Raw genomic sequence first — 144,179 nt, 5'->3', positions numbered from 1 at the left:
TGTCTATGAGACAGGATATTTCACACATCTCTGATCGGGTGTCGAACTTGGAAGATCACCAAACTTCCTCTGATACTTTTTTTTCTAAAATCATTGACGACCGTCATCGAAACCCAATCATCGGAGATCTGCTCCCTCCAGCTGCGGTTAACAGATTTGGACAACAGAGGGAGGAGAAACAATATCAGTGTGCGAGGTCTACCTGAAGAAGTCCCTCCAACAGGCCTGATCGATGCCCTTACGAAGATCTTCAACGAGGTCCTGGGTAACGATCCCAACGATACCATCACCTTCGATAGGACTCATCGCGCCTGAAACCAAGAGGTCTCCCCGCGGATAGACCACGTGATGTCATATGCAGGTTGCATTATTTCTCCCAAAAAGAGGATATCATGCGCAAAGTTCGCCAACTTGATGGAGTGGACTTCAATGGTTCCGCGATACAAATTTACCAAGATTTGTCCTGGAACACATTACAACAATGAAAAGCCCTCAAGCCCCTGACGGAAGAATTCCGCAAACGTCAATTGAAATACCAGTGGGGCTTCCCCTTCAGCCTCCAGCTCTCCTCATCCGGAAAAACCCACACCCTCAACTCCTATTCGGATCTCCCAGAGTTCTGCACGGGACTTGGCATACCAAAACCTGACATACGCGATTGGGACTTACCTATTCCAGAGCTACCATCTTTCCAACCCCTGAACACAGGATCACCTTGGCAGGTGGTGCGAAAGGCTGGAGGGAAAGGCACTAATGGACCCTCCCCCAACAAGGATTCACATGTTACCTGACCGATTATCTAGGATCTTTTGTTTGTCCTAGTTCTACTTCGGATATTTCTACAGGTTACAACGCGACACTATTCTCAGATTACAGTGTGATTTCACTTCACACTATTGAAGAACCTCCATGTGAACTTCCGCTGTTACTGAGGCTCCGGCCTCGCCTCCCCGACACGTTTTGGGCCGTTGATTATTACTATTTCTTGTTCTATTATTACGAGATTTCTTATTTTACTATTCGAAGATTTCCTTATGTTGATGAGGTTTAAGGTTTACAGCTTATTGCTTACAATCAGTTCAGTTTATACATGTATACTGTTTACTACAATATCTTCTCTCATCATTATGCCTTTGGCGGTGGCTCCCTTACCCGCCCCTGGCTGTTTGGCCTCTTGGGTACCCAATCCTTAGATGGTTCGGTTACTCCAATGCGGGTTTTCTCTGACGTCCTAGTGGATGCTGGGAACTCCGTAAGGACCATGGGGAATAGCGGCTCCGCAGGAGACTGGGCACAAAAGTAAAGCTTTAGGACTACCTGGTGTGCACTGGCTCCTCCCCCTATGACCCTCCTCCAAGCCTCAGTTAGATTTTTGTGCCCGGCCGAGAAGGGTGCACACTAGGGGCTCTCCTGAGCTTCTTAGTGAAAAGTTTAGTTTTAGGTTTTTTATTTTCAGTGCGACCTGCTGGCAACAGGCTCACTGCATCGAGGGACTAAGGGGAGAAGAAGCGAACCTGCCTGCTTGCAGCCAGCTTGGGCTTCTTAGGCTACTGGACACCATTAGCTCCAGAGGGACCGAACACAGGCCCAGCCTCGGAGCTCGGTCCCAGAGCCGCGCCGCCGGCCCCCTTACAGAGCCAGAAGCAAGAAAAGGTCCGGAAAAATCGGCGGCAGAAGACATCAGTCTTCAACAAGGTAGCGCACAGCACTGCAGCTGTGCGCCATTGTTACTCAGGCACACTTCGGTCACTGAGGGTGCAGGGCGCTAGGGGGGGGGGCGCCCTGAGCAGCAATGTAAACACCTTGGCTGGCATAAATATACCACATATAACCCCCAGGGCTATATGGATGTATTTTAACCCCTGCCAGAACTCACCAAAAAACGGGAGATAGGCTCCGCCCCCTTCTCGGCGGCCTTATCTCCTCAGCACACGGGCGCCATTTTCCATCACAGCTCCGCTGGAAGGACGTCTCCCTGACTCTCCCCTGCAGTCCTGCACTACAGAAAAGGGTAAAAAAGAGAGGGGGGCACTAATTTGGCGCAATTTTAATACTAACAGCAGCTATAAAGGGAAAAGCACATTTTATAGTGGTATTCCTGTCTATATATAGCGCTCTGGTGTGTGCTGGCATACTCTCCCTCTGTCTCACCAAAGGGCTAGTGGGGTCCTGTCCTCTATCAGAGCATTCCCTGTGTGTGTGTGCGGTGTGTCGGTACGATTGTGTCGACATGTTTGAGGAGGAAAATGAGATGGAGGCGGAGCAATTGCCTATTAGAGTTGTCACCCCCTAAGGAGTCGACACCTGCGTGGATGAGCTTATGGAAGGAATTGCGTGACAGTGTCAGCTCTTTACGACAGACAGTTGACGACATGAGACAGCCGGCTACTCAGCTTGTGCCTGTCCAGGGGTCTCAAACGCCATCAGGGGCTTTAAAACGCCCGTTACCTCAAATGGCAGACACAGACACGGATACTGACTCCAGTGTCGATGATGAGGAGACAAACGTGACTTCCACTAGGGCCACACGTTACATGATTGAAGCAATGAAAAATGTATTGCATATCTCTGATAATACAAGTACCACTAAAAAGGGTATTATGTTTGGTGAGAAAAAACTGCCTGTAGTTTTTCCTGTATCCGAGGAGAAGTGTGTGATGAGGCGTGGGTTTCCCCCGATAAAAAACTGATAATTCCTAAAAGGTTATTGGCATCGTACCCTTTCCCTCCAGAGGATAGGGCACGTTGGGAAACACCCCCTAGGGTGGATAAAGCGCTCGCACGCTTGTCTAAACAGGTAGCACTACCCTCTCCTGATACGGCCGCCCTAAAGGAACCTGCCGATAGAAAGCTGGAGAATCCTAAAATGTATATACACTCACACGGGTGTTATACTACGACCAGCAATCGCCTCAGCCTGGATGTGCAGTGCGGGCCTGGCGTGGTCGGATTCCCTGACTGAAAATATTGATACCCTAGATAGGGACAGTATATTACTGACTATAGAGCATTTGAAGGATGCATTTCTATATATGCGTGATGCACAGAGGGATATTTGCCGACTGGCATCAAGAGTTAGCGCGCTGTCCATTTCTGCAAGAAGAGGTTTATGGACGCAGCAGTGGTCAGGTGATGCGGATTCTAAAAGGCACATGGAAGTATTGCCTTATAAGGGGGAGGAGTTATTTGGGGTAGGTCTATCAGACCTGGTAGCCACGGCAACTGCTGGAAAATCCACATTTTTACCCCAGGTAGCTTCTCAACCTAAGAAGACGCCGTATTATCAGGTGCAGTCCTTTCGGCCCCATAAGGGCAAGCGGGCAAAAGGCGCCTCATTTCTGCCCCGTGGCAGAGGGAGAGGAAAAAGGCTGCAACAAACAGCCAGTTCCCAGGAACAAAAGCCCTCTCCCGCCTCCGCAAAGTCCTCAGCATGACGCTGGGGCTTTACAAGCGGACTCTGGCACGGTGGGGGCCCGTCTCAAGAAGTTCAGTGGGCCCACTCGCAAGTGGACCTCGATCCTTCAGGTGGTATCTCGGGTACAAATTGGAATTCGAGACGTCTCCCCCTCGCCGTTTTCTAAAGTCTGCTTTACCGACGTCTCCCTCAGACAGGGAGGCAGTATTGGAAGCCATTCACAAGCTGTATTCCCAGCAGGTGATAATCAAGGTACCCCTCCTACAACAGGGAAAGGGGTACTATTCCAATTTTAAACCTAAAATCCTTGAACACTTACATACAAAGGTTCAAATTCAAGATGGAGTCACTCAGAGCAGTGATTGCAAACCTGGAAGAAGGGGACTATATGGTGTCTCTGGACATCAAAGATGCTTACCTACATGTCCCAATTTACCCTTCTCACCAAGGGTACCTCAGGTTTGTGGTACAGAACTGTCACTATCCGTTTCAGACGCTGCCGTTAGGATTGTCCACGGCACCCCGAGTCTTTACCAAGGTAATGGCCGAAATGATGATACTCCTTCGAAGGAAGGGAGTTTTAGTTATCCCTTACTTGGACGATCTCCTGATAAGGGCAAGATCCAGGGAACAGTTGGAAGTCGGGGTAGCACTATCTCAGATAGTGCTGCGCCAGCACGGTTGGATTCTCAATATTCCAAAATCGCAGCTGATCCCGACGACACGACTTCTATTCCTAGGGATGATCCTGGACACAGTCCAGAAAAAGGTGTTTCTCCCGGAGGAGAAAGCCAGGGAGTTATCCGACCTAGTCAGAAATCTCCTAAAACCAGGCCAAGTCTCAGTGCATCAATGCACAAGGGTCCTGGGAAAGATGGTGGCTTCTTACGAAGCAATCCCATTCGGCAGATTCCACGCAAGAACCTTCCAGTGGGATCTGCTAGACAAATGGTCCGGGTCGCATCTTCAGATGCATCAGCGGATGCTCTTGTCACCAAGGACAAGGGTGTCTCTCCTGTGGTGGTTGCAGAGTGCTCATCTTCTAAAGGGCCGCAGATTCGGCATTCAGGACTGGGTCCTGGTGACCACGGATGCCAGCCTGAGAGGCTGGGGAGCAGTCACACAGGGAAGAAATTTCCAGGGCTTGTGGTCAAGCCTGGAGACATCACTTCACATAAATATCCTGGAGCTAAGGGCCATCTGCAATGCTCTAAGCCTAGCAAGACCTCTGCTTCAAGGTCAGCCGGTGCTGATCCAGTCAGACAACATCACGGCAGTCGCCCACGTAAACAGACAGGGCGGCACAAGAAGCAGGAGGGCAATGGCAGAAGTTGCAAGGATTCTTCGCTGGGCGGAAAATCATGTGATAGCACTGTCAGCAGTGTTCATTCCGGGAGTGGACAACTGGGAAGCAGACTTCCTCAGCAGACACGACCTCCACCCGGGAGAGTGGGGACTTCACCCAGAAGTCTTCCACATGATTGTGAACCGTTGGGAAAAACCAAAGGTGGACATGATGGCGTCCCGCCTCAACAAAAAACTAGACAGGTATTGCGCCAGGTCAAGGGACCCTCAGGCAATAGCTGTGGACGCTCTGGTAACACTGTGGGTGTACCAGTCAGTGTATGTGTTCCCTCCTCTGCCTCTCATACCCAAGGTACTGAGAATCATAAGAAGGAGAGGAGTAAGGACTATACTCGTGGCTCCGGATTGGCCAAGAAGGACTTGGTACCCGGAACTTCAAGAGATGCTCACAGAGGACCCGTGGCCTCTACCTCTAAGAAGGGACCTGCTCCAGCAGGGACCCTGTCTGTTCCAAGACTTACCGCGGCTGCGTTTGACGGCATGGCGGTTGAACGCCGGATCCTGAAGGAAAAAGGCATTCCGGATGAAGTCATCCCTACCCTGATCAAAGCCAGGAAGGATGTAACCGTACAGCATTATCACCGTATTTGGCGTAAATATGTTGCGTGGTGCGAGGCCAGGAAGGGCCCCTACAGAGGAATTTCAACTGGGTCGTTTCCTGCATTTCCTGCAAACAGGGCTGTCTATGGGCCTAAAATTAGGGTCCATTAAGGTTCAAATTTCGGCCCTGTCGATTTTCTTCCAGAAAGAACTGGCTTCAGTTCCTGAAGTTCAGACGTTTGTCAAGGGGGTACTGCATATACAGCCTCCTTTTGTGCCTCCAGTGGCACCTTGGGATCTCAATGTAGTTTTGGGGTTCCTAAAATCACATTGGTTTGAACCACTCACCACTGTGGACTTAAAATATCTCACATGGTAAGTGGTAATGCTGTTGGCCCTGGCTTCGGCCAGGCGTGTGTCAGAATTGGCGGCTTTATCCTATAAAAGCCCTTACCTGATTTTTCATACGGACAGGGCAGAATTGAGGACTCGTCCTCAATTTCTCCCTAAGGTGGTTTCAGCGTTTCACCTGAACCAGCCTATTGTGGTACCTGCGGCTACTAGGGACTTGGAGGACTCCAAGTTGCTGGACGTAGTCAGGGCCCTGAAAATATGTTTCCAGGACGGCTGGAGTCAGAAAATCTGACTCGCTGTTTATCCTGTATGCACCCAACAAGCTGGGTGCTCCTGCTTCTAAGCAGACTATTGCTCGTTGGATTTGTAGTACAATTCAGCTTGCACATTCTGTGGCAGGCCTGCCACAGCCAAAATCTGTAAAAGCCCATTCCACAAGGAAGGTGGGCTCATCTTGGGCGGCTGCCCGAGGGGTCTCGGCTTTACAACTTTGCCGAGCAGCTACTGGGTCAGGGGCAAACACGTTTGCTAAATTCTACAAATTTGATACCCTGGCTGAGGAGGACCTGGAGTTCTCTCTGTCACGATCCAGGTAATTCCTTATCAGTATTTACCTTCCAAATGCCTCCTGAGACTGTCCCAGCGTTCCAAGCCTGGATTCCATCTGCACTGTCTGTGTGCAGCACGCTGTATCTCATTGTTTCTAATCTCTTTACTGTGATTCTGGCAGCATCAGGGTTAAGTTTCACATGCAAGTTACAAACAATCTTTCCCTCCAAAAGCTAACATGGGCTCAGCCATGTTTTCCTAATCACATGATACCTTTCAGCCTATCAGCTGCACTCTGCTCTCAGCCTGATTAACCAGAGACCAGAGTGCAGCTGCTGGGTAATCAGCCAGCCAATCCCTGTTTCCCAGCTGGTATAAATATCTTGTTCCTGGGGTGGAAAGATGTCAGTGCTTCAATTGTCTACAGTGATTCCAGTGTGCAGTTCTTCCATGGACTTTCTCTGCAGTACAGCCTGACTCTGCAGTGTCTACATTGCTCCCTGTGACTGGCAGTTACCTGAGACCGGCTTCTAGCTTCCAGCGGTGCTCTGCCCTGCCAGTAACCATTGGTGTTCCGCCATCGATCCCCAGTAACCATCGGTGTTCCGCCATCGATCCCCAGTAACCATCGGTGTTCCGCCATCGATCCCCAGTAACCATCGGTGTTCCGCCATCGATCCCCAGTAACCATCGGTGTTCCGCCATCGATCCCAAGTCTCCATCGGTGTTCCGCCATCGATCCCAAGTCTCCATCGGTGTTCCGCCATCGATCCCAAGTCTCCATCGGTGTTCCGCCATCGATCCCAAGTCTCCATCGGTGTTCCGCCATCGATCCCAAGTCTCCATCGGTGTTCCGCCATCGATCCCAAGTCTCCATCGGTGTTCCGCCATCGATCCCAAGTCTCCATCGGTGTTCCGCCATCGATCCCAAGTCACCATCGGTGTTCCGTCATCGATCCCAAGTATTTATCTGAACTGTGATTCCTGTTACCTGTACCAAGTCATCAGTATTCCTCTGAACTGTGTTTAATAAACCTTTGAACTTTCCTTCGTTGTCTTGGTCATGCCTTCGGGCATTTGTTCTAAAGGTTCCCTGCATGTCTAAGAACCCTGTACTGCCTCCCAGGTACACATATACCTCAGCCCTTACAACTGAGGCTTCCCCCTGGTCAGCACCAGCCCTCAGTTGTGACACTCTCATTCGGTGCTGCAGAGTCATCCGCACTCTCCCGCCCGTTTGGGAGCTTTGGTATAATCCCCATGGTCCTTACGGAGTTCCCAGCATCCACTAGGACGTCAGAGAAAATAAGAATTTACTTACCGATAATTCTATTTCTGTCCGTAGTGGATGCTGGGCGCCCATCCCAAGTGCGGATTGTCTGCAATACTTGTACATAGTTATTGTTACAAAAATCGGGTTATTATTGTTGTGAGCCATCTTTTCAGAGGCTCCTCTGTTATCATGCTGTTAACTGGGTTCAGATCACAGGTTGTACGGTGTGATTGGTGTGGCTGGTATGAGTCTTACCCGGGATTCAAAATCCTTCCTTATTGTGTACGCTCGTCCGGGCACAGTATCCTAACTGAGGCTTGGAGGAGGGTCATAGGGGGAGGAGCCAGTGCACACCAGGTAGTCCTAAAGCTTTACTTTTGTGCCCAGTCTCCTGCGGAGCCGCTATTCCCCATGGTCCTTACGGAGTTCCCAGCATCCACTACGGACTACGAGAAATAGAATTATCAGTAAGTAAATTCTTATTTTTTTGAATGTTATAGTTTTTTTCTCCATGCTCTGTCCCTCTCTTTTTCCTCCCTACTTCTCTTTCTTTCCTTTCACTGACCATCCTGGACTCAACTCACTCCATCATAACACATATCTCCTATGACGTCTACTGGCAAAATTAAAGTAGCTTCGATTAACGCGAAAAGTCTCAATGTACCGGAGAAAAGATCATCCCTTTTGAGGTCCCTTTGGGCTGATAGAGTGGATGTTGCAATGGTCCAGGAGACGCATTTTAAAATTTCAGCTAAAAACCCTCCCCTGACTAACTACCGGTACCCCCAGGCCTTTTATAATAATAACCCAGACTCTAAATCTAAGGGTGTAGCGATAGTGTTCTCCAGGACCCTCCAGCTGTCAGACATATCAGTCCATAAATTGGTCCCGGGTCGTCTCCTGATGGTGCGTTGTAAAATATGCACCTATCCATACACATTTATCGCACTTTACGCCCCAAACAAGGACCAGGTCCCATTTTTCCGCACTGCACTCTCCCAAATAGAACCACTCCTTTCAGGAGTGATTGTTCTTGGAGGTGATCTGAGCTGGATAATGGATCCATCCTTAGATTCATCTACTAACGCTCCCCGGACCTCCCAATGTCAGTACCGACAGGTTAGAAAACTGTTTCAGGACCTCCAACTGGCTGACTCCTGGCGGGTTCTTCACCCCTCAAATAGAGATTACTCCTTCTATTCCCCCACACAATGCCTATTCCCGCCTCGATTATTTATTTCTGAGTCATAGGCATCTCCCCTTATTAATAGACTCCTCCATCGGCCCGATAACCTGGTCTGACCATGCTCCAGTACATATGACGCTTTCGACCCCCCAGACCACCAGAGGTCAATGGACCTGGCGTCTCAACGAGTCACTGCTGCAAGATCAATATTGCAGGGGGTGAAATAGAAAAAGCTCTGGCTGAATTCTTCTCCATAAACGACACTGAAGACGTTTCAAAGATTACCCTATGGGAAGCACATAAATGCACCATACGAGGTAAACTCATACAGTTGGGGACATTTATGAAGAAGCAGAAGTCGGCACTAATCACTAAATTATTAGACCAACTCCACCATCTTGAGTTCCTGCATAAATCGACCCTGTTGGAGACTGACTACCTAGATCTACTAGATACACGGGCCCAACTGAAGAAAACCCTTACTGATAGTATCCAACTTTCAGTCTGAAAATGTAACTCTAAATACTACCAGTGGGGTAATAAACCTGGACGCCTCCTGGCCCAGGCTCTCAAAGCCCAACGCTCCTCTTTGTATATTAACAATGTAAAATATCTCGGGAATACTCTCCGATTCAAAACCCCAGAAATTGCTGCAAGCTTCAAACAGTACTACTCCCTTTATATAATTTAGAGAATCGACCGGATGGCACCGTCCCTCCTTACGACTTTTTACAGGCGAAAGCGTACCTAGAATAAGTGTCCTACCCCGTCCTATCACCTTTAGACAGGGAAGCATTGGAACTACCCTTTACCCAACAAGAACTGGAGATTGCCCTGACCATGACACCGTCTGGTAAGAGCCCAGGACCAGATGGCTTCACCCTCACCTACTATAAACAATTCAAAGACCTCACATCCCCTTATCTTCTCCAAGCCTTTAATTCAATATCCGCAGATACCCATTTCTCTAGCCAATCCTTAGAGGCGCACATATCCGTTCTGCCCAAGCCCGGTAAGGATCCCTCGGTGTGCTCCAGCTATAGACCCATATCTCCTAAACGTCGATGTCAAGCTTTTCGCAAAATTAATGGCAAACAGACTGAACGCATTCCTGCCTTCCCTAATCCACAACGACCAGGTGGGTTTTGTCCCAATCCTCGAGGCTAAGGACAATACCACTAAGGTACTGAGCCTGATTCATAATGCATCCCAGGGTGGCCCACCCACAGTGCTGCTATCCACTGATGCTGAAAAGGCTTTTGACAGGGTCGGTTGGGGCTTTATGAGGTCCGTGCTGGAGCATATTGGATTGGGTCCTCGGATGCTTGATAGGATAATGGGACTTTATAGATCTCCCACAGCACGGGTTCGAGTGAACGGATCTTTATCGGACTCCTTCCCCATAAGTAATGGGACACGACAGGGCTGCCCACTATCTCCTCTACTCTTTGTCCTTTGTATCGAAGCTTTTGCTAGAGCTATTAGGGCCAATGAAAGCATCACGGGCTTGAAGATTGGTGATACGGAGCACAAACTATCCCTGTTTGCGGACGATCTACTAGCCACATTAACACACCCGATTTCCTCCCTCCCCCACTTTATTCGAGAGCTATCCCACTTCGGATCACTCTCCAACTTTAAGATCAATATGTCCAAATCATGCGCCTTGAACATCTCCTCCCCCCCCCCCCCCCCCCCCCCCCCTCCCGACACAGTAGCTAAACTTAACAGATCCTTCCCCTTTACTTGGAATGCCTCCCATTTGTCCTACTTGGGAATACAGCTGCCAAACGACCTGTCTCATTTATACACTTTAAACTTTACCCCCCTCCTCCGAACACTCAGGGCTGACTATAGCAGATGGTACCTTAAACCACTCTCTTGGCTGGGGAGGGTGAACGTTGTAAAGATGAATACTCTCCCCAAACTACTCTACAAACTACAGACCCTCCCCATACAGATTCCAGACTCCTGGTTCAGGTCCATCCAACTTTTAATACAACAATTTATCTGGTCTCGGAGACGGCCAAGAATCAGCCGATCCATTATGATTCGCTCCACCCGAAGTGGTGGTTTCCAATTGCCTGATATCAGAGGCTACTATTGGGCAATATTGCTCAATAGGGTCCTGGACTGGACGAGGAGTCGAGACACAAAGCAATGGGTGGCTATAGAGGGGCTATATATGCAACAATTCCCAGAGATCTTTCCCTGGCTCCCCTCTCTACCCAAGCCCCCCTCCCCCCACCCAACTATTACAGCGACCCTCTCCTTTTGGAAAAAAGCGCGCCGCTGGCCCTTCCTCTCTTCTGATTTTGGCCCACTGACCTCTTTTCTAGCTAACCCCGACTTCCAGCCCGGCTTAGTACCCTCCCACTTTCGTGACTGGGCCCTCGATGGCCTCTTTAGAGTAGGTCAGATGGTAGTTTCCTCAGGAGTTAAACAATTTTCAGAAATACGTTCAAAATGGGTAATCCCGCAACGTGACTTTTGGAAATACCTGCAGCTTAGACACTTTTTGCACTCTGAGCGTAGATATATCCGGGCCTCACGAGAGTTAACACAGTTTGAGAGGATGTGCGTCGCCACATGCCCCCCCCAGCACACCATCTCCTCACTTTATAGACTACTGCAGACCCCAAACGCTCAGAAGCCCACACCCTTCCAGCTGGCCTGGGGAAGAGACCTCGGGATTCCCCTAACAGACAAAGACTGGCAGATGATATTCCTCTAATACCATAAAAGCTCAGTCTGCATACAAGTCAGAGAAACTCAATATAAGCTCTTAATGAGATGGTACAGGCACCCCTCTCTCCTCCACTTCATGTATCCTGGAGTGACGGACAGATGTTGGAGATGTCTCAACGCCACAGGCTCCCTAATGCATATCTGGTGGAACTGTCCCCTACTAAAACCATTCTGGACTGATGTTATATCCATCTCTCAAGACATACTTCACACTCCCGTCCCCACAGACCCAGCCTTCTGGTTGCTTTCCCACTCCCCAATCTCACTGGCTCAGCATAAAACATCGCTACTCCGCCACCTGTCTAATGCAGCGAGGGCAGTCATCCCCACACTATGGAGATCTCAACTCCCACCCACAAGGAAACTATGGTTTAACAGAATTAGTTACTATATGAACATGGAAAACATCCTCCTAGTCTCCAGAGACAAACTCTCGGAGTTCATGACCATATGGATGCCCTGGATAGAGTATATGTCCTCCAAAGACTACAAGGACTATGTCTGTGTTGTCAAATGACTTAACCGCGCAATTGATCGAATAGATAGACTGTACCACACCTCCCCCCCCCCAATTCGATAGCTTCCCCCAGTTTGGTCACACTATGTTCTCTCCCTTCTATTCCTCTCATTTCATTCCTCTCTCTTTTCTACAACTTTTCCACAATGCTATTTAAGATATTACGATTGCATTATAGTATGGATAGATGGCGAAAGGATATCAAATGGATGATACAGAATCACCTACTAACGCCAGTGCTTATACTAACCCCCAGCGATGGGGACGATACGCTGCCCTACTCTTTAAGGCTATGATGTATTAGACCTTCATTTGTGTCCTGACGATTTCCTTCTTCTTTTGTCAAAATGTGATGCAATCCTTATATTGTCCTAAATAAAAACAGATTATACAAAAAAAACATTATAAAAGCGCTGAATGTCAGTGGGCATTTTGTGCTCACAGACATTGTGTTACTGGCGCTGGGTTGTGAACTGGCAAATCCCATCTGTGTCCCTCTGACAGATTTTACTGTGGGTCTGTCCCCTATAAATCAGAGTGTCCGTGGGGAGGTTCTGTACGTTTGACATGTCTGTGGCAGGGATCTCTGGAGACATGTTAGGGACACAGAGGTGTAATATGACACCAAGACTCTGACTGGGTGAAAGGTTACATGATAGTGTGAATCCTATCAGTAAGAGGTTGGACTGAATCTCATACAGAAAATGAAAATAATCTGTTGATGTGATTTTTAATAGTTCTGCCTTTCATCCACAGGGACCTTTCTGGGTCACATACAAATTTGTACAAGTAGTACAAACTGATACTGAAACGGACTCTGATTCCTGTGTCGACACTAGTGATTCCAGGGGAATAGGTCCTAAGTTAGCAAAAAAGCATTCAAAACATGTTTTAGCTATAAAGGAGGTGTTTAGAAGTTACGAAGCCCCCTCTTTTACCACAAGGAGAGGGTTAACTTTAGTACAGAAGTAATGTAATTTCTCTAACGTCCTAGTGGATGCTGGGGACTCCGTATGGACCATGGGGAATAGACGGGCTCCGCAGGAGACATGGGCACTTTAAGAAAGAATTTAGATTCTGGTGTGCTCTGGCTCCTCCCTCTATGTCCCTCCTCCAGACCTCAGTTTGAGACTGTGCCCGGACGAGCTGGGTGCTGTTCAGTGAGCTCTCCTGAGCTTGCTGTGAGAAAGTATTTTGTTAGGTTTTTTTATTTTCAGGGAGCTCTGCTGGCAACAGACTCCCTGCATCGTGGGACTGAGGGGGAGAGAAGCAGCCCTACTCTCTGAAGCTAGGTCCTGCTTCTTAGGCTACTGGACACCAGTAGCTCCAGAGGGATCGTACGCAGGATCTCGCCGTCCGTTCCCGGAGCCGCGCCGCCGTCCCCCTCGCAGAACCGGAAGACAGAAGCCGGGTGAGTATGAGAAGCAAGAAGACTTCCAAATCGGCGGCAGAAGACTCCTTGCTTCACTGAGGTAACGCACAGCACTGCATCTGTGCGCCATTGCTCCCACACACCTCACATACTCCGGTCACTGTAAGGGCGCAGGGGGGGGAACACCCTGGGCAGCATATGGACCTCTTTTGGCAAAAGTACACATATATACAGTTGGGCACTGTATATATGTATGAGCCCCCGCCAAGAAAATGCATATTTCAGCGGGACAGAAGCCCGCCGTCGAGGGGGCGGGGCTTCTCCCTCAGCACTCACCAGCGCCATTTTTTCTCCACAGCTCCGCTGAGAAGAAGCTCCCCAGGCTCTACCCTGCAGATTCACTGTAGAAGAGGGTAAAAAGCGAGGGGGGGCACATAAATTAGGCGCAAAAACACAATATACAGCAGCTACTGGGTTAACATTAAGTTACTGTTATTCCTGGGTTATAGCGCTGGGGTGTGTGCTGGCATACTCTCTCTCTGTCTCTCCAAAGGGCCTTGTGGGGGAACTGTCTTCGAAAAGGGCATTCCCTGTGTGTGGTGTGTCGGTACGCTTGTGTCGACATGTCTGATGAGGAAGGCTATGTGGAAGCAGAGCGGGAGCAAATGAATGTGGTGTCTCTGCCGACGGCACTGACACCTGATTGGATGGATATGTGGAAGGTTTTAAATGATAGTGTGAATTCCTTACATAAAAGGTTAGAAAAAGCTGAAGCCTTAGGACAGTCGGGGTCCCTGCCCATGCCTGATCCTATGTCGCAGAGGCCGTCAGGGTCTCAGAAGCGCCCACTATCCAAAATGGTTGACACGGATACCGACATGGATTCTGACTCCAGTGTCGATTACGAGGATGCGAAGTTACAGCCAAAATTGGCTAGATCCATCCGTTATATGATAGCAATTAAGGATGTGTTGCACATCACAGACGAAACCCCAGTCCCTGACAGGAGGGTTCATATGTATGGGGAAAAGAAGCCACAGGTAACCTTTCCCCCCTCACATGAGCTAAATGAGTTATGTGAAAAGGCTTGGGAATCTCCAGATAAAAAACTGCAGATTTCCAAAAGGATTCTTATGGCGTATCCTTTCCCGCCAACGGACAGGTTACGCTGGGAATCCTCCCCTAGAGTGGACAAGGCTTTAACACGCTTGTCCAAGAAGGTAGCCCTGCCGTCACAGGATACGGCTACCCTCAAAGATGCTGCGGATAGAAAACAGGAGGGTACCCTGAAGTCCATTTATACACATTCAGGTACCTTACTGAGGCCGGCCATCGCGTCGGCCTGGGTGTGTAGTGCTGTAGCAGCATGGACGGATATCTTATCTGAGGAACTTGATACCTTAGACAAGGATACTATATTAATGACCCTGGGGCATATTAAGGACGCTGTCCTATATATGAGAGATGCTCAGAGACATTAGTCTGCTGGGTTCTAGAATCAATGCTATATCGATTTCTGCCAGAAGGGTCCTGTGGACTCTGCAATGGACAGGTGATGCCGACTCAAAAAGGCATATGGAGGTTTTACCTTACAAGGGTGAGGAATTGTTTGGGGAGGGTCTCTCGGACCTGGTCTCCACAGCTACTGCTGTAAAGTCAAATTTTTTGCCATATATTTCTCTAACGTCCTAGTGGATGCTGGGGACTCCGAAAGGACCATGGGGAATAGCGGCTCCGCAGGAGACTGGGCACAAAAGTAAAAAGCTTTAGGACTACCTGGTGTGCACTGGCTCCTCCCCCTATGATCCTCCTCCAAGCCTCAGTTAGATTTTTGTGCCTGAACGAGACGGGTGCAGGCTAAGGGGCTCTCCTGAGCTGCTTAGTGTAAAAGTTTAAAGTAGGTTTTTTATTTTCAGTGAGACCTGCTGGCAACAGGCTCACTGCACCGAGGGACTAAGGGGAGAAGAAGCAAACTCACCTGCGTGCAGAGTGGATTGGGCTTCTTAGGCTACTGGACATTAGCTCCAGAGGGACGATCACAGGCCCAGCCATGGATGGGTCCCAGAGCCGCGCCGCCGTCCCCCTTACAGAGCCAGAAGACGGAAGAGGTCCGGAAAATCGTCGGCAGAAGACGTCCTGTCTTCAATAAGGTAGCGCACAGCACTGCAGCTGTGCGCCATTGCTCTCAGCACACTTCACACTCCGGTCACTGAGGGTGCAGGGCGCTGGGGGGGGGCGCCCTGAGACGCAATAAAAACACATTTTTTGGCAAAAAATACATCACATATAGCTCCTGGGCTATATGGATGTATTTAACCCCTGCCAATTTTTACATAAAAAAGCGGGAGAAAGGCCGCCGAAAAAGGGGCGGAGCCTATCTCCTCAGCACACTGGTGCCATTTTTTCCTCACAGCTCCGTTGGAGGAAGGCTCCCTGACTCTCCCCTGCAGTCCTGCACTACAGAAACAGGGTAAAACAAGAGAGGGGGGGCACTAAATTGGCATATAAATATATACAGCAGCTATATTAGGGAAAAACACTTATATAAGGTTATCCCTGTATATATATAGCGCTCTGGTGTGTGCTGGCAAACTCTCCCTCTGTCTCCCCAAAGGGTTAGTGGGGTCCTGTCCTCTATCAGAGCATTCCCTGTGTGTGTGCTGTGTGTCGGTACGTTGTGTCGACATGTATGAGGAGGAAAATGGTGTGGAGGCGGAGCAATTGCCTGTGTTAGTGATGTCACCCCCTAGGGAGTCGACACCTGACTGGATGGTCTTATGGAAAGAATTACGTGATAGTGTCAGCACTTTACAAAAGACTGTTGACGACATGAGACAGCCGGCGAATCAGTTAATACATGTACAGGCGTCTCAAACACAGTCAGGGGCTCTAAAGCGCCCGTTACCTCAGGTCGATACAGACACAGACACGGACACTGACTCCAGTGTCGACGGTGAGGAAACAAACGTATTTTCCAGTAGGGCCACACGTTACATGATCACGGCAATGAAGGAGGTTTTGAACATTTCTGATACTACAAGTACCACAAAAAAGGGTATTATGTGGGGTGTGAAAAAACTACCCGTAGTTTTTCCCGAATCAGATGAATTAAATGAGGTGTGTGATGAAGCGTGGGTTTCCCCCGATAAAAAACTGCTAATTTCTAAAAAGTTATTGGCATTATACCCTTTCCCGCCAGAGGTTAGGGCGCGTTGGGAAACACCCCCTAGCGTAGATAAGGCGCTCACACGCTTATCAAAACAAGTGGCGTTACCGTCCCCTGATACGGCCGCCCTCAAGGAACCAGCTGATAGGAAGCTGGAAAATATCCTTAAAAGTATATACACACATACTGGTATTATACTGCGACCAGCAATCGCCTCAGCCTGGATGTGCAGTGCTGGGGTGGCTTGGTCGGATTCCCTGACTGAAAATATTGATACCCTGGACAGGGACAATATATTATTGACTATAGAGCATTTAAAGGATGCATTTCTATATATGCGAGATGCACAGAGGGATATTTGCACTCTGGCATCAAGAGTAAGTGCGATGTCCATTTCTGCCAGAAGAGGATTATGGACGCGACAGTGGTCAGGGATGCGGATTCCAAACGGCATATGGAAGTATTGCCGTATAAAGGGGAGGAGTTATTTGGGGTCGGTCTATCGGACCTGGTGGCCACGGCAACGGCTGGAAAATCCACCTTTTTACCCCAAGTCACCTCGCAGCAGAAAAAGATACCGTCTTTTCAGGCTCAGTCCTTTCGTCCCCATAAGGGCAAGCGGACAAAAGGCCACTCATATCTGCCCCGGGGCAGAGGAAGGGGAAAAAGACTGCAGCAGACAGCCTCTTCCCACGAACAAAAGCCCTCCCCCGCTTCTGCCAAGTCCTCAGCATGACGCTGGGGCCTTACAAGCGGACTCAGGCACGGTGGGGGCCCGTCTCAAGAATTTCAGCGCGCAGTGGGCTCACTCGCAAGTGGACCCCTGGATCCTGCAGGTAGTATCTCAGGGGTACAAATTGGAATTCGAGACGTCTCCCCCTCGCCGGTTCCTGAAGTCTGCTTTACCAACGTCTCCCCCCGACAGGGAGGCGGTATTGGAAGCCATTCACAAGCTGTATTCCCAGCAGGTGATAATCAAGGTACCCCTCCTACAACAGGGAAAGGGGTATTATTCCACGCTGTTTGTGCTACCGAAGCCGGACCGCTCGGTGAGACCCATTTTAAATCTGAAATCCTTGAACACTTACATAAAAAGGTTCAAGTTCAAGATGGAGTCACTCAGAGCAGTGATAGCGAACCTGGAAGAAGGGGACTATATGGTGTCTCTGGACATCAAGGATGCTTACCTCCATGTCCCAATTTGCCCTTCTCACCAAGGGTACCTCAGGTTTGTGGTACAGAACTGTCACTATCCGTTTCAGACGCTGCCGTTTGGATTGTCCACGGCACCCCGGGTCTTTACAAAGGTAATGGCCGAAATGATGATTCTTCTTCGAAGAAAAGGCGTCTTAATTATCCCTTACTTGGACGATCTCCTGATAAGGGCAAGGTCCAGAGAACAGTTAGAGGTCGGAGTAGCACTATCTCAAGTAGTACTACGACAGCACGGATGGATTCTAAATATTCCAAAATCGCAGCTGATTCCGACGACACGTCTGCTGTTCCTAGGGATGATTCTGGACACAGTACAGAAAAAGGTGTTTCTCCCGGAGGAGAAAGCCAAGGAGTTATCCGACCTAGTCAGGAACCTCCTAAGACCAGGCCAAGTGTCAGTACATCAATGCACAAGGGTCCTGGGAAAGATGGTGGCTTCTTACGAAGCGATTCCATTCGGCAGATTCCACGCAAGAACTTTTCAGTGGGATCTGCTGGACAAATGGTCCGGATCGCATCTTCAAATGCATCAGCGGATAACCCTGTCTCCAAGGACAAGGGTGTCTCTCCTGTGGTGGTTACAGAGTGCTCATCTCCTAGAGGGCCGCAGATTCGGCATTCAGGATTGGGTCCTGGTGACCACGGATGCCAGCCTGAGAGGCTGGGGAGCAGTCACACAGGGAAGAAATTTCCAGGGCTTGTGGTCAAGCATGGAAACGTCACTTCACATAAATATCCTGGAACTAAGGGCCATTTACAATGCCCTAAGTCAGGCAAGACCTCTGCTTCAGGGTCAGCCGGTGTTGATCCAGTCGGACAACATCACGGCAGTCACCCACGTAAATAGACAGGGCGGCACAAGAAGCAGGAGGGCAATGATGGAAGTGGCAAGGATTCTTTGCTGGGCGGAGAATCATGTGATAGCACTGTCAGCAGTGTTCATTCCGGGAGTGGACAACTGGGAAGCAGACTTCCTCAGCAGACACGATCTTCACCCGGGGGAGTGGGGACTTCACCCAGAAGTCTTCCACATGATTGTGAACCGTTGGGAAAAACCAAAGGTGGACATGATGGCGTCCCGCCTCAACAAAAAACTGGACAGATATTGCGCCAGGTCAAGGGGCCCTCAGGCAATAGCTGTGGACACTCTGGTAACACCGTGGGTGTACCAGTCAGTGTATGTGTTCCCTCCTCTTCCTCTCATACCAAAAGTACTGAGAATCATAAGAAGGAGAGGAGTAAAGACTATACTCGTGGCTCCGGATTGGCCAAGAAGGACTTGGTACCCGGAAATTCAAGAGATGCTCACGGAAGACCCGTGGCCTCTACCTCTAAGAAAGGACCTGCTCCAGCAGGGACCATGTCTGTTCCAAGACTTACCGCGGCTGCGTTTGACGGCATGGCGGTTGAACGCCGGATCCTGAAGGAAAAAGGCATTCCGGATGAAGTCATCCCTACCCTGATCAAAGCCAGGAAGGATGTAACCGTACAACATTATCACCGTATTTGGCGTAAATATGTTGCGTGGTGCGAGGCCAGGAAGGCCCCTACAGAGGAATTTCAACTGGGTCGTTTCCTGCATTTCCTGCAAACAGGACTGTCTATGGGCCTCAAATTAGGGTCCATTAAGGTTCAAATTTCGGCCCTGTCAATATTCTTCCAAAAAGAACTGGCTTCTGTTCCTGAAGTTCAGACGTTTGTCAAGGGAGTACTGCATATACAGCCTCCTTTTGTGCCTCCAGTGGCACCTTGGGATCTCAATGTAGTTTTGGGATTCCTAAAATCACATTGGTTTGAACCACTCACCACTGTGGACTTAAAATATCTCACATGGAAAGTGGTAATGCTGTTAGCCCTGGCTTCAGCCAGGCGTGTCTCAGAATTGGCGGCTTTATCCTATAAAAGCCCTTACCTAATTTTTCATACGGACAGGGCAGAATTGAGGACTCGTCCTCAATTTCTCCCTAAGGTGGTTTCAGCTTTTCACTTAAACCAGCCTATTGTGGTGCCTGCGGCTACTAGGGACTTGGAGGATTCCAAGTTGCTGGACGTAGTCAGGGCCCTGAAAATATATGTTTCCAGGACGGCTGGAGTCAGAAAATCTGATTCGCTGTTTATCCTGTATGCACCCAACAAGCTGGGTGCTCCTGCTTCTAAGCAGACGATTGCTCGTTGGATTTGTAGTACAATTCAGTTTGCACATTCTGTGGCAGGCCTGCCACAGCCAAAATCTGTAAAATCCCATTCCACACGGAAAGTGGGCTCATCTTGGGCGGCTGCCCGAGGGGTCTCGGCTTTACAACTTTGCCGAGCAGCTACTTGGTCAGGGGCAAACACGTTTGCTAAATTCTACAAATTTGATACCCTGGCTGAGGAGGACCTGGAGTTCTCTCATTCGGTGCTGCAGAGTCATCCGCACTCTCCCGCCCGTTTGGGAGCTTTGGTATAATCCCCATGGTCCTTTCGGAGTCCCCAGCATCCACTAGGACGTTAGAGAAAATACGAATTTACTTACCGATAATTCTATTTCTCATAGTCCGTAGTGGATGCTGGGCGCCCATCCCAAGTGCGGATTGTCTGCATTACTTGTACATAGTTATTGTTACAAAAATCGGGTTATTGTTGTTGTGAGCCATCTTTTCAGAGGCTCCTTCTGTTATCATGCTGTTAACTGGGTTCAGATCACAAGTTGTACGGTGTGATTGGTGTGGCTGGTATGAGTCTTACCCGGGATTCAAAATCCTTCCTTATTGTGTACGCTCGTCCGGGCACAGTATCCTAACTGAGGCTTGGAGGAGGGTCATAGGGGGAGGAGCCAGTGCACACCAGGTAGTCCTAAAGCTTTTTACTTTTGTGCCCAGTCTCCTGCGGAGCCGCTATTCCCCATGGTCCTTTCGGAGTCCCCAGCATCCACTATGGACTATGAGAAATAGAATTATCGGTAAGTAAATTCTTATTTTCCTCACAACCTAAGAAAGCACCGTATTATCAAATGCAGTCCTTTCGATCTCAGAAAAACAAGAAAGTTTGAGGTGCGTCCTTTCTTGCCAGAGGCAGGGGCAGAGGAAAGAAGCTGCACAACACAGCTAGTTCCCAAGAACAAAAGTCCTCGCCGGCCTCTACAAAATCCACCGCATGACGCTGGGGCTCCACAGGTGGAGCTAGGCCCGGTGAGGGCGCGTCTTCGAAATTTCAGCCACAAGTGGGTTCACTCCCAGTTGGATCCCTGGGCAATAGAGATTGTGTATCAGGGATACAAGCTGGAATTCGAAGAGATGCCCCCTCACCGATACCTCAAATCGGCCCTGCCAGCTTCCCCCCACGAGAGGGAATTAGTGTTAACTGCAATTCAAACATTGTATCTTCAACAGGTGGTGGTCAAGGTTCCCCTCCTTCAACAAGGAAGGGGTTATTATTCGACCATGTTCGTAGTCCCGAAACCGGACGGTTCGGTCAGACCCATATTGAATTTAAAATCCCTGAACATGTACCTGAAAAGGTTCCGGTTCAAGATGGAATCTCTTGAGAGCGGTTATCGCAAGCCTGGAAGGGGGGTATTTTATGGTGTCTCTGGACATAAAGGATGCATACCTTCATGTCCCCATTTATCCGCCTCATCAGGCGTACCTCAGATTTGTGGTACAGGATTGTCATTACCAATTTCAGACGTTGCCGTTTGGTCTCTCCATGGCACTGAGAATATTTACCAAGGTAATGGCGGAAATGATGGTACTTCTGCGAAATCAAGGGGTCACAATTATCCCATACTTGGACGATCTCATAAAAGCGAGATCAAGAGAGCAGTTGCTGATCAGCGTAGCACTTTCTCTGGAAGTGTTACGGCAACACGGCTGGATCCTAAATATTCCAAAGTCGCAGTTGGTCCCTACGACTCGTCTGCCTTTCCTGGGCATGATCCTAGACACGGACCAGAAAAGGGTTTATCTCCCGATAGAGAAGGCTCAGGAACTCATGACACTGGTCAGGAACCTATTAAAACCAAAACAGGTGTCTGTGCATCACTGCACTCGAGTCCTGGGAAAGATGGTGGCATCATACGAGGCCATTCCCTTCGGCAGGTTCCATGCGAGGACCTTTCAATGGGACTTACTGGACAAGTGGTCCGGATCACATCTTCAGATGCATCGGTTAATCACCCTATCCCCCAGGGCCAGGGTGTCGTTCCTGTGGTGGCTGCAGAGTGCTGACCTTCTCGAGGGCCGCAGATTCGTCATTCAGGACTGGGTTCTGGTGACCACGGATGCAAGCCTCCGAGGGTGGGGAGCAGTCACACAGGGAAGAAATTTCCAAGGTCTGTGGTCAAATCGGGAGACTTGCCTTCACATCAACATCCTGGAACTAATGGCCATATACAACGCCCTACGTCAAGCGGAGACCCTGCTTCGAGACCAACCGGTTCTGATTCAGTCAGACAACATCACCGCAGTGCCTCATGTAAACCGACAAGGCGGCACAAGGAGCAGGGTGGCGATGGCGGAAGCCACCAGAATTCTTCGCTGGGAGGAAAATCACGTAAGCGCACTGTCAGCAGTGTTCATCCCGGGAGTGGACAACTGGGAAGCAGACTTCCTCAGCAGACACGACCTCCACCCGGGAGAGTCGGGACTTCATTAGGAAGTCTTCGCACAGATTGCAAGTCGGTGGGAACTGCCACAGGTGGACATGATGCCATCCCGCCTCAACAAAAAACTACAGAGGTATTGCGCCAGGTCAAGAGACCCTCAGGCGATAGCTGTAGACGCCCTGGTGACACCGTGGGTGTTCCAGTCGGTCTATGTATTTCCTCCTCTTCCTCTCATACCCAAGGTGCTGAGAATAATAAGAAAAAGAGGAGTGAGAACGATACTCATTGTTCCGGATTGGCCACGAAGGACTTGGTATCCAGATCTGCAAGAAATGCTCACAGAGGACCCGTGGCCTCTTCCTCTAAGACAGGACTTGTTGCAACAGGGGCCCTGTCTGTTCCAAGACTTACCGCAGCTGCGTTTGACGGCATGGCGGTTGAACGCCGGATCCTAGCGGAGAAAGGCATTCCGGATGAGGTCATTCCTACGCTGATAAAGGCTAGGAAGGACGTGACAGCTCAACATTATCACTGTATATGGCGAAAATATGTTGCTTGGTGTGAGGCCAGGAATTCCAGCTGGGCCGTTTCCTTCACTTCCTACAGTCAGGAGTGAATTTGGGCCTAAAATTGGGTTCCATTAAGGTCCAGAGTTCGTCCCTATCCATTTTCTTTCAAAAGGAGTTGACTTCTCTACCTGAAGTTCAGACGTTTGTAAAGGGAGTGCTGCATATTCAGCCCCCTTTTGTGCCTCCAGTGGCACCTTGGGATCTTAACGTGGTGTTGAGTTTCCTGAAATCCCACTGGTTTGAACCACTCAAAACGGTGGAGTTGAAATATCTCACGTGGAAGGTGGTCGTGCTATTAGCCTTGGCTTCGGCTAGGCTGGTGTCAGAGTTGGCGGCTTTGTCACATAAAAGCCCCTATCTGGTTTTCCATGCGGATAGAGCAGAATTCGCTCCCGTCCACAATTTCTTCCGAAAGTGGTTTCATCCTTTCATATAAACCAACCTATTGTGGTGCCTGTGGCTACTACTGACTTGGAGGATTCCGAGTTGCTTGATGTGGGCTTTGAAGGTTTATGTTGCCAGAACGGCTAGGGTCAGGAAAACAGAGTCTTTGTTTTTCCTGTATGCTTCCAACAAGCTTGGTGCTCCTGCTTCAAAGCAGACTATTGCTCGCTGGATCTGTAACACGATTCAGCAGGCTCATTATGCGGCTGGATTGCCGCTGCCAAAATCAGTTAAGGCCCATTCCACTAGGAAGGTGGGCTCTTCTTCGGCGGCTGCATTACAGCTTTGCCGAGCGGCTACTTGGTCAGGTTCAAACACTTTTGCAAAGTTCTACAAGTTTGATACCCTGGCCGAGGAGGACCTTGTGTTTGCTCAATCGGTGCTGCAGAGTCATCCGCACTCTCCCGCCCGTTTGGGAGCTTTGGTATAATCCCCATGGTCTTTATGGAGTCCTCAGCATCCACTAGGACGTAAGAGAAAATAAGATTTTACTTACCGGTAAATCTATTTCTCGTAGTCCGTAGTGGATGCTGGGCGCCCGTCCCAAGTGCGGACTTCTTCTGCAATGCTTGTATATAGTTATTTCTTAAATAAGGGTTATGTTATGGTTGCATGAGGGTTGACCTGTTGCTCTGTTATTGTTCATAGTGTTGACTGGGTATGTTTATCTCAAGTTATACGGTGTGGCTGGTATGAATCTTGCCCTGGTGTTAGGGTCTCCTGTTCTGTGCTGCCACGTCGTCATGGCAACCGGGAGACAAGTGCTAGCGGAGTAACCTGAGCGTAGCTGATACTCCGGTTCGGGTCTTTTGCTGTGCAGTGGTTACAGGCTCTGTGCACGGCAGGGGATCCGTTGCTGGTTTTTGTGCTCACAGTCTGTGAGGTCTGAGTGGGGCGTGGACAGCACCTGCTATATAAACCTTCTTCTCAGGTTAGGCAGATGCTGCTGAATCTTTGTTGGTTAGTCAGTTCCTGAAAGCTAGCTAGTACTGTGTAAACTTTGTATTTGTTTGTTGCTTACTGCAAATAGGCCTTGGGATTTGGTATTACACTCTTCCAATCCAGACCTAGCAGTAAGACTGGAGTCAGTCGTTTAACCTACTGGGGTTCTTTTGCTACTCTATGAACCTAGCAGGTTTGCGGCTGTATTCTCAGACTTGCCTGCCAAAATCCTTTCTCACTGTGCAAGGTGTTCAGGTGTCAGTTTAGTGGCAGTAAGCTGAACCAGTGCACTGCAAGTGAGGACTAGGATTGTGGAGACTCTCCTTGTGTCTATTATTCCATCTCTGACCAAGGAGTTTACTGCCACACCCGTTGGTAACCCTTTAGGATTTTGCTGTTGCCCTTAGCAACAGCATTTCGGGTTCTCTACGTATTAAATCACTACATCTTGCTTCTTTCCATCTGAGCATTCCTAATACTAGGGAGACACCCAGTTTCTTAGCCTTTGGGCTTCTCTGTTCACTTTGTGTTTATTTTGTTACCCTATCACCTTCTGTGTATGTAATGTCATATTCCCCAGTCTGTCTGTGAGTTCGTTTGTTTCGCATCCCTCACCGTTCAGACACCAGTACATTCCTGCTGGCACTGGTGTGCATAACATATTCAGCAGCCCAATACTCCTGTTGAAATTTTGTGGGAATATGGAGCATACCCCTCAAAATACTTTGCAACAGGTGGTTGATCAGGTGCAGGTCCTGACTCGACAATTTAATGATTTGTCCATTAAAATGCACACCTCGCAGGCCGCTGGCGGAGCTCCCGCAGTAGCAGTACCTTCAGGGGTTAGGGAGCCGAAAGTAAATCTCCCGGATCGTTTTTCTGGAGATCGCTCGCAGTTCTTTTGTTTCAAGGAGAGCTGCAAGCTATATTTCCAGCTTAGGCCTCAGTCTTCTGGGTCGGAGATTCAGCGGGTGGGCATAGTGATTTCCTTGCTACAAGGAGACCCACAGGTCTGGGCATATGGGTTGCAGCCTGACTGTCCGTCGCTTAAAAGTGTTGATGCTTTTTTTACGGCACTGGGCATGTTGTATGATGACCCTGACAAGACGGCCTCAGCCGAGGCTCAGATTTCGATCCTTAAGCAAGGGCGAAGGCCAGTTGAGGTTTATTGTACGGAGTTTCGGAGGTTGGCCCATGATACCCAGTGGAATGACCCAGCCCTGAGACACCAGTACCGAAGAGGTCTTTCTAACCAGATAAAGGACCAACTGGTACAATATCCCTTGCCTGATAGCTTGGATCAGCTCATGCAGTTATCCATTCGTGTGGATAGACGGCTGAGAGAGCGCAGGCTTGAAAGGGAGACCGAGGTTTCCTTCTTTCCCAAGGGAACCTCAGACTCTGAGGAATTTTCCGAGGAGCCTATGCAGATTGGGGCTACCCGCCTCTCCTCGCGTGAGAAGACGCGGAGGAGACAGCAGGGGTTATGTTTGTACTGTGGGAATAAAGGTCATGTGGTAGTATCATGCCCAGAAAAGCCGGAAAACTTCAGGGCCTGAGGGTGATGGGAAATATCCTGTCAGGCCAGAAGTCAGAATTTCCCAAGAAGACTTTTATCATTCCGGTGACCTTGAAGATCCTTGGTCAAACTGTCAAGACTGAGGCCTTTGTGGACAGTGGGGCCGACGGGGTTTTTATGGACCGCCAATTCGCCCTGAAACACTCTGTTCCCTTAGTACCCTTGGCATCGGAAATTGAGATTTGTGGGTTAAACGGGGAACCATTATCCCAGGGTAAAATTACCTCTTGCACTAGCCAGATTTCTTTGTTTATTGGAGCCACACACTCTGAAAAATTGTCCTTTTATGTGACTGTCTGTACTTTTGCCCCATTGGTGTTGGGGTTACCCTGGTTAAGGACCCACAATCCTCAATTTGACTGGGTCTCTGGGGAGATTCTTAGTTGGGGTACTGATTGTTTCAGGAGTTGCTTGAGACTTCCAGTCAGGCTTTCGCAGCTAAGTTTGCCAGGATTGCCAGGATGTTATGCAGATTTTGCGGACGTGTTCTCCAAAAGAGTTGCAGAGGTACTACCTCCCCATCGCCCCTATGACTGTGCCATTGATTTGTTGCCGAATGCTAAGCTTCCCAAGAGCAGGTTGTACTACCTGTCACGTCCTGAGACTCGGGCTATGGCAGAGTACATTCAGGAGAACTTGGCTAAGGGATTTATCAGACCTTCACAGTCTCCAGTTGGGTCGGGGTTCTTCTTCGTGGGTAAAAAGGACGGTTCGGGGGCGTGGCCTGGCCAGCAGCGGAGGAAGTTGCACTTTACATGGGCTCCAGCCTGCAAGATAGCTGAAAGCCCTATAAATCCTTCTTCTGTGCCTCAACTCTCCCTGTTTATACCCCTTGGCCTCTTACACCGTGAACCTGCTCTGGGGGAGCGCGCTGCGGAGTCGGGAAACGGCTCCGGCTGTTTCTGCGGATTGCGGCCCTCCCCCACATTTGAAACCGGGACCTCGATTTTGAAACGTCTCCGGGACCGAAGACGGAGCTGCTCGCGGGTGCCGGGAATCTCTATTCCCCCCCCCCCCACCGGATCGCTTGCGGGGACCTGCTGCCTCGGCTCTCCGTGCTGGCTGATAGCCTACCTGACGGCTGGAAGCGGAGGACGCCGCACCATCTCCGGCAGTGAGCACCCTCCGGCGGCGGCCATCTTCCCTCCCTGCACAGCCACTCATATAATACAACAGGAGGCGGGGGACTCAGTGCGTCTCCGAGGGGGTCCTCATCTCTGACCCCTCTGACATTAATAAACCTCCTTGCGGTGTGGTCATACCATCTCTGTGCTCTGGGGCCCATCTGCTTATAAACCCCTACCATACGCCTTCTAACACAGGCATCGGGCTCTCCCACTCCACCTGGGACCCCCTGGGTGTCGACCCGCGGTTTGAGCTCCGGGACGCGGGTGCCCCGCGGTCGCGCCGGAAGACAACGGGGGACCCCTCCTGACCTCCCCACATAACTTGTCTGCTTCACGGAAGCCTGCTGCCCCCTGCAGTGGTTGGGGGTACCCCCCACACAGCTCCACTGGAAGATAATAGAGGGGAGAGAGGCAGCTTTGTGTGTGCCGCGGCGGCCATCTTAGCTGCTGCCCCAGGATAGCAGTGGTGCCCCCTTGTCATAGTGGCCGCCTGGATTGTAGCTAAGCTGACGACTAGGAGGACTGCATTATCCCAGAGCTCCTGCCTGCACGCATATCACTAGCCCTGTTGTCAGCCCCACTTCAACCTTCCTTTTCCCTGCATCCATACCCTGATCTCATACCCTGCTCCCCTGAGTTAGTGGGGGGGGGGGTGACGCAGAATCAGGGAGAGGATTACGACGAGTCTGCACTGCCCCAGGGCAGTCGCCTTTCTAGTGGTCCCTGGCGCCGCCGCGGCCTGCTTGCTGGAGCTATATGACGACCAGCTGGAGGACATAATCAACCTTCCTCTGCACGATGTCATGCAGCGGACCCCAATGCCTATCGAGGCCAGCCTGACGAGTATTCTGCTATAATGTGACCGGGCCACGCAGAGGGGATAACGGGGTGCAACACTTGCCGGGATATGTCCTGATATTTCCTTTCACGAGGCACTGTTCTGGATTCTGCTCTCTCTACTCAGACAAATGACAAGGCGACGGCGCTCTGGCAACTCATCAAAAGCTAAATCCGCGACTTCACAAGCTGCAGCTTTCCGTACGTTATTTGGTACTCCCGTAGCTGACCCCATTGCCTCTACGCTCCTCCCTGAATCCCTGCCATCAAATAGAATGGAGGATACTGGGGCCCCAACCTCTTCTCCCAAAAAACGCCAATCTGGATCTACCAGCAGGGAGTCCGCCGACATGGCGGCGGTCCTCGCGCAGCTACGCTCCCTTCCGACTCGTCAAGACATTCAGCAGGATTTATCCAACATGGAGAAGCGGATACATGATTCTCCAGGCTAGTCTCTCTTCCATCCAATCCGACCTCACGCAAGTAGCGAATAGAGTGGTTGATCTGGAAGATCACAGGGATGAGACGGACTCTAAGCTTGCTGATTTACATGACCTTGTATCCCGATACTCACGTACCACCGCTGACATGAGACGTAGATTGGATGATATCGATAACAGGGGTAGGCGGAACAACCTGAGGGTCAAAGGTCTACCGGAAGATGTCCCCCCTCAGGGCCTAGCTGCGACGTTGTCTACAGTATTCAACAGTCTTCTTGGTACAGACCCCAGCTCCCAAATAATATTTGACAGAGTGCATCGGGCTCTCCGACCAAAGGGAGCACCCACAGAAAGGCCTAGAGACGTCATTTGCCGTCTGCACTATTTTCAGGTGAAAGAGACTATCCTACAGAAGTCCAGACAGGTCCTGTCTATAGACTTCAACGGCCATCAAATACAGATCTTTCAGGACCTTTCATGGACAACTCTACAGCAGAGGCGTCTTCTCCACCCCCTCACGGAAGCTCTTCGGAAGAAGGATATCAGGTTCCGTTGGGGATTCCCTTTAAGTATCCAAGTGACCCGGGATGGGACACGTTATGTTCTAGAGGACTATGAAGACGTCCCGTCGTTCTGCTCTGCACTGGGACTACCGTTCGTGTCGCTACCTAATTGGACGGACCCCTTGCAACTTCCCACTACATCACTCCCCCGAAGGGAGCCTTGGAGAAAGGTGGGCAACTCCAGACGACGCAATCGAGCTGGCAAGACTGATGCTGTTTCAGAAGCCTCGTGAATGTATGCATCGCTCTGATATGTGATATCTTTTTTCTTCTCCTCTCCCTCTCACATTCTCTTACTGAAAGCTCACATTGATTCTCTCACTGTTTGTTTAAAGTGTGGGCTTAAACCTGTTTTGGGAATGCTTACCGATGTTTTAACGGTTGAGGTTGAACTCGAACTTTGCTTCGGAAGTTCTGTGTGGGTTACATAGACTGAGTGACGGGGAGGGAGGTGGCGATTGTTCTCTTTTTACCCGCCCGCCTCCTTCCTGGCCATGACGTATCCCCCTAAATTACCCATTTAATTAATTACCATAAGATAGTTGCGCCCGTTGTCACCCTTTGAACCCCCTTCTCTGCTGTACATTTTTTAGACCATGGGATGTCTAGTTCTTACCCATGGCTTTCAATGCAGAGATTGCTATATTATGTTGTTTTATATGTTTTTTGCTTTTGTTTTCCTACCCCTTCTATACGTTGAGTTATTCGTGTCCCCCTTTCTTTCCTCCTGTGTTTCCCCATTCACCCCTTCCCTCACATACAACCGCCAGCTTCAGGTCGATCTTGGTGCTAAATTGTCTTGGAGCTGTAGTTATGGTATATCGTCCAGTGAGTCAGTTTCCACGTTCCTCCCATTATGGCTAGTTTAAAAATCGTCTCTTATAATGTGAAAGGATTAAACATCCCCGAAAAGAGGTCAGGCCTACTACATACCTTACATACTGACGAAGCGGAGGTTGTTTTCTTGCAAGAAACACATTTTAAGAGGGGGGCCTCTCCGGGTCTCCGCTCTCGCCACTTTCTACAGGGTTTCTTTAATGATTACTCCGGAGCGAAGGCTAGAGGTGTCGCCATTCTCTTTGCCAAGCATCTGAGATTGACGGATGTTTCCGAAATGCAGATAGGTGATGGGAGAGGGATTCTGGTTAGAGCTACCATGGCCCATCAGACATACACTTTTGTTAATCTATACCTTCCTAACCAGGGCCAACCCGATTTCTCAGGGACTCCCTGGAGTTAGTTGAACAACACCTGGTGGGTACTTTGGTGGTGGGAGGGGATTTTAACTGGGTCCTTGAACCCCGCTTGGATTCCTCTTCTGGGTCTCCGAGGACTACTCTTAGAGAATCCAGACGGTTTAGAGCTGTCTTACATGACTTTCAACTGGTTGACGCCTGGCGTCTCCTACACCCATCAGATAGGGATTTCACCTTTTACTCATCCCCGCACAACTCCTACTCCCGAATAGATTACCTCTGCGTGAGCCATGCACATCTAGACCTACTGACTGATGCAACCATCGGCCAAATAGCACTATCCGACCATGCCCCAGTCACGCTCACACTTTCCCTCCGGCATCCACCTCCTAAACACTGGCGCTGGCGGTTCAATGAACAACTCCTTCGGGACCCCGCATCCCGAGCCCAGCTTGAGAAGGCAATTGAGGACTACATTTCCTCAAACGCAACTGGTGATGTCTCTCCGGTGATATTGTGGGAAGCGCATAAATGTGTGATAAGGGGTAAGTGCATACAACTGGGCACATACCTGAAAAAACAAAAAGCTGAGTGTAGAAACGCCCTGCTAGAGAAAATAAAAAAATTAGAATTGGCACATAAATCCACATTAGCGTCCGACACTTTAGCTGATCTCCAAACGGCGAGACAAGCTCTTAATACTTTGCTCAGCGATGGTACCCGCAGGGCGTTTCGTAAATGTCGCCATAAATACCATAGATGGGGAAATAGACCCGGTAAACTTCTGGCACGTGCTCTTAGAGCCCAGAGATCCTTGACATATATCCCTAAACTCACAGACGCTGACGGGCGGTCCCATGCTTCTGATACGGAAATAGCTGGGATTTTTCATACTTACTACTCGGCTCTATATAATCTTACCTCTACACGTACATCATCTGCACGCGTAGCTCATAAACGCGATATACAGGTATTTCTAGACGAAATTACTTTTCCAACTATCCCGATAAGCGTTGCACAGACCCTAGATGACCCTTTCACCGAGGAAGAACTGCTGGCCGCCCTGAAGTCTTCCCCCAATGGTAAAAGCCCAGGACCGGATGGTTTCCCAATCACATATTATAAGGCCTTTCAGGATAAGCTCCGCCCCCTTCTCCTGCAGGCCTGCAATGCCATATCATCAGCGACCCCTCTATCGGGCCAGTCCCTGAGTGCCCATATTACTGTCATTCCGAAGGAATCCAAAGATCCGACACTCCCTTCTAGCTATAGACCGATATCGCTGCTGAATGTAGATATCAAATTATTTGCAAAACTTATGGCCAATCGTCTTAAGCCACTACTACCAGATATAGTACACCCCGACCAGGTAGGTTTTGTTATGGGCAGAGAGGCAAAGGATAATACTATCAGAGTCATTGATCTGATAGCGCACGCACAGGCAAATGATGTCCCTCTTATGCTCCTCTCCACAGATGCAGAAAAGGCCTTTGATCGGGTAGACTGGGACTTTATGGAGGCGGTGCTCAGACGCCTGGGTTTGGGAGATGTTTTCTTGCAGAGGATTCTCTCATTGTATAGAGCTCCATCTGCTCGGGTTAGGGTGAATGGCGTTCTCTCCGAACCAATACCGATATCCAATGGCACACGCCAGGGCTGTCCGCTCTCACCTTTAATCTTTGTCCTATGTATGGAGGCCTTGGCCCGTGCGATCAGATGTAACCCTAACATCATGGGCCTGCAGGTAGGCAAGATTGGCCACCGCTTGGCCCTCTTCGCAGACGACTTATTGGCGGTCATAACGAACCCCTTGATCTCTCTGCCCAGCCTAATGAAAGAATTTACGCGGTTCGGAAGCCTATCAAATTTTAAAATCAATTATTCTAAGTCCACGGCAATGAATATTACGCTCCCACCTGCTACAGCTTGCCTTTTAGCGCAATCATTTAAATTTACTTGGCAGAAATCCCATATTACATACCTAGGGATCCAGATCCCCTCGACACTCGATACCATAGTTGCTATTAACCACACCCCTCTTCTCCGCAGGCTGCGCCAAGAGATGGCGGGCTGGCTCACGCAGAGGTTCTCATGGCTAGGCCGCATAAATATAGTAAAGATGAATATTCTTCCAAGGCTGTTATATCTCTTTCAAACCATCCCTCTGAAACTCCCCCCTAAATTTCTAGCTGAAGCGCACAAGGCGATCAGCCACTTCATATGGGGTGGGCGGAAACCTAGGTTCAAGCATAGCCATTTATTTAGACTGAAGTCTCAGGGCGGACAACAACTGCCTATGATTTCAACATACTATCATGCCACAATACTGCATAGGATTGTCGATTGGTCTCGCCCCGGTTCATATAGGAAACAGTGGGTTGATCTGGAGGCTTCTTCCACTAATCTTAATTTGCAGGCAGTGCCCTGGTCTCCAAAAATTAGCCGCTCATTCCACCCTACTGTGGGGCCCACCTTGGCTCTATGGCGGACACTCCGTTACAAGATGGGAATATCGTCTAGACGGACATCCCTAATGCCTATCTTTGATAACCCACTGTTCCCCCCGGGACAGTCCAATACAATTGCCTCTAGATGGGAGAGAGCGGGTGTGACAAGGGTAGTACACCTGCTTGCACGTGGCAAACTCAAAACGTTCTCCGAGATACAGGCAATGGGCGATATACCCGCTAAGGACTATTGGTTTTACCTCCAGGTCCGCCATTTTATTACCTCACAGAAAGGGGCAATAGACCTTTATAAGGCTCTTGCTCCCTATGAATCCATGTGCAATCAGGTGTCGGCCCCATCACATGTAGTGTCGGGTATTTACAAAATCTTACTGCAGGGATGCTTCCCTACTGTCCCTTCTTTCTGTGATGCCTGGGATAAAGATTTACTACATCGGGGAATTAAGATCCATTGGGATTCACATTGCAAGGTTATGGCACAATGCTCCACTAGCCTGGAGGTTGTGGAAACACAATACAAATTATTGACGAGATGGTACAGGTGCCCCTCTCTTCTTCATAAATTTTACCCGTCAGTCTCTCCCCTGTGCTGGCGCTGTGGTAGGGATACTGGCACGTTGATCCACATTTGGTGGGATTGTCCGTCGATTGCCCCCTTCTGGAACACAATTATTAAACTATCCACTGAGATTCTGGGAGGCCCAGTACCAACAGGCCCGGACTTTTGGCTTCTCTCACACTCGAATGTCCCCCTGTCTCATTACAAGAAGTCTCTTCTTAAACACTTGAGTAACGCGGCGAGAGCGGTGCTCCCAGTACACTGGCGGTCCGTTAGCCCACCAACAATGTGGGAATGGTTCCAACGCATTGATTTTTATATGCATATGGAGGATGTTTACTCTGCCGCCTTAGATAAATACTCCGATTACTTAGCCACTTGGCTTTGCTGGATAGAGTTCAAGACCACTAAGACCTATGCTGATTACGCACCACTGAATACACACTGAGGGCAGAACCGGTTGAAGCCTCCTCTCTGGTTTCTGTATGACTTATGTATGTGACCCTCTTCATTTCCCCCCCTCCCCCTTTTTCCCTTTCTTCCCCTTGTCCACCCCCCCCCCCCTTTTTTTTTTTAAAGTGTTAACTGTTTCCGGCTGTTTACTACCTCGAAAGTCATATGGCTACCATGTTAAGGAGTGATACTGTTACGAGGAGCTCTTTATTCCAGATATTATGTCTTCGGTTGTATGATATATAGGAGTAGGATGACATATATATGTCTGTTAACCTCTTCTTTTTTTTTTTTTTTCTTTTCTTTGTCATCATCCTGATAACTACAATCACCATGCTATGAGACTAATGTCTACGTTTTATTTTTGGACATATGTACTGTACTATATGGAAACTGTTTCAATTTGCAAAATGAAAAATAAAGAATAAAAAAAAAAAAAAAGGACGGTTCGTTGCGACCTTGCATCGACTTCAGGGAATTGAACCGTATCACGATTAAAAACTCATACCCACTGCCTCTCATTTCGGTCTTGTTTGACCAGCTTCGTACTGCCACCATTTTTTCTAAGCTTGACCTACGCAGTGCGTACAATCTAATCCGAATAAGAGAGGGGGATGAATGGAAGACTGCCTTTAATACCCACTCAGGGCATTATGAATATTTGGTGATGCCTTTTGGGCTCTGTAATGCCCCGGCAGTCTTCCAGGACTTCATGAACGATATGCTCAGGGAATATTTGGATAGATTCTTAGTTGTATACTTAGATGACATCCTAATCTTCTCCCATTCCCTGGAGGAACATCGGAAGCTTGTACGCTTAGTCCTCCAGAAACTCAGAGACCACCGGCTTGGGGCGAAGCTGGAGAAGTGCGAATCTGAAGTTCAGCAAATCGCATTTCTAGGATATATTATCTCCCCAGAGGGTTTCCAAATGGAGGGTTCCAAGGTACAGGCAGTCCTGGATTGGGTGCAGCCCACTAGTTTGAAGGCGCTTCAGCGTTTTCTGGGCTTTGCAAATTTTTATAGACTATTTATCGCTGGATTTTCGTCTATAGTGGCGCCCTTGGTGGCACTTACTAAGAAAGGGGCGGATGTTGCTCACTGGTCTTGTGAGGCCAAAGCGGCTTTTGCCCGTCTCAAAAGGGCATTTGTCTCGGCCAAGGTGCTGCGACACCCAGATCCAGAGCGTCCTTTTGTGGTGGAGGTGGATGCCTCTGAGATGGGTATTGGGGCAGTGCTCTCTCAGATGGGGGTGTCTGATAATCGCCTTCATCCCTGTGCTTACTTTTCCCGTAAATTTTCGTCTGCCGAGATGAATTATGATGTGGGTAACCGGGAATTGTTGGCTATTAAGGATGCACTCGAGGAGTGGAGACACTGGCTTGAGGGGGCTAAGTTTGTGGTCTCAATTCTCACCGACCATAAGAATTTGGCATATTTAGAGTCAGCGAAGCGCCTCAATGCCAGGCAGGCACGATGGGCTTTGTTTTTTTGCTCGCTTTAATTTTTTGATAACATATCGCCCTGGGTCAAAAAACATCAAGGCTGATGCGCTCTCGCGGAGTTTTGCTCCAATCCAGGAGACCACCGAGGAGCCATTGCCCATTGTGTCCCCATCATGTATTAAAGTGGGCATTACCCAGGACCTCTTGTCATTAGTCCTTAGAGCACAGGAGCAGGCTCCTCCAGACCTTCCGGTAGGTCTTTTGTTTGTGCCTCCTAGGTTAAGACAGCGAGTGTTCCTGGAATTCCATGCCAAGAAGTCGGCAGGTCACCCGGGTATTGCCAGAACTCGGGAGTTGCTATCTAGGGCGGTGTGGTGGCCCTCGGTGGCTAGGGATGTGGATAAGTGGGTTCGGGCATGTGACATCTGTGCCCGAAATAAGACTCCTAGAGGGGTTCCTGTTGGCCCATTACATCCACTCTCTATTCCATCTAAGCCATGGACCCACATTTCAATGGATTTTGTGGTGGACTTGCCCAAATCCTCGGGGATGACAGCCATCTGGGTTGTCGTTGACAGGTTTTCGAAGATGGCGCACTTCGTTCCCTTGGTTGGGCTGCCATCGGCCAGACGCCTGTCTGAATTATTTATGCTGCATGTTGTGCGTCTCCACGGGTTGCCACTTGATGTGGTCTCTGACCGCGGATCCAAGTTTGTGGCCAAATTCTGGAGGGCATTTTGTTCCGATCTCCAGATTTCTGTCAGCTTGTCGTCAGGCTACCATCCGCAGTCTAATGGGCAGACTGAAAGGGTGAACCAGTCCTTGGAGCAGTTCCTCAGGTGTTATGTCTCCAAGTGTCAGACTGACTGGGTTGCTCATCTGTCCATGGCGGAGTTTGCCTATAACAACGCGGCTCACTCTGCTACAGGGATCTCTCCCTTCCTTTGTGTGTATGGGCATCATCCTAAGGCCAATTCTTTTGACCCCCTGGACTCCACGCCTGGTGGTTCCTCTGTGGTTTCGGTCCTTAGAGGTATTTGGAGGAAAGTGAAGAAAGCCCTTGTGTCTGTGTCATTAGTGACCAAAAGGGTTTTTGATAAGCGGAAAAGACCCTGCAGCTTCAAATTAGGAGACTTCGTCTGGTTGTCTACCAAGAATTTGAAGTTGAGACAGCCATCTCATAAGTTAGGCCCCCGGTTCATCGGTCCTTATAAGATCACTAGGGTTATCAATCCGGTGGCATTTCAGTTAGATCTACCCCGTTCTTTGGGTATCAATAAAACATTTAATTGTTCCCTTTTAAAACGGGCGATTTAGTAATCCTTCTTCCAGTGGAAGACCTTCCCCTCTTCTGATACGTGGCCAGAGGGAGTTTGTTGTTGAAAGGATTCTTGACTCCTAGATGGTTCGGGGTCGGCTGTCATTTTTGGTGCACTGGAAGGGGTATGGCCCGGAGGAGCGGTCGTGGGTGCGCAGTTGTGATCTTCATGCCCCCAGACTGTTACGCTCTTTCTTCTCGCAGTTCCCCGATAAACCCGGTGGTAGGGGTTCTTTGACCCCTCGTCAGAGGGGGGGTACTGTTAGGGTCTCCTGCTCTGTGCTGCCACGTCGTCATGGCAACCGGGAGACAAGTGCTAGCGGAGTAACCTGAGCGTAGCTGATACTCCGGTTCGGGTCTTTTGCTGTGCAGTGGTTACAGGCTCTGTGCACGGCAGGGGATCCGGTGCTGGTTTTTGTGCTCACAGTCTGTGAGGTCTGAGTGGGGCGTGGACAGCACCTGCTATATAAACCCTCTTCTCAGGTTAGGCAGATGCTGCTGAATCTTTGTTGGTTAGTCAGTTCCTGAAAGCTAGCTAGTACTGTGTAAACTTTGTATTTGTTTGTTGCTTACTGCAAATAGGCCTTGGGATTTGGTATTACACTCTGCCAATCCAGACCTAGCAGTAAGACTGGAGTCAGTCGTTTAACCTGCTGGGGTTCTTTTGCTACTCTGTGAACCTAGCAGGTTTGCGGCTGTATTCTCAGACTTGCCTGCCGAAATCCTTTCTCACTGTGCAAGGTGTTCAGGTGTCAGTTTAGTGGCAGTAAGTTGAACCAGTGCACTGCAAGTGAGGACTAGGATTGTGGAGACTCTCCTTGTGTCTATTATTCCATCTCTGACCAAGGAGTTTACTGCCACACCCGTTGGTAACCCTTTAGGGTTTTGCTGTTGCCCTTAGCAACAGCATTTCGGGTTCTCTACGTATTAAATCACTACATCTTGCTTCTTTCCATCTGAGCATTCCTAATACTAGGGAGACACCCAGTTTCTTAGCCTTTGGGCTTCTCTGTTCACTTTGTGTTTATTTTGTTACCCTATCACCTTCTGTGTATGTAATGTCATATTCCCCAGTCTGTCTGTGAGTTCGTTTGTTACGCATCCCTCACCGTTCAGACACCAGTACATTCCTGCTGGCACTGGTGTGCATAACACCTGGATTACCAAAATCCTTTCCTTGTACTGTGGTGCTCTACCGGGCACAGTTTCTCTAACTGAGGTCTGGAGGAGGGACAGAGAGGGAGAGCCAGAGCACACCAGAATCTAAATTCTTTCTTAAAGTGCCCATGTCTCCTGCGGAGCCTGTCTATTCCCCATGGTCCTTACGGAGTCTCCAGCATCCACTACGGACTACGAGAAATAGATTTACCGGTAAGTAAAATCTTATTTTTCCCTCCACCTCAGGTCTGATTTAACCTGAAAATAAATTTCAGATTCCCAAGAGGAATTCAGGCAGCTTATCTTTTTCCAAAAAAGGTGGGAGTTACCCCGCATTTTAGACAGGTCCCTGTCATAAAAGAGAAAAGGTGTTTCTCCCTGCGCCTGGAATGGCTTCACTTAAGGAGCCGACAGACCGCAAGTGAGTGAGGTGATTTATTGATGTGGCCAATGGGACACTACTCAGGCCTACCATTGTCTGTGAGTGGGTGAGTAGTGCTATTGATAACTTGTCATTAGACATTGACACAATAGATGGAGACGAGATACTCCTATTGTTAGATCTAATCAAAGCCATTGCTCCCACACATAAACACACACACACAGCGGGCACTGTAAGGGTGCGGGGGGGGGGGGGGCGATGCGCAGCAATATTAACCTCAAGGGACACTGGCGTAGAGATTAGATACGGCAGAGGTGGTATTTTGAAAACCACCCGCTAGTGTAAATAATTTGAGCGGGATCGAAGCCCGCCGCTGAGGGGACGGAGCTTGATCCTCCAGCACTACCCAGCGCCATTTTTCCACAGCACATGCAAAGAAGCTGGCTCCCCGGACTCTCCCCTGCTGAACACGGTTACAGAGAGGGGGGGAAAGAGGGGGGGGGGCACATTCAATTGGCGCATTGAGTGTAATTATATATATTTTTATAAAAGCGCTGTATTACTGGGATTTTATTCCGGTGTCCGGTGGCGCTGGGTGTGTGCTGGCATACTCTGTCTCTCCAAAGGGCCTTATTGGGGGGACTGTCTCCATATAGATATATCCCTGAGTGTGTGGTGGTGTCGGTACGTGTGTGTCGGCATGTCTGAAGCGGAAGGCTCATCTAAGGAGGAGGTGGAGCAGATGATGGTGTTTCCGTCGGCAACGCCGACACCTGATTGGTTGGATATGTGGAATGTTTTAAATGCAAATGTGTCTTTATTACATAAGAGATTGGACAAAGCAGAGTCCAGGGATAGAACAGGAAGTCAATCCATGGCTTTGACTGTGTCACAGGGCCCTTCAGGATCTCAGAAACGTCCACTGTCCCAAGTAGCAGACACTGATACCGAGACGGATTCTGTCGACTACGATGAGGCGAGGTTACACCCAAGGGTGGCCAAAAGTATTCATTATATGATTATTGCAATAAAAGATGTTTTGCATATCACAGATGACCCCTCTGTCCCTGACACAAGGGTATGCATGTTTAAGGAAAAGAAACCTGAGGTAACCTTTCCCCCATCTCATGTGCTGAATGAGTTATTTGAAAAAGCTTGGGAAACTCCAGACAAGAAACTGCAGATTCCCAAGAGAATTCTTATGGCGTATCCTTTCCCGGCACAGGACAGGTTACGGTGGGAATCCTTGCCCAGGGTGGAGAAGTCTTTAACGCGCTTGTCCAAAAAGGTGGCGCTACCGTCTCCAGACACGGCGGCCCTCAAGGATCCTGCTGATCGCAGACAGGAGACTACCTTAAAATCAATTTATACACATACGGGTGCCTTGCTCAGACCGGCTATAGCGTCGGCTTGGGTTTGTAGCGCTGTAGCAGCGTGGACCGATACCTTGTCAGCTGACATTGATACCCTAGATAGGGATAGCATTTTATTGACCTTAGGTAACATTAAAGACGCAGTCCTATGTATGAGAGACGCTCAGAGAGACGTTGGGCTGCTAGGTTCGAGAGCCAACGCCATGGCGATTTCTGCCAGGCGAGCCCTGTGGACCCGCCAATGGACGGGTGATGCCGACTCAAAGAGACATATGGAAGTTTTGCCTTACAAGGGTGAGGTTTTATTTGGGGAAGGTCTCTCGGACCTGGTTTCCACAGCCACCGTGGGTAAATCTACTTTTTTACCTTATGTTCCCCCACAGCAAAAGAAAACACCACAATATCAGATGCAGTTCTTTCGGTCGCATAAGTCCAGAAGAGGTCGGGGCTCTTCCTTCCTCGCCAGAGGTAAGGGTAGAGCGAAAAGAATTCCTGCTATGGCTAGTTCCCAGGAGCAGAAGTCCTCCCCGGCTTCTACAAAATCCACCGCATGACGCTGGGGCTCCACTGAGGGATTCCGCCCCGGTGGGGGCACGTCTTCGACTCTTCAGCCACGTCTGGGTTCAATCAGACGTGGATCCTTGGGCGATGGAAATTGTATCCCAAGGATACAAGCTGGAATTCGAAGAGGTGCCTCCGCGCGATTTTTCAAATCGGCTTTACCAGCTTCTCCCCCAGAGAGGGAGATAGTTTTAGCTGCAATTCAAAAGCTGTATCAACAGCAAGTGATTGTCAAGGTTCCCCTAGTTCAACAGGGGAAGGGGTACTATTCAACCCTGTTTGTGGTTCTGAAACCGGATGGCTCGGTCAGGCCCATTCTAAATCTGAAATCCCTAAACCTGTACTTGAAAAAGTTCAAATTCAAGATGGAATCGCTCCGGGCGGTTATCTCCAGCCTGGGAGGGGGGGATTTTATGGTGTCACTAGACATAAAGATGCATACCTTCATGTCCCCATATATCCCCCTCATCAGGCGTACCTGAGATTCGCTGTACAGGACTGTCATTACCAGTTTCAGACGTTGCCGTTTGGGCTTTCCACGGCCCGAGGATTTTCACCAAGGTAATGGCGGAAATGATGGTGCTCCTGCGCAGGCAGGGAGTCACAATTATCCCGTACTTAGACGATCTCCTGATAAAAGCGAGATCGAGAGATCAGTTGCTGAAAAGCATGTCGCTCTCCCTGAGAGTGCTGCAGCAACATGGCTGGATTCTGAATCTACCAAAGTCACAGTTGGTTGCAACGACTCGGCTATCTTTCTTAGGCATGATTCTGGACACGGAACACAAAAGAGGGTTTTTCTCCCGATGGAAAAAGCCCAGGAACTCCAGAACATGGTCGGAGACCTTTTAAAACCGAATAGAGTGCCAGTCCATCAATGCACTCGAGTACTGGGAAAGATGGTGGCGACTTACGAGGCCATCCCCTTCGGCAGGTTTCATGTGAGGACATTGCAGTGGGACCTTCTGGACAAGTGGTCCGGGTCCCATCTTCAAATTCATCAGAAAATAAGCCTGTCCCCCAGGGCCAGGGTGTCTCTCCTGTGGTGGCTGCAGAGTTCTCACCTTCTAGAGGGTCGCAGGTTCGGCATTCAAGACTGGGTTCTGGTGACCACAGACGCGAGCCTCCCAAGGATGGGAAGCAGTCACACAAGGAAGAAATTTTCAGGAAACATGGTCAAGCTAGGAGGCTTGTCTACACATCAACATACTGGAATTAAGGGCCATATACAACGGCCTACGACAAGCGGAGAATCTTCTTCGCGACCTACCGGTTCTGATTCAATCAGACAACGTCACTGCCGTGGCTCATGTAAACCGCTAAGGCGGGACAAGGAGCAGAGTGGCAATGGCGGAAGCCACAAGGATTCTGCACTGGGCGGAAAATCACGTAAGCGCTCTGTCAGCAGTCTTCATTCCGGGAGTGGACAACTGGGAAGCAGACATCCTCAGCAGACATGATCTCCATCCAGGAGAGTGGGGACTTCATCAAGAAGTTTTTGCAGAGATAACAAGTCTTTGGGGACTTCCTGAAATAGACATGATGGCGTCACGCCTCAACAAGAAGCTTCGGAGGTATTGTGCCAGGTCAAGGGACCCTCAGGCAGTAGCGGTAGACGCCCTGGTGACACCATGGGTGTTTCAGTCGGTCTATGTATTCCCTCCTCTTCCTCTCATCTCCAAAATATTGCGATTCATAAGAAGAAAAAGAGTGCAGATAATACTCATTGTTCCAGATTGGCCTTGAAGGGCCTGGTATTCAGATCTTCAGGAGATGCTCACAGAATATCCATGGCCTCTTCCTCTCAGGGAGGACCTGTTGCAGCAGGGGCCCTGCGTGTTCCAAGACTTACCGCGGTTACGTTTGATGGCATGGCGGTTGAACACCGAATCCTAGCTGGGAAAGGTATTCCGGAGGAAGTCATCCCTACTCTGATAAGAGCTAGGAAGGAGGTGACGGCGAAACATTACCGTATCTGGAGGAAGTATGTTTCTTGGTGTGAATCCAAGAATGCTCCTACGGAAGATTTCTACCTGGGCCGTTTTCTCCATTTTCTACAGACAGGAGTGGATATGGGCCTGAAGTTATGCTCCATTAAGGTACAGATTTCGGCCCTATCTATATTCTTTCAGCGGGAATTGGCTTCTCTCACAGAAGTCCAGACTTTTGTAAAGGGAGTGCTGCACATCCAGCCTCCTTTTGTGCCCCCAGTGGCACCATGGGACCTTAACGTGGTGTTACAGTTCCTTACGTCACACTGGTTTGAACCTCTTCAAACAGTTGAGTTGAAATTTCTCACTTGGAAAGTGGTCATGTTGTTAGCCTTGGCATCTGCGAGGCGGGTGTCCGAATTGGCGGCTTTGTCTCACAAAAGCCCCTATCTGATTTTCCATGTGGATAGAGCAGAGTTGAGGACTCGTCCTCAATTTCTGCCTAAGGTGGTTTCATCGTTTCATATGAACCAACCTATTGTGGTGCCTGTGGCTACGGGGGACTGGGAGGATTCCAAGTCTATTGATTGTCACAACTGAGGGCCTGAGCTGACGGGAGGCAGCCTCAGTTGTAGGGGCTGAGATGTAACGGAACCTGGGAGGTTGTATCAGACCCCTAGACATGTAAGTAACATGTAGAATAACTGCCCGAAGGCGTGACCACGACAACCAGGATAAAAGTCAATGATGTTTATTATGACAAACTCCGTAACACAGTAGCAGTAAAGGAAACATAAAAGTCAACAGAGGATAAATACAATTCCTGGGTACTACAGGGTGGCAAGGGCCACAGGCACTGGTAGAGTGAGACAGTTCTAATAATCTTCTAGTTGGAAAGTCCTTACCAGGCCTGACTGTAGCAATGGAGAGAACCCAGGATCGTACCAGCTGGTGTTCCAGGAAAGGCTGGGTTGCTGAAGATAAAACGGCTGCTGTGGATACTGGCTAGAACCAGACTGTTGTTGGTACGGAGTGGATACTGGCTGGAACCAGTTAAATAATAAACGAACTTGAGAGCGATGAAATAATAATGAAGTTTGGAGTTTGAGAGCGGTGAAATAATAATACCGGTGGAGAGTGGTAAACTGCAGAAAGGACACCGGCCCTTTAAGAGAAGCTGTACACTGCTGGAAGCTGGGCTGGAAGCAGGTGATTGATGAAGTTTGGAGTTTGAGAGCGGTGAAATAATAATACCGGTGGAGAGTGGTAAACTGCAGAAAGGACACCGGCCCTTTAAGAGAAGCTGTACACTGCTGGAAGCTGGGCTGGAAGCAGGTGATTGTTGTAACTGGAAACAGGTGAGTCCAGAATGGATCGGAGAGTCAGGCTACACCGCAGATGGAATGCTGGTGCGGGTCTCTATAGCAGAAGTCTGGAGACAGGAGCTGGAACCTGGAAGACAACCACAGGAGAGAGACAAACTGGAACTAGGTTAGACAACCAAAGCACTGACGCCTTCCTTGCTCAGGCACAGCTTACTTATACCTGCAGCAAGGAAGGGGCTGGCTAGGCAATTATGCAAATCAACAATACAGACAGCAGATTGGTGGAAATGCTCAGATGACAAAATCCAAGATGGCTGCGCCCATGCAGACACTTGGAGGGAAGTTTGGTTTGTAATCCATGTGAGAATTGAAACAGTAATGGCGACGCCGGCCACAGGAGACAGGAGACGCCAGACTGACAAGCGCACATTTAACCACGCGGGCACAGCGGAGGCCGCGGCTGATGAAATCACCACTCTGACATTCTGCATGTGGAAACTCAGGAACAGCGGGATCCGGTCCTGGAACGCTGAGCCAGCCTTAGGAGGCATCTGAAGGGTAAGTAATGGCGTCCAGATACCCGGATCGTGACAGCACCCCCCCCCTTTAGGAGTGGCCCCAGGACACTTCTTAGGCTTTAAAGGAAACTTTGCGTGGAAATTTCGGACCAAGGCAGGAGCATGGACGTCTGAGGCATTGGTCCAAGAGCGTTCTTCAGGACCATAGCCCTTCCAGTCAATGAGGTATTGTAACTGACCGTAACGGAAACGTGAGTCCAAAATCTTGGCCACCTCGTACTCGACTCCCCATTGAGTCTGAACTTTGGGAGCTGGAGGAAGTGCGGAATGAAACCGATTCAGGATCAGCGGTTTCAACAAAGAAACATGAAATGTCCTGGGTATTTTCAAGAAGGATGGTAACTGTAACCTGTAGGCAACAGGATTGATGACTTGTTCAATCTTGAAGGGTCCGATGTAGCGAGGTGCAAATTTCATGCTGGGAACTCTCAACCTCAAATTCTTCGTGGACAGCCACACACGACCACCCACCTTGAGAGCAGGAACCGCTCTACGCTTTCTATCGGCAAACTTCTTATACCTGAATGAGGCTTTAAGCAGGGCTGCGCGGACGTTCCTCCAGTTATTTGAAAACTGACGCAAGGTGACATCCACTGCTGGAACAGAAGTTGCGGGAAGCGGTTGGAATTCTGGGACTTTAGGGTGGAATCCATAATTAATGAAGAATGGTGTAGAAGAAGATGAGGAATGGTATTGATTGTTGTGGCTGAACTCGGCCCAAGGAAGGAGTTGAACCCAGTCATCTTGAGAGGAAGACACATATATACGGAGGAAGGCCTCCAAGTCCTGATTCACCCTCTCGGTTTGACCATTGGTCTGAGGATGGTAAGCCGTGGAAAACTTTAACTTGACTTGGAGGGCTTGACACAAACTTCGCCAAAATTTGGCTACAAATTGTACTCCACGATCCGAGATGATCTCTTCAGGAAGACCGTGAAGTCGGAAGATCTCTTGTATAAACACTTGAGCCAACTTGGAAGCTGACGGAAGACCGGTGAGAGGGATGAAATGTGCCATCTTGGTGAACCGGTCAACTACCACCCAGATGGTATTAAACTTGTTGCAGATAGGTAGATCGGAAACAAAGTCCATCGACAAATGGGTCCAAGGTCGACGGGGAACAGATAATGGAACCAGTTGCCCCGCAGGCGACTGGCGGGAGACTTTGTGTTGGGCACACTTTGGGCAGGAGGCAATAAATTCCATAACGTCCTTCTTCAGAGTTGGCCACCAGTAGGACCTAGAAATAAATTCAAGGGTTTTCTGAATGCCTGTATGTCCAGCAAAACGGGAAGCATGGGCCCAATGCATGAGCTTCTTCCTTAGAACTGGCTTAACAAAACTTTTCCCTGGTGGAGGCGTAGAGTCCATCCCTACCGTGGAGAATGCCAACGGATTAATAATAGGATGCTTGTCTGCAGACTCGGACTCATTTTCTTGCTCCCATGAGCGGGAAAGGGCATCGGCCTTACGATTCTGAGAACCCGGACAGAACTGGAGTTTAAAGTCAAACCTAGAAAAGAAAAGTGCCCATCTGGCCTGACGAGGATTCAGACATTGTGCGCCTTTGAGATATAAAAGATTTTTGTGGTCGGTAAGTATGGTGATTGAGTGGGAAGCTCCCTCCAACAGGTATCTCCACTCCTCCAGAGCGAGCTTGATGGCTAGCAACTCCTGATCGCCAATGGCATAGTTGCGCTCAGCTGGGGAGAACTTCCGGGAGAAGAAACTGCAAGGATGTAGATGTCCATCTTTGGCCCTCTGGGATAACACTGCTCCTACTCCAACGGAGGAGGCATCTACCTCTAAGATAAAAGGAGAGTCGGTGTCGGGCTGTTTCAGAACTGGTGCAGAGATGAACCGTTGCTTCAGAAGGTGAAAGGCCTGTGTAGCTTCCTCGGACCACTTGGACGGATTAGCACCTTTCTTGGTTAATGCAGTGATAGGCGCCACAATGGTGGAAAAGTCTCGTATAAATTTTCTATAATAATTGGCGAACCCTAAGAACCTCTGGACCCCTTTGAGGCTTAAGGGTATAGGCCAATTCTGGATTGCTTGGAGTTTCTCAGGATCCATCTCTAGTCCGGAACCGGACACAATGTAACCTAGAAACGGAATGGTTTTAACTTCAAACACACACTTCTCCAATTTACAATAGAGGTGATTGACACGGAGACGGGAAAGAACCTCTTTTACCCAGAAACGATGATCTTCGAGATTATTAGCAAAGATGAGGATGTCGTCTAGATAAACCACGACATGGCGGTACAAGATGTCCCTGAAAATCTCATTCACGAAGTGCTGGAAGACTGCTGGAGCGTTGCTCAATCCGAAGGGCATGACGAGGTACTCATAATGTCCGTCACGGGTGTTAAAGGCGGTCTTCCACTCGTCACCCTCACGGATTCGGATGAGATTGTAGGCACCCCTCAAGTCCAGCTTTGTGAAAATAGTTGCACCACTAACTCTATCAAAGAGCTCGGTAATCAGGGGTAAAGGGTATCGGTTCTTGACGGTAATGTCGTTCAGACCTCTGTAGTCGATGCACGGACGCAGGCCACCGTCTTTCTTCTTAACGAAGAAGAAGCCTGCGCCGGCTGGAGAAGAAGATGGTCGGATGAAACCCTTCGCCAGGTTCTCTTTGATGTACTCTTCCATGGAGTGTGTCTCAGGCAGAGACAACGGATAAGTTCGGCCTCGCGGTGGAACCTTCCCTGGAATGAGGTCGATTGGGCAGTCCCATTCTCTATGAGGAGGAAGGATATCAGCAGAGGCTTTACTGAACACGTCCGTGAAGTCTTGACATGGAGGAGGCGGAACATCAGATGACCTGGGGAAGGAAGAACAAACAGGAAGAACTTTGGCTAAACAAGTCTCAGCACAGGAGGGACCCCATGCCAGTATTTGCGTAGTCGTCCAGTCAATTGATGGGTTGTGGAGACGGAGCCATGGAAGGCCTAAAACCACTGGATGTGTGGCTCTTGGAATCACTAAAAAAGAAATATACTCAGAAGGAAGAACTCCCACTCTCAGACGAACTGGAAGAGTCCTTAAGGAAATGACTGCGTCAAAAATCTTGCTGCCATCCACGGCAGTCAAAGAGATGGACGAGGACAGTCTCTCGGTGGGTAGGGACCACCGTTTAACATAAGCTTCGGTTATGAAATTCCCAGCTGCTCCGGAATCAAGGAGGGCAATGACGTCCCTGTAACGTTGAGCAATTTGGAGCGACACTGGGAGGTTACAGTCATGAGGAGATGGAGAGGAGATCATTACTCCTAGCCGGCCCTCTCCTTGGCGAGCTAGGATCTGGAGTTTCCCGGACGTTTGGGACAGGCATTGATAGTGTGCGACGGAGCTGCACAGTAGAGACAGAGAGACTCAGAGAGACGTCTTCGGCGCTCAGCGGGAGATAGACGGGAACGACTAATTTGCATAGGCTCATCCTTGGATGGAGATGGTTGACGAGGAGGAGGAGCAGAAGATTTAGGAGTAGATGATCTTCCTCGCTCGGTTGCTCTCTCTCTGAAACGTAGATCAACCTTCGTGCAAAGAGAAATTAGCTCATCCAACTTAGAGGGCAAGTCTCTGGTAGCTAACTCATCCTTGATGCGTTCTGATAAGCCATGCCAGAATGCAGCATACAGGGCCTCGTCGTTCCATGCCAGTTCGGATGCCAGGATTTTAAACTGTATAAGATACTGTCCCACAGTACGTGTTCCCTGGCGTAAACGGAGAATCTCCGATGAAGCAGATGTTATCCGGCCTGGCTCGTCGAAGATGCGCCTGAATGTAGCTACAAAGTCAGTATAGGAGGATAGCAGGGGATCAGACTTCTCCCATAAAGGTGATGCCCAGTCAAGGGCTGAGCCACTGAGAAGGGAGATGATATAGGCAATTTTGGTACGGTCACTGAAGAAATTGCCAGGTAGAAGCTCAAAGTGGATTTCACATTGATTGAGAAATCCCCTGCAGAACCTTGGAGATCCATCAAATTTTGCTGGCGTTGGAAGATGAAGATGTGGACTGGAAATGGGTAAGGTGGGTGGGGTTACAGCTGGTGTCACTGTAGTGGACGCACCGGACGTGCCAGGTCCACGGAGGGTCGTTTGAATCCCATCCAGCCGTGTAGAGAGATCCTGGAGACAGCGGATGATGTGGCCCTGTGCAGCCTCCTGATGTTCAAGTCGGGCTGCCAGTTCTTGCATCGGCCTGGCCGCTTGATCCTGGTGTCCGGCTGGATTCATTGGGTCAGTGCTTACTGTTACAACTGAGGGCCTGAGCTGACGGGAGGCAGCCTCAGTTGTAGGGGCTGAGATGTAACGGAACCTGGGAGGTTGTATCAGACCCCTAGACATGTAAGTAACATGTAGAATAACTGCCCGAAGGCGTGACCACGACAACCAGGATAAAAGTCAATGATGTTTATTATGACAAACTCCGTAACACAGCAGCAGTAAAGGAAACATAAAAGTCAACAGAGGATAAATACAATTCCTGGGTACTACAGGGTGGCAAGGGCCACAGGCACTGGTAGAGTGAGACAGTTCTAATAATCTTCTAGTTGGAAAGTCCTTACCAGGCCTGACTGTAGCAATGGAGAGAACCCAGGATCGTACCAGCTGGTGTTCCAGGAAAGGCTGGGTTGCTGAAGATAAAACGGCTGCTGTGGATACTGGCTAGAACCAGACTGTTGTTGGTACGGAGTGGATACTGGCTGGAACCAGTTAAATAATAAACGAACTTGAGAGCGATGAAATAATAATAAAGTTTGGAGTTTGAGAGCGGTGAAATAATAATACCGGTGGAGAGTGGTAAACTGCAGAAAGGACACCGGCCCTTTAAGAGAAGCTGTACACTGCTGGAAGCTGGGCTGGAAGCAGGTGATTGATGAAGTTTGGAGTTTGAGAGCGGTGAAATAATAATACCGGTGGAGAGTGGTAAACTGCAGAAAGGACACCGGCCCTTTAAGAGAAGCTGTACACTGCTGGAAGCTGGGCTGGAAGCAGGTGATTGTTGTAACTGGAAACAGGTGAGTCCAGAATGGATCGGAGAGTCAGGCTACACCGCAGATGGAATGCTGGTGCGGGTCTCTATAGCAGAAGTCTGGAGACAGGAGCTGGAACCTGGAAGACAACCACAGGAGAGAGACAAACTGGAACTAGGTTAGACAACCAAAGCACTGATGCCTTCCTTGCTCAGGCACAGCTTACTTATACCTGCAGCAAGGAAGGGGCTGGCTAGGCAATTATGCAAATCAACAATACAGACAGCAGATTGGTGGAAATGCTCAGATGACAAAATCCAAGATGGCTGCGCCCATGCAGACACTTGGAGGGAAGTTTGGTTTGTAATCCATGTGAGAATTGAAACAGTAATGGCGACGCCGGCCACAGGAGACAGGAGACGCCAGACTGACAAGCGCACATTTAACCACGCGGGCACAGCGGAGGCCGCGGCTGATGAAATCACCACTCTGACATTCTGCATGTGGAAACTCAGGAACAGCGGGATCCGGTCCTGGAACGCTGAGCCAGCCTTAGGAGGCATCTGAAGGGTAAGTAATGGCGTCCAGATACCCGGATCGTGACATTGATGTTGTCAGGGCCTTAAAAATGTATGTAGCCAGGACGGCTCGGGTCAGGAAAACAGAGGCGCTGTTTGTCCTGTATGCAGCCAACAAGGTTGTCGCCCCTGCTTCTAAGCAGGCTAGTGCCCGCTGGATCTGTAACACGATTCAGCAGGCTCATTCTACGTCTGGATTGCCGGTTCCAAATTCGGTAAAGGCCCATTCCACTAGGAAGGTGGGCTCTTCTTGGGCGGCTGCCCGAGGCGTCTCGGCATTACAGCTGTGCCGAGCAGCTACTTGGTCGGGTTCAAACACTTTTGCAAAATTCTACAAGTTTGATACCCTGGCTGATGAGGACCTCATGTTTGCTCAATCGGTGCTGCAGAGTCATCCGCACTCTCCCGCCCGGTTTGGAGCTTTGGTATAATCCCCATGGTCCTTACGGAGTCCCCAGCATCCTCTAGGACGTAAGAGAAAATAAGATTTTAAACCTACCGGTAAATCTTTTTCTCCTAGTCCGTAGAGGATGCTGGGCGCCCGTCCCAGTGCGGACTAAATTCTGCAAGACTTGTATAGTTTTTGCTTACATAAGGGTTATGTTACAGTTTTGATCAGTCTCGGGCTGATGCTGTTTTGTTTCATACTGTTAACTGGTTCATATATTCCATGTTATACGGTGTGGATGGTGTGGGCTTGTGTGAATCTTGCCCTTAGATTAACAAAAATCCTTTCCTCGTACTGTCCGTCTCCTCTGTGCACAGTTTCTCTAACTGAGGTCTGGAGGAGGGGCATAGAGGGAGGAGCCAGTGCACACCCATTCTAAAGTCTTTAGAGTGCCCATGTCTCCTGCGGAGCCTGTCTATACCCCATGGTCCTTACGGAGTCCCCAGCATCCTCTACGGACTAGGAGAAAAAGATTTACCGGTAGGTTTAAAATCTTATTTTCTTTTTCATCCACTAGGGGTCACTGGAGTACTCTTGGGATATGGACGGTGTTAGCAAGGACTGGGCACTGAATATTAAAATTTCAGTAACTCTCCTCCCCTCCATACTCCCAGAATACCTCAGTGTTTTTTCGGTGCTCACATGGACAGGAAGCACAAGTGCGGACCTCCAGAGGGGGACATACATTTTTTACTTTTAAATATTTTTGTTTTTATTTTTTATACATTACAATCCTTTCCCATCTTACACAAAAGCTCTGGGTACGGGATTATAGAAGCTGCTGCGTGCAGCTCTTGGCGTGTCGGGCCTCACAAAGGAGCTCCCTCACAGCCACAAGCAGCTCAGCTAACAACAGCTGAGGCTGCAGAAAGGACTGGACGGAACTTGTTGGAGAAGCCCCGTCAGAGTCCAGGAGCACTGGATCGCAGGTATTTATGCCGGGGGCGGTCAGCTGCCGCCCCGCCGTGTGTGGTACTGCGCACCGCCATCTGCTGCCTGCCTCTTGTCACAGGCTCCATAGCGCCCGCACTACCCGCCGCTCCCGACCCGCCGGCCAGTGTAACAATCCGGCGCAGAGGGGAGCCAGAGAGAGCCCGTCACAGCATCATGCCTGGTACCGCCACTACCCAGCCCCAGACTGATAGTACTAGCAGCCGCAGCTAGGTGCTCCCCACCGCTCGGCTCCCTGCGCTGCTGCTCTTCCCCTCCCTCCCATTTCAGAGCTCCGGGCCGCGAACGGCGGCTGGCGCGCTCTGTCTGCAGGGGGAGGAGAGAGGGGAGACTGACCGCGGACAGTGCTTGCTGCCGCGGTCCGTCTGTGAGGGGGAGGTTAAAACGGGGGAGAGGGGAGGATTGTGCTCGCATTGAAGCGAGAGGCCCTATAAACTAAGCTGCATTTTAATGCAGCAGCACATGCACAGCACACGTTCAGGCTTTTAAGCCTATATTGCATATAGCTTTAAATGGGTATATATGCTTGTGTATTTGGATATATATGTATATGTGTAGATATATATATATATATATATATATATACACTGGATGTAGGTATATATATTTCTCTGACGTCCTAAGTGGATGCTGGGACTCCGTAAGGACCATGGGGATTAGCGGCTCCGCAGGAGACTGGGCACAACTAAAGAAAGCTTTAGGACTACCTGGTGTGCACTGGCTCCTCCCACTAAGACCCTCCTCCAGACTTCAGTTAGATTCTTGTGCCCGGCTGAGCTGGATGCACACTAGGGGCTCTCCTGAGCTCCTAGAAAGAAAGTATATTTAGGTTTTTTATTTTACAGTGAGATCTGCTGGCAACAGACTCACTGCAGCGAGGGACTAAGGGGAGAAGAAGCGAACCTACCTAACAGGTGGTAGTTTGGGCTTCTTAGGCTACTGGACACCATTAGCTCCAGAGGGATCGACCGCATGGACCCGACCTTGGTGTTCGTTCCCGGAGCCGCGCCGCCGTCCCCCTTACAGAGCCAGAAGCATGAAGAGTCCGGAAAATCGGCGGCAGAAGACTTCGGTCTTCACCAAGGTAGCGCACAGCACTGCAGCTGTGCGCCCTTGCTCCTCATGTACACCTCACACTCCGGTCACTGATGGGTGCAGGGCGCTGGGGGGGGCGCCCTGAGGGCAATATATGACACCTTGGCTGGCAAATCTACATCATATATAGTCCTAGAGGCTACATAGATGTAAAATGACCTCTGCCAGTATTCCAGAAAAAGCGGGAGAAAGTCAGTTGAAAAAGGGGCGGGGCTTCTCCCTCAGCACACTGGCGCCATTTTCTCTTCACAGTGCAGCTGGAAGACAGCTCCCCAGGCTCTCCCCTGTAGTTTTCAGGCTCAAAGGGTTAAAAAGAGAGGGGGGGCACTAAATTTAGGCGCAATATATGTATACAAGCAGCTATTTGGGGAAAAATCACTCAGTTATAGTGTTAATCCCTGCATTATATAGCGCTCTGGTGTGTGCTGGCATACTCTCTCTCGGTCTCCCCAAAGGACTTTGTGGGGTCCTGTCCTCAGTCAGAGCATTCCCTGTGTGTGTGCGGTGTGTCGGTACGGCTGTGTCGACATGTTGGATGAGGAAGGTTACGTGGAGGCGGAGCAGAGGCCGATAAATGGGATGTCGCCCCCTGTGGGGCCGACACCAGAGTGGATGGATAGGTGGAAGGTATTAACCGACAGTGTCAACTCCTTACATAAAAGGCTGGATGACGTAACAGCTGTGGGACAGCCGGCTTCTCAGCCCGCGCCTGCCCAGGCGTCTCAAAGGCCATCAGGGGCTCAAAAAACGCCCGTTACCTCAGATGGCAGACACAGATGTCGACACGGAGTCTGACTCCAGTGTCGACGAGGTTGAGACATATACACAATCCACTAGGAACATCCGTTACATGATCTCGGCAATGAAAAATGTGTTACGCATTTTCTGACATGAACCCAAGTACCACATAAAAGGGGTTTTATTTTTGGGGAGAAAAAGCAGCCAGTGTTTTGTTCCCCCATCAGATGAATGAATGAATGAAGTGTGTAAAGAAGCGTGGTTTCCCCCGATAAGAAACTGGTAATTTCTAAAAAGTTACTGATGGCGTACCCTTTCCCGCCAGAGGTTAGGTCACGTTGGGAGATATCCCTTAGGGTGGATAAGGCGCTCACACGTTTGTCAAAAGGTGGCACTGCCGTCTTAGGATACGGCCACCTTGAAGGAACCTGCTGATAAAAAGCAGGAGGCGATCCTGAAGTCTGTATTTACACACTCAGGTTATATACTGAAACCTGCAATTGCCTCAGCATAAATAGTGCTGCTGCAGCGTGGTCTGATACCCTGTCAGATAATATTAATACGCTAAGACAGGGATAATATTTTGCTAACATTGAGCATATTTAAGACGTTGTCTTATATATAAAGGATGCACAGAGGGATATTTGCCGGCTGGCATCCAGAATTAATGCAATGTCCATTCTGCCAGGAGGGTATTGGAAACCCGGCAGTGGACAGGTGATGCTGCCTGTAAAAGGCACATGGAGTTTCTGCCTTATAAGGGTGAGGAATTGTTTGGGGATGGTCTCTGGGACCTCGTATCCACAGCAACAGCTGGGAATAAAAATTTTTTTTACCTCAGGTTTCCTCACAGCCTAAGAAAGCACCGTATTTTCAGGTACAGTCCTTTCGGCTTCAGAAAAGCAAGCGGGTCAAGGGCGCTTCCTTTCTGCACAGAGACAAGGGAAGAAGAAAAAAAAGCTGCACCAGCAGCCAGTTCCCAGGATCAAAAATCTTCCCCCGCTTCCTCTGAGTCCACCGCATGACGCTGGGGCTCCACAGGTGGAGACAGGTGCGGTAGGGGCGCGTCTCGGGAACTTCAGGGACCAGTGGGCTTGCCCACAGGTGGATCTCTAGGTTCTGCAAATAGTATCACAGGGATACAGGCTGGAGTACGAGGCGACTCCCCCTCGCCGTTACCTCACATCAGCCTTGCCTGCTGCCCTCGGAGAAAGGTAGTACTGGCGGCAATTCACAAGCTGTACTTCCAGCAGGTGAAATCAAGGTACCCCTCCTTCAACAAGGCCGGGGTTACTATTCCAAAATGTTGTGGTACCGAAACCAGACGGTTCGGTGAGACCCATTCTAAAATGGAAAGCCTTGAACACTTATACGAAGGTTCAAGTTCAAAATGGAATCGCTCAGGGCGATTATTGCAAGCCTGGAGAATTTCATGGTATCACTGGACATCAAGGATGATTACCTTCATGTCCCTATTTACCCTCTTCACCAGGAGTACCTCAATATTGTGGTACAGGATTGTCATTACCAATTCCAGACGTTGCCGTTGGTCTGTCCCCGGCACCGAGGTATTTACCAAGGTAATGGCCGAAATAATTATCCCGTACTTGGACGATCTCCTTATAAAGGCGAGGTCCAGGGAGCAGTTGTTCGTCGGAGTAGCACTATCTCGGGAAGTGCTACAACAGCACGGCTGGTTTCTGAATATTCCAAAGTCGCAGCTGGTTCCTACGACGCGTCTACTGTTCCTGGGTATGGTTCTGGACACAGAACAGGATAAAAAGGTTTTCTCCCGGAGGAGAAGTCCAAGGAGTTGTTGTCTCTAGAAAGAGACCTCCTAATACATATACAGGTGTCGGTGCATCAATGCACGCGAGCCCTGGGAAAGATGGTAGCTTCTTACAAAGAATTTCCATTCGCCAAGTCCCATGCAAGTATTTTCCAGTGGGATCTGTTGGACAAGTGGTCTGGGTCGCATCTTCAGATGCATCGGCGGATAACCCTGTCTCCAAGGGTAAGGGTGTCGCTGTTGTGGTGGCTGCAGAGTGCTCATCTTCTAGGGGGCCGCAGATTCGGCATACAGGACTGGGTCCTGGTGACCACGGATGCCAGCCTTCGAGGCTGGGGGGCAGTCACACAGGGAAGGAACTTCCAAGGCTATGGAAAAGTCAGGAGACTTCCCTACACATAAATATTCTGGAACTGAGGGCCATTTACAATGCCCTAAGTCAGGCTAGGCCCCTGCTTCAACACCGGCCGGTGCTGATCCAGTCAGACAACATCACGGCGGTCGCTCATGTAAACCGACAGGGCGGCACAGGAAGCAGGATGGCGATGGCAGAAGCCACAAGGATTCTCCGATGGGCGGAAAATCATGTGTTAGCACTGTCAGCAGTGTTCATTCCCGGAGTGGACAACTGAGAAGCAGACTTTCTCAGAAGACACGACCTCCACCCGGGAGAGTGGGGACTTCATCCAGAAGTCTTCCAAATGATTGTACACCGTTGGGAAAGGCCACAGGTGGACATGATGGCGTCCCGCCTCAACTAAAAGTTACAAAGATATTGCGCCAGGTCAAGGACCCTCAGGCGATAGCTGTGGACGCTCTGGTAACACCGTGGGTGTACCAGTCGGTGTATGTGTTCCCTTCTCTGCCTCTCTTACCCAGGGTAATGAGAATAATAAGAAGGAGAAGAGTAAGAACTATACTCATTGTTCCGGGTTGGCCAAGAAGAGCTTGGTAACCAGAACTCCAAGAAATGATCTCAGAGGACCTATGGCCTCTGCCGCTCAGACAGGACCTGCTGCAGCAGGGGGCCTGTCTGTTTCAAGACGTACCGCGGCTGCGTTGACGGCATGGCGGTTGAACGCCAGATCCTGAAAGAAAAGGGAATTCCGGAGGAAGTTATCCCTACGCTATTTAAAGCTAGGAAAGAAGTGAACGCAAACCATTATCACCGCATATGGCGAAAATATGTTGCGTACTGTGAGGCCAGGAAGGCCCCAAAGGAGAGATTTCAGCTAGGTCGATTTCTGCACTTCCTACAGTCAGAGGTGACTATGGGCCTAAAATTGGGTTCCATTAAGGTCCAGATTTCGGCTCTATCGATTTTCTTCCAAAATTGAACTGGCTTCACTGCCTGAAGTTCAGACTTTTGTTAAGGGAGTGCTGCATAGTCAGCCCCCGTTTGTGCCTCCAGTGGCACCATGTGATCTCAACGTGGTGTTGGATTTCCTGAAGTCGCATTGGGTTGAGCCACTTAAATCCGTGGAGCTATAATACCTCACGTGGAAAGTGGTCATTCTGTGGGCCTTGGCGTCGACCAGGCGTGTATCAGAATTGGCGGCTTTGTCATACAAAAGCCTTTATCTGTTTTTTATATGGATAAGGCGGAATTGAGGACTCGTTCCCAATTCCTTCCTAAGGTGGTATCAGTTTTTCATGTGAACCAACCTATTGTGGTGCCTGCGGCTACTTGGGACTTGGAGGATTCCAAGATACTGGATGTAGTCAGGGCCCTGAAAAGTATATGTTTCCAGGACAGCTGGAGTCAGGAAAACTGACTCGCTATTTCTCCTGTATGCACCCAACAAGCTGGGTGCTCCTGCTTCTAAGCAGACGGTTGCTCGCTGGATCTGTAGCACGATTCAACTTGCACATTCTGCGGCTGGACTGCCGCACCCTAAATCTGTAAAAGCCCATTCCACGAGGAAAGGGGCTCTTCTTGGGCGGCTGCCCGAGGGGTCTCGGCTTTACAATTTTGCCGAGCTGTTACTTGGTCGGGTTCAAACACTTTTGCAAGAGTCTACAAGTTTGATACCCTGGCTGAGGAGTACCTAGAGTTTGCTCATTCGGTGCTGCAGAGTCATCCGCACTCTCCCGCCCGTTTGGGAGCTTTGGTATAATCCCCATGGTCCTTACGGAGTCCCAGCATCCACTTAGGACGTCAGAGAAAATAAGATTTTACTCACCGGTAAATCTATTTCTCGTAGTCCGTAATGGATGCTGGGCGCCCATCCCAAGTGCGGATTGTCTGCAATACTTGTATATAGTTATTGCCTAACTAAAGGGTTATTGTTGAGCCATCTGTTGACTGGGTTCAGATCACGAGTTATACGGTGTGATTGGTGTGGCTGGTATGAGTCTTACCCGGGATTCAAAATCCTTCCTTATTGTGTCAGCTCTTCCGGGCACAGTATCCTAACTGAGGTCTGGAGGAGGGTCTTAGTGGGAGGAGCCAGTGCACACCAGGTAGTCCTAAAGCTTTCTTTAGTTGTGCCCAGTCTCCTGCGGAGCCGCTAATCCCCATGGTCCTTACGGAGTCCCAGCATCCACTACGGACTACGAGAAATAGATTTACCGGTGAGTAAAATCTTATTTTTTTGTATATATTAAGCACATTGCAGGACGCCATTTTAACTCTACTTCCTGCTTCTTTTTTCAGGAAGTTGCTGTCCTACTACACTCGGCCATCGGATGGAGCATGGGTGTTACTAGGAATTTTGCACAGATCAGGTTCATGTAGTGTAGCCCATGTGCACTGCACTTCAGGCTTATATACACTTTAGTAACATTTACTGAGTCGTGGGACTTGTTATCTTTGTCTACTTGTCTGTATCTGTACGTAATAAGTCAGGCTACTGCTAACTCAAAGGCAGCTTAACTGCAACGTCTGTGCGTGTGTGACACAATATGTTTGTAAATACAACAAATACGTTCCCTTCCCCTCAGCCTCCATACCAAGGCTGGAGGATGTTATGTCGGGTTTACAATCAAAAATGGCCACGGCAGGTAAGGAACGTGAGACGGCGAGATCTGAGGCTAGGACAATGCCTCCTGAGATACCAGTAGGGGCTCAGGAGTCGTCCAGCACTTTGCACAAAAGTCTAGCTCTATTCCGAAAAATAGTTATGACGATTCAATGCCATAGCTCATAGTGCAAGAAGAATATGAGGAGGGTGAGGTGTGCCAGTAGTCAGATAGTGAGGGTACTATTAGCCCCGCCAGTGATGATCTCATCTGGGCAGTACGTCAGGTTCTAGATTGTACAGACTGAAGAACCTATTTCAAATGAAGTGTTATTTGCTAAACAACAGAGATCTTCAGTGTGTTTTCCTTATTCAGATTCTCTTAATAAACCAGAGTCTATGAATGGGAAAATCCACCGGCTGTGGATTCGCTGGTGTCAAAACTTTCACAGTTACCCATTCCATCTGCTACTACGCTTAAAGACCCGTCAGAGTGTAAGCTAGAAGCTATACTAAAGTCAATGTATACAGCAGCCGGGGTGTTGATTAGACCTACTTTAGGGGGAATTTGGGAGAATAAGGCTATAGTTGCATGGAACACAGCTCAGGTCAGCCTACAGAAAGATGATCATGCGGCACGACGTGCCCTCTGGCTGCGTTCTTGGCAGACAGAGGCAGAGGTTAAACGAGGTATAGAAGCGTTACCTTATGCTGGCGAGAAATTGTTTGGTCCTGAAGTGGACATATGGATTTCTGATGTACATAGACGGTAATACTCTGAACCAGCGTTCCAATCCTTTAGACCTCAGCCCTATCAAGGCCGTGATCAGGAACAACCACACATGGTAGACGTGGTAGAGGACGTGGTTTCAACAAACAACTAACCGTCGTCAGGACGCTAAGACCATCAACAAGCCAGTGGCATGACGGGCTCCCAGCCATCTCTGATCTCCAGTTGTGGGGGCACGCCTTCAGACGTTCCATTTGGCGTGGTTCCAGACATCCACAGATGGGTGGATCCGCAATTTAATGTAAAAAGGTTACAAAATACAGTTCGACTGTCTCCCACCACTGCGGTTTTTCAAGACAGGACTGTCTGTGTCGGACGACAAGAGGGCGGTTCTGCAAATTGCCATTCAGTCTCTGCTGGATTCCGCAGTTTTGATTCCGGTCCCTGTACACCAACAAGGTCAGGGTTATTATTCCAGTCTGTTTGTGCCACTAAAGCCGGATGGCTCGGTCAGGCCAATATTGAACTTACAGGGTCTCATTCAGTACGTCACTTACTACAGATTCAAGTTGGAATCTCTGCGGTCAGTAATTGCAGGTTTAGAGCCACAGGAATTCAGGATTGCGCTGGATCTCAAGGATGCGTACTTACACATTCCGATTTGGCCACCTCATCAGAGGTTCTTGCGTTTTGTGATACGGCAGAACCATTACCAGTTTCAGGCTCTACCGTTTGGCCTCTCGTCAGTGACTCGGGTATTCACCAAAGTGATGTCTGTGATGATAGCTCATCTCAGATCCTTGGGAGTGATAATAGTTCCGTACTTGGACGATCTGCTCATCAAAGCTCCGTCTCAACAGATGCTCCTTCAACATGCGTTGTTAACGTACAATGTACTAGTACAGCACGGTTGGATTGTCAATTTCAAGAAATCACATCTAATTCAGTCTCAACGACTTCAATTCCTAGGTATGGTTCTCGATACGGTAAATCAAAGAATTTACCTACCAGAACAGAAAGTACAGATTATTCGTCATCTGGTACAATTAGTGCTCAAGCCACGCACAGTCTCGGTACATTTGTGCATTCGCCTCTTAGGCACAATGGTGGTGGCTTTCAAAGCGCTTCAGGTCGGAAGATTTCACTTGCGTCCTTTTCAACTGGATGTGCTCGCACAGTGGTCGGGCTCGCATCTGCAGATTCACCACAGGGTGAGGTTGTCGCCACGGACCAGAGTATCTCTACTCTGGTGGCTCAAAGTACACAATCTAACCGCAGGGAAACGGTTCAACGCCTGGAATTGGATAATTCTAACGACGGACGCGAGTCTCAGAGGTTGGGGAGCTGTGGTTCAAAATTGTCAGCTCCAGGGTCTCTGGGCAGATCACGAAAGATTGCTGTCTCTAAATGTCCTGGAACTCCAGATAATTTACAATGGGCTACGACAAGTAGTGCACATGCTCCGGTCTCAGACTGTCCAGGTGCAGTCAGACAACGCGACGGCGGTCGCTTACATTAACAAAGAGGAACGAGAAGCCACATGGCAATGCGGGACGTAGCTCGAATCCTCATTTGGCCCGAGCATCACCAAGTAATATTGTCGGCAGTGTTCATTCCGGGAGTGGACAACTGGGAGGCGGATTATCTCAGTCGTCGGGATTTTCATCCAGGAAAATGGGCATTAAATCCAGAAGGGTTTCACATGTTGGTCCAAAGATGGGGTTACCCTCAAGTGGACCTGATGGCATCTCGCCACAATCACCAAACGCCCCAGTATGTGTTCAGGACAAGAGATCCAAAGGCAGTGGCGGTGGATGCTCTAACAATCGCGTGGCCGTACAGCCTCGTGTATCTGTTTCCACCGTTTCCGCTGCTCGCTCTGTTGCTAAAACGGATCAAAAGAGAGTCCGCCACAGTCATACTAGTGGCGCCTCCTTGGCCTCGGAGAGCTTGGTTCTCGGATCTCCGCGGATTACTCGCAGACGATCCTTGGCCGCTCCCACTACGTCCGGACTTGTTACAACAGGGTCCGTTCCTTTACCCCGATTTAGCGCGGCTGCGTTTGACGGGGTGACTGTGGAGACCGCCCTCTTAAGAAGAGAGGGCATTCCAGAATCGGTTATACCAACCATGTTACGTGCTAGGAAGCCAGTTACGGCAGCTCATTATTACAGAATTTGGCGTGCCTATATAGGTTGGTGTAAAGCTCGGAAGTTTCCGACATCATCTTTCAAGTTATCCCGTCTTTTGTTATTTCTACAGACGGGGTTAGATGGAGGACTGCGTTTATCTACACTAAAGGTGCAGGTCTCTGCTTTGTCAATTTACTTTCAAAGACGATTGGCTCTATTGCCGTCTGTACACACCTTTCTGCAAGGTGTCCTCCGAGTACAGCCTCCATTCATTCCACCTACAGCGCCATGGGACTTGAATCTGGTTTTAGATTTCTTACAGTTGTCATATTTTGAACCCTTACAGCAAGTGGATATTAAGTTTCTCACTTGGAAAACAATTTTTCTTTTAGCCTTTGCTTCGGCAAGGCGTGTTTCAGATTTGGGTGCCTTGTCATGCAAGCCACCGTTTTTGGGGTTTCATGATGACAGAGCGGAACTTCGGACGAATTTCGTTTTATTGCCAAGGGTAGTGTCATCTTTTTCACATCAATCAACCAATGGTAGTTTCTGTGTGAACAGGTAATTCGAGAACTTTGGATGTGGTACGCGCATTACGCGTTTAGGTATCCCGAACGTCTACAGTTCGTAAGACGGATACGTTGTTTGTTCTCTATCATGCTGCCAAGATGGGTTGGCCAGCTTCTAAACAGACCTTATCCAGATGGATAAAACTGACCATACGTCAGGCTTACCTTCATGCTAGGTTACAGCCGCCTACATCAGTAACAGCTCATTCCACACGTTCTGTGGGAACTTCATGGGCAGCTGGTCGTGGAGCTTCTACGACGCAGCTTTGCCGTGCGGCTACATGCTCATCAGTGCACACGTTTGTGCGCTTTTACAAGTTTGATACGTTTGCGGCATCAGCATATAGCTTTGGCCGCTTAGTGTTACAGGTGCCAAACAGCTCTCCCGCCCACAGGGGAAGCTTTGGTACGTCCCAAGAGTACTCCAGTGACCCCTAGTGGATGAAAAAGAAAATAGGATTTTGGTACTTACCAGGTAAATCCTTTTCTTTGAATCCATAGGGGGCACTGGACGCCCACCCAGAGCAGTTTTACCTGGTTGTGGTAAATTCAGTGGATCTTATGGTAACACATTCTCACCGATTTATCGGTTATGGTGTCAACTGGTTAGTTGTCAGTTACGTTATGTGTCAACTTTATTGTTGTCCGTTATGTTATAATGTTATAGGTAATTCTCCATTGTTCATCCTCTCTATCCTGTTCGCCTCAGGAAAAAACACTGAGGTATTCTGGGAGTATGGAGGGGAGGAGAGTTACTGAAATTTTAATATTCAGTGCCCAGTCCTTGCTAACACTGTCCATATCCCAAGAGTACTCCAGTGCCCCCTATGGATTCAAAGAAAAGGATTTACCTGGTAAGTACCAAAATCCTATTTTTTTGCAGGAAGGGGAAAAGGAAAGAAATCTGCAGCGTCTCCAAGGATCGCATGAGCAGAAGTCCACCCCTGCTTCTGCCAAATCTGCAGCATAACGCTGAGGCTCCCTTGCGGGAGTCAGCTCGGGTGGGAGCACGTCTGAAACTTTTCAGCCAAATCTGAATTCAATCTGGCCTGGACCAATGGATCTTACAAATAGTGTCCCATGGGTACAAACTAGAGTTTCAAGACGTCCCTCCATGCCAATTTTTCAAATCGACCTTGCCAGCTTCTCTTCCGGGAAGAGAGGCAATAACAACGGCAATTCAAAAATTGTCAGGATCAGGTCATTGTCCTGGTACCCTTGGCACAGTAAGGAGAAGGTTTTTTTATTCAAGCCTCTTCGTAGTTCCAAATCCGGACGGCTCGGTCAGACTGATTTTAAACCTGAAAATCTGAATCTCTACCTGAAAAGGTTCAAGTTCAAGATGGAATCCCTGAGGGTAGTGATTTCCAGTCTGGAAGAGGGGGACTTCATGGTGTCAGTAGACCTAAAAGATGCTTACTTGCATGTTCCCATTTATCCTCCTCACCAAGCTTATCTGAGATTCGCAGTACAGGATTGCCATTACCAGTTTCAGACGTTGCCATTCGGACTCTCCACGGCACCGAGGGTATTCACCAAGGTGATGGCGGAGATGATGGTCCTCCTTCGTTGTCCTTTTTAGGGATGATTCTGGACACAGAAGTACGGAGAGTATTTCTTCCAGTGGAAAAGGCTCTGAAAATCCAGAAAATGGTCAAACAAATATTGAAACCAACAAGCGTGTTGATCCATCAATGCATTCGGTTGTTGGGGAAAAATGGTAGCGGCCTACGAGGCCATACAGTTTGGCCGATTTCACGCCAGAGTATTCCAGTGGGACCTGTTGGACAAGTGATCCGGATGCCACCTACACATACACCGGAAAATAATCCTGTCCCCCAAAGCCAGGATTTCGCTCCTGTGGTGGCTACACAGTTCTCACCTACTAGAGGGACGCAGATTTGGGATTCACGACTGGGTCCTAATAACCACGGATGCAAGTCTCTGAGGCTGGAGAGCTGTCACACGGGGGGAAAGCTTCCAAGGAAAATGGTCAAGTCAGGAAGCCTGCCTTCACATAAACGTTCTGGAATTGAGAGCCATTTACAACGGCCTTCTACAAGCTGTGCATCTTCAAGATCCCGTGCAGATCCAGTCGGACAATGTAACAGCAGTCGCGTACATAAACAGGCAAGGCGGAACGAAAAGCAGAGCGGCAATGGCAGAGGTGACAAGGATTCTCCTCTGGGCAGAAAGACATGTTAGAGCTCTGTCAGCAATTTTCATTCCGGGAGTGGACAACTGGGAAGAAGACTTCCTCAGCAGACACGATCTCCATCCAGGAGAGTGGGGCCTCCACCAAGAAGTCTTCGCAGAGGTGACGAGTCTTTGGGGAGTTCCTCAAGTAGACATGATGGCATCTCATCTAAACAAGAAGCTTCAGAGATATTGTTCCAGGTCGAGAGACCCTCAAGCAATGGCAGTGGATACACTGGTGACCCAGTGGGTGTTTTGGTTGGTATATGTTTTCCCTCCACTTCCACTGATTCCAAAAGTTCTCAAAATAATAAGAAGAACAAGAGTTTGAGCAGTCTTCATTGCCCCAGACTGGCCAAGGAGGGCTTGGTATCCAGATCTTCAGGAGTTGCTCATAGAAGATCCTCGGCCTCTTCCTTCTCGAGAGGACCTACTACAGCAGGGGCCGTGTGTGTATCAAGACTTACCGCGGCTACGTTTGACGCCATTGCTGTTGAGCGTCGGATCCTAGCCCGAAAGGGTATTCCCAAGGAAGTCATCCCCACTCTTATTCAGGCCAGGAAAGGAGTAACGTCTAAACATAACCACCGTATTTGGAGAAAATATGTGTCTTGGTGTGAATCCAAGAAGACTCCTACGGAAGAGTTTGAGTTGGGACGTTTTCTCCATTTTCTGCAGGCTGGTGTTAATGCGGGACTTAGATTGGGGTCAATCAAGGTCGTTCGGCCTTGTAAGTTTTCTTTCAAAAACAATTGGCCTCCTTTCCAGAAGTTCAGACGTTCGTGAAAGGGGTTCTGCACATCCAGCCTCCATTTGTGCCCTCAGTGGCACCATGGGACCTTAATGTGGGTGTTGCAGTTCCTTCAATCGGGTTGGTTTGAGCCTCTACAAGAAATAGAGTTGAAGTTTCTCACTTGGAAAGTGGTGATGCTTTTGGCGTTGGCATCCGCAAGGCGGGTGTCTGGATTGGGGGCCTTGTTCCACAAGAGCCCTTACCTGATCTTCCATGAAGATAGGGCAGAGTTGAGAACTCGTCAACATTTTCTTCCAAAGGTGGTTTCCTCTTTCCGCATAAACAAACCTATTGTGGTGCCAGTTGCTACTGACACATTCGCTGAGTCAAAGTCTCTAGATGTGGTTAGAGCTTTGAAGATTTATGTCGCTAGAACAGCTCGAATACGGAAAACAGAGGTTTTGTTTGTCCTGTATGCTCCCAACAAGATTGGGTGTCCTGCTTCCAAGCAGACTATTGCGCGCTGGATCAGAGGTACGATTCAGCAAGCTCATTCTACGGCTGGATTGCCGTTACCGATGTTGGTGAAAGCCCATTCTACTAGGAAGGTGGGCTCCTCCTGGGTGGCTGCCCGGGGGGTCTCGGCATTACAACTTTGCCGAGCAGCTACTTGGTCAGGGTCAAACACATTTGCAAAATTCTACAAGTTTGACACCTTGGCCGATGAGGACCTAAAGTTTGGTCAATCGGTGCTGCAGGGTCATCCGCACTCTCCCGCCCGTACTGGAGCTTTGGTATAGACCCCATGGTCTTGATGTCGTCCCCAGCATGCTTTAGGAAGTATGAGAAAATAGGATTTTGATAACCTACCGGTAAATCCTTTTCTCCTAGTCCGTAGAGGATGCTGGGCGCCCGTCCCAGTGCGTACTAAACCTGTAGTTTAGTTATTACGGTTACACAAGTTGTGTTATCTTGGTTTCAGCATGTTGCTGCAATTAGTTCATGCCTGTTGGCGTGTTTTATGTTGAATGCCATGTGTGCGGCATGGTTGAGGGTGTGAGTTGGTAGATATCTCACCACTAGTTAAGTAATTCCTTTCCTCGAAATGTCAGTCTTCCTGGGCACAGTTCCTACAACTGAGGTCTGGAGGAGGGGCATAGAGGGAGGAGCCAGTTCACACCCAATGAAAAGTCTTTAGAGTGCCCATGTCTCCTGCGGATCCCGTCTATACCCCATGGTCTTGATGTCGTCCCCAGCATCCTCTACGGACTAGGAGAAAATAAGATTTTACTTACCGGTAAATCTATTTCTCGTAGTCCGTAGTGGATGCTGGGGACTCCGTAAGGACCATGGGGAATAGACGGGCTCCGCAGGAGACAGGGCACTTTAAGAAAGAATTAGGAATACTGGTGTGCACTGGCTCCTCCCTCTATGTCCCTCCTCCAGACCTCAGTTAAGGAAACTGTGCCCGGAAGAGCTGACCGTACAAGGAAAGGATTTTGGAATCCAGGGTAAGACTCATACCAGCCACACCAATCACACCGTATAACTCGTGATAAACTTACCCATTTAACAGTATGAACAACAACAGAGCACCAGATAATCCTGATGCAACCATAACATAACCCTTATTTCTCTGACGTCCTAAGTGGATGCTGGGACTCCGTAAGGACCATGGGGAATAGCGGCTCCGCAGGAGACTGGGCACAACTAAGAAAGCTTTAGGACTAACTGGTGTGCACTGGCTCCTCCCACTATGACCCTCCTCCAGACCTCAGTTAGAATCTTGTGCCCGGCTGAGCTGGATGCACACTAGGGGCTCTCCTGAGCTCCTAGAGAGAAAGTATATTTTAGGTTTTTTATTTTACAGTGAGATCTGCTGGCAACAGACTCACTGCAGCGAGGGACTAAGGGGAGAAGAAGCGAACCTACCTAACTGGTGGTAGCTTGGGCTTCTTAGGCTACTGGACACCATTAGCTCCAGAGGGATCGACCGCATGGAACCGGCCTTGATGTTCGGTCCCGGAGCCGCGCCGCTGGCCCCCTTACAGAGCCAGAAGCAAGAAGTGATCCGGAAAATCGGCGGCAGAAGACTCCTGTCTTCAACAAGGTAGCGCACAGCACTGCAGCTGTGCGCCATTGCTCCTCATGCACACCTCACACTGCGGTCACTGATGGGTGCAGGGCGCTGGGGGGGGGGGGCGCCCTGAGCAGCAATATACACACCTTGCATGGCAAAATCATCACAATATATAGCCCCAGAGGCTATATATGTGATAAATTACCCCTGCCAGAATTCCTGAAAAAAGCGTGAGAAGGCAGCGAAAAAGGGGCGGAGCTATCTCCCTCAGCACACTGGCGCCATTTCTCCCTCACAGCTCCGCTGGAAGGAAGCTCCCTGGCTCTCCCCTGCAGTCTACACTACAGAAGGGTAAAAAAGAGAGGGGGGGCACTAAATTTAAGCGCAATATACATATATAGCAGCTATAAGGGGATATAATTTAGTTAATCCCTGTATTATATAGCGCTCTGGTGTGTGCTGGCATACTCTCTCTCTGTCTCCCCAAAGGGCTTTGTGGGGTCCTGTCTCCTGTCAGAGCATTCCCTGTGTGTGTGCGGTGTGTCGGTACGGCTGTGTCGACATGTTTGATGAGGAGGCTTATGTGGAGCGGGAGCAGATGCCTATAAATGTGTTGTCACCCCCTGCGGGGCAGACACCTGAGTGGATGGACTTGTGGAAGGAATTACGTGAAAGTGTCGACTCCTTACATAAAAAATTTGATGACATGCCAAATGCGGGACAGTCGGCTTCTCAGCTCGTGCCTGCCCAGACGTCTCAAAGGCCATCAGGGGCTCTAAAACGCCCGCTACCTCAGATGGCAGACACAGATGTCGACACGGATACTGATACCAGTGTCGACGACGAAGAGACTAATGTAATGTCCAATAGGGCCACTCGTTACATGCTTGAGGCAATGAAAAATGTTTTACACATTTCTGATGTGACCCCAGGTACCACAAAAAAGGGTATTATGTTTGGAGAGAAAAAACTACCAGTAGTTTTTCCCCCTTCTGAAGAATTAAATGAAGTGTGTGAAGTAGCGTGGGCTTGCCCAGATAAAAAATTGGTAATTTCTAAAAAGTTACTAATGGCGTACCCTTTCCCGCCAGAGGATAGGTCACGTTGGGAAACACCCCCTAGGGTGGATAAAGCGCTTACACGCTTATCAAAAAAGGTGGCACTACCGTCTCCGGATACGACCGCCCTAAAGGAACCTGCTGATAGAAAGCAGGAGGCTCTCCTGAAGGCTATATATACACACACTGGTATTATACTGAGACCAGCTATTGCTTCAGCATGGATGTGCAGTGCTGCAGCTGCGTGGTCAGATTCCCTGTCAGAAAACATTGACACCCTAGACAGGGACACTATATTGCTAAACATAGAGCATATTAAAGACGCTGTCTTATACATGAGAGATGCACAGAGGGATATTTGCCGACTGGCATCTAAAATAAGTGCACTGTCCATTTCTGCCAGGAGAGGGTTATGGACTCGGCAGTGGACAGGGGATGCAGATTCTAAAAGGCATATGGAAGTTTTGCCTTATAAGGGTGAGGAGTTGTTCGGGGATGGTCTTTCAGACCTAGTGTCCACAGCAACGGCTGGGAAGTCAGCATTTTTACCACATGTCCCCTCACAACCAAAGAAAGCACCGTATTATCAGGTACAGTCCTTTCGTCCCCAAAAGAGCAGGCGGGGTAGAGTCGCGTCCTTTCTGCCCAGAGGCAGAGGTAGGGGAAAAAAGCTGCAGCATACAGCCAGTTCCCAGGAACAAAAGTCCTCCCCCGCTTCTTCTTCTAAGTCCGCCGCATGACGCTGGGGCTCAACAGGCGGAGCCAGGTACGGTGGGGGCCCGTCTCAAAAACTTCAGCAATCAGTGGGCTCGCTCACAAGTAGATCCCTGGATCCTTCAAGTGATATCTCAGGGGTACAGGCTGGAATTCGAGACATTTCCCCCCCGCCGTTTCCTCAAATCTGCCTTGCCAACAACTCCCTCAGGCAGGGAGGCTGTGATAGAGGCAATTCACAAGCTGCATTCCCAGCAGGTGATAGTCAAGGTGCCCCTACTTCAACAAGGACGGGGTTACTATTCCACAATGTTTGCGGTACCGAAACCGGACGGTTCGGTGAGACCCATTTTAAATTTGAAATCCTTGAACACATATATAAAAAAATTCAAGTTCAAGATGGAATCGCTCAGGGCGGTTATTGCAAGCCTGGAAGAGGGGGATTACATGGTATCACTGGACATCAAGGATGCTTACCTGCATGTCCCCATTTACCATCCTCACCAGGAGTACCTCAGATTTGTGGTACAGGATTGTCATTACCAATTCCAGACGTTTGGCCTGTCCACGGCACCGAGGGTATTTACCAAGGTAATGGCCGAAATGATGATACTCCTTCGAAAAAAGGGAGTTTTAATTATCCCATATTTGGACGATCTCCTGATAAAGGCGAGGTCCAGGGAGCAGTTGTTGGTCGGCGTAGCACTATCTCAGGAGGTGCTACACCAGCACGGTTGGATTCTAAATATTCCAAAGTCACAGCTGGTTCCTGCGACACGTCTGCTGTTCCTGGGGATGATTCTGGACACAGTCCAGAAAAAAGTGTTTCTCCCAGAGGAGAAAGCCAAGGAGCTGTCATCTCTAGTCAGAGGCCTCCTGAAACCAAAACAGGTGTCGGTGCATCACTGCACGCGAGTCCTGGGAAAGATGGTAGCTTCCTACGAAGCAATTCCATCCGGCAGGTTCCATGCCAGAACTTTTCAGTGGGACCTGTTGGACAAGTGGTCCGGATCGCATCTTCAGATGCATCGGTTGATAACCCTGTCTCCAAGGACCAGGGTATCTCTGCTGTGGTGGCTGCAAAGTGCTCATCTTCAAGAGGGCCGCAGATTCGGCATACAGGACTGGGTCCTGGTGACCACAGATGCCAGCCTTCGAGGCTGGGGGGCAGTCACACAGGGAAGAAACTTCCAAGGACTTTGGTCAAATCAGGAGACTTCCCTACACATAAATGTTCTGGAACTGAGGGCCATTTACAATGCCCTAAGTCAGGCAAAACCCCTGCTTCAAAACCAGCCGGTTCTGATCCAGTCAGACAACATCACGGCAGTCGCCCATGTAAACCGACAGGGCGGCACAAGAAGCAGGACGGCGATGGCAGAAGCCACAAGGATTCTCCGATGGGCGGAAAGTCACGTGTTAGCACTATCAGCAGTGTTCATTCCGGGAGTGGACAACTGGGAAGCAGACTTCCTCAGCAGGCACGACCTCCACCCGGGAGAGTGGGGACTTCATCCAGAAGTCTTCCAACTGATTGTAAACCGTTGGGAAAGGCCACAGGTGGACATGATGGCGTCCCGCCTAAACAAAAAGCTAGAAAAATATTGCGCCAGGTCAAGGGACCCTCAGGCGATAGCTGTAGACGCTCTAGTGACACCGTGGGTGTACCGGTCGGTTTATGTGTTCACCCCTCTTCCTCTCATACCCAAGGTACTGAGGATAATAAGGAAAAGAGGAGTAAGAACTATACTCATTGTTCCGGATTGGCCAAGAAGAGCTTGGTACCCGGAACTTCAAGAATTGATCTCAGAGGACCCATGGCCTCTGCCGCTCAGACAGGACCTGCTGCTGCAGGGGCCCTGTCTGTTCCAAGACTTACCGCGGCTGCGTTTGACGGCATGGCGGTTGAACACCGGATCCTAAAAGAAAAAGGTATTCCGGAGGAAGTCATTCCTACGCTCATTAAAGCTAGAAAAGATGTAACCGTACAACATTATCACCGCATATGGCGAAAATATGTTGCGTGGTGTGAGGCCAGGAAGGCCCCAACGGAGGAATTTCAGCTGGGTCGATTTCTGCACTTCCTACAGTCAGGGGTGACTATGGGCCTAAAACTGGGTTCCATTAAGGTCCAGATTTCGGCTCTGTCGATTTTCTTCCAAAAAGAACTGGCTTCACTGCCTGAAGTTCAGACATTTGTTAAGGGAGTGCTGCATATTCAGCCTCCTTTTGTGCCTCCAGTGGCACCGTGGGACCTCAACGTGGTGTTGGGTTTCCTGAAGTCACATTGGTTTGAGCCACTTAAAACCGTGGATTTAAAATATCTCACGTGGAAAGTGGTCATGCTTTTGGCCTTGGCTTCGGCTAGGCGAGTGTCAGAATTGGCGGCTTTGTCATGTAAAAGCCCCTATTTGATTTTCCATATGGATAGGGCAGAATTGAGGACTCGTCCCCAGTTTCTCCCTAAGGTGGTATCAGCTTTTCACTTGAACCAACCTATTGTTGTGCCTGCGGCTACTAGGGACTTGGAGGACTCCAAGTTACTGGACGTAGTCAGGGCCTTGAAAATTTATGTTTCCAGGACGGCTGGAGTCAGGAAGACTGACTCGCTATTTATCCTGTATGCACCCAACAAACTGGGTGCTCCTGCTTCGAAGCAGACTATTGCTCGCTGGATTTGTAGCAAAATTCAGCTTGGGCATTCTGCGGCTGGCCTGCCGCAGCCTAAATCTGTAAAAGCCCATTCCACGAGGAAAGTGGGCTCTTCTTGGGCGGCTGCCCGAGGGGTCTCGGCTTTACAACTTTGCCGAGCTGCTACTTGGTCAGGGGCAAACACGTTTGCAAAATTCTACAAATTTGATACCCTGGCTGAGGAGGACCTTGAGTTCTCTCATTCGGTGCTGCAGAGTCATCCGCACTCTCCCGCCCGTTTGGGAGCTTTGGTATAATCCCCATGGTCCTTACGGAGTCCCAGCATCCACTTAGGACGTCAGAGAAAATAAGATTTTACTCACCGGTAAATCTATTTCTCGTAGTCCGTAGTGGATGCTGGGCGCCCGTCCCAAGTGCGGACTGTCTGCAATACTTGTATATAGTTATTGTTAACTAAAGGGTTATTGTTGAGCCATCTGTTGAGAAGCTCTGTTATGTTCATACTGTTAACTGGGTATAATATCACAAGTTATACGGTGTGATTGGTGTGGCTGGTATGAGTCTTACCCGGGATTCAAAATCCTTCCTTATTGTGTCAGCTCTTCCGGGCACAGTATCCTAACTGAGGTCTGGAGGAGGGTCATAGTGGGAGGAGTCAGTGCACACCAGTTAGTCCTAAGCTTTCTTAGTTGTGCCCAGTCTCCTGCGGAGCCGCTATTCCCCATGGTCCTTACGGAGTCCCAGCATCCACTACGGACTACGAGAAATAGATTTACCGGTGAGTAAAATCTTATTTTAAGCAATAACTATATACAAGTATTGCAGAAGAAGTCCGCACTTGGGACGGGCGCCCAGCATCCACTACGGGCTACGAGAAATAGATTTATCGGTAAGTAAAATCTTATTTTTCTCTAACGTCCTAGTGGATGCTGGGGACTCCGTAAGGACCATGGGGATTATACCAAAGCTCCCAAACGGGCGGTAGAGTGCGGATATCTGCAGCACCGAATGAGCAAACACAAGGTCCTCCTCAGCCAGGGTATCAAACTTGTAGAACTTTGCAAAAGTGTTTGAACCCGACCAAGTAGCTGCTCGGCAAAGCTGTAATGCCGAGACCCCTCGGGCAGCCGCCCAAGAAGAGCCCACCTTCCTTGTGGAATGGGCTTTCTCTGACGTCCTAGTGGATGCTGGGAACTCCGTAAGGACCATGGGGAATAGACGGGCTCCGCAGGAGACTAGGCACTCTAAAGAAAAGATTAGGTACTATCTGGTGTGCACTGGCTCCTCCCTCTATGCCCCTCCTCCAGACCTCAGTTAGAATCTGTGCCCGGCCAGAGCTGGGTGCTCCTAGTGGGCTCTCCAGCTTACTAGTAAAGAAAGTATTTATTAGGTTTTTTATTTTCAGTGAGCTTCTGCTGGCAACAGACTCACTGCTACGTGGGACTAAGGGGAGAGAAGCAAACCTACCTGCTTGCAGCTAGCTTGTGCTTCTTAGGCTACTGGACACCATTAGCTCCAGAGGGTTCGAACACAGGCACCTGTCCTCGATCGTCCGTTCCCGGAGCCGCGCCGCCGTCCCCCTCGCAGAGCCAGAAGAACAGAAGCTTGAAGACGACGAAATCGGCGGCAGAAGACTCCTGTCTTAATTTAAGGTAGCGCACAGCACCGCAGCTGTGCGCCATTGCTCCCAGCACACTTACACACTCCGGTCACTGTAGGGTGCAGGGCGCTGGGGGGGGGCGCCCTGGGCAGCAATTGAAGTACCTTTTGGCAATAAAAATACATATATACAGTCTGGCACTGTATATATGTAAAAAAACCCGCCATTTTTTTACACAGAAAGGGGGCGGGGCCTTCTTCCTCAGCACACCAGCGCCATTGTCTCTTCACAGCTCCGCTGGAAGCAGCTCCCCAGGCTCTCCCCTGCAGTATCCAGGTACAAGAAGGGTAAAAAAGAGAGGGGGGGGCACATAAATTTAGGTTCAAATAAAACATATAAGGCAGCTATTGGGTAATCACTTATTATAAGTGAAAATCCCTGTGTTATATAGCGCTGTGGTGTGTGCTGGCATACTCTCTCTCTGTCTCCCCAAAGGACTTTGTGGGGTCCTGTCCTCAGTCTGAGCATTCCCTGTGTGTGTGCGGTGTGTCGGTACGGCTGTGTCGACATGTTTGATGAGGGTTACGTGGAGGCGGAGCAAGGGCAGATAAGTGTGGTGTCGCCCCCGTCGGGGCCGACACCTGATTGGATGGATATGTGGAAGGTCTTAAACGACAATGTAAGCTCCTTACATAAAAGGTTTGATGACGCTGCAGCCTTGGGACAGCCGGGGTCTCAGCCCGCGCCTGCCCAGGCGACTCAGAAACCGTCAGGGGCTCATAAACGCCCTCTATCTCAAATGGTTGACACAGATGGCGACACGGAGTCCGACTCAAGTGTCGACGATGATGAGGCACATTTACAGTCTAAAATGACCAAGGCCATCCGATACATGATTATTGCAATGAAAGATGTATTACACATTTCTGAGATTAACCCTGTTAATACCAAGAGGATTTATATGTTTGGGGAGAAAAAGCAGCCAGTGACTTTTCCCCCATCTGATGAATTAAATGAATTATGTGAAGAAGCGTGGAGTTCCCCTGATAAGAAACTAGTGATTTCTAAGAGGTTACTGATGGCGTACCCTTTCCCGCCAACGGACAGGTTACGTTGGGAAACATCCCCTAGGGTGGACAAGGCGCTGACACGCTTATCTAAAAAGGTGGCCCTGCCGTCTCAGGATACGGCCGCCCTAAAGGAGCCTGCGGATAGAAAGCAGGAAGCTATCCTGAAGTCAGTGTATACACACTCTGGTACTCTACTGAGACCTGCTATTGCTTCAGCCTGGATGTGTAGTGCTGTAGCAGCATGGACAGATACTCTGTCAGACGACATAGATTCCCTCGACAGGGATACTGTTTTGCTAACCCTGGGCCATATAAAAGACGTCGTCTTATATATGCGGGATGCTCAGAGGGACATTTGCCTGCTGGGCTCTAGAATTAATGCTATGTCCATTTCTGCCAGGAGGGTCTTATGGACTCGGCAATGGACAGGAGATGCTGATTCTAAAAAACAGATGGAGGTTTTGCCTTATAAGGGTGAGGAATTGTTTGGGGACGGTCTATCGGACCTCGTGTCCACAGCGACAGCTGGAAAGTCGACTTTCTTGCCTCAGGTTTCCTCACAGCCTAAGAAAGCACCGTATTATCAAATGCAGTCCTTTCGTTCTCAGAAAGGCAAGAGGGTCAGGGGCGCATCCTTTCTTGCCAGAGTCAGGGGTAGAGGTAAGAAGCTGCATCATGCAGCCAGTTCCCAGGAACAAAAGTCCTCCCCTGCTTCCACTAAGTCCACCGCATGACGTTGGGCTCCACAGGCGGAGCCAGGTGCGGTGGGGGCACGTCTCCGAAACTTCAGCAACCAGTGGGTTCGCTCACAGGTGGATCTCTGGGCTGTACAAATTGTATCTCAGGGATACAAGCTGGAATTCGAAGCGACTCCCCCCCGCCGTTACCTCAAATCAGCCTTGCCAGCTTCCCCCATGGAAAGGGAGGTAGTACTGGCGGCAATTCACAAGCTGTACCTCCAGCAAGTGATTATCAGGGTCCCCCTCCTTCAACAGGGAAGGGGTTACTATTCCACAATGTTTGTGGTACCGAAACCGGACGGTTCGGTGAGACCCATTCTGAATTTAAAATCCTTGAACACTTATATAAAGAAATTCAAGTTCAAAATGGAATCGCTCAGAGCGGTTATTGCAAGCCTGGAAGAGGGGTATTTTATGGTGTCACTGGACATCAAGGATGCTTACCTGCATGTCCCCATTTACCCACTTCACCAGGAGTACCTCAGGTTTGTGGTACAGGACTGTCATTACCAGTTCCAGACGTTGCCGTTTGGCCTGTCCACGGCACCGAGGATATTTACCAAGGTAATGGCCGAAATGATGATACTCCTTCGGAAGAAGAGTTATAGTTATCCCGTACTTGGACGATCTCCTCATAAAGGCGAGGTCCAGAGAGCAGTTGTTGATAAGCTTAGCACTCTCTCAGGAAGTGTTGCAACAGCACGGCTGGATTCTGAATGTTCCAAAGTCGCAGCTGATTACTACGACGCGTCTGCTTTTCCTGGGCATGATTCTGGACACAGAACAGAAGAAGGTGTTTCTCCCGGTGGAGAAGGCCCAGGAATTAGCATCTCTTGTCAGGGACCTCCTGAAACCAAAACAGGTATCGGTGCATCACTGCACGCGAGTCCTGGGAAAGATGGTGGCTTCATACGAAGCCATTCCCTTCGGCAGGTTCCATGCAAGGATCTTTCAGTGGGATCTGTTAGACAAGTGGTCCGGATCGCATCTTCAGATGCATCGGCTGATCACCCTGTCCACAAAGGCCAGGGTGTCTCTTCTGTGGTGGCTGCAGAGTGCTCACCTTCTCGAGGGCCGCAGGTTCGGCATACAGGACTGGGTCCTGGTGACCACGGATGCAAGCCTCCGAGGATGGGGGGCAGTCACTCAGGGAAGAAACTTCCAAGGGCTGTGGTCAAGTCTGGAGACTTCTCTACACATAAATATACTGGAACTAAGGGCCATTTACAATGCCCTGAGTCAAGCAGAACCCCTGCTTCAAAACCAGCCGGTGCTGATTCAGTCAGACAACATCACGGCGGTCGCCCATGTAAACCGCCAGGGCGGCACAAGAAGCAGGATGGCAATGGCGGAAGCCACAAAGATTCTTCGGTGGGCGGAGAATCACGTGCAAGCACTGTCAGCAGTGTTCATTCCGGGAGTGGACAACTGGGAAGCAGACTTCCTCAGCAGACACGACCTCCACCCGGGAGAGTGGGGACTTCATCAAGAAGTCTTCACACAGATTGCAAAGCGATGGGAACTGCCACAGGTGGACATGATGGCGTCCCGCCTCAACAAAAAGCTAAAAAGATATTGCGCCAGTTCAAGAGACCCTCAGGCGATAGCTGTGGACGCCCTAGTAACACCGTGGGTGTACCAGTCGGTATATGTGTTTCCTCCTCTTCCTCTCATACCCAAGGTACTGAGAATAGTAAGAAAGAGAGGAATAAGAACAATACTCATTGTTCCGGATTGGCCAAGAAGGACTTTGTACCCGGAACTGCAAGAAATGCGCACAGAGGACCCATGGCCTCTGCCTCTCAGACAGGACCTGCTGCAACAAGCGCCCTGTCTGTTCCAAGACTTACCGCGGCTGCGTTTGACGGCATGGCGGTTGAACGCCGGATCCTAGCGGAAAAAGGCATTCCGGATGAAGTTATTCCTACGCTGATAAAGGCTAGGAAGGACGTGACAGCAAAGCATTATCACCGTATATGGCGAAAATATTTTGCTTGGTGTGAGGCCAGGACGGCCCCTACAGAGGAATTCCAGCTGGGTCGATTCCTGCACTTCCTACAGTCAGGGGTGACTATGGGCCTAAAATTGGGGTCCATAAAGGTCCAGATTTCGGCCCTATCCATTTTCTTTCAAAAAGAACTGGCTTCACTGCCTGAGGTTCAGACATTTGTTAAGGGAGTGCTGCATATACCTGAATGTGTATAAATGGACTGCTTTCTATCCGCAGGATCTTTTAGGGTGGCCGTATCCTGTGACGGCAGGGCTACCTTCTTAGATAAGCGTGTCAAAGCTTTGTCTACCCTAGGGGAGGATTCCCAGCGTAACCTGTCCGTTGGCGGGAAAGGATACGCCATAAGCAACCGTTTGGAAATCTGCATTTTTCTATCTGGAGATTCCCAAGCTTTTTCACATAACTCATTTAACTCATGTGAAGGGGGAAAGGTCACCTCATGCCTTTTTCCCCCAAACATATAAACCCTCTTGTCAGGGACTGGGTTTTCCTCTGAGATGTGCAATACATCCTTCATTGCTATAATCATGTAGCGGATGGCTTTAGCCATTTTAGGCTGCAACTTTGCATCATCGCCATCGACACTGGAGTCAGAATCCGTGTCGATATCTGTGTCAACAATTTGGGATAGTGGGCGCTTCTGAGACCCTGGCGGCCTCTGCGCTGTAGGAGCAGGCATGGGTTGAGACCCTGACTGTCCCAAGGCTTCAGCTTTATCCAACCTTTTATGCAAGGAATTAACAATATCATTTAAAACCTTCCACATATCCATCCAATCGGGCGTCGGCGGCGATCCCACATTGATTTGTACCTGCTCTGCTTCCACATAGCCTTCCTCGTCAAACATGCCGACACAAGCGTACCGACACACCACACACACAGGGGATGCTCTATTTGAGGACAGAACCCCCACAAGGCCTTTTGGAGAGACAGAGAGAGAGTATGCCAGCACACACCCCAGCGCTATATGACCCAGGAATTACACAGTAACTTAGTGTTTACCCAGTAGCTGCTGTATATACTGATTTTGTGCTAAATTTATGTGCCCCCCCCTCTCTTTTTACCCTCTTTCTACCGTGAATCTGCAGGGGAGAGCCTGGGGAGCTTCCTCTCAGCGGAGCTGTGGAGAGAAAATGGCGCTGGTGAGTGCTGAGGAAGAAGCCCCGCCCCCTCAGCGGCGGGCTTCTGTCCCGCGATTTTGTGTAAAATAATGGCTGGGGCTCATGCATATATACAGTGCCCAACTGTATATATGCCCACTTTGCCAAGAGGTCTCTAATTGCTGCCCAGGGCGCCCCCCCCCCTGCGCCCTGCACCCTACAGTGACCGGAGTGTGTGGGTTTAATGTGGGAGCAATGGCGCACAGCTGCAGTGCTGTGCGCTACCTCATATGAAGACTGGAGTCTTCTGCCGCGGCTTTTGAAGTCTTCTTGCTTCTCACGCCGGCTTCTGGCTCTGCGAGGGGGATGGCTGCGCGGCTCTGGGATCGGACGACCCCTCTGGAGCTAATGGGGTCCAGTAGATCCCTCTGGAGCTAATGGTGTCCAGTAGCCTAAGAAGCAAGACCTATCCACAGTGAGTAGGGCTGCTTCTCTCCCCTCAGTCCCACGTAGCAGAGAGTCTGTTGCCAGCAGATCTCTCTGAAAATAAAAAAATCCTAACAAAATACTTTCTATTTAGCAAGCTCAGGAGAGCTCACTAAGGTGCACCCAGCTCGTCCGGGCACAGATTCAAACTGAGGTCTGGAGGAGGGACATAGAGGGAGGAGCCAGTGCACACCAGTATTCCTAATTCTTTCTTAAAGTGCCCTGTCTCTTGCGGAGCCCGTCTATTCCCCATGGTCCTTACGGAGTCCCCAGCATCCACTAGGACGTTAGAGAAAAGGATTTACCGGTAGGTTATCAAAATCCTATTTTACTTCTCAGAAGGGTAGGCATCTTATACAAGCCTTGCCAAAGGTTACAATACATTGCAAATATAAAACAAGCTAAAATATGGAATAGCTACAGGCAAAACTGCAGCTCATAGCTGTGACAACGCCTAACAATGTAACACAAGTGCTGCTACCAAGCAGGCACAACAGGTTACAAGTAGGAGTGGTTAGAAATCATGCTTACAAGTGTGAAGGGAGTTCTCTGCATTAACAATTAAGATAAAGATAATGGCTTAGTGTTTTTGTGTGGAAGGGGTTCAGTATGATTGGCTGACAGACAGGACACTGACATCCCGGTGTTTGAAATTCCAACATGGGTGAGGTACTACCACTCTAAATGGCAGATCAGTCCATACAGTTTAAAAATATTTAGCCAAAAGGTCGGTGTTAATGATCTTGTCCAAATGCAGCTAATGGTAGAAAATGTATTAAGTCTGTCTGCAATAAAGCAATTTTCTCATACGTCCTAGAGGATGCTGGGATCCACTTCAGTACCATGGGGTATAGACTGTTCCGCAGGAGCCATGGGCACTTTAAGACTTTTCAAGGGTGTGAACTGGCTCCTCCCTTTATGCCCCTCCTCCAGACCTCAGTTTAGAAAATGTGCCCAGGCAGACTGGATGCACTCCAGGGGAGCTCTACTGAGTTTCTCTGAAAGACTTATGTTAGGTTTTTATTTTCAGGAAGGACTGCTGGTAACAGTCTCCCTGCTTTGTGGGACTTAGGGGGCAGAAGTAGGAACCAACTTCCCGAATAGTTTCATGGCTCTGCTTCTGGCTGATAGGACACCATTAGCTCCTGAAGGGTACTGAACGCTAGCTGCGGCTATGTGCTCACTCCCACAGCCCGCCGTTACCCCCCATACAGAGTCAGAAGACAGGTGAGTGTAAGAAGAAAAGGATCTTCAGACATCGTGCCGGCTGCAAGGTACAGCGCAGCGGGCGGAAACGCTGCGCGCCATGCTACCTATCACACACAGGCACTGCAGGGCGCGGGGGGGCGCCCTGGGCAGCATGAAACCTACTAAAACTGGCAGAAATAAGGGGCATAAGATGCTGAGGCACAGTCCTACCCCTGCCAGTATAAATATTGGTTCAAAAGATCTGAGGGGAAACCCGCCATTACGGGGACGGGGCTTCCTCATCAGTCAGCCAGCACACTGCTCAGCGCCATTTTCTCTCCTTCCAGGCTGCAGAGAAGAACGCTGGTCCTCCTCCACTGCTGAACTAAGTATCAGGGTGCTAAACAAGGGGGGCACAGTGAAATTTGGTGCTCTCTCTCTCTCTCTATGTATATACATATATATATATATATATACTAGGTGCTTCATCGCGCCCTACGGGCGCTCTTCACACCGTCGCAAGGGGCTACGCCCCCTTAACCCTTGCATGCCTTTCTGGGGTTTAATATTTGTATTATATGGAGTATTACCTGCATTCCTTTGTTAGTGGTTAAATATTGCACAATGAAAGGGCGTGCGATGGTGAAGGAGGTGCAGCCCCTTGCGACGGCGTGAACAGCACCTGCAGGGCACGATGTACAGAATGTAGCGGGTGCGGGGGGGACTGCGGATGGTGTCTGTAGATGCTGCGGGTGGAGGGGAGGCAGAAGTGGGGGTGGGGCCGGATGGGGAAGGTTCGGGAGGTGCTGCGCGTGGGGGAGGGGCAGAGGAGTGGGGGATGCAGATGGGGGAGGGGTCCGGAGGCACTGCAGGTGGGGGAGGGGCAGGGGTGCCACGGGTGGGAGAGGGGCAGGTGTGGGGATGTTGTGGATGGGTGAAGAGTTCCGGAGGTGCTGTGGGATGGGAAGGGACGGGAGTGCCGGGGGTTGGGTAGGGGACCGCAGGCACCATGGGTAGGGTAGGGGCAGGTACGGGTGTTGCGGCGGATGGGAAAGGAGGTCCGGAGGTGCTGCAGGTGGTGGAGGGGCAGGTGCGGGGGTGCCATTGGTGGGGGAGGGGTGGGTGAGGGGGGGACCGCTGATGGAGGAGGGTGTCTGCAGATGCTGCGGGTGGAGGGGGGCGGGTGTGGGGGGAGACGTATAAGGGGGGTGAATGGTGGAAGGGGCCTGGAGGTGCTGTGGGTGGTGAAGGGGTGGAGGAGTGGGAGCCACGGGTGGTGTAGGGGGTCTGGAGGCACAGCATGTGGGGGAGGGGTGGAGTGCCGCATATGGTGGAGGGGAAGGTGCGGAGGTGTGGTGCATTGGGGAGAGGTCTGGAGGCGCTGCGGGTACTGTACATGCCATAAAAGGTAGTTGGAGGGTATGCAGTAACAGGGCCAGGACAGGGGTGACAGGGTCAGTACAGGGTTGACGGGGCCAGGACAGGGGTGACGGTGCCAGGACAGGGGTGACGGGGCCAGGACAGGGGTGACGGGGCCAGGACAGAAATTATAGAAACAGGATAGGGGTGACAGGGCCAGGGTAGGGGCGGCAGGACCAGGACAGGGGTGACGGGGCCAGTATAGGGTTGACAGGGCAAGCACAGGGGTGACAGGGCCAGGATAGGGGTAACAGGGCCAGCATAAGGGTGACAGGGCCAGGATAAGGGTGAAAGGGCCAGGATAAGGGTGGCAGGGCAAAGCCAGGGGTGACAGGGACATGACAGAACACAGGGCACGGGAGAGATTGGTATTAGGGACAAAACAGTGGTGACAGACAGATGTGTCTTACCGGAGTCACTGCTGCTGGCTGCTACTGTTCCACTCCAACCTGTTGGGATCTGCTGCTGCTGGAGACTTGGCATGGCTGACTCTCTCAGGCTGGAGTCCTGCTTTCTCTGCCCGTCCGCATCCCTCCCCCCCTCCTCAGTCACACACCGCAGACCTCGCGCAGCTGCCGGGCACTGTGGTAAGGTGAGACTGGAAATGACTGGTTAGCCCCCAGGAGATGCTGCGGCTGGAGGGAGGAGGGGGTCATAGCATGCACGTGGCGCGGACCTCACGGCTTCCATACACTGTGGTAAGGGGAGACTGGGAGTGACTGGTTAGCTCCCAGGAGACGCTGCGGCTGGAGGGAGGAGTGGGTCAGAGCCTGCAAGCAGCTCGGATTTCTGCAGCGCTACCCGCCAGCTAAAGTGTGTGAATGAGCTGGGCGCACTCCACTGCGGGTGGCAGCGCTGCAGCTAGCGGTGGGGTTGCCGGGGCTGGAGATAACAGAGGCAGTATGGAACCTGCACAGCGGCAGGTGCCCCACTAAACTGCAGCTAAGAAGCGTGGAGTATGCCGGAAAGTGACGCTCCGCCGCACCAGAGAGACCCTGCTGAGTATGCCGATGTGGGGGGTCAAGCACACAGTGAGCCGGTGCCCGTCTGTCTGTATGACATACCCCTCACACACCCCCATACCTCCCAAATGTCCCGATTTTCGCGGGACAGTCCCATTTTTTGGGGTCTGTCCCGCTGTCCCACCCGCGGGTCGCAGTGTCCGGCGGTGGGGGGGGAAGTTGGAAAGCTCCTGTACTCGCTGTTCTGCTTAGCAGAGCAGCGGTGAATAGTGGAGACAGAGGGAGAGGGGGCATCAGGGGGTACGGATTAATGGGGGGGGGGGGCAGGGGATACGTACCGTTGGCCCCACAGTTTTAGGGGGCCCCCCGGCTGGAGTAGCTCTGTCCCAGCTCAGAAGATCCCCCCCCCCGTCCTGCCAGCAACAGCGGCAGCATTGTGCTACAGTCAGCAGACGCTGCTGCATATTGGCAGGTCTGTGGTGTTACATGGAGGCAGCAGTCTCCCTGCTTTCTTCTCCCTGTGCGGGTGTGTAGGGGGGAGCAACCACCTCCTCTGGATTTAGCCCTAGCTGAGGGGCCAAAATCCCATTAAAAAAATAAAAATAAAAATAGGAATTTGCATAAGGGGGCGTGGCCTCGCGGGCCGCGATTAGGCCACGCCCCCATCCCACAGCAGGCACAGCAATGAGATAGGGTTCCCCTGTCTCAAGTGCCCTGGCCCCCCCGGACTCATAATCAGCCCCTGGGAGCATGCCAGCAGCTCACAGAGCGCTGGGCATGCCCCCTCACTGACGAAAACGGGGACCCTCCCGTGAAGCCACGCCCCCTTTTCGCCGAGTGTGTTTCCCTCCTTCTGCCTGGATAAAGCTCCTGCAGAAAGCTGGGAGGTCTGCACCCCTGCCTGTGACATGCCCAATGCCCATGCTATCTGCTTCTGCTCCTAGTCTCCTGTAGATTTGGCCAGATCTCTGTGACTCATTTGACTAACTCCGCCCAGTGTTGTGACTCCGCCCAGCGTTAGCAAATGAATCACAAGGTCACAGAATAGGGCTATTATATAGGAGATATATTAGAGATGAGCGGGTTCGGTTCCTCTGAATCCGAACCCGCCCGAACTTCAGGTTTTTTACACGGGTCCGAGCAGGCTCGGATCTTCCCGCCTTGCTCGGCTAACCCGAGCGCACCCGAACGTCATCATCACGCTGTCGGATTCTCGCGAGGCTCGGATTCTATCGCGAGACTCGGATTCTACATAAGGAGCCGCGTGTCGCCGCCATTTTCACACGTGCATTGAGAGTCATAGGGAGAGGACGTGGCTGGCGTCCTCTCCGTTTAGAGAAGAGAGAGACACAGTATTTTCGGGGAGCATTATTAGGAGGAGTACTACTGTATACTACTATACTACTTGCTGAAGTGATATTTATAGATTAGATAGTGTGACTTGTGGGGGAGACACTGACAGTGGGGAGCAGTTAGAGTCTGAGAGCAGGACTCAGGAGTACATATAACGTACAGTGCACACTTTTGCTGCCAGAGTCAGTGCCACACTGCCATTGTTGTGACCACACTGACCACCAGTATAATAATATATTTTGTGATTGTCTGCTTAGGCCTCGGAGTACTAGTTGCAAGTTGCAACGTGACCTGTCCTGAAGTGACCACCAGTTTAATAATCAATCACCACCAGTTTAATATATATATATATATATATATATATATATATATATATATATAATTGTATATAATATATATATATATAATATTGTATACCACCTACCCGTGGTTTTTTTTTTTTCATTCTTCTTTATACATACTACTATAGTAGCTTACTGTAGCAGTCTGCGGTGCTGTGCTGACCTGACAGTGTCCAGCAGGTCCGTCATCAGTCATTACATAATAAATATATATAGTACCTGTCCGGCTGCAGTACTAGTGATATTATATTGATTTCATCTCATTATCAATAATTTATCATCCAGTCTAGACTCTATATTAGCAGCAGACACAGTACGTTAGTCCACGGCTGTAGCTACCTCTGTGTCGGCACTCGGCAGTCCATCCATAATTGTATACCACCTACCCGTGGTTTTTTTTTTCTTTCTTCTTTGTACATACTACTATAGAGTATAGTAGCTTACTGTAGCAGTCTGCGGTGCTGCTGAGCTGACAGTGTCCAGCAGGTCCGTCATCAGTCATCATTACCTAATAAATATATTATCTACCTGTCCGGCTGCAGTACTAGTGATATTATATATACATACATATATATATTGATTTCATCTCATTATCAATCATCCAGTCTATATTAGCAGCAACAGTACGTCAGTCCACGGCTGTAGCTACCTCTGTGTCGGCACTCAGCAGTCCATCCATAATTGTATACCACCTACCCGTGGTTTTTTTTTTTTCTTTCTTCTTTGTACATACTACTATAGAGTATAGTAGCTTACTGTAGCAGTCTGCGGTGCTGCTGAGCTGACAGTGTCCAGCAGGTCCGTCATCAGTCATCATTACCTAATAAATATATTATCTACCTGTCCGGATGCAGTACTAGTGATATTATATATACATACATATATATATATTGATTTCATCTCATTATCAATCATCCAGTCTATATTAGCAGCAGACACAGTACGTTAGTCCACGGCTGTAGCTACCTCTGTGTCGGCACTCGGCAGTCCATCCATAATTGTATACCACCTACCCGTGGTTTTTTTTTTTCTTTCTTCTTTGTACATACTACTATAGAGTATAGTAGCTTACTGTAGCAGTCTGCGGTGCTGCTGAGCTGACAGTGTCCAGCAGGTCCGTCATCAGTCATCATTACCTAATAAATATATTATCTACCTGTCCGGCTGCAGTACTAGTGATATTATATATACATACATATATATATTGATTTCATCTCATTATCAATCATCCAGTCTATATTAGCAGCAGACACAGTACGTTAGTCCACGGCTGTAGCTACCTCTGTGTCGGCACTCGGCAGTCCATCCATAAGTATACTAGTATCCATCCATCTCCATTGTTTACCTGAGGTGCCTTTTAGTTGTGCCTATTAAAATATGGAGAACAAAAATGTTGAGGTTCCAAAATTAGGGAAAGATCAAGATCCACTTCCACCTCGTGCTGAAGCTGCTGCCACTAGTCATGGCCGAGACAATGAAATGCCAGCAACGTTGTCTGCCAAGGCCGATGCCCAATGTCATAGTACAGAGCATGTCAAATCCAAAACACCAAATATCAGTAAAAAAAGGACTCCTAAACCTAAAATAAAATTGTCGGAGGAGAAGCGTAAACTTGCCAATATGCCATTTACCACACGGAGTGGCAAGGAACGGCTGAGGCCCTGGCCTATGTTCATGGCTAGTGGTTCAGCTTCACATGAGGATGGAAGCACTCAGCCTCTCGCTAGAAAACTGAAAAGACTCAAGCTGGCAAAAGCACCGCAAAGAACTGTGCGTTCTTCGAAATCCCAAATCCACAAGGAGAGTCCAATTGTGTCGGTTGCGATGCCTGACCTTCCCAACACTGGACGTGAAGAGCATGCGCCTTCCACCATTTGCACGCCCCCTGCAAGTGCTGGAAGGAGCACCCGCAGTCCAGTTCCTGATAGTCAGATTGAAGATGTCAGTGTTGAAGTACACCAGGATGAGGAGGATATGGGTGTTGCTGGCGCTGGGGAGGAAATTGACCAGGAGGATTCTGATGGTGAGGTGGTTTGTTTAAGTCAGGCACCCGGGGAGACACCTGTTGTCCGTGGGAGGAATATGGCCACTGACATGCCTGGTGAAAATACCAAAAAAATCAGCTCTTCGGTGTGGAAGTATTTCAACAGAAATGCGGACAACAGGTGTCAAGCCGTGTGTTGCCCTTGTCAAGCTGTAATAAGTAGGGGTAAGGACGTTAACCACCTCGGAACATCCTCCCTTATACGTCACCTGCAGCGCATTCATAATAAGTCAGTGACAAGTTCAAAAACTTTGGGTGACAGCGGAAGCAGTCCACTGACCAGTAAATCCCTTCCTCTTGTAACCAAGCTCACGCAAACCACCCCACCAACTCCCTCAGTGTCAATTTCCTCCTTCCCCAGGAATGCCAATAGTCCTGCAGGCCATGTCACTGGCAATTCTGACAATTCCTCTCCTGCCTGGGATTCCTCCGATGCATCCTTGCGTGTAACGCCTACTGCTGCTGGCGCTGCTGTTGTTGCTGCTGGGAGTCAATGGTCATCCCAGAGGGGAAGTCGTAAGACCACTTTTACTACTTCCACCAAGCAATTGACTGTCCAACAGTCCTTTGCGAGGAAGATGAAATATCACAGCAGTCATCCTACTGCAAAGCGGATAACTGAGGCCTTGGCATCCTGGGTGGTGAGAAACATGGTTCCGGTATCCATCATTACTGCAGAGCCAACTAGAGACTTGTTGGAGGTACTGTGTCCCCGGTACCAAATACCATCTAGGTTCCATTTCTCTAGGCAGGCGATACCGAAAATGTACACAGACCTCAGAAAAAGAGTCACCAGTGTCCTAAAAAATGCAGCTGTACCCAATGTCCACTTAACCACGGACATGTGGACAAGTGGAGCAGGGCAGGGTCAGGACTATATGACTGTGACAGCCCACTGGGTAGATGTATGGACTCCCGCCGCAAGAGCAGCAGCGGCGGCACCAGTAGCAGCATCTCGCAAACGCCAACTCTTTCCTAGGCAGGCTACGCTTTGTATCACCGGTTTCCAGAATACGCACACAGCTGAAAACCTCTTACGGCAACTGAGGAAGATCATCGCGGAATGGCTTACCCCAATTGGACTCTCCTGTGGATTTGTGGCATCGGACAATGCCAGCAATATTGTGTGTGCATTAAATATGGGCAAATTCCAGCACGTCCCATGTTTTGCACATACCTTGAATTTGGTGGTGCAGAATTATTTAAAAAACGACAGGGGCGTGCAAGAGATGCTGTCGGTGGCCAGAAGAATTGCGGGACACTTTCGGCGTACAGGCACCACGTACAGAAGACTGGAGCACCACCAAAAACTACTGAACCTGCCCTGCCATCATCTGAAGCAAGAAGTGGTAACGAGGTGGAATTCAACCCTCTATATGCTTCAGAGGTTGGAGGAGCAGCAAAAGGCCATTCAAGCCTATACAATTGAGCACGATATAGGAGGTGGAATGCACCTGTCTCAAGCGCAGTGGAGAATGATTTCAACGTTGTGCAAGGTTCTGATGCCCTTTAAACTTGCCACACGTGAAGTCAGTTCAGACACTGCCAGCCTGAGTCAGGTCATTCCCCTCATCAGGCTTTTGCAGAAGAAGCTGGAGACATTGAAGGAGGAGCTAACACGGAGCGATTCTGCTAGGCATGTGGGACTTGTGGATGGAGCCCTTAATTCGCTTAACAAGGATTCACGGGTGGTCAATCTGTTGAAATCAGAGCACTACATTTTGGCCACCGTGCTCGATCCTAGATTTAAAGCCTACCTTGGATCTCTCTTTCCGGCAGACACAAGTCTGCTGGGGTTGAAAGACCTGCTGGTGAGAAAATTGTCAAGTCAAGCGGAACGCGACCTGTCAACATCTCCTCCTTCACATTCTCCCGCAACTGGGGGTGCGAGGAAAAGGCTCAGAATTCCGAGCCCACCCGCTGGCGGTGATGCAGGGCAGTCTGGAGCGACTGCTGATGCTGACATCTGGTCCGGACTGAAGGACCTGACAACGATTACGGACATGTCGTCTACTGTCACTGCATATGATTCTCTCAACATTGAAAGAATGGTGGAGGATTATATGAGTGACCGCATCCAAGTAGGCACGTCACACAGTCCGTACTTATACTGGCAGGAAAAAGAGGCAATTTGGAGGCCCTTGCACAAACTGGCTTTATTCTACCTAAGTTGCCCTCCCACAAGTGTGTACTCCGAAAGAGTGTTTAGTGCCGCCGCTCACCTTGTCAGCAATCGGCGTACGAGGTTACATCCAGAAAATGTGGAGAAGATGATGTTCATTAAAATGAATTATAATCAATTCCTCCGTGGAGACATTGACCAGCAGCAATTGCCTCCACAAAGTACACAGGGAGCTGAGATGGTGGATTCCAGTGGGGACGAATTGATAATCTGTGAGGAGGGGGATGTACACGGTGATATATCGGAGGATGATGATGAGGTGGACATCTTGCCTCTGTAGAGCCAGTTTGTGCAAGGAGAGATTAATTGCTTCTTTTTTGGTGGGGGTCCAAACCAACCCGTCATTTCAGTCACAGTCGTGTGGCAGACCCTGTCACTGAAATGATGGGTTGGTTAAAGTGTGCATGTCCTGTTTATACAACATAAGGGTGGGTGGGAGGGCCCAAGGACAATTCCATCTTGCACCTCTTTTTTCTTTAATTTTTCTTTGCGTCATGTGCTGTTTGGGGAGGGTTTTTTGGAAGGGACATCCTGCGTGACACTGCAGTGCCACTCCTAGATGGGCCCGGTGTTTGTGTCGGCCACTAGGGTCGCTTATCTTACTCACACAGCTACCTCATTGCGCCTCTTTTTTTCTTTGCGTCATGTGCTGTTTGGGGAGGGTTTTTTGGAAGGGACATCCTGCGTGACACTGCAGTGCCACTCCTAGATGGGCCCGGTGTTTGTGTCGGCCACTAGGGTCGCTTATCTTACTCACACAGCTACCTCATTGCGCCTCTTTTTTTCTTTGCGTCATCTGCTGTTTGGGGAGGGTTTTTTGGAAGGGACATCCTGCGTGACACTGCAGTGACACTCCTAGATGGGCCCGGTGTTTGTGTCGGCCACTAGGGTCGCTTATCTTACTCACACAGCTACCTCATTGCGCCTCTTTTTTTCTTTGCGTCATGTGCTGTTTGGGGAGGGTTTTTTGGAAGGGACATCCTGCGTGACACTGCAGTGACACTCCTAGATGGGCCCGGTGTTTGTGTCGGCCACTAGGGTCGCTTATCTTACTCACACGGCTACCTCATTGCGCCTCTTTTTTTCTTTGCGTCATGTGCTGTTTGGGGAGGGTTTTTTGGAAGGGACATCCTGCGTGACACTGCAGTGCCACTCCTAGATGGGCCCGGTGTTTGTGTCGGCCACTAGGGTCGCTTATCTTACTCACACGGCTACCTCATTGCGCCTCTTTTTTTCTTTGCGTCATGTGCTGTTTGGGGAGGGTTTTTTGGAAGGGACATCCTGCGTGACACTGCAGTGCCACTCCTAGATGGGCCCGGTGTTTGTGTCGGCCACTAGGGTCGCTTATCTTACTCACACAGCTACCTCATTGCGCCTCTTTTTTTCTTTGCGTCATGTGCTGTTTGGGGAGGGTTTTTTGGAAGGGACATCCTGCGTGACACTGCAGTGCCACTCCTAGATGGGCCCGGTGTTTGTGTCGGCCACTAGGGTCGCTTATCTTACTCACACAGCTACCTCATTGCGCCTCTTTTTTTCTTTGCGTCATGTGCTGTTTGGGGAGGGTTTTTTGGAAGGGACATCCTGCGTGACACTGCAGTGACACTCCTAGATGGGCCCGGTGTTTGTGTCGGCCACTAGGGTCGCTTATCTTACTCACACAGCTACCTCATTGCGCCTCTTTTTTTCTTTGCGTCATGTGCTGTTTGGGGAGGGTTTTTTGGAAGGGACATCCTGCGTGACACTGCAGTGCCACTCCTAGATGGGCCCGGTGTTTGTGTCGGCCACTAGGGTCGCTTATCTTACTCACACAGCTACCTCATTGCGCCTCTTTTTTTCTTTGCGTCATGTGCTGTTTGGGGAGGGTTTTTTGGAAGGGACATCCTGCGTGACACTGCAGTGCCACTCCTAGATGGGCCCGGTGTTTGTGTCGGCCACTAGGGTCGCTTATCTTACTCACACAGCTACCTCATTGCGCCTCTTTTTTTCTTTGCGTCATGTGCTGTTTGGGGAGGGTTTTTTGGAAGGGACATCCTGCGTGACACGGCAGTGCCACTCCTAGATGGGCCCGGTGTTTGTGTCGGCCACTAGGGTCGCTTATCTTACTCACACAGCTACCTCATTGCGCCTCTTTTTTTCTTTGCGTCATGTGCTGTTTGGGGAGGGTTTTTTGGAAGGGACATCCTGCGTGACACTGCAGTGACACTCCTAGATGGGCCCGGTGTTTGTGTCGGCCACTAGGGTCGCTTATCTTACTCACACAGCTACCTCATTGCGCCTCTTTTTTTCTTTGCGTCATGTGCTGTTTGGGGAGGGTTTTTTGGAAGGGACATCCTGCGTGACACTGCAGTGACACTCCTAGATGGGCCCGGTGTTTGTGTCGGCCACTAGGGTCGCTTATCTTACTCACACAGCTACCTCATTGCGCCTCTTTTTTTCTTTGCGTCATGTGCTGTTTGGGGAGGGTTTTTTGGAAGGGACATCCTGCGTGACACTGCAGTGACACTCCTAGATGGGCCCGGTGTTTGTGTCGGCCACTAGGGTCGCTTAGCTTAGTCATCCAGCGACCTAGGTGCAAATTTTAGGACTAAAAATAATATTGTGAGGTGTGAGGTATTCAGAATAGACTGAAAATGAGTGTAAATTATGGTTTTTGAGGTTAATAATACTTTGGGATCAAAATGACCCCCAAATTCTATGATTTAAGCTGTTTTTTAGTGTTTTTTGAAAAAAACACCCGAATCCAAAACACACCCGAATCCGACAAAAAAAATTCGGTGAGGTTTTGCCAAAACGCGGTCGAACCCAAAACACGGCCGCGGAACCGAACCCAAAACCAAAACACAAAACCCGAAAAATTTCCGGCGCTCATCTCTAATATATATATATTTCTGCTGTGGGGTACACTGGGCTCCACAAGTCTGGACAATGGGGTGTAGAGTAGGATCTTTATCTGAGGCACCAACAGACTCAAAGCTTTGACTGTTAACAGAATGCACAGCGCTGCCTCCTATATCACCCCGCCTCCCAGCACAGGAGCTCAGTTTTGTAAGTTGGTGCTGCAGTAAGCAGGCACTTAACAGAGGGGCTGCTCCATGCAGCCCTAAGAAAAGCTTTTTTCTGAAGAAAAAGTGAAGACTTCAGGGCAGCAGCGGTGGTAAATGTCTTGTGACATTCTCTGCTGCAGCTCCAGCTCTCCCCAGCGGCGCTGTACACTCCCGAGCCTTGGTTGCCGGGTACCTACAGCGGAGGCTCCGGTTTACTTCACGTTAGGCACACACGGCTGGGGCTCTCCGGGATCGCATGGCCGCGCTTTGGGAGGTGGTAAGTGGGTCCCGCTCGCGGGACCCGGTCTTTATCGCGATCCGGCGCCGTCAGTGGGAGGCGGGCTGCGCGCGCTGGTGGTGGACACTGTGGCAGTACAGGCGATCCCACTAGATCACCAGGGCATGGGCACAGGTCAGGTTTTCTCTCAAAACCAATTTTAATATCGCCCACAGTACCCGGTGGTTTTGCCAGCAAGGGTGATAAGGCTTAGACCTGAAGCCCCTCCCCCAGCCCCAGGGCGCCATTTCTAGCAAGTGTTCCCGCCCTGGAGCTGCATCTCTGTCTTTTCCTCACTCCCTGTCAGTGTCTGCGGCGCAATTAATCCTCAGCTCACTGTTCCTGGGACTGCTTGGGCAAATTCTCCTATGTAAAGCCGCCTGGTTGTCAGCGCTGTGCCTTTACATGACACTTAAGTATTCTACCTGCCTTTTTAGTCAGTGATAGTTAAGAAAGAGTGCATTTAGTCAGGGATTTATAGTACAATTACCCTGTGATATACATCCAGTTCCCCCTGTGTAGTGTTATATCTCTTGACTATTTAGCAATATAAGCTAGTCCAGTGCAGTATTATTGTCAGTAGTAACCTCTGCATTGCACAGACTGTGACTTGTGTGTGCATTTGATAGCTGAGTGGTGTCCATTTCGTGTCTTTCACTCAACTTGCTATCCCTATATTCTATAACCTGAGGGGGCTTGGTGCGTCAGGTGTTAATATAGGATTTTCACAAAGATATACTGTATTACGTATTTTTCTCTGTGATTTAGTCCCCATATCTCTCCTTTATCTCTGCTGGTGCTGACTACACTGCGCAGGGGTTTGGATTTAGAGATATAGTGCTGCTAATAATTATACTGTGTTACCTCATACTGCAAGTTATATCATGTCTGCTTCTGAGGGTAACGGTTCTGGGGCTGAGCACACTGCTGGGGTTGCTGCAGCCACAGACCCATATGAGGAGAATATAGCAGCTGTGGGCTCTGGTTCTGGGGGCTCTTTGCCCCCCAGTGGGACTGTGGCAATGGAGGCACATACTGACCCTCCGTGGGCCCCTTTTTCCACGCTTCTGCATACGCTAGTTCACAAACTAACACCCCCTATGGGACCCCCAATGCCGGTACAACCGTATGTGGTCCCTGCAGCTAACCCGCCGTGGGCGGACGATTTATCTGCTCAATTAAAGAAGTTGAACCAGTCCTTGACTACTAAAAAGTCTGACCAACGCTCGCCTAAGTCCAAGAGGTCCTCTAAGCGAGCGCTTGTCTCCTCACAATCCACTGCTGTCACTGACACCTCGTCTGATGAAGACAGCACATACACTGACCCCACAGGTTCTGACTCAGATACGGCTGATGGGGAGGGTAGTTCACATGTGGATGTTCCTGATCTTTTGGAGGCTATTAAGTTAATTCTGCAGATTACGGATGATCCCGAGCCATCCGTTCCTCCTAAGAAACCAGATAGGTTCAAGCGTCAGAAGGTGGTTAAACAGGTTTTACCTCACTCTGACCACCTAGTGGATATACGTCAGGAACCCTGGGAAAGCCCGGGTACAAAGTTTGTGCCTCTAAAGAAGATGCTGGCTCGCTATCCCCTCGCGCCAGAGCTGTCTAAGAATTGGGAAACGCCTCCTCCAGTAGACTCACATGTGGCTAGGATGGTGGTTTCCTCAGCTTTACCTGTCACTGCCGTCACGTCTCTAAAAGAGCCTACGGATAAGCGTGTGGAGGGTTGTCTGAAAGCGATTTACACCCTCACGGGTGCTGCACAAAGGCCCACTATTGCAGCTACATGGGCTGCAGAGGCTATTGAAGCATGGGCCTTGGAGTTAGAAGCTGAAATCTCCTCTGACCATGCTAGACAATGCTTGTCATATATTGTCACAGCTTCTCGATATATTAAAGAGGCGGCTTCTGATGCCGGTATCCTAGCAGCCAAGGCCTCTACTACGTCAGTCCTGGCTCGCAGAATATTGTGGCTGAGATCCTGGTCTGTGGATCTGGACTCTAGAAAAACCCTGGAGGTACTCCCTTTCAAGGGAGATATTCTGTTTGGGGAGGACTTAAATAAGATAGTGGCTGACTTGGCTGCTGCCAAAACTGCCTGTCTGCCTAATACAGCTCCTTCTGTGTCGAAGGCCAAAGGCACGTCCTTTCGCCCCTTTCGTCCTTCAGGTAAAGCAAAAGGTCAGGCGTACCATAAGCAGGCCCGCACTTCCAAACCTGGTAAGCCGAAGCCCAAAAGAGCCTGGGCTGCCCGTCAGCCAGCTGCCAAGACCGATAAGCCTGCCGCATGACGGGGCGGGCCTCCCCCTGGGGGATCCAAGGGTGGGGGGCAGGCTTCTAGGGTATACCCAGGAATGGTTGAAGACCACTTCAGATGCCTGGGTACGGGAAGTCGTCACTCGAGGTTACGCCATAGCCTTCAATAACCGACCCCCTCATCGATTTTGCCAGACAGACGTCCCGTCGGACCAGACAAAGGCAAACACTCTGCATTCGGTGGTACAGACCCTCCTGGATACAGGAGTCATAGTACAGGTGCCTCTTGCTCAGAGGGGTCGGGGGTACTATTCTCCGCTGTTTCTAGTCCCGAAACCGAATGGGTCCTCCTGGCCCATTCTCAACCTCAAGGCACTGAACAGGTTTGTGAAGGTTTCCAAGTTCCGTATGTTATAGTTATCTCTATAGTTCTGGCCTTGGAACCTGTGGACTACATGGTCTCTCTAGACATACAGGATGCTTACCTGCATATTCCTATAGCAGTGTCACATCAGCAATACCTGAGGTTCGCTATTGGCAACCTACATTACCAGTTTCGGGCATTACCTTTTGGTTTAACAGCTCTGCGAGTCTTCACCAAAGTTATGGCGGTGATGACGGTGGTACTCCGCCGTCAAGGGGTCAGGATACTGCCGTATCTGGACGACTTGTTAATCCTGGCAAATTCCCCAGATCTTCTCCTGTGTCAGCTGGATATGACGGTCCGGTTTCTACAAGCCCACGTGTGGCTCGTCAACTGGAAGAAATCCTCCCTGGTCCCTGCTCAGAGCATGGTGCACCTGGGAGCGCTGTTGGACACTCACAACCAGAGGTTCTTGTCTCAGGAGAAAGTCCTGAAGCTTCAGGACAGGATTCGTTGCTTCCTTTCTCGTCCGCAAGTGTCGATACATTCGACGATGCAGGTGCTGGGCCTCATGGTGTCAGCATTCGACATGGTGGAGTATGCTCAATTCCATTCTCGCCCCCTCCAGAAGCTGATTCTAGCCAAGTGGGTCGGCCTGCCTCACCGGATCAGGTCTCATATGATCTCATTGACTCCGGAGGTCCATCTGTCGCTGCTCTGGTGGCTCCAGGACCAACAATTGTGCAGGGGCCGTCCCTTCTGGATATCCAACTGGGTCCTGTTGACAACAGATGCCAGTCTAAGAGGTTGGGGCGCGGTGCTGGAGCAGCACTCCTTACGGGGTCGGTGGACCAAGAAGAGATCTCTCCTCTCGATCAACATTCTGGAGTTGCGGGCGGTCTTCAATGCGTTGAACCTGGCCCAGCATTTAATTCAGAACCGTCCTATTCAAGTACAGTCGGACAACGCCACCACAGTGGCTTACATAAATCATCAAGGTGGCACTCGAAGCCGTTTGGCAATGAAGGAAGCCTCACGGATTCTACAGTGGGCAGAACGCCATCTACCGGCAATATCGGCAATATTCATTCCGGGAGTCCTGAATTGGGAAGCGGACTTTCTCAGTCGTCAGGACGTGCATGCCGGCGAGTGGGGCCTCCATCCAGAAGTGTTTCAACTCCTCGTGGAAAGGTGGGGTCTTCCAGATGTGGATCTGATGGCGTCTCAACACAATCACAAGGTTCCGGTCTTCGGAGCAAGGACAAGGGATCCTCAAGCAGCATTCGTGGATGCGCTGGTGGTGCCGTGGAGGTTTCGGCTGCCGTACGTGTTCCCTCCGGTGTCACTCCTGCCCAGGGTAATTCGGAAGTTCAGGCAAGAAAGAGGAACTCTGCTTCTCATAGCTCCGGCAAGGCCCAGACGGCACTGGTTCTCAGACCTGCAAGGCCTATCGTCAGAACATCCACTTCTACTTCCACAACGCCCAGACCTCCTTGTTCAGGGCCCTTGTGTCTACCAGGACCTAGCCCGGCTATCTTTGACGGCGTGGCTCTGGAAGCTTCCGTCTTGAGGGCTGAGGGTTTTTCTGAAGAGGTCATTAAAAACTATGTTGCGGGCCCGGAAACCGGCTTCTGCTCGGATTTACCATAGGATCTGGCATTAATACTTTGTTTGGTGCGCATCTAACAATTATGATGCTTCCAAGTTTAGTACAGCCAAACTTTTGGCTTTTCTGCAGCAGGGCCTAGATTTAGGCCTGCGTCTGGCCTCCCTCATGGTTCATATTTCTGCCTTGTCGGTGTGGTTTCAGAGAAATATTGCGACTTTACCTGATGTTCATACTTTCACTCAGGGTGTGTTGCGTATCCAACCTCCCTATGTCCCGCCTGTGGCTCCTTGGGACTTGTCGGTGGTTTTGGAGGCATTGCAGGAGCCTCCATTTGAACCTCTTGGTTTAGCTGACCTTAAGTGGCTTTCCCTTAAGGTGGTGTTCTTGCTGGCTATTGCCTCTGCTAGAAGAGTGTCGGATCTGGGTGCCTTGTCTTGTAGTTCCCCATATCTGATTTTTCACCGTGACCGGGCAGTTCTTAGGAGTCGTCCCGGATATTTACCTAAGGTGGTTTCTTCGTCCAACCTTAATAAGGAGATTGTGGTTCCAGCCTTTGTCTCTCCTGATTTGTCTCCCAAAGAGCGGTCTTTGGATGTGGTACGGGCTCTCCGTATCTATGTAAAGAGTACTGCTTTTATTCGAAAATCTGATTCTCTTTGTTTTGTTTGGATTTCACAAACGTGGCTGGCCTGCTCACAAGCAGACCCTGGCCAGATGGATTAGAATGGTGATTGCACATGCTTATGTGAAGGCTGGTCTGTCAGCTCCTGTTCACATTACGGCTCATTCTACTCGGTCTGTTGGAACTTCTTGGGCGGCCCACCGTGGTGCAACCCTTGATCTATTGTGCAAGGCGGCTACGTGGTCCTCCGGGAACACGTTCATAAGGTTCTATGCCTTCGATACTGTCGCTTCCCAGGATGCTTCCTTTGGACGCTGGGTTCTTGTGCCCACTACAGTGTGTCCCCTCCCATAAGGAACTGCTTTAGGACATCCCCATTGTCCAGACTTGTGGAGCCCAGTGTACCCCGCAGCAGAAAACGAGTTTTATGGTAAGAACTTACCTTTGTTAAAACTCTTTCTGCGAGGTACACTGGGCTCCACAAAGTGACCACCCTGACACACTTACTTCTTTGGGTTGATATGGCATTAGCCGCTGACACTTCTCTTGTCGTGAGAGTGTGGTGTATGTGGCTACTAACCGTTGTCGTCTCTTTTCCTGCTACTGCATTGGGCTGGTTAACTGAAACTGAGCTCCTGTGCTGGGAGGCGGGGTGATATAGGAGGCGGCGCTGTGCATTCTGGGAACAGTCAAAGCTTTGCGTCTTTTGGTGCCTCGGATCAAGATCCTACTCTACACCCCATTGTCCAGACTTGTGGAGCCCAGTATACCTCGCAGAAAGAGTTTTAACAAAGGTAAGTTCTTACCATAAAACTCGTTTTATGTGTGTATATATATATATATATATATATATATATATAAATGCACAATGTGTCTGACACTCACGCTTTGAAGAACACAATGGGTCGGTGCACAACCTCTCAGACGAGCATATGGATCCCACACAATGGAGGCACTCGGCGAAAATAACTGACAACACCACTGCCGGTACAGTCAACGTTTCAGGGACCTCTCCCTTTTATCAAGACACAGCCAGCACTAATACAAGAAGAAATATATATACAAAACGATATCTTACCCAACACCAATCAATGAGCAGAATCCGCTCTCCCCACACGCCGGTGCATGACTCCACAGCTGTCACTCATGCCGCTGAGATCAGCGTCCGGGCGAGGGGGGGGCGCGGCCCTCGCCTGCTGAGTCTAGGTTGCCTAGCAACATTCCCTACACCACTCCCCAGCCAACCGCCACAGCCTAAGGCCGCTGACCTCACTCGCACGCTCTAAACAGGAAAAAGCACAGATCCCAGATCACACCAAATGTGCACATAATAAGCACATCGTGAAAACAAAACATAACATAAAAACAAACATGACTATGTGGGCTTTAAGGTATTCTGCTCGTCCTCCTTCACTGACAGTGGGGAACGACCAGACGCAATGGAGAATGTACTAAGTACATGGAACCAACATAATTCTAAAATGCTTATATGAAGCTGCCAATACTGGTGCAGCCCCAAGTGACAACTGGACTCGCAAGTCTCTCTAGTAGTGTACTATTGTGGGTGAAACGGCACTACATATCTCTAATAACTGGCTAGAAGAATCTAAAAACTAACCGACCCAGCCTCTCTGTAAAAATTTTTTTTACAAAAAGCAACTGAAGCTTAACGCTTCATTAAGACCATGGGGATGCACCGTCTGCAATTTGTGTATCCACCAAGCCTCTTTCTGTAACAAGATTTTACCCCTGTTGCCCCCCCCTCACTCTATCAGGGATGTGGTCAATAATTTTGTAGCGGATGGTCGCCAGGGAATGGTGGCAATTCTTGAAATGTCTTGCCACTGGCTGATCGCTACCTTTCCCTTCTACTGCCGCCCGAATGCTGGATCTGTGTAAGGCAATTCTTTCCTTGAACTGCCTTACACTTTTTCCAACATACAACAAACCACATGGGCACTTGATGTAATAGACGATAAATTTGCTGGTACAAGTCAGGGCATATTTAATCTTAAAGGATTTCCCTGATCTGGGATGTAGGAACGTGTCCCCTGTTTCTAGGCAACTACAAGTAGTACATCCCGTACACCTGTAGTTCCCAGGTTGGCGTGTGAGGAAACGCGATGGCTTTTCAGGACCTAAATTCAAAATATCGTTATGTACTACAAAGTCCTTCACGTTACGTCCTCGCCTATATGAGGCCATCAATGAGGTATTTTTCAATGAGGCTAATTCTTTATCTCTGGAGATCACCGGCCAAATCCCTCTGGCCCTGCTGAAGAGATGTTTACTGGCGGTTGTGTAGTCTTGTGTCCACACCATCCGGGACTGTTCATCCTTGCATGTTTTAGTCTTTAACGCCTCATTCCGTGAAATTGCTAAAGATTTTTTCATGGCTTTTTGAAGGGAGTCTGAGGTATAACCCCTGGCTTTGAATTTTTCTACCATGTTCGAGATCTGTATGCGAGCATCCTCCTCGTCGCTGCAAATTCGCCTTATCCGCAGAAATTGGGAAAACGGAAGGCTCCACTTAGTCGGTTCCAGGTGAAAGCTGTTTGCTCTTAAGACCGTTTTTCGGTCAGTGGGCTTGTAATACATGCTCGTATTGATACTGAAATCAGACCCTATAGAAACAGCTACATCAAGGTAGTGGATCTTTTCAAAACTATATTCAAAGGTGAATTTAATAGCAGAGTCCTTTGCATTAATGGATGTCATCATATCTTCAAATTCTGCTTCCGTCCCCATCCGAACTATGAAGATATCGTCTATGTAGCGACTGAACAGAAGGATGTTATCTGCATAACCTTCATCTCCAAAGAACAGGTATTTCTCTACTTCGCTCATAAATATGTTAGTGAAACTGGGTGCCACACATGATCCCATGGCGCACCCAGTCCGTTGGCGGTAGATCTTGTTGTCAAACAGGAAATAATTTCTCCCTAATGTGAGACCTAAAAGAGTGATGAAAAAGCCAATATCAGGACCACAATAATCTGGTTGATTCCTAAGAAATGTTTCCATTGCCTGTAGGCCCCTCTCATGCGGAATACTCGTGTACAAGTTGATCACATCCACTGTACACAATAAATGGCGAGTCGGTAAAGGAGAAATGAACTGTAACGTTTGAATGAAGGTAGTAGTGTCCTTAAGGCATAATGGTAAATTCTGAATCAGCGGCTGTAAGTAGAAATCAAGAAATTTTGAAAGATTGTAATAAAGGGAATCCCTGGCCGCTATGATAGGGCATCCCGGAGGGTTGACTGCATCTTTGTGAAGTTTAGGGATGGTGTAAAACACCGGAAGGATGGCCCATTGTTCACTCAATGCCTCTCTCGTGTTGACTGAGATAATACCGTCATCTACTGCCTTCTGTAAGATCTCATTCAATTCAATTTGATATTGTATAGTCGGATCTTTAATCAGTCGTTCGTAAGTCGCTGTATTGTCCAATTGCCTGTATGCTTCAATTTTGTAGGCGGTGAGGTCCTGCACCACAATGCCTCCACCTTTGTCCGCCTGCCGTATGGTGATATCCTTGTAGTCTCCTAATTGCTTCAAAGCCGTAAACTCCATCTTCGAGAGGTTGTGCACACCTGTATGTAGTGTGGGGGTACTTTCTTCAATGTACGTCTCCATACAATTAGTGAAAGTTTTAATGCTTTTGTTTAATGAAAGAGGATTAAAGTTCGACTTCTTATGTATAGGCGTGGGTTCAGCAGTACTTGTGTTGGTGGCAAAATGTTCTTTAAGTTTGACCCGGCGGTTAAGTTTAAACAAATCAACCTTGTTGGTAAATACATCAGGCTTACAAGTGGGGACAAAAGAAAGTCCCTTGTTCAATACCTGGACTTCTGTGGTGCTTAATACCCTGGATGACAGGGCCAGTCAGATGCCGCTCGGTCGAGCCACGCCCACGGGGGAAGTGACGCGCGAGTGAGGTCAGCGGCCTTAGGCTGCGGCGGTTGGCTGGGGAGCGGTGTAGGGAATGTTGCTAGGCAACCTAGACTCAGCAGGCGAGGGCCGCGCCCCCCCGCCCGGACGCTGATCTCAGCGGCATGAGTGACAGCTGTGGAGTCATGCACCGGCGTGTGGGGAGAGCGGATTCTGCTCATTGATTGGTGTTGGGTAAGATATCGTTTTGTATATATATTTCTACTTGTATTAGTGCTGCTTGTGTCTTGATAAAAGGGAGAGGTCCCTGAAACGTTGACTGTACCGGCAGTGGTGTTGTCAGTTATTTTTGCCGAGATATGCTGACATGCTGTTGAACGTCTCTATGTGAGACATATTTGTAAGTGGCAATAAATCTCTTTATTATTAAGGAAGTGGTGAGTGCCTGTACTTTTCCTGGATATATATATATATATATATATATATATATATATCTATATATTGATTGATTGATTGATTGTGTGATTATAAAAGCGCTACAGGTCTGTGGGCATTGTGTGTTACACAGACATTTTATTACTGGCACTCGGTTGTAAACTGGCAAATCCTGTGTGTCCTTCTGACAGACTTTTCTGTGGGTCTGTCCCCTATAAGTCCCGGAGTGTCTGTGGTGTGATTGTGCAGTTGTGTGACATGTCTGAGGCAAGGAGCTCTTCCCCTAAGGGAGCCATTTTAGGGACACAGATGTGTAATGTGGTGGCAATGCCGACACACCATGAGCCTGAATGGGTGAAAGAATTACGTGATAGTGTGAATCATATCAGTAAGAGATTGGATAAGTCTGAGTCTAATGCAGAAAGCTGGAGAAAATCAGTGGAAGATGTGATTTTTTCATCCACTAGGGGTCACTGGAGTACTCTTGGGGATATGGACGGTGTTAGCAGGACAGGCACTGAATATTTAAATTCAGTAACTCTCCTCCCCTCCATACTCCCATAATACCTCAGTGTTTTTTCGGTGCCTCACATGCATAGAAGCACAAAGCGTGGAGCTCCTCCACATATTTGACTTTTGGATTATTTTATTTTTATGTTTCTCTGACGTCCTAGTGGATGCTGGGAACTCCGTAAGGACCATGGGGAATAGACAGGCTCCGCAGGAGACTGGGCACTCTAAAAGAAAGATTAGGTACTATCTGGTGTGCACTGGCTCCGCCCTCTATGCCCCTCCTCCAGACCTCAGTTAGATTTCTGTGCCCGGCCGAGCTGGATGCACAATAGGGGCTCTCCTGAGCTCCTAGAAAGAAAGTATATGTTAGGTTTTTTATTTTACAGTGAGACCTGCTGGCAACAGGCTCACTGCAACGAGGGACTAAGGGGAGAAGAAGCGAACCTACCTGCTTGCAGCTAGCTTGGGCTTCTTAGGCTACTGGACACCATTAGCTCCAGAGGGATCGACCGCAGGACCCGTCCTTGGTGTTCGTTCCTGGAGCCGCGCCGCCGTCCCCCTTACAGAGCCAGAAGCATGAAGATGGTCCGGAAAATCGGCGGCAGAAGACTTCAGTCTTCACCAAGGTAGCGCACAGCACTGCAGCTGTGCGCCATTGCTCCTCATACACACTTCACACTCCGGTCACTGAGGGTGCAGGGCGCTGGGGGGGGCGCCCTGAGCAGCAATAAAAACACCTTGGCTGGCAAAATAATCACAATATATAGCCCCAGAGGCTATATATGTGATAATTACCCCTGCCAGAATCCATAAAAAAGCGGGAGAAAAGTCCGCGAAAAAGGGGCGGAGCTATCTCCCTCGGCACACTGGCGCCATTTTCTCTTCACAGTGTAGCTGGAAGACAGCTCCCCAGGCTCTCCCCTGTAGTTTTCAGGCTCAAAGGGTTAAAAAGAGAGGGGGGGCACTAAATTTAGGCGCAATATTGTTTATACAAGCAGCTATTGGGGAAAATTCACTCAGTGATAGTGTTTATCCCTACATTATATAGCGCTCTGGTGTGTGCTGGCATACTCTCTCTTTGTCTCCCCAAAGGGCTGTGTGGGGTCCTGTCCTCAGTCAGAGCATTCCCTGTGTGTGTGCGGTGTGTCGGTACGGCTGTGTCGACATGTTGGATGAGGAGGCTTATGTGGAGGCGGAGCAGATGCCGATAAATGGGATGTCGCCCCCTGTGGGGCCGACACCAGAGTGGATGGATAGGTGGAAGGTATTAACCGACAGTGTCAACTCCTTACATAAAAGGCTGGATGACGTAACAGCTGTGGGACAGCCGGCTTCTCAGCCCGCGCCTGCCCAGGCGTCTCAAAGGCCATCAGGGGCTCAAAAAAACGCCCGTTACCTCAGATGGCAGACACAGATGTCGACACGGAGTCTGACTCCAGTGTCGACGAGGTTGAGACATATACACAATCCACTAGGAACATCCGTTGCATGATCTCGGCAATAAAAATTGTGTTACACATTTCTGACATTAACCCAAGTACCACATAAAAGGGGTTTTATGTTTGGGGAGAAAAAGCAGCCGGTGTTTTGTTCCCCCATCAGATGAGTGAATGAAGTGTGTGAAGAAGCGTGGGTTCCCCCGATAAGAAACTGGTAATTTCAAAAAAATTACTGCTGGCGTACCCTTTCCCGCCAGAGGATAGGTCACGTTGGGAGATATCCCCTAGGGTGGATAAGGCGCTCACACGGTTGTCATAAAAGGTGGCACTGCCGTCTTAGGATACGGCCACTTTGAAGGAGCCTGCTGATAAAAAGCAGGAGGCTATCCTGAAGTCTGTATATACACACTCAGGTACTATACTGAGACCTGCAATTGCCTCGGCATGAATAGTGCTGCTGCAGCAGGGTCTGATACCCTGTCAGATAATATTAATACCCTAGACAGGGAGAATATGGTGCTAACATAGAGCATATTAAAGACGTAGTCTTATATATGAGGGATGCACAGAGGGATATTTGCCGGCTGGCGTCCAGAATTAATGCAAGGTCCATTCTGCCAGGAGGGTATTAGAGACCCGGCAGTGGACAGGTGATGCTGCCTGTAAAAGGCACATGGAGATTCTGCCTTATAAGGGTGAGGAATTGTTTGGGGATGGTCTCTGGGACCTTGTATCCACAGCAACAGCTGGGAAGAAAAATTTCTACCTCAGGTTTCCTCACACCCTAAGAAAGCACTGTATTATCGGGTACAGTCCTTTCGGCTTCAGAAAAGCAAGGGGGCCAAAGGCGCTTCCTTTCTGCACAAGGGAAGAAGGAAAAAGCTGCACAGACCGCCAGTTCCCAGGATCAAAAATCCTCCCCCGCTTCCTCTGAGTCCACAGCATGACGCTGGGGCTCCACAGACAGGTGCGGTGGGGGCGCGTCTCGGGAACTTCAGGGACCAGTGGGCTTGCCCACAGGTGAATCACTGGGTTCTGCAAGTAGTATCACAGGGATACAAGCTGGAGTTCGAGGCGACTCCCCCTCGCCGTTACCTCACATCAGCCTTGCCTGCTGCCCTCGGATATAGGGAGTTAGTACTGGCGGCAATTCACAAGCTGTACTTCCAGCAGGTGAAATCAAGGTACCCCTCCTTCAACAAAGCCGGGGTTACTATTCCAAAAATGTTGTGGTACCGAAACCAGACGGTTCGGTGAGACCCATTCTAAAATTGAAATCCTTGAACACTTATATACGAAGGTTCAAGTTCAAAATGGAATCGCTCAGGGCGATTATTGCAAGCCTGGAGAATTTCAGGGTATCACTGGACATCAAGGATGCTTACCTGCATGTCTCTATTTACCCTCCTCACCAGGAGTACCTCAAAATTGTGGTACAGAATTGTCATTACCAATTCCAGACGTTGCCGTTGGTCTGTCCCCGGCACCGAGGGTATTTACCAAGGTAATGGCCGAAAGAATTATCCAGTACTTGGACAATCTCCTTATAAAGGCGAGGTCCAGGGAGCAGTTGTTTGTCAGAGTAGCACTATCTCGGGAAGTGCTACAACAGCACGGCTGGATTCTGAATATTCCAAAGTCGCAGCTGGTTCCTACGACGCATCTACTGTTCCTGGGGATGGTTCTGGACACAGAACAGAAAAAAGTGTTTCTCCCGCAGGAGAAAGCCAAGGAGCTGTCATCTCTAGTCAGAGGCCTCCTGAAACCAAAACAGGTGTCGGTGCATCACTGCACGCGAGTCCTGGAAAAAATGGTAGCTTCCTACGAAGCAGTTCCATTCGGCAGGTTCCATGCAAGAACTTTTCAGTGGGACCTCTTGGACGGGATCGCATCTTCAGATGCATCGGCTGATAACACTGCCTCCAAGGACCAGGGTGTCTCTGCTGTGGTGGCTGCAGAGTGCTCATCTTCTAGAGGGCCGCAGATTCGGCATACAGGACTGGGTCCTGGTGATCACGGATGCCAGCCTTCGAGGCTGGGGGGCAGTCACACAGGAAAAATTTTTTCCAAGGACTTTGGTCAAGTCAGGAGTCGTCCCTACACATAAATATTCTGGAACTGAGGGCCATTTACAATGCCCTAAGTCAGGCAAGACCTCTGCTTCAAAACCAGCCGGTACTGATCCAATCAGACAACATCACGGCAGTCGCCCATGTAAACCGACAGGGCGGCACAAGAAGCAGGATGGCGTGGCAGAAGCCACAAGGATTCTCCGATGGGTGGAAAATCACGTCTTAGCACTGTCAGCAGTGTTCATTCCGGGAGTGGACAACTGGGAAGCAGACTTCCTCAGCAGACACGACCTACACCCGGGAGAGTGGGGACTTCATCCAGAAGTCTTCAAACTGTTGGTAAACCGTTGGGAAAGGCCACAGGTGGACATGATGGCGTCCCACCTAAACAAAAAGCTAAAGAGATATTGCGCCAGGTCAAGGGACCCTCAGGCGATAGCTGTGGACGCTCTAGTGACACCGTGGGTGTACCAGTCGGTTTATGTGTTCCCTCCTCTGCCTCTCATACCAAAGGTACTGAGAATAATAAGAAGGCGAGGAGTAAGAACGATACTCGTGGTTCTGGATTGGCCAAGAAGAGCTTGGTACCCAGAACTTCAAGAAATGATATCAGAGGACCCATGGCCTCTACCGCTCAGACAGGATCTGTTACAGCAGGGGCCCTGTCTGTTCCAAGACTTCCCGCGGCTGCGTTTGACGGCATGGCGGTTGAATTCCGGATCCTAAAGGAAAAGGGCATTCCGGAGGAAGTCATTCCTACGCTGATAAAAGCCAGGAAAGAAGTAACCGCAAACCATTATCACCGTATTTGGCGAAAATATGTTGCGTGGTGTGAGGCCAGGAAGGCCCCTACAGAGGAATTTCAGCTGGGTCGTTTTCTGCACTTCCTACAGTCGGGAGTGACTATGGGCCTAAAAATTGGGTTCCATTAAGGTCCAGATTTCGGCTCTGTCGATTTTCTTCCAGAAAGAACTGGCTTCACTGCCTGAAGTTCAGACATTTGTAAAAGGAGTGCTACATATTCAGCCCCTTTTGTGCCTCCTTTGGCACCTTGGGATCTCAACGTGGTGTTGAGTTTCCTGAAATCACATTGGTTTGAGCCACTTAAAACTGTGGATCTGAAATATCTCACGTGGAAAAAAGTGGTCATGTTATTGGCCTTGGCTTCGGCCAGGCGTGTGTCAGAAATGGCGGCTTTGTCATGTAAAAGCCCTTATCTGATTTTCCATATGGATAGGGCAGAATTGAGGACTTGTCCCCAGTTTCTCCCTAAGGTGGTATCAGCTTTTCACTTGAACCAACCTATTGTAGTGCCTGCGGCTACTAGGGGCTTGGAAGATTCCAAGTTACTGGACGTAGTCAGGGCCTTGAAAATTTATGTTTCCAGGACGGCTGGAGTCAGGAAAACTGACTCGCTTTTTATCCTGTAGGCACCCAACAAACTAGGTGCTCCTGTTTCTGAGCAGACTATTGCTCGCTGGATTTGTAGCACAATTCAGCTGGCGCATTCTGCGGCTGGATTGCCGCATCCTAAATCAGTAAAAGCCCATTCCACAAGGAAAGTGGGCTCATCTTGGGCGGCTGCCCGAGGGGTCTCGGCTTTACAACTTTGCCGAGCTGCAACTTGGTCAGGGGCAAACACGTTTGCTAAATTCTACAAATTTGATACCCTGGCTGAGGAGGACCTTGAGTTCTCTCATTCGGTGCTGCAGAGTCATCCGCACTCTCCCGCCCGTTTGGGAGCTTTGGTATAATCCCCATGGTCCTTACGGAGTTCCCAGCATCCACTAGGACGTCAGAGAAAATAAGATTTTACTCACCGGTAAATCTATTTCTCTGACGTCCTAAGTGGATGCTGGGGACTCCGTAAGGACCATGGGGAATAGCGGCTCCGCAGGAGACAGGGCACAAAAGTAAAAGCTTTAGGATCAGGTGGTGTGCACTGGCTCCTCCCCCTATGACCCTCCTCCAAGCCTCAGTTAGGTTTTTGTGCCCGGCCGAGAAGGGTGCAATCTAGGTGGCTCTCCTAAAGAGCTGCTTAGAGTAAAAGTTTTGTTAGGTTTTTTATTTTCAGTGAGTCCTGCTGGCAACAGGCTCACTGCAACGCGGGACTTAGGGGAGAAGAAGTGAACTCACCTGCGTGCAGGATGGATTGGCTTCTTAGGCTACTGGACACTAGCTCCAGAGGGACGATCACAGGTACAGCCTGGATGGGTCACCGGAGCCGCGCCGCCGACCCCCTTGCAGATGCTGAAGAGAGAAGAGGTCCAGAAATCGGCGGCTGAAGACTTCCCAGTCTTCTTAAGGTAGCTCACAGCACGGCAGCTGTGCGCCATTGCTCTCTGCACACTTCACACCAACGGTCACTGAGGGTGCAGGGCGCTGGGGGGGGCGCCCTGGGCAGCAATGAAAGTACCTATGCTGGCTAAAAATGCATCACATATAGCCCCTGAGGCTATATGGATGTATTTAACCCCTGCCAGGTTGTCAGAAAAACCTGGAGAAGAGCCCGCCGGAAAGTGGGCGGGGCCTATTCTCCTCAGCACACAGCGCCATTTTCCTACACAGCTCCGCTGCTAGGAAGGCTCCCAGGCTCTCCCCTGCACTGCACTACAGAAACAGGGTTAAAACAGAGAGGGGGGGCATTTTGTGTGGCGATATTATAATATATTAAGATGCTATAAGGGAAAACACTTATTATAAGGTTGTCCCTGTATAATTATAGCGTTTTGGTGTGTGCTGGCAAACTCTCCCTCTGTCTCCCCAAAGGGCTAGTGGGGTCCTGTCCTCTATCAGAGCATTCCCTGTGTGTGTGCTGTGTGTCGGTACGTGTGTGTCGACATGTATGAGGACGATGTTGGTGTGGAGGCGGAGAAATTGCCTGTAATGGTGATGTCACCCCCTAGGGAGTCGACACCGGAATGGATGGCTTATTTATGGAATTACGTGATAATGTCAACACGCTGCAAGGTCGGTTGACGACATGAGACGGCCGGCAAACCAATTAGTACCTGTCCAGGCGTCTCAAACACCGTCAGGGGCTTTAAAACGGCCATTACCTCAGTCGGTCGACACAGACACAGACACGGACACTGACTCCAGTGTCGACGGTGAAGAAACAGACGTATTTTCCAGTAGGGCCACACGTTACATGATAAGGGCAATGAAGGAGGTGTTACATATTTCTGATACTACAAGTACCACAAAAAAGGGTATTATGTGGGGTGTGAAAAAAACTACCTGTAGTTTTTCCTGAATCAGATGAATTAAAAATTGCTAATATCTAAGAAATTATTGGCGTTATACCCTTTCCCGCCAGAAGTTAGGGCGTGTTGGGAAACACCCCCTAGGGTGGATAAGGCATTCACACGCTTATCAAAACAAGTGGCGTTACCGTCTCCAGATACGGCCGCCCTCAAGGAACCAGCTGATAGGAGGCTGGAAAATATCCTAAAAAGTATATACACACATACTGGTGTTATACTGCGACCAGCGATCGCCTCTTCCTGGATGTGCAGTGCTGGGGTGGCTTGGTCGGTTTCCCTGACTGAAAATATTGATACCCTTGACAGGGACAGTATTTTATTGACTATAGAGCATTTAAAGGATGCATTTCTATATATGCGAGATGCACAGAGGGATATTTGCACTCTGGCATCAAGAGTAAGTGCGATGTCCATTTCTGCCAGAAGATGTTTATGGACACGACAGTGGTCAGGTGATGCGGATTTTAAACGGCACATGGAAGTATTGCCGTATAAAGGGGAGGAGTTATTTGGGGTAGGTCTATCGGACCTGGTGGCCACGGCAACAGCTGGAAAATCCACCTTTTTACCCCAAGTCACCTCTCAGCAGAAAAAGACACCGTCTTTTCAGCCTCAGTCCTTTTGTCCCCATAAGGGCATGCGGGCAAAAGGCCAGTCATATCTGCCCAGGGGTAGAGGAAAGGAAAAAAGACTGCAGCAGGCAGCCCCTTCCCAGGAACAGAAGCCCTCCACCGCTTCTGCCAAGTCCTCAGCATGACGCTGGGGCCTTACAAGCGGACTCAGGTGCGGTGGGGGGTCGTCTCAAGAGTTTCAGCGCGCAGTGGGCTCACTCGCAAGTGGACCCCTGGATCCTACAGGTAGTATCTCAGGGGTACAGATTGGAATTCGAGACGTCGCCTCCTCGCAGGTTCCTGAAGTCTGCTTTACCAACGTCTCCCTCCGACAGGGAGGCAGTATTGGAAGCAATTCACCAGCAGGTGATAATCAAAGTACCCCTCCTACAACAAGGAAAGGGGTATTATTCCACACTATTTGTGGTACCGAAGCCAGACGGCTCGGTGAGACCTATTCTAAATCTGAAATCTTTGAACACTTACATACAAAGGTTCAAATCAAGATGGAGTCACTCAGAGCAGTGATAGCGAACCTGGAAGAGGGGACTATATGGTGTCCTTGGACATCAAGGATGCTTACCTCCATGTCCCAATTTGCCCTTCTCACCAAGGGTACCTCAGGTTCGTGGTACTGAACTGTCACTATCAGTTCAGACGCTGCCGTTTGGATTGTCCACGGCACCCCGGGTCTTTACCAAGGTAAGGGCCGAAATGATGATTCTTCTTCGAAGAAAAGACGTCTTAATTATCCCTTACTTGGGCGATCTCCTGATAAGGGCAAAGTCCAGGGAACAGTTGGAGGTCGGAGTAGCAGTACTGCTACAACAGCACGGGTGGATTCTAAATATTCCAAAATCGCAGCTGATCCCGACGACACGTCTGCTGTTCCTAGGGATGATTCTGGACACAGTCCAGAAAAAGGTGTTTCTCCCGGAGGAGAAAGCCAGGGAGTTATCCGAGCTAGTCAGGAACCTCCTAAAACCAGGAAAAGTGTCAGTGCATCATTGCACAAGGGTCCTGGGAAAAATGGTGGCTTCTTACGAAGCGATTCCATTCGGCAGATTTCACGCAAGAACTTTTCAGTGGGATCTGCTAGAAAAATGGTCCGGATCGCATCTTCAGATGCATCAGCGGATAACCCTGTCTCCAAGGACAAGGGTGTCTCTTCTGTGGTGGCTGCAGAGTGCTCATCTACTAGAGGGCCGCAGATTCGGCATTCAGGACTGGGTCCTGGTGACCACGGATGCCAGCCTGAGAGGCTGGGGAGCAGTCACACAGGGAAAAAATTTCCAGGGAGTGTGGTCAAGTCTGGAGACTTCTCTCCACATAAATATACTGGAGCTAAGGGCAATTTACAATGCTCTAAGCTTAGCAAGACCTCTGCTTCAAGGTCAGCCGGTATTGATCCAGTCGGACAACATCACGGCAGTCGCCCACGTAAACAGACAGGGCGGCACAAGAAGCAGGAGGGCAATGGCAGAAACTGCAAGGATTCTTCGCTGGGCGGAAAATCATGTGATAGCAGTGTTCATTCCGGGAGTGGACAACTGGGAAGCAGACTTCCTCAGCAGGCACGACCTCCACCCGGGAGAGTGGGGACTTCATCTGGAAGTCTTCCACATGATTGTGAACCGTTGGGAAAGACCAAAGGTGGACATGATGGCGTCCCGCCTGAACAAAAAACTGGACAGGTATTGCGCCAGGTCAAGAGACCCTCAGGCAATAGCTGTGGACGTTCTGGTAACACCGTGGGTGTACCAGTCGGTGTATGTGTTCCCTCCTCTGCTTCTCATACCCAAGGTACTGAGAATTATAAGACGTAGAGGAGTAAGAACTATACTCGTGGCTCCGGATTGGCCAAGAAGGACTTGGTACCCGGAACTTCAAGAGATGCTCACAGAGGACCCATGGCCTCTGCCGCTAAGAAGGGACTTGCTTCAGCAAGTACCATGTCTGTTCCAAGACTTACCGCGGCTGCGTTGACGGCATGGCGGTTGAACGCCGGATCCTAAGGGAAAAAGGCATTCCGGAAGAGGTCATCCCTACCCGGGTCAAAGCCAGGAAGGAGGTGACCGCACAACATTATCACCACAGGTGGCGAAAATATGTTGCGTGGTGTGAGGCCAGGAAGGCCCCCACGAAGAAATTTCAACTCGGTCGATTCCTGCATTTCCTACAAACAGGAGTGTCTATGGGCCTAAAATTGGGGTCCATTAAGGTTCAAATTTCGGCCCTGTCGTTTTTCTTCCAGAAAGAATTGGCTTCAGTTCCTGAAGTCCAGACGTTTGTCAAGGGAGTACTGCATATACAACCCCCTTTTGTGCCTCCAGTGGCACCGTGGGATCTCAACGTAGTTCTGGGATTCCTCAAATCACATTGGTTTGAACTGCTCAAATCTGTGGATTTGAAATATCTCACATGGAAAGTGACCCTGCGGTTGGCCCTGGCCTCGGCCAGGCGAGTGTCAGAATTGGCGGCTTTGTCTCACAAAAGCCCATATCTCTTTTTCCATTCGGACAGGGCAGAACTGCGGACTCGTCCCCAGTTTTTCCCTAAGGTGGTGTCAGCGTTTCACCTGAACCAGCCTATTGTGGTACCTGCGGCTAATAGGGACTTGGAGGACTCCAAGTTGCTAGATGTTGTCAGGGCCCTGATAATATATGTTTCCAGGACGGCTGGAGTCAGGAAAACTGACTCGCTGTTTATCCTGTATGCACCCAACAAACTGGGTGCTCCTGCTTCTAAGCAGACGATTGCTCGTTGGATTTGTAGTACAATTCAGCTTGCACATTCTGTGGCAGGCCTGCCACAGCCAAAATCTGTAAATGCCCATTCCACAAGGAAGGTGGGCTCATCTTGGGCGACTGCGCAAGGGGTCTCGGCTTTACAACTTTGCCGAGCTGCTACTTGGTCAGGGGCAAACACGTTTGCAAAATTCTACAAATTTGATACCCTGGCTGAGGAGGACCTGGAGTTCTCTCATTCGGTGTTGCAGAGTCATCCGCACTCTCCCGCCCGTTTGGGAGCTTTGGTATAATCCCCATGGTCCTTACGGAGTCCCCAGCATCCACTTAGGACGTCAGAGAAAATAAGAATTTACTTACCGATAATTCTATTTCTCGTAGTCCGTAGTGGATGCTGGGCGCCCATCCCAAGTGCGGATTGTCTGCAATACTTGTACATAGTTATTGTTACAAAAATCGGGTTATTATTGTTGTGCAGAGGCGTAACTAGGGTTTTTGGAGCCCAGGGCAAGATCAATAATGGCGCCCCCACCCCCCCCCCCCCACCCCCCAAATTTTTTTTTTTTTTTTCTTAATAAAAATAATAAATTAATAAAATGATAATAAAAAAAAAATACAAAAGGAAAGTATGTGCAGACGCCACCGGTGTCACTGCATATAAAGATGTCAGGGTGTGTGTGTATGTATGTGTATGTAGGTGCGGTGGTCGAAGTTGAATTTTTGAAGGTGGAATGAAAGAGTGCAGATAGCAATTATGCGCGCGCCGAAGGCGCGCGCGCTCCGGAAAAGGGGTGTGGTCACTCAAAAGGGGCGTGTCCTTCAGTGTAGTAGGACCCCTTATACTATCTAGTACTGGTGCCCCTTTCACATTATAGCACACGGTATGAGCCGAAATTCACATTATAGCACACAGTATGAGCCGAAATTCACATTGCCCCACACGGCATGAGCCGAAATTCACATTATAGCACACAGTATGAGCCGAAATTCACATTACCCCACATGGTATGAGCCAAAATTCACATTATAGCACACGGTATGAGCCGAAATTCACATTATAGCACACGGTATGAGCCAAAATTCACATTACTCCACATGGTATGAGCCAAAATTCACATTTCCCCACATGGTATGAGCAGAAATTCACATTACAGCACACGGTATGAGCCGAAATTCACATTACAGCACACGGAATGAGCCAAAATTCACATTACCCCACATAGTATGAGCCGAAATTCACATTATAGCACACGGTATTAGCCAAAATTCACGTTACAGCACATGATATGAGCCAAAATTCCCATTATAGAGTTAGGGGATCCTACACCCAGAATTAACATGGCCTGTGGGGCACTATGATGAGGGGAGCCCACCCCCTTAATAGACTAATTGCAGAGTTTAGCAGCGGAAGGGCTGCAGCGGTTTCTCACCCCAAGCTGCGGCGCTTCTGCCACCTCCGACACTCCACATCTTCGGCACCACCCGGGATGCAGAGCACCGCACCGGGTATGCATCCTTTTCAGTGTGGCCTGCTGCGCTCCGAAGGGGTTCTTGTTTCATGCTGCAGGATCCCGATGTGCGCCTTCCTCCCCGCTGTTACTGTCACGGTAAGCATTAGTATCGTTTACCGCAGAGGCCATTTTCTGAGGCATATGTGTTAAACCTCAGGAACTGAGATGCCCTTCTCACCATACAGCTGTGTGGCCGAGCCAGGCGGGGGGACAGCCAGCAGCAGCATGCCGGATATCAGCAGCAGAGGGTGCGGGCTGTACATACTTGAGGCAGCTGGATATTCAACAGTGCTGAAAGCCTCCGGAGCCCGCACCCCCGGAGCTGCAGTACACCGGCAGAGGACACCCATCCCCCGAACCCTGCGTAGCCCAAAGCCGGAGATCAGCAGCATGTTGAACGCGGAAGCAGAAGCTGCTTATTGCCGGTCAGCATGCTGCTGATCTCCGGCTTTGGGCTCCGCATGTGCATTACAGCCCCCACCCTCGGCTGCTGATATCCGGCATGCTGCCCCTGCTGCTGGCTTTCCACCCGCCCGGCTCGCCCACCCAGCTGGATGGTGAGTGAGAAGGGCATCTCAGTGCCCGTGGTTTAATACATATCTCTCTTCGGTAAATGGCCATTAGTACATCCCACACACACTGATTACACACACACAGACTGGCCACCCCCAAATCCTACACACACCCACTCAGACTACACACACACACACATTCTCATACTTTCCTCTCCCCCACACACACACTGGACTGCAAAAATTTACACACACTGACACTGTTCCACACACACACAATTAACACACACTCACACTGTCCCACACACACAATTAACACACACGCACACTGTCCCACACACCAGTGGCGTGCGGTGAGGTCAGTGGCGTGCGGTGAGGCACTACAGCCATAATGTCCGCCGAATCCTGTCGATGAACCCTACCGCCACCGAGCCAATGCCCACCACTGCCTCTGAGCCGATGCCCGCTGCCACCACCAATGGCTTACAAACTCGCCCACCATCAACTGACCCAGCCCTCCGCCACTAATTTGCAACTCAGTCCAAAGTCGCCAATGCCCGCTGCATGCCTGCTCATCATACTTATGATATATTGTACATTTTTATAGAAAAAAATAATAATCAGTGTTTGGGACTGGGAAGGGAGCGGGAGGAGGACATGAATGCAATTTTGTTGTCCAGGGTTTCCATTAACTTAATGGAGAAGGGTCTGAATGGGTTAAAAATGTAAAAAAAAACTGCGTGAGGTCCCCCTCCTAAGTATAACCAGCCTCGGGCTCTTTGAGCCGGTCCTGGTTGTTTAAATACTGGGAAAAAATTGGACAGGGGTTCCCCGTATTTAGACAACCAGCATCGGGCTCTTAGTCCAGTCCTGGTTCCAAAAATACGGGGGACAAAAGATGTAGGGGTCCCCCCGTATTTTTAAAACCAGCACCGGGCTCCACTAGCCAGGGACATAATGCCACAGCCAGGGGACACATTTATGTAGGTCCCTGCGGCCGTGGCATTACCCCCCCAACTAGTCACCACTGGCCGGGGTTCCCTGGAGGAGTGGGGACCCCTTAAATCAAGGGGTCACCCCCCCTCCAGGCACCCAAGGGCCAGGGGTGAAGCCCGAGGCTGTCCCCCCCATCCGTGGGCTGTGGATGGGAGGCTGATAGTCATGTAAGTAAAAAAAGAATATTGTTTTTTGTTGTGGAACTACAAGGCTCAGAAAGCCTCCCCGCTTGCTGGTACTTGGAGAACCTCAAGTACCAGCATGCAGGGAAATAACGGGCCCGCCGGTACCTGTAGTTCTACAACAGAAAAAATACCCAAATAAAAACACAACTCACACACCGTGACAGTAAAAATTTATTAAAGCACACTGACACACTCACACATACTTACCTATATCCCACGCCGGTCACGTCCACTTGTCCAGTAGAATCCAATAGCGTTACCTGTAAAAATGAGAGACAGATTACTTACCTACATCCCACGCCGGTCACGTCCACTTGTCCAGTAGAATCCAGTAGGGGTACCTGTAAAAATGAGAGACAGATTACTTACCTACATCCCACGCTGGTCACGTCCACTTGTCCAGTAGAATTTAATAGGGGTACCTGTAAAAATGAGAGACAGATTACTTACCTACATCCCACGCCGGTCACGTCCACTTGTCCAGTAGAATCCAATAGGGGTACCTGTGAAAATGAGAGAGAGATTACTTACCTACATCCCACGCCGATCACGTCCACTTGTCCAGTAGAATCCAATAGGGGTACCTGTAAAAATGAGAAACAGATTACTTACCTATATCCCACGCCGATCACGTCCACTTGTCCAGTAGAATCCAGTAGGGGAATCTGTAAAAATGAGAGACAGATTACTTACCTATATCCCACGCTGGTCACGTCCACTTGTCCAGTAGAATCCAGTAGGGGAATCTGTAAAAATGAGAGACAGATTACTTACCTACATCCCACGCCGGTCACGTCCACTTGTCCAGTAGAATCCAATAGGGGTACCTGTGAAAATGAGAGAGAGATTACTTACCTACATCCTACGCCGATCACGTCCACTTGTCCAGTAGAATCCAATAGGGGTACCTGTAAAAATGAGAGACAGATTACTTACCTATATCCCACGCTGGTCATGTCCACTTGTCCAGTAGAATCCAGTAGGGGAATCTGTAAAAATGAGAGACAGATTACTTACCTACATCCCACGCCGGTCACGTCCACTTGTCCAGTAGAATCCAATAGGGGTACCTGTGAAAATGAGAGAGAGATTACTTACCTACATCCCACGCAGATCACGTCCACTTGTCCAGTAGAATCCAATAGGGGTACCTGTAAAAATGAGAGACAGATTACTTACCTACATCCCACGCCGGTCACGTCCACTTGTCCAGTAGAATCCAATAGCGTTACCTGTAAAAATGAGAGACAGATTACTTACCTACATCCCACGCCGGTCACGTCCACTTGTCCAGTAGAATCCAGTAGGGGTACCTGTAAAAATGAGAGACAGATTACTTACCTACATCCCACGCTGGTCACGTCCACTTGTCCAGTAGAATTTAATAGGGGTACCTGTAAAAATGAGAGACAGATTACTTACCTACATCCCACGCCGGTCACGTCCACTTGTCCAGTAGAATCCAATAGGGGTACCTGTGAAAATGAGAGAGAGATTACTTACCTACATCCCACGCCGATCACGTCCACTTGTCCAGTAGAATCCAATAGGGGTACCTGTAAAAATGAGAGACAGATTACTTACCTATATCCCACGCTGGTCACGTCCACTTGTCCAGTAGAATCCAGTAGGGGAATCTGTAAAAATGAGAGACAGATTACTTACCTACATCCCACGCCGGTCACGTCCACTTGTCCAGTAGAATCCAATAGGGGTACCTGTGAAAATGAGAGAGAGATTACTTACCTACATCCCACGCCGATCACGTCCACTTGTCCAGTAGAATCCAATAGGGGTACCTGTAAAAATGAGAGACAGATTACTTACCTATATCCCACGCTGGTCACGTCCACTTGTCCAGTAGAATCCAGTAGGGGAATCTGTAAAAATGAGAGACAGATTACTTACCTACATCCCACGCCGGTCACGTCCACTTGTCCAGTAGAATCCAATAGGGGTACCTGTGAAAATGAGAGAGAGATTACTTACCTACATCCCACGCCGGTCACGTCCACTTGTCCAGTAGAATCCAATAGGGGTACCTGTAAAAATAAGAGACAGATTACTTACCTACATCCCACGCCGATCACGTCCACTTGTCCAGTAGAATTCAATAGGGGTACCTGTAAAAATTAAAATGATACTTACAAACTGCAATCCACAGGAGGAGAGAGAGAGAGAGAGAGAGAGAGAGAGAGAGAGGGGGGGGGGAGAGACTAACCTGCTGCTGCTGGGGAGACCGGCACACACTGCAGGGCCACGACGGGAGGACGGAGCCGGCGGAGGAGGGGGAGAGCCGCACACCGCCGCTCCTGTCAGCGGCAGCGGAGGAGGATGGGGCGCACACTACAGACGCCAATAACCGCCGGGACAATTAACACACACACACACAATTAACACACGCACACTGTCCCACACACAATTAACACGCACGCACGCACCCTGTCCCACACACACAAATAACACACACGCACACTGTCCCACACACAATTAACAAACACGCACTTTCCCACACACACACAATTAACACACTCACACTGTCCCACACACACACACAATTAACACACACACACTGTCACACACACACACACACACAATTAACACACGCACACTGTCCCACACACACACAGTCACACACACACAATTTACACACACTCAAACTGTCCCACACACACAATTAACACTCACACTGTCCCACACACACACAATGTCCCACACACAACACACACGCACACTGTCCGACAAACACAAACTTAACACACACACACACACACAAAAAATGTCCCGCACCCCCTTCCCGCTCACCTGCACGCCACTCACTGCTGTCAGGGCTGAGGGCTGGGGCCGCACGCACGCCCTCCCCCCCCCCCCGAGGTCGCGCACGCGCATGCGCGCACCTCCGCGGTCGCGATCGCGCACGCGATCGCGTACACACACAGTCACTTTGCAGGGGGGAGTAGGGGGAGGCTCCTGGCTGCCGCTGCCTGTCTATTGTGACAGGCACAGCAGCCGGGGAGACAGGGAAAGCGCCGCGGGTAGCGCCGGCGGAATCCCTGAAGCATGGGGCGAGTGGGCCGTGCAGGTGCCGGTGGCGCCCCCCTCTGTTGGGGCTGCCATGGCGCCCAGGGCACGTGCCCTGCTCGCCCCGTGCTAGATACGCCTCTGTTGTTGTGAGCCATCTTTTCAGAGGCTCCGCTGTTATCATGCTGTTAACTGGGTTCAGATCACAGGTTGTACAGTGTGATTGGTGTGGCTGGTATGAGTCTTACCCGGGATTCAAGATCCTTCCTTATTGTGTACGCTCGTCCGGGCACAGTATCCTAACTGAGGCTTGGAGGAGGGTCATAGGGGGAGGAGCCAGTGCACACCACCTGATCCTAAAGCTTTTACTTTTGTGCCCTGTCTCCTGCGGAGCCGCTATTCCCCATGGTCCTTACGGAGTCCCCAGCATCCACTACGGACTACGAGAAATAGAATTATCGGTAAGTAAATTCTTATTTTCTCGTAGTCCGTAGTGGATGCTGGGCGCCCATCCCAAGTGCGGATTGTCTGCAATACTTGTATATAGTTATTGCTTAACTAAAGGGTTATTGTTGAGCCATCTGTTGAGAGGCTCAGTTATATTTCATACTGTTAACTGGGTATAGTATCACGAGTTATACGGTGTGATTGGTGTGGCTGGTATGAGTCTTACCCGGGATTCAAAATCCTTCCTTATTGTGTCAGCTCTTCCGGGCACAGTATCCTAACTGAGGTCTGGAGGAGGGGCATAGAGGGAGGAGCCAGTGCACACCAGATAGTACCTAATCTTTCTTTTAGAGTGCCCAGTCTCCTGCGGAGCCCGTCTATTCCCCATGGTCCTTACGGAGTTCCCAGCATCCACTACGGACTACGAGAAATAGATTTACCGGTGAGTAAAATCTTATTTTTTATACTTTTTTCTTCTTACAATCCCTTCCCGGCTTGCACAAAGAAGCTCTGGGTCCGGGATTACAGAAGCAGCTGCGTGCAGCTCTTGGCGTGTCGGTCCTCACAAAATGAGCACCCTCACAGCCACAAGCAGCTCAGCTAACTTCAGCTGAGGCTGCAGAAAGGACTGGACGGAGCTTGCTGGAGAAGCCTTGTCAGAGCCCAGGAACATAGGTATTTATGTAGGACGGGGCGGTCAGCTCACGCTGCCGCCCCGCCGGGTAGGGGGACTGCTATGCGCTTCGCCCGCCGCCACGATAATACCGCTGCTCCCCTCCCGCTGATAACAGCTCCCCGTCCCGCCCGCCGATACTTCCGTCCACTGCTCAGAGGGACGCGCTGGACGTCCGCTACAAGCGCCGTTCTCAGCGCTCCCTGCCTGTAGTGCACCCAGTCAGACCGCGGACAGCGTTCACTGCTGCCGCGGTCTGTCCCTGTAATGGCCGGCAGCTCAGTGTAACAGACGCTGCCAGCGCTCCCTGCAGGAAGTAGGGGGGGGGGGAAAGCTGCCGGCGGCTCTGCTCACTCAGACCGCGGACAGCGCTCACTGCTGCCGCGGTCTGTCCCTATAAAACAGCTAGTGGGCTCATGCTGGGCAGTCAGGAGTTTTCACTGCCCCTATTACATGCAGCGCAGCTGCAGGAGGAGGGGGGGGGGGAGAGAGATTATGCCCACAACAGCAGCACTAGACAGCCTATGCTAAAGAAAGGGCTGCATTGTGTTATATTTGCATATGTATTATACCATTGAAAATGCTATATGTATATAAGGGCACGTCTTATTACCATAGAAAATGCTATATGTATATATGGGCACGTATTATACCATAGAACCAGAAGTGTTTCGCATGTTGGTCCAGAGGTGGGGTTATCCACAAGTGGACCTGATGGCATCTCGCCACAATCACCAAACACCCCAGTATGTGTCCAGAACGCGAGATCCAAAGGCAGTGACAGTGGATGCTCTCACAATTGCGTGGCCGTACAGCCTCATGTATCTGTTTCCAGCGTTTCCGCTGCTCCCTCTGTTGCTAAAACGGATCAAACGAGAGTCTGCCACAGTCATACTAGTGGCGCCTCGTTGGCCTCGGAGAGCATGGTTCTCGGATCTCCGCGGACTACTCGCAGACGATCCTTGGCCGCTCCTGCTACGTCCGGACCTGTTACAACAGGGTACGTTCCATTACCCCGATTTAGCACGGCTGCTTTTGACGGGGTGGCTGTTGAGACCGTCCTCTTCAGAAGAGAGGTCATTCTGGAATCGGTTATACTAACCATGTTACGTGCTAGGAAGCCAGTTACGGCAGCTCATTATCACAGAATTTGGCGTGCCTATATAGGTTGGTGTGAAGCTCGGGAGTTTCCGACATCATCTTTCAAGTTATCCCGTTTTTTACTATTTCTAAAGACGGGGTTGGATGGAGGACTATGTTTATCTACACTAAAGGGGCAGGTCTCTGCCTTGTCAGTTTACTTTCAAAGGCGTTTGGCTCTTTTGCCGACTGTACACACTTTCCTGCAAGGTGTCCTCAGAGTACAACCTCCATTTATACCACCTACAGCGCCATGGGACTTGAATCTGGTTTTAGATTTTTTTACAGTCTTCATATTTTGAACCCTTACAACAAGTGGATGTTAAGTTTCTCACTTGGAAAACATTTTTTCTCCTAGCCTTAGCTTCGGCAAGGCGTGTTTCGGATTTGGGTGACTTGTCATGCAAGCCACCGTATTTGGTGTTTCATGATGACAGAGCGGAACTTCGGACGAATCCCGCTTTCCTGCCAAAGGTAGTGTCAACTTTTCACATCAATCAACCAATAGTAGTTCCTGTGTTATCAGAAGATTCAGGAACTTTGGATGTGGTACGCGCACTACGCGTTTATGTAGCCCGAACGTCTACAGTTCGTAAGACGGATACATTGTTTGTTCTCTATGATGCTGCCAAGATCGGTTGGCCAGCTTCCAAGCAGACCTTATCCAAATGGATTAAACTGACCATACGTCAGGCTTACCTTCATGCTAGGCTACAGCCGCCTACATCAGTAACATTCCACATGTTCTGTGGAAACGTCATGGGCAGCAGGTCGTGGGGCTTCTATGATGCAGCTTTGCCGTGCGCCTACCTGGTCATCAGTGCACACCTTTGTGCGCTTTTACAAGTTTGATACATTTGCGGCATCAGCACCTAGCTTTGGCCGCCTAGTGTTACAGGTGCCAAACAGCTCTCCCGCCCAAGGGGGAAACTTTGGTACATCCCAAGAGTACTCCAGTGACCCCTAGTGGATGAAAAAGAAAATAGGATTTTGGTACTTACCAGATATATCCTTTTCTTTGAATCCATAGGGGGCACTGGACGCCCACCCAGAGCAGTTTCACCTGACTTGTGGTAAGTTCAGTGGATCTTATGGTAACACATTCTCACCGACTTATTCAAATGTTCAAGTTCTATCGGTTATGGTGTCAACTGTTTAGTTGTCAGTTACGTTATGTGTCAACTTTATTGTTGTAAGTTATGTTATAATGTTATATGTAATTCTCCATTGTCATCCTCTCTATTGCTCCTGTTCGGCTCAGGAAAAAAACACTGAGGTATTATGGGAGTATGGAGGGGAGAAGAGTTACTTAATTTAAATATTCAGTGCCTGTCCTGCTAACACCGTCCATATCCCCAAGAGTACTCCAGTGCCCCTTATGGATTCAAAGAAAATGATTTATCTGGTAAGTACCAAAGTCCTATTTTTTTTTTTAGTGGTTCTGCTTTTTCATCCACAGGCGTCACCTCTGGGTCACATAAAAGACCATTTGCACAAATAGTACAAACTGATACCGACACGGACCCTGATTCCTGTGTCGACACTAGTGATTCCAGGGAGATAGATCCTAAATTGGCAAAAAACATTCAATACATGATTGTTGCTATAAGGGAGGTTTTGGAAGTTATGGAAGCCCCTCCGGTACCACAGGAGAGAGCTTATTTTTTATAAAGAAAAGAAAATGAATGTAACTTTCCCTCCTTCTCACGAGCTAAATACTCTTTTTGAGGGAGTTTGGGCAAACCCTGAAAAGAAATTTCAGATTCCCAAAAGGATTCAGGTTGCTTATCCTTTCCAGGCAGAGGACAGGAAAAGATGGGAGTCACCCCAAGTTTTAGACAGTGCCCTGTCACGGTTAACAAAAAAAGTGATTCTCCCTGCACCTGGGACAGCTTCACTAAAGGAGCCGGCAGACCGCAAGTTGGAGACTACGTTAAAATCTATTTATGTGGCCAATGGTACGCTGCTCAGGCCCACCATTGCTTGCGCGTGGGTGAGTAGGGCTATCGAAAAATGGTCAGATAACTTGTCATCTGAAATTGACACGACAGATAAAGACGAGATTCTCCTAAAGTTAGGTCATGTCAAAGACGCTGCTGCATACATGCTAGAGTCCATGAAGGATATTGGGCTTTTAGGTTCAAAAGCCGCTACCATGGCAGTCTCGGCTAGGAGGGCGTTGTGGATTCGCCAGTGGAATGCTGACGCAGATTCCAAGAGAAATATGGAGGCTCTCCCATATAAAGGTGAGGCCTTGTTTGGAGATGGGCTGGATGCGTTGGTCTCTGCGGCTACCGCAGGTAAGTCGACATTCTTGCCTTGTGCTCCAGCACCGACAAAAAAGACACATCACTCTCAGATGCAGTCCTTTCGGGACAAATATAAAAAGGCCAAAGGTTCCCCCTTCTTTGCAGGTAGAGGGAGAGGACGAGGAAAAAAGTCTGCAGCGTCTCCCGGATCGCAGGAGCAGAAGTCCACCCCTGCTTCTGCCAAATCTGCAGCATGACACTGGGGCTCCCTTGCGGGAGTCCGCTCTGGTGGGAGCACGTCTGAAACTTTTCAGTCAGATCTGGGCTCAATCTGGCCTGGACCCTTGGGTTTTGTAAATAGTGGGGCAGATGTATTAACCTGGAGACGGCATAAGGAAGTGATAAATCAGTGATAAATAGTAGATAAAGACAACCTTTCTGTCAAACTTGACAGGTACCACACCCCCTTGCTCCTAGGCTCCACCCCCTTTTAATATTAAATGATAGTGTTTTATATCGCTTAATATAAAATTTTATATAAATTTATAAATTTATAGTGTTCGATATTAAACCGTATTAAAAATTTTCGCGTAACACCAGTCGCAGAGTGTCACGTAACACCAGTCGCAGAATGTCACGCAACGCAGCGCGTCAAATCAGGCGGATGAAAGATGCATATTACACAGTGTTAAAACCAGGTAGTTTTAGCGGCATTGATAAATATTATGGGTCGGTTAAAAATAAATTTAAAAGATCCGACGTAAGAAAGTGGTTACAAGAACAAGACGCATACACGCTGCACAAGCCAGCAAGAAAAAACTATAAAAGGAACATGATTTGTGTATCGGGTATAAACCAACAGTGACAATGCGATTTGGTCTCGCTGATAGATTTGTCAAAATACAACGATGGCGTTAAATACATATTAACAATCATCGATATATTCAGTAAGAGGGTGTGGGGTGAAAGTCTGACCGCTAAGAATGCAGCAACGGTCGCTAATGCTTTTGAAAAAATATTCCAGCGCGGCGATGTGCCGATGAAGCTACAAACCGATAATGGTAAAGAGTTTCTAAACAGAAACCTAAAAAAGGTGTTAGAAAAATACGGTATAAATCATTTCACGACCAATAACGATGTGAAAGCGGCTGTTATAGAGCGCTTCAATAGGACTTTAAAAACACGCATGTGGCGCTATTTCACGGCAAAGAATACCTACAGATATATAGACGTTTTACAAGACTTCATACGCAGCTATAATAACACATACCATAGAACGATTAAGTGCGCTCCAAACGATGTGAATGACTCTAACGCATTGAGTGTCTTCAAAACGACCTACGGTGATTACTTTAGAAGTAAGAAAGCCCCAGTTTGTTTAGGAATCGGTGACCACGTCCGTATTTCTAAATATAAGGACATATTTCAGAAAGGTTACGAACAGAGCTTTTCTGAGGAGATTTTTGTTGTACATAGTGTGAACACTAAAGGGATTAAACCGCTTTATAAGTTGGCAGATCTGTATGGTGAAGTTATAACAGGTAGTTTTTACCCCGAAGAGCTTCAAAGCATACCAAAAAACTATAACAGAGTTTACAAAGTGGAAAAGATTTTAAAAAATAAGACGGTCAGAGGCCGTAAATACGCGTTAGTCAAGTGGCGCGGGTACCCCGCAAAATTTAACAGTTGGGTCGCAGCATCGGTGATAAAAGACATATAAAGATCATCAGTATCTAACAAGACGAGCGATGGATGACAAGTCGTTCTACATAACCTTACCCAGCAACGCATCGGCTGTTACCTTCCCGCAAAATAAGATTTCTAACTATACGACAAAGTTGGCTAAACCGATAGACTTAAATGGCGAATGGGAAGTGGCACTTACTGAGATACAATACCCGCATACGTGGAATACATTGGATTTACAAGATTGTAGACTGCAATTATCATGGGATGGAACGGCGGAACAGCCGGTGGCGAGAGTCGCGAGTTTGTGTATTAAACCCGGTTTTTATGAAACAATCGATGCGTTACTGAACGTAATCAACGCTGAAATTGTACAACTGAAACTGGACGTTGGATTAAGACTAACGTATGATCCATTTGCGCACGTTGTAACATGTGACAGTAAACTGTTGTATCAAATCCACGCCGGTTCTAAGCTGACATGGATACTGGGTTTACAACCTAAAACTAATATTTCTAAACCATGCGCCGACATCAAAGGCGGCCAATATACGATGTACGTGTACACAGACATTATCGAACACCAACGGGTCGGGGATAGTTATGTACCGCTACTTCGCACTGTTGAAATGAAGGGTTATAACAATGAGGTTGTCACAATACGATACGAGAAACCCGATTACGTACCATTGTGCAAAACACATTTTGACACGATAGCCATAGAGATAAAGAACGACCAAAACGAGAACATGGCATTTAAGTTTGGGAAAGCGATCGTGAAGCTACACTTCAGACGCCGCAAAACTGAATTTTATTAACTAAGCAGAATGGTCGCTGTTAAAAATTATGGCGATCCGGGACTCTATGCGCAATATTATAAATCTCAAGCCGGTAATGGATTACCAGGTTTTCACGGCAGCGCATACATGTACGGCTGCGGTTTAGGCGGTATTTTTCGAAGTCTTTTCAGAAAAGCTGTTCCTCTTTTCCGGAGAGGTTTAGAGCTGGCTAAACCGCATATGAAGACAGCGGTTCGTAATATAGCGAAAGATGTTATCGGGCAAGCCACAACGGCCGTTGTGAATAAGATACACGAGGCGAACCAAGCAAAGCAAGACGGTTCAGGACTAATATATACAAGAAAAGGCGTGTCTAAAAGAAAACGGAAGCGTATGATAACGCTTCCGCCTTGGGACATACCCTTTTTAAATAAAAAACAGAGACGACGCAACTCAAAGAAGAAGAGAAAGCCGAAGAGTGCCGTTGGTGATATTTTTTAAACATGTCTTTCATACACCACGAATCCGTTGAATGTGCAAAAACAGAGCTGGATCTTTTTGACGTGCCCCCGACACAAACTAGCATAGAGAAAAGTCTATACGTCGAAGTTCAACCTTTAGCGGCGTTATCCGACACAGCTCCGCTTGAATTTTATATAGCAGCCAGCGGTGAACACTACTACGATCTGAACAACACGCTGTTGTACGTGACATGTAAGATCGTACGAACCGATAACACGCCGATACCGCATGGTGCACGGGTCGCGCTTATTAATTACCCAATAGCGACTTTATTCAACCAAGTGGATGTAACTTTGGGCGACAGGCTCATATCACAATCCAACAATCTTTACGCATACCGCGCGTACATTGAGACTATATTAAATTACAGCTCGGACGCATTGTCAACAAAACACACAACAGGACTATTTTACAAAGATGTGGATGGTGAATTTAACAACACGGCGCTGGACGGCCCGAATACGGGATTCAAAAAACGAGCAGGCACAACAGCGCAGAGTCGCACTGTTGAACTGCTAGGCCCGCTTCACTGCGACCTTTTCCACCAACATAAACTAATTTTAAACGCCGTTGATCTGAAGATTAAACTAACCAGAAACAAAGACGCATTCTGCTTAATGTCGCCTGAGGCGGATGCCTTTAAAATACAGATCACAGCTGCATCCCTGTTCGTGAAAAGAGTTCAGGTCTCACCGGCCGTGCGGATTGGGCACGCGCAGGCTCTGTTAAACGGTAACGCGAAATACGCGATTGACCGCGTTGGGATGAAAATCTACAGCGTACCAACAGGCAGTAGAGTATTTAATCTAGAAAATTTATTTTTAGGACAAGTGCCGAAAACAGTTATAGCCGGTTTCGTGGATAACGAATCATTTTCAGGAATCCATAACCGGAACCCCCTGTGCTTTGAACATAAAAATGTAAGTTTTGCGTCCCTTTATCTGGATGGAACGCCGCACCCCGCCAAGCCATTTCAACCCGACTTTGAAAGCGGTAATGCTGTAAGAGAGTATATGTCACTCATACAGATCACAAATAAGCAGAAATCTGACAATGGTATACTGATTGACCGCGAAGAGTACCTCAGGGGCTACACGCTATTTGCTTTTGACCTTTCACCAGAACAGGAGTGTGGAGAACACCTTTCCCTGATAAGAACAGGCAATCTACGTGCCGAATTCCGCTTTGCAGAAGCGTTGGACCGGACAGTCAATGTGATAATATACGCTCTATTTGATAACATCATCGAGATTAATCAAAGGCGCGATGTGCTGTACGATTATCTATAAATGAAATAAACTAACACTACGCTGCTGAAAAAATGAACACATTACAGATAAACTGTATTCTGTACGCCGTGCAAAGCACAAGGCATATTTTTAAAGGAACGTATCCGTGCGATATGTTACCGGTCAGTAAACTGTCGCAATATCCCTGCGCGTTTGTAATCAATACGCATAGCAGCGGGCAGCCGGGTGAGCACTGGTTGGCCGCTTATTTTAACGAACAACGTGAATGTTACTTTTTTGATTCAAACGGGTTAGCCCCTGACAGCCCCCTATTCCCAAAGGCAATAATACATTTTTTAAACTTGAATTCAAAAAGTGTTTATCACCAAAATATGCAGTTGCAAAATTTTAATTATATTGCATATACTTTATATTTTACATGTGTAAAAAATACAAATATGTGGATGTACTGGCCCGTTTTAGTGATGACACAAAACGTAATGATTGTTTTGTTTCAAATTTTGTAAGACGACTCCCAAGAAGCCATTGTCTGAGTCATTATACATATAGATATATACAGAATTGTGTAACTTGTAACCAACGCTGTGCGTGAAGCGTTTTATGTACAACGTGTCATAACTATGACACGTTGTACATAAAACGTTTCACGCACAACGCTGTGTGTGAAGCGTGTTACGCACAACGTTGTATTGTTTGTGTAACTTGTAATCAACATTCTGTTTGATACGTTTTATGTACAACGCATCATATCTATGATGTTTTTCTAATAAACAACGTTGTTTATTAAACTTTATATTGTGTGCTTGAAATTTCTTCCGTTTACAGCAATAGAAACAAAGAACAAAACGTTGTTTAATAAAGCATAAGCATATTTTATTGATATATGTATATATATATACTTCCAAGGGTAAAGCAGGCGGCACTCAGCAGTCTGAATTCCATATAAACTTTTATTCAACAACCGACATGTTTCGGAGTTTCCTCCGTCCTCAGGGCATTACTGCCCTGAGGACGGAGGAAACTCCGAAACATGTCGGTTGTTGAATAAAAGTTTATATGGAATTCAGACTGCTGAGTGCCGCCTGCTTTACCCTTGGAAGTATTCAGTGGGACACCATTCCCTCACGGAGGGCACCGCAGCACGTTTATCACTCTATTGCCTTGAGTGCCGGACACCACCACGATATTTGTATATATATATATATATATATATATAACACGGTAAAGAAGCATTTAAAATATTACATAAAATATTATTGACATAAGTTAAACATTGTGGCGCAAAATACCAACACAAAATACAGTGTATAAAAATAATATAAATTAGTTATATGTTATAGTTTCAGCCACTGTGAATCCTGAAATAGATTTACGGATCTTTTCCTAGGCAGTAAGTAACCGTGCGGTGTTGTTAAACCTGGGGGACTTAAAACATTGATTCGACCTTTGTTAAGGGTTTGTAACGACATGGGCGATGTCACAGCGCCATCAGAGTCATCCTGCTTCTCAGCTTTTAATCGTTCTAAACACATTCTATTCCCCGCATTGGCTATGACGGTTGAGGGAATATTCAATTCAGACATTGCCCGCATAAATTCAGGCCAACCATTCGGTATATTACGGATCGACACACCGTTACTTTGCGTGATGCTTCTTATTAAATCTAACATGTTGGAACCAGGCACAGTGACGCCTTTGTACAGAAACTCCCCTTTACTGTTCCAGTCTGTGATGTGTTTAGAGCGTGTCATTTTACTCAATAGTATTTCACAGTTTTTCTTATACCGGTCATTAACACCGCTCAAAAGCTCATGATAAACAGCATCGGGGGCAATAGGCTGTGTCGTATTATTTGATTCATCAACAGATTTTGCAACGGGTGATAAAAGAGCTAAAGTTGACATTTCACTATCAGCCTGTTTACTCAACACCAGGTATCTCTGCAACAACATTGTATATCGCTTTGCTTTTTCATATTCTGATAAATCATTATTCTGTAGTATTTTCACGATCTCTACATCTAGACCATGCGTTGCTGTTTTACGTATGTCGTCGCTGTTCGGTTTATTATGTAAACGGTCTATCTGATTCTGAGGTACCAGATACATTTTCTCAGCGTACTCCATCAACGATTAGACAATAGTCCTGTAATTAGCGGTATAGCAAAACCAAGCAGCGAACCGATAAAACCACCCGACTGTTTAACCAACCTCTTCTTTTTTCCAATGGCACATTTCTTATTACAAAGTGATTTTATAAGCGCTCGCTTCTTTTTAAGGTAGTTCAACTGGCGTTGAGACAGCGGTATTTTACCTTTAAGCGTGTTGAGCGCTATCTCACAAATAGCCGTGACTAAATCGTTTGAAGCGTTGGATAAAATAGCATTTCTTTGGCTTGGTGTTGCTTTAATTAACGTTTTTAAAAGCACCCAATTACGTCTTATCCGCCCCGACATGTTCACCGTTGTTAGAATGACAACAAATGACTAAAGGTTGTACTGTTATAGCTTTATAGAACCACGCTTCTTAATGACAAAAGCGACAGGCGTGTCTGGTGGGAATAAGCCGCTTCGTAAACGATAATCGTCAAGAGCGTTGTTTCTTAAATCAACCAGCAAATACCCATAAGGGGCCGCCGTCGCGGATTCATAGGATTCGAGAAAAAAACGATGTTTCGATGGGTACATTTGTCTAGCCAGAATGCCCACCTGCATTTTATCCCTGGGGTTTTTGAACAGGACCATATATTTTGTGTTTAAATGTATAGTTCTGCTCTTTTTACCTTGACAAAATATGTTTTGGACAAGGTACAGGATACTGAGATTACGATGATGTACATACTTTGTGAAAGCCTTCTCAACCTCAGAATTATTACTTGCCGCGTCCATCAAATCATCAATCACTGTTAAATTAACCTTATCAGGGGGAAAAAGTTGATCATCGCTAAAAGACTCTGGTAACCCCTCTATAAAGCGCGTACCGGGGTAATCACGCAGAAGTTGGTCGTATATAGGTTGCCAACAGGTGTAAAACCAAACAACATTATCAGGTACATGAGTCATATGTGTTGCAGCGTGTTGCAACAGCGTTTTGACAAAATAACTTTTACCCGAATTGGACGGCCCCGCTAAAATACATGAGAAAGGGTGTTGAAATCTGGTGTCCATCTTAATAGCCGAACGGCAGTGTTGTGAAGTTGTCCGTAAGAGACCGTTTAGTATAAACACACCTTTGCGTCTTCTGCAAAGTACGCGTCTCTATCTGCCAGCACTTTTTCACACGTACTATACCGGGTTGACGGATCACAACCTTTTTCTGGTCATCGCCTTCGGGGTTTAAAGGATAATCTAAGACCAGTTCTTTCAGGCTGTCAAAGTTAACGTGCTGCGCATTATCAACATTGAGCGTTATACCTTTAACTTTTAAACAGGTCTTTCCGTTGTTTAGTCGATAGCCGTATGACTTGGGACCGGCTGAGACAAATTCTGTTATATGGGTGCCTGTGGGCAGTTCGCTGGTCAACTCGCCTAAATAATCACCCAATGGCGGGCTCCAGTCACCGGGTCTACTGACAAAAATTACAGAATCGGTGTCGTGATAAAGACATCTATCTTGTAATCTATACAGTAGTTTGTACAGTTCAACACGTGCATAAGCCGTTGTAAAGATGGCTATAGTTACATTTGAAATTGCACCCCTGGTGTAATGATCTTTGGCATACTTCCAATTTACCATAACTGTATCATCGTCAATAAAATCCAAAGCGGACACGTCATAGTACGGTAAGAACGCGTATTCAAAAAGTTTGTCGGGGTCGGTCACTAGACACGTATTGGGCATGTTGCTACGTTGACCAAATTTACCCCATAAGGAATTTAAAAACAATTTTGAAATTTGTCTTTTAGCGGGGTTGATTTCTATGTGTTCGGGTCGTAAAGACACGCCTTCATTTTTTTGATAGGCGTCTATATACTCTTGGCGTTTCTCGGCGTCTGTACACCATTCGGGATAACCAGAGGCCTCTTGTTTATCCCTGAGGTGCGTTTTAATGTAGCCTGAAAACAATTTGTCAGATCTCTCATCAAAATGCCACACCTCATAGATTTTACATACCTTGTACCCCATTTCTACAGCCAAGTTAGTTCCACGGTACACCATGTACCGATGAGCGCACGTTTTTCTGAATCATGAACGCACGGCTCAGTCTGTCCAGACTCAGCGCATGTGCGACATAATGGAAACATTAACTTGCCGCCCATTTTAACCGGCAGAACCGGAAAGAATAGGCCACGAGGTGGGTAAACTTTAACCCTGGCAAAACCGAAATACTTTGTGACATCACCAAAGTCCTTATAAATAATGCGTGGGTGCTGTATAGGATACGTTTTGGTTTTATTAACATACGGATAGAGGCTGGTGAAATCAAAATAGTGTATTTTTTCATCACAGCCTGTTTTGTGATACAGCTTTATGGCGTTTGTGCGCCCGCCATAAAGAGCATCACGTGGCTCCAAGGGTTCGGGTAATTCTTTACCCTTCAGAAAAGCCTGTAGATCCGCATCAGAATCTAGCATAGACTTCCAGTCACAACCCCAGATTTCACGTATCTGAAATCCACAACGTTTAAGGTAGTGCAACTTTACCTGCGTCTTGTGGTGTAATTGACCGTAGGTCGTTTTAGTCAGTTTGTTTTTATCATCGGCGTTGTAACAAGCACCACAGCCGTGATAAAAACAACCTTGGAATTCAAATGCAGTGGGTGTTCCGTTAATCACGGCATAACCATCCAGGCTGTATTTACCAACTTTCTTCTCACCCCCTTGTAAAGCGTGTCTTATACTCACCCCTTCTTTGTGTTCTATGTACATTAACCACTGTATGGCGGGCGTTGAGTAACGCTTCTGCGTCTTGTGATAGTTATCACCCGGTACAAGAGCCAGTGTCTTTTCCTGTAAAAATTTACACCGGTACATGGCCATGCATACGCTCGCCAACGTAACTAATTGAAAAGCCTCGATGTGACGTTTAACCACAACCTTTTTTTTTTTTCTTTGTTATTAGAAACTCCTGTTCTGTCATGGCTATAACAGCAGATCTGAAAGCATCACAAGCTTTTTGTAATATTTTCACATCGTCTTTACAATATCGTACGAGCTCTTTTTGAAAGTTAAACGGTTTGTGTACACACTGTTTATACCAATCTGTAAACTCAGATAATTCATCAGGCATCATGTATTGTGGACCAAAATACTCTATTGACGGCATAGCTCCTATGTAATTTTGGTTATCAGCTGTGTTAAAAAAATGTGGGAAATAACCTTTGGTACCGTCAAATCCCATCGCCTTTGGTAACTTGCTAAGCCGCATGGGTAAAAAATTTAAAGAGTCGATAAATCTTATCTTCAAATCTTTTACCGTGATGCACATTATGTTGCCGCCTCTAGATAATAATTCAATCTTTAATTTCTCCTTAATCAGCTGGCGCAGCACAAAATACGCATCATAGCGACCCGCATTATGGGCTATGAATGTGTAATGCGCAAATTTTGGTTTCATGAACGTCTTTACAAAGTCTTCGATACACGCAACACCCTTAAACTCCCAGTCTTTCTCCCCCGTTAATGTTAAAGCGTAACAGTAGTTTGGAATGTGCACACCCGTCTCCTGCATACACTCAAAATCATAAAAGATGTATTTCTTTGTGGGCTCTTCCGACTTGATGGTTTGTATATAGCACAAATGGTTCGAAAACCCATCAACGAATACCTTACAAATGGGACACTTTAGGCCTCGGCAGTTATGATCTGTTCGCCTGTAGAGACAACACTTGTCACAATATACATGTTCAAGACAGGATATTTTGTGATCAAGAGCTAAAGCTTTGTGTTGCTCTAAACACTCGTTTGATCGACAAAATACCCTACACACCGAACACCTTAACGCTGTCACACCGTCGTCAATACAAGCCGGCCTGTGACAAGCCTTACAAAAGAAAAGACAATCGTGATTATTTCTATGATGGTAAGCGCTATGACAACGGACGCAATAATATCGGGCTCCAAGAAACGCTTTGATATCGAGTATCCCATAAAAGTGACAATCGTGATATAACACAAACAGTGTGTCTTTGTAAAGTTTGTCCGTACAGTAATATTTCCAATCCCCTTGATTATAATAGAGGATATTGATAGAGGCATTTAAATAATTTTCAAAAATTGCAACAGCGCTAAAGCTGACCGCTTTATCAAGCGGAAGATTCAAAGCTTTATGTAGTTGGATCGCTCTCTCCTGTATTACATGGTCATCGGCATTGTTATCTTTATCCAGAAGTTTACAGACGCTAGCGGCCAAACACAGGTTATTACCTATGCTTCTGTAGTCATAGAGGTATCTCTTTCTCTTATTTATTATTAAACTTTGGGGCAGGCATTGTAAACTCCTCCCAGTCAAGCCAGACCCTGCCCTGTTCCTAAAAATACTGATCACAAATCTTAAGCCTGTGGATAATAAGAATTCAGCGTTACTTTGAAGCGTGTTTGTAATCTGATTAAAAAAACTGGCAGCGTCTAATGTTTCTTGCGGCTTACGATGCGAATATATGGCATTGTGTAACCCACCACCCTCCAATCTAAGCTGAACACGGTCGGCAGGATCCGCACCGGCGAGGACGCCATCGAGCATGGACTGTATCGCAGTATGAATGGCTCGCACCCCCTCTACAAATGATGTAACCCTGTCCAAATTAACAAACCGATAGTGATTGTGGTACTCAACGGCTCTGAAATTCGGTCGTTGTCGTTCATAGCTGTTAATTGCTTCTAAGTATACATGTTGCCGACCTTCGTCATTACCGGGTGACTCAACACTGCCTGCATCATCATATATGGGGCTTGCATTGCGCTCAATATTGTCAGCCTGTGATTCATCATTCGGTAATGCATGGGGTGGGGATTGATCTAAATCTACATGCCTCGCACTGTGCTGACCGCCTACCACATGTTCCCTGTGCCGCTTGCGCTTTCTCAATTGACCACCTACCGCATGTTCCCTGTGTCGCTTGCGCTTTCTCGATCTGGTTAATGTTGTTACAGCCTGTTTCACCTTTGCGCGTCGGAATAACTGTGAGATCTTGTATGTTAAACAAGGTTTAATTCGTGGTTTTTTTTTACAGGCATTTAAATTTAAAACACGTTTCAAACCATTGCCTAGCATGCCTAGTCACGACTCAGTTTCATTTATTTCTGCAAAATGATGTATGTTGGCTTTAATAAATTCAGTTGTCTTAACCGACCGATCTATGTATTTTGACATGACATTCATATACGTCTCAACAACTTCTTTAACAATGTCTTGTTTACATTTACTACCGTGGCACACACCTTTAATGTGTTTTAACAAATATCCGGCTTTTACGCCCATGTTCTCAACATCTTCCCGTATCTTACCCAACAACGCGTAAAATTGTATTTCAGCGTCTTGGCCTAATTGTTCTGAATTTTGACATTCATCAACTATGTCGGGCGCTAGCCCTCGCGCCGGTACACAAGCATCAGCCGATGCGTGTACCAGGGCTGTCGTTGTAAAAATATTGGGCATTGATGTTACACAATCAACCGTTGTAGTATTACCAGGTATTCCTGCAACGGCTGATAATACTTCATCAGAACTATTCTGCGGATCTTGTGTCGTTGACTCTACACAGTTTGTAATAAGCTCTTGCCCATTTATGTCATCAATATCTGATATCACAGGATTACCAGCTATGTGTCTTGTTTCTGTTTCAGAGCAATCCTGTGTATCGGTAATAGTAATGACATCGGATTGCGACAATTGCTTAACATTACTTCTTGAGTCAATATTTGATAACAAACCAATGCCTGCTATGTGCCTTGTTTCTGTTTCAGAACAAACCTGTGTATCTGGAATTGTGATTACAGCGGATTGCGACAATTGCTTAACATTACTTCTTGAGAGACGCGATGCCCTCTTAACCTTTACAGTCTTTGTATTACCAGCGACATCCCGGTCTGCCGTGTTAAACGCTGTGTGTTTTGATGTTACAGCAACATCATTACTTACGCATGATACAGTTTGTAACGCGATCCTTCTCCGTTGCGGCTTATCATTTTCGGAATATGACAATTTTCTTTTCAGATCTGTAAATGCTGAATTATGACTTCTCTCATTCGTTCTTGGTCGAGCAGGCTTTCGTTTGTTCGGGTTGATACAACCGTTATGCACCGCCATAACTGATGACCTAGCAACGTCCTTATGTACAATTGCCGGCGTTACGAATTGATGGTTCTCCACTTCAGCGGCGGTTGTGCGTTTTGATGTTTTCCCGCTTGTACTAGGCCTGTGTATTTGCGCGACTGTATCACGGCCTGTTGGTATCAAAGGAGCATATCGTCTTGCTACAGCGTCATCTGTAATACATATATTATAAAATAAATATAAACGCCTCTGCCTGTAAATCAGTATTTAAATCACCGCATAACAATATACCATATAACAGTGTTTGATTACACACCTGCTGCTGCGAATTGATGGCTTTCCGTTTCAGCGGCGGTTGTGCGTTTTGATATTTTCCCGCTTGTACTAAGCCGGTGTATTTGCGCGACTGTATCACTGCCTGTTGGTATCGTAGGATCATATCGCCTTGCTACAGCGTCATCTGTAATACATATATTATAAAATAAATATAAACGCCGCTCCCTATAAATCAGCATTTAAAACACCGCATAACAATATGCCATATAACAGTGCTTGATTACACACCTGCTTTATATTCGAATGTTTTAGCCCGACCCCCTGTCGCGTGTGGGAAAAACGGTTGCTCATCAACAACATTGCTGTTCTGTATAGAGGCGTTGTGACAATAATCAGGTTTGTTCAATATATCCCGTAGAATACCGTCAGCCGTCGCATCATCCATTTTTGTGGCATCTTTAGCCGGTGAAAAAATAAATATTACATACGGTATAAAATTAGAATAACATGAAAAAGCGATTCATTACTGAGAATATAAAGTGTGTACAGTTGACAACAAATCAGCACAACTGTACAAGGTTTATTTTTAATTCTTTAGCCGTGGAAAAATAAATAAATAAATAAAAAATAAATAAATTAAAAATAAATAAAGATATCATGTTACTCACAGTCTGGCGCCAATTCCAAAATATTAGTAAAATCGGGTATAATGCTGAAATCTAAACCAAATGGGCTATCTTCAACCGAATCGAAATTCTCTGTATTTGTGATTACTGTCAAATCGGGGGAAATAAAAATGAGAAAATAATAATTATTTAATAATTACTATTTAATAATTACTTATCAATGTATCCAGACTGTTGTACGTTCATACTATTTAAACTTTTAAAAATGAACAAATTGTAGACCTTGACTATAATTTCATACTATTTAAGCTTGAAATATAAATAAAAACGTGTCAATGTCATTTATAGACATAGCTTACCATGAGACGTTTGATAACTTGGAAAAGCATCATCATCATCAGAAGAAGAAGATCTGGTTCTAACCATGAAAGCGTCTTTGCTGTTGATGTTCTGCATTGTCTGTCTCTGAACCAATAATGAAAATGAGAGACGATTAATATCTATCAAACGAATTAGATGAAATAATGTGTCGGCGCATTCCCAAAATGAACCACTAGATGTCGCTATTACCACATATTTAAATAACCTTCAGACAGTCACATTAATTAAAAGCCAAAAGAAAACCCAGGTGCTCGTATGATCAACAGGGTTTTCTTTTGGCTTTTAATTAATTAATTTAATCAATACTAAGCGGATCCCAATGGTGCTTCCTAACATTTTATACAACTTGTTTGCACTTTAATCACATTAATTCATAGCTATATGTTCTATGTGTTACAATGCATCGCTAAACAGCAACGACGATTAATATCTATCAAACGAATTAGATGAAATAATGTGTCGGCGCATTCCCAAAATGAACCACTAGATGTCGCTATTACCACATATTTAAATAACCTTCAGACAGTCACATTAATTACCTGTAGAATATGAGGTTCATAAAAAGCTCATAAAATTATTTAATAATAAAATTAATTCATAAAAAGCATTATACAGAAGTTCTTATGAACTAATGTACATGAATACAAAATTATTTTATGATTCCATAAATATACACTGGCTTACTGATTTGTAGCTAAAATTACTTTCAGGCTGTGTGTACATGTAACATAAATGAATTGTGTGAATGTAGACACAATTTGTTTAATGCACAAAGTTATAAAAAATATTGTCTAAAATTACTTTCAGGTTGTGTGTATAAGGCGCACATGCAATATAAATGGGACATGGTCAAATTGATGGAAAAATCCGATTTGAGTCAACACATAACCCTGTAGGTGGTGCTAATGTTCCTCTACAGAGATAACAATCGAAAATGGTCATGGTCAAATTGTACATCGTACTTCTGAGAGCATCTGTGACATTTTAAAATGACCTTTTAAATTAGTGCCATATGTGATGATCCCGTGCGTCTAAGAAATGGACATGGTCAAATTGTACATCGTACTTCTGAGGGTTTCTGTGACATTTAAAATGACCTTTTAAATTAGTGCCATGTGTGATGACCCCGTGCGTCTAAGAAATGGACATGGTCAAATTGTACATCGTACTTCTGAGGGTTTCTGTGACATTTAAAATTACCTTTTAAATTAGTGTCATGTGTGATGACCCCGTGCGTCTAAGAAATGGACATGGTCAAATTGTACATCGTACTTCTGAGGGTTTCTGTGACATTTAAAATGACCTGTCATCATGCTTTTTAAATCTGTACCACGTGTACCAAGCTTGATGTTTCAACTGCTGGAATGTGTGATGTTTGAATTCAAAATAGTGAAATAAGACTGCCTGTAACTACCTGGTTTTAACACTGTGTAATATGCATCTTTCATCCGCCTGATTTGACGTGCTGCGTTGCGTGACATTCTGCGACTGGTGTTACGTGACACTCTGCGACTGGTGTTACGCGAAAATTTTTAATACGGTTTAATATCGAACACTATAAATTTATATAAAATTTTATATTAAGCGATATAAAACACTATCATTTAATATTAAAAGGGGGTGGAGCCTAGGAGCAAGGGGGTGTGGTACCTGTCAAGTTTGACAGAAAGGTTGTCTTTATCTACTATAAATGCAAGGTGATTAACACACCAGCCAATCAACTCCAAACTGTTAAATTATATATTGGAGCTGATTGGCTGGTGCGTTTATCACCTTGCATTTATCACTGGTTTATCACTTCCTTATGCCGTCTCCAGGTTATTACATCTGTCCCAGGGATACCAGCTGGAGTTTCAAGATGTCCCCCCACGCCGATTTTTCAAATCAACCTTGCCAGCTTCTCTTCCAGACAGAGAAGTAGTAAAGGCTGCAATTCAAAAATTATGGCAGGATCAAGTCATTGTCCTGGTACTCTTGTCACAGCAGGGAGGAGGTTTTTATTCAAGCCTCTTCGTAGTTCCCGAAGCCGGACGGCTCGGTCAGACCAATTCTGAACCTAAAATCTCTGAATCTCTACCTGAAAAGGTTCAAGTTCAAGATGGAATCTCTGAGGGCAGTGATTTCCAGTCTGGAGGAAGGAGATGTCATGGTGTCGGTAGACATAAAAGATGCCTTACTTACGTGTTCCCATTTATCCTCCACATCAGGCTTAACTGAGGTTCGCGATACAGGATTGCCATTACCAGTTACAGACGTTGCCGTTTGGACTCTCCATGGCACCGAGGGTATTCACCAAGTTGATGGCAGAGATAATGGTCCTCCTTCGACAACAAGGAGTCCATATAATTCCTTACCTGGACGATCTCCTGATAAAAGCGAGATTCAAGGAACGGTTGGTGCAGAACATTGCACTCTCCCTGTCAGTGCTCCAACAACACGGTTGGATTTAGAATTTTCCAAAGTCACAGTTGGAACCAACGACAAGATTGTCTTTTCTGGGGTTGATACTGGACACAGAGGTTCAGAGGGTATTTATTTCTTCCAGTGGAAAAAGCTATGGAGATCCAGAAAGTGGTCAAACAAGTTTTGAAACCGACAAGAGGGTCAATACACCAATGCATTCGGTTGTTGGGAAAGATGGTAGCGGCCTACGAGGCCATACAGTTTGGCAGATTCCATGCCAGAGTTTTCCAGTGGGATCTGTTGGACTAGTGGTCAGGATCCCACCTACACATTCACCAGAGGATAATCCTGTTCTCCAAAGCCAGGATTTCACTCCTGTGGTGGCTGCACAGTTCTCACCTATTAGAGGGATGCAGATTCGGGATTCAGGACTGGGTCGTAGTAACCACGGATGCAAGTCTCCGAGGCTGGGGAGCAGTCACACAGGGAAGAAGCTTACAAGGATAATGGTCTTCACATAAACGTTCTGGAATTGAGAGCCATTTACAACGGCCTTCTACAAGCGGTGCATCTTCTACAAGATCGGCCAGTGCAGATCCAGTCGGACAATGTAACGGCAGTCGCGTACATAACCCTTCAGGGCGGAAAGAAAAGCAGAACGGCAATGGCAGAGGTGACAAAGATCCTCCTCTGGACAGAAAGACATGCGAAAGCTCTGTCGGCAATTTTCATTCCGGGAGTGGACAACTGGGAAGCAGACTTCCTCAGCAGACACGATCTCCATCCAGGAGAGTGGGGCCTCCACCAAGAAGTCTTCGCAGAGGTGACATGTCTTTGGGGAGTTCCTCAAGTAGACATGATGGCATCTCGTCTCAACAAGAAGCTTCAGAGATATTGTTCCAGGTCGAGAGACCCTCAAGCAATAACAGTGGATGCACTAGTGACCTAGTGGGTGTTTTGGTCGGTATATGTCTTCCCTCTTCCACTAATACCAAAAGTTCTTAAAATAATAAGAAGAACAAGGGTACGAGCAATCCTCATTGCCCCAGACTGGCCAAGGAGGGCTTGGTATCCAAATCATCAGCAGTTACTCATGGAAGATCCTTGGCCTCTTCCTCCTCACGAGGACCTGTTACAGCAGGGGCCGTGCGTATATGAAAACTTACCGCGGCTACGTTTGACGGCATGGCTGTTGAGCGCCGGATCCTAGCCCTAAAGGGGATTCCTAAGGAAGTCAGTCCCACTCTTGTTCAGGCCAGGAAAGGAGTAATGTCAAAACATTAGCACCGTATTTGGAGAAAATATGTGTCTTGATGTGAATCCAAGAAGGCTCCTACGGAAGAGTATCAGTTGGGACGTTTTTTCCATTTTCTGCAGGCAGGTGTGGATGCCTGCCTAAGATTGGGTTCAATCAAGGTTCAGATTTCGGACTTATCAGTTTTCTTTCAAAAACAATTGGCCTCCTTTCCAGAAGTTAAGACGTTCGTGAAAGGGGTGCTGCACATCCAACCTCCATTTGTGCCTCCGGTGGCACCATGGGACCTTAATGTGGTGTTGCAGTTCCTTCAATCGGATTGGTTTGAACCTCTACAGGAGATAGAATTGAAGTTTCTCACTTGGAAAGTGGTCATGCTGTTGGCCTTGGCATCCGCAAGGCGGGTGTCTGAGTTGGGGGCCTTGTCTCACAAGAGCCCTTACCTGATCTTCCATGAAGATAGGGTAGAGTTAGGAACTCGTCAACAATTTCTTCCGAAGGTGGTTTCGTCTTTCCATATAAACCAACCTATTGTGGTGCCAGTGGCCACTGACACCTTCACTGCGTCAAAGTCTCTTGATGTGGTCAGAGCTTTGAAAATTTATGTAGCTAGAACAGCTCGGATACGGAAAACAGAGGCTCTGTTTGTCCTGTATGCTCCCAACAAGATTGGGTGTCCTGCTTTTAAGAAAACCATTGCGCGCTGGATCAGAGGGACGATTCAGCACGCTCATTCCACGGCAGGATTGCGGATACCGAATTCGGTAAATGCCCATTCTACTAGAAAGGTGGGCTCATTCTGGGCGGCTGCCCGGGGGGGTCTCGGCATTACAACTTTGCCGAGCAGCTACTTGGTCAGGGACAAACACGTTTGCTAAGTTTTACAAGTTTGACACCTTGGCCGATGAGGACCTCAAGTTTGGTCAATCGGTGCTGCAGGGTCATCCGCACTCTCACGCCCGTACTGGAGTGGACCCCAGCATCCTCTAGGACGTATGCGAAAACAGGATTTTAATACCTACCGGTAAATCCTTTTCTCCTAGTCCGTAGAGGAAGCTGGGCACCCGACCCAGTGCGTACTTTACCTGCAGTTGTTAGTTTGTTGTTACACGAGTGTTGTGTTACGATCATTTTCAGCATGTTGCTGCAATTGTTCATGCCCGCTGGCGTGTATTAAGTTGAATGCCATGTTGTGCGGCATGGTTGAGGTGTGAGCTGGTATGAATCTCACCTTTAGTTTAAAAGTAAGTCCTTTCCTCGAAATGTCCATCTCCCTGGGCACAGTTCCTATACTGAGGTCTGGAAGAGGGGCATAGAGGGAGGAGCCAGTTCACACCCTTGAAAAGTCTTGAAGTGCCCATGGCTCCTGCGGAACCGTCTATACCCCATGGTACTGAAGTGGACCCCAGCATTCTCTACGGACTAGGAGAAAAGGATTTACCGGTAGGTGTTAAAATCCTGTTTTCTTTTCTCTAACGTCCTAGTGGATGCTGGGGACTCCGTAAGGACCATGGCGAATAGACGGGCTCCGCAGGAGACAGGGCACTCTAAGAAAGAATTAGGACTACTGGTGTGCACTGGCTCCTCCCTCTAGGTCCCTCCTCCAGACCTCAGTTAGAATCTGTGCCCGGACAGAGCTGGGTGCACTTTAGTGAGCTCTCCTGAGCTTGCTAATAAGAAAATATTTTTTATTTTCAAAGAGATCTGCTGGCAACAGACTCTCTGCTACGTGGGACTGAGGTGAGAGAAGCAAACCTACTAACTGCGGATAGGTTGTGCTTCTTAGGCTACTGGACACCATTAGCTCCAGAGGGATCGAACACAGGAACTCACCCTTGGTCGTCCGATCCCGGAGCCGCGCCGCCGTCCCCCTCGCAGAGCCAGAAGAGAGAGAAGCAAGAAGACTTCAAAATCGTCGGCAGAAGACTCCTGTCTTCATATGAGGTAGCGCACAGCACTGCAGCTGTGCGCCATTGCTCCCACATTAAACCCGCACACTCCAGTCACTGTAGAGTGCAGGGCGCAGGGGGGGGGGGGGGGCGCCCTGGGCAGCAATTGAGTACCTCCTGGCATAATAGAGCATATATACAGCTGGGCACTGTATATATGCATGAGCCCCCGCCATTATTTTACACAAAATCGCGGGACAGAAGCCCGCCGCTGAGGGGGCGGGGCTTCTTCCTCAGCACTCACCAGCGCCATTTTCTCTCCACAGCTCCGCTGAGAGGAAGCTCCCCAGGCTCTCCCCTGCAGATTCAAGGTAGAAAGAGGGTAAAAAGAGAGGGGGAGCACATAAATTTAGCGCAAAATCACTAATACAGCAGCTACTGGGTAAACACTAAGTTACTGTGTAATTCCTGGGTTATATAGCGCTGGGGTGTGTGCTGGCATACTCTCTCTCTGTCTCTCCAAAAGGCCTTGTGGGGGTTCTGTCCTCAAATAGAGCATCCCCTGTGTGTGTGGTGTGTCAGTACGATTGTGTCGACATGTTTGACGAGGAAGGCTATGTGGAAGCAGAGTAGGTGCAGATGAATGTGTGGTCGCCGCCGACGGCGCCGACACCTGATTGGATGGATATGTGGAAGGTGTTAAATGATAATGTAAACTCCTTGCATAAAAGGTTGGATAAATCTGAAGCCTTGGGACAGTCTGGGTCTCAACCCATGCCTGATCCTACAGCGCAGAGGCCGTCAGGGTCTCAGAAGCGCCCACTATCCCAGATTGTTGACACAGATATCGACACGGATTCTGACTCCAGTGTCGATGGCGATGATGCAAAGTTGCAGCCTAAAATGGCTAAAGCCATCCGCTACATGATTATAGCAATGAAGGATGTATTGCACATTTCAGAGGTAAACCCGGTCCCTGACAAGAGGGTTTATATGTTTGGGGAAAAAAGGCAAGAAGTGACTTTTCCCCCTTCACATGAGTTAAATGAGTTATGTGAAAAAGCTTGGGATTCTCCTGATAGGAAAGTGCAGATTTCCAAACGGTTACTTATGGCGTTTCCTTTCCCGCCAACGGACAGGTTACGCTGGGAATCCTCCCCTAGGGTAGACAAAGCTTTGACACGCTTATCTAAGAAGGTGGCCCTGCCGTCACAGGATACGGCCTCCCTAAAAGATCCTGCGGATAGGAAGCAGGAAGGTGTCCTGAAGTCCGTTTATACACATTCAGGTACCCTACTGAGGCCGGCAATTGCGTCGGCCTGGATGTGTAGTGCTGTAGCAGCATGGACAGATACTCTGTCTGAGGAACTTGATACCTTGGACAAGGATACTATATTACTGACCCTGGGGCATATAAAAGACGCTGTCCTATATATGAGGGATGCCCAGAGAGACATTTGCCTACTGGGCTCTAGAATAAATGCAATGTAAATTTCTGCCAGAAGGGTCCTGTGGACTCGGCAATGAACAGGTGATGCCGACTCAAAAAAGCACATGGAGGTTTTACCTTATAAGGGTGAGGAATTGTTTGGGGACGGTCTCTCGGACCTAGTTTCCACAGCTACGGCTGGGAAGTCAAATTTTTTGCCATATATTCCCTCACAACCTAAGAAAGCACCGTATTACCAAATGCAGTCCTTACGATCGCACAGAGGCAAGAAACTCCGAGGTGCGTCTTTTCTTGCCAGAGGCAGGGGTAGAGGAAAGAAGCTGCACAATACAGCTAGTTCCCAGGAACAGAAGTCCTCCCCTACTTCCACAAAATCCACCGCATGACGCTGGGGCTCCACAGGTGGAGCCATGAGCGGTGGGGGCGCGTCTCCGAAATTTCAGCCACCAGTGGGTCCGCTCACAGGTGGATCCCTGGGCTATACAGATTGTGTCTCCGGGATACAAGCTGAAATTCGAAGTGATGCCCCCTTACCGTTACCTCAAATCGGCCCTGCCAGCTTCCCCCATAGAAAGGGAAGTAGTGTTAGCGGCAATTCACAAATTATATCTCCAGCAGGTGGTGGTACAGGTTCCCCTCCCTCAACAAGGAAGGGGTTACTATTCCACAATGTTTGTGGTTCCGAAACCGGACGGTTCGGTCAGACCCATATTGAATTTAAAATCCCTGAACATTTACCTTAAAAGGTTCAAGTTCAAGATGGAATCACTGAGAGCGGTCATCGCAAGCCTGGAAGAGGGGGATTTTATGGTGTCTCTTGACATAAAGGATGCTTACCTGCATGTCCCCATTTATCCACCTCATCAGGAGTACCTCAGATTTGTGGTACAGGACTGTCATTACCAATTCCAGACGTTGCCGTTTGGTCTGTCCACGGCACCGAGAATATTTACCAAGGTAATGGCGGAAATGATGGTGCTCCTGGGAAAGCAAGGAGTATCAATTATCCCATACTTGGACGATCTCCTCATAAAGGCGAGGTCCAGAGAGCAGTTGCTGATCAGCGTAGCACACTCTCGGGAGGTGTTACAACAGCACGGCTGGATTCTGAATATTCCAAAGTCGCAGCTGATTCCTACGACGAGACTGCCCTTCCTGGGCATGATTCTGGACACAGACCAGAAGAAGGTGTTTCTCCCGGAGGAGAAGGACCAGGAGCTCGTGACGCTGGTCAGAGACCTCTTAAAACCAAAACAGGTGTCGGTGCATCAATGCACGCGAGTCCTGGGAAAGATGGTGGCGTCATACGAAGCCATTCCCTTCGGCAGGTTTCATGCGAGGAACTTTCAGTGGGATCTGTTGGACAAGTGGTCCGGATCGCATCTTCAGATGCATCGGCTGATCACCCTATCCCCCAGGGCCAGGGTGTCTCTTCTGTGGTGGTTGCAGAGTGCTCACCTTCTCGAGGGCCGCAGGTTCAGCATACAGGACTGGGTCCTGGTGACCACGGATGCAAGCCTCCGAGGGTGGGGGGCAGTCACTCAGGGAAGAAACTTCCAAGGGCTGTGGTCAAGTCAGGAGGCTTGTCTGCACATCAATATCCTGGAACTAAGGGCCATATACAACGCCCTGAGTCAAGCGGAGCCTCTGCTTCGCAACCAACCGGTGCTGATTCAATCAGACAACATCACCGCAGTGGCTCATGTAAACCGCCAGGGCGGCACAAGAAGCAGGGTGGCGATGGCAGAAGCCACCAGGATTCTTCGTTGGGCGGAGAATCACGTGCAAGCACTGTCAGCAGTGTTCATTCCGGGAGTGGACAACTGGGAAGCAGACTTCCTCAGCAGGCACGACCTCCACCCGGGAGAGTGGGGACTTCATCAAGAAGTCTTCACACAGATTACAAATCGATGGGAACTGCCACAGGTGGACATGATGGCATCCCGCCTCAACAAAAAGCTACAAAAGTATTGCGCCAGGTCAAGAGACCCTCAGGCGATAGCTGTGGACGCACTAGTAACACCGTGGGTGTTCCAGTCGGTCTGTGTTTCCTCCTCTTCCTCTCATACCCAAGGTGCTGAGAATCGTAAGAAAAAGAGGAGTGAGAACAATACTCATTGTTCCGGATTGGCCAAGAAGGACTTGGTACCCGGAACTGCAAGAAATGCTCACAGAGGACCCATGGCCTCTGCCTCTCAGACAGGATCTGTTGCAACAAGGGCCCTGTCTGTTCCAAGACTTACCACGGCTGCGTTTGACGGCATGGCGGTTGAACGCCGGATCCTAGCGGAATAAGGCATTCCGGATGAAGTTATTCCTACGCTGATAAAGGCTAGGAAGGACGTGACAGCAAAACATTATCACCGTATATGGCGAAAATATGTTGCTTGGTGTGAGGCCAGGAAGGCCCCTACAGAGGACTTCCAGCTGGGCCAGTTCCTTCACTTCCTACAGTCGGGAGTGACTATGGGCTTAAAATTAGGGTCCATAAAGGTCCAGATTTCGGCCCTATCCATTTTCTTTCAAAAGGAACTGGCTTCTCTTCCTGAGGTTCAGACGTTTGTAAAGGGAGTGCTGCATATTCAGCCCCCTTTTGTGCCACCAGTGGCACCTTGGGATCTTAACGTGGTGTTGAGTTTCCTGAAATCTCACTGGTTTGAGCCACTTAAGACCGTGGAGTTAAAGTATCTCACGTGGAAAGTGGTGCTATTGGCCTTAGCTTCGGCTAGGCGTGTGTCAGAATTGGCGGCTTTGTAATGTAAAAGCCCCTATCTGGTTTTCCATACGGACAGGGCAGAATTACGGACTCGTCCGCAATTTCTGCCGAAGGTGGTGTCATCTTTTCATTTGAACCAACCTATTGTGGTTGGTTCAAATGAACTTGGACTTGGAGGATTACAAGTTACTAGATGTAGTCAGGGCTTTGAAGATTTATGTAGCCAGAACGGCTGGAGTCAGGAAAACTGACTCGCTGTTTATCCTGTATGCATCCAACAAGCTGGGTGCTCCTGCTTCAAAGCAAACTATTGCTCGCTGGATCTGTAACACGATTCAGCAGGCTCATTCTGCGGCTGGATTGCCGCATCCAAAATCTGTAAAAGCCCATTCCACAAGGAAGGTG

The sequence above is a fragment of the Pseudophryne corroboree genome, chromosome 4, assembly GCF_028390025.1.
Source record: "Pseudophryne corroboree isolate aPseCor3 chromosome 4, aPseCor3.hap2, whole genome shotgun sequence".
NCBI classification, from domain to species: domain Eukaryota; kingdom Metazoa; phylum Chordata; class Amphibia; order Anura; family Myobatrachidae; genus Pseudophryne; species Pseudophryne corroboree.
The sequence above is the reverse complement of the archived record's forward strand: the minus strand, read 5'-3'. Positions refer to the sequence as shown.